Source organism: Dama dama, chromosome X (genome assembly GCF_033118175.1).
Source record: "Dama dama isolate Ldn47 chromosome X, ASM3311817v1, whole genome shotgun sequence".
In the NCBI taxonomy this organism is placed as follows: domain Eukaryota; kingdom Metazoa; phylum Chordata; class Mammalia; order Artiodactyla; family Cervidae; genus Dama; species Dama dama.
In genome coordinates, this window is record NC_083714.1 from 22,513,528 (window position 1) to 22,630,525 (window position 116,998).

A 116,998-nucleotide genomic window follows, 5' to 3' on the forward strand; every position below is an offset into this window, starting at 1 on the left:
AAGGGGTCACAAAGAGTTGGGCATGAGTTAGTGACTGAACAAGTCCTTCTCTAACTCCACTTACAGAAAAGAAGAAAGCCCTAGGGAGAAGGGTAAAGATCAAGAAAGCCAACTGGATGCACCAGTCAGCCCAGAACTCCAGCCCCACCCAGTCAAAGCAAAAAGAGCTGTGATTGGGAGTCTCACACCCAAGTCATTAAGGCTCAATGGATTAAAGGTTAAAGCTCAACTTGATGTTGACTCATCAGGACTTTGATTACACAAAACCAAAATGAGAACTCTGTGTTTATTGCAGTCCCTGGAAAGTCTTCCTTTTGTCTTCATCTTCTTGCAGACCTGGGCAGTGGCCTAACTCAATCCAATATGGTCTTTGAATAACTGTACACAGAGATTACAAATAAGAGTTTGATGCTGAAGAAACAGCCTTCCTAACCCTTGCCTAGCCCTACCAAAAAATTCTTTTTTCAAATGTTGCTTGATGTTTAGGATCTAAAGGAAATGAAACTGACTTATATATAAGACTCTTACTCAGGACAGCAAGCCAGGACTACCTTGGCCGTGCCACTGCATGGGTTTTTTTTTTTTTTTTTTCTCACAGTGCTCACATTTTCAGGGCCTTTTCTGGAGGCTAATGACAAGTCATGATCTTATTTTCCAATCATTTGCTGCCATTACTGTTCATTTCATTAAGTACTCGCTCAGTCTATGCGAGACAGTGCCCATGGTGGCACTCAGCCAGTCCCCAGGGACTCCTGTTCCAACTGGAGACTTCTTTAAAGGCAGATAATATAATCATTTTGGAAACATTATTATAAACTTATTTATGTTATGTCATAAATGTATAATGTTTATAGCAAAAGTCAACAAGTGTATCTGTGTGGTGATGGGGGAGGGCGTTCTTACGTTAGAGGGTGACTGGCATATTTGTGGGGGGATTTAGAAATAATAGTAATGTCTCAGTTCTGCTGGTTTTGATCGTTTACATAGTGTTTTCATAAACATTATTTTGTACAGTAATGTACACATGCAAGGGCTTCCCAGGTAGCTCAGTGGTAAAAAAAAAAATAAACCACCTGTCAATGCAGGAGACACGGGTTCAATCCCTGGGTCGGGAAGATCCCCTGGAGAAGGGCATGGCAACCCACTCCAGTATTCTTGCCTGGGAAATGCTATGGACAGAGGAGCCTGGCAGGTTACAGTCTGTGGGGTCACAAGAGTCAGACACAACTTAGCTACTAAACAACAACAACAAAAATATACTGTCAAGAATTTATTCTGAAAACTGAACCACAAGACTCAATATCTCAAGATTCAGAGCAGGCAGGCCTGCCTTCTGGAAGCCTCTCCTGCCTCTGTTCTCGCATAAGTTGTCCCTTCTTTGTGTCCCACAGTTCCCTGTTCTTGCCTTTATGATCTCCCCTCACAATGGCTGCAACTTTTTGTTGGCAGGGCCTGCTTTTAATGACTGTCTACCTCAGTTTACTGAACTTGAGGGTCTTAATACCAAGAGTGAGGCCATTGTTTTGGATAGGTTAAACATTCCCATGCCCTTTGAGTAGACTCTTCATGTGCGCTAAGTCACTTCAGTCCTGTCTTACTCTTTGCAACCCCATAGACTGAAGCCTGCCAGTCTCCTCTGTCCATGGGATTCTCCAGGCAAGAATACTGGAGTGGGTTGCCATGCCCTCCTCCAGGGGATCTTCCCGACCCAGGGATCAAACCCTTGTCTCATGTCTCCTGCATTGGCAGGCAGGTTCTTTACCACTAGTGCCACTTGGGAAGCCCCTGTGTAGACTCTAGGTATACTATCAGTATTTTTATTGCTATACTTTTTGCAATAGACTTTAGGTGTGTAAATTGGCTTAATTCAACCAAAATACATCCCATTTAGTGGGTCTCATCATCCATCCAGACAAGACTCTTTTTCTTTTTTTTTTTGGCAGGGTGGGGGGAGCTTCCCAGGTGGCTCAGTGACAAACAATCTGTCTGCCAATGCAGGAGATGTGGGTTCAATCCCTGGGTCAGGAAGATCCCCTGGAGAAGAAAATGGCAACCCACTCCAGTATTCTTGCCTGTAAAATTCCATAGACAGAGGAGCCTGGCTGGCTACAGTCCATGAGGTCAGAGAGTTGAACACAACTAAGCACACAGCACATAATGACAAAATAATCCCCTCTCAATGGTGTCCATGACCTTATCCCAGACAACTGTGCATATGTTTGTTACCTTATATGGCAAAAGTGACTTTGCAAGTGTGATTAAATCAATGATTTTCAAAAATTAATTTTTATTGACATATAGTTAATTTACAATGCTGTTTTAGTTTCTACACTACAGCAAAGTGAGTCAGTTATACATATACATATATCCACTCTTTTTAAGATTCTATTCCCATATAGGTCACTACAGAGTATTGAGTAGAGTTTCCTGTGCCATACAGTAGCTTTTTTATTAATATAAATCAATGATGTTGAGATAGGAAGATGATCATGGATTATCTAGTAGGTCCTATCTATTTTTTCCCTTTTACACTACAGATGTTTTGTACACAAATTTTAAAAGATTACACTCCATTTACAGTTATACTGGCTATATTCCTCGTGTTGTAGAATACATCCTTGCTACCTATCTAACACCCAGTAGTTTATACCTCCCATTCCCCTATCCCAACCACTAGCTTCTCTATATCTGGTGGGTCCAATCAAATCACAAGGATTTTTATAAATGAAAAAGGAAGGCAGGAGGGTCAGAGTCAGAGAAAGAGATGTGACAAGGGAAGCAGAGGTCTGAGTGGTACAGGAACCAGTCAAGGAATGTAGGCAGTCTCTAGAAGCTGTAAAAGGCAGGGAAATAGATTCACCCTCAAAACCTCCAGAAGTGAACACAGGTCTGCCTACAGCTTGATTTTAGTACAATGAGACTTCTGACCTACAGAATTCTAATATGAATATAATAAAACTGGGTCGTTTAAAGCCACTAAATTTGTGATAATTTGTTACAGCAGCCACAGGAAAACTAAAGGGTTCTTCCTCCATCCTCATCGTCCTTAATCCTCACAATCACCCACTTTCAACCTATTCAGTGCATATTTTTCCAGCTCACCTTCCATCTCCCAATATATATCTATGAAAAAGAAGTGTGTAGAAAGTTGGCTGTGAGTTTTGAAAAATCCAAGTACATAGTATGGTACTCTGTTGTGCTCAAACGCTCAGTCCTGTCTGACTCTTCGCGACCCCGTGATTGTAGCCCGCCAGGCTTCTCTGTCCATGGAATTCTCTAGGCAAGAATACTGGAGTGGGTTGCCATGCCCTCCTCCAGAGGATCTTCCCATCCAGGGATCGAACCTGGGTCTCCTGCATTACAGAGAGATTCTTACCAACTGAGCCACCTGGGAAGCCCAGTATGGCACTGTCTCTCATATTTAAAATTTAGCTTTTTTCTTTCTTTCTATGTTCAACTTAGCATTATGTATCACCAGCATTCAAATATACCTTCCATCAAATATACCTTCACATAACGCGCTCCCACCAAGGGCCCTCTTTGGTCTTCCAAGCGCACGGTGTGAAGTCAGGCCTGGGATTTCTAACCCTGGACTCAGAGTTTAGGAAACAAGGGCTCAGAGGCCAACGATTGCACTCTGAGACTCCAAAAGTCCAGGTCAAGTCTCCTTCCCGGAGCCCGCCCTGCCCTGCCCGGGTGATCGGCTGGGCATGTCCGAGGCTCCTCCGGGCTGCCCACCGTTCGCACCGAGCCCGGCGGCGCCGGGGCCGGGCCGCGACGAGGTCCGGGCCGCTCTGCCTGGCCGGCGATCGAACTCCCGGGGCGCGACGGAGGCTCGGCTGCCGCGGGGCCAGGTGTCGCGCCTCCGAAGCCGCTGCTGGAGCCGCGGGCGCCCCGCCCCTCCGCGGCGCTGGCCCCGGGGTTACCTGCGGCCGGTGGGCGGGGCGGCCCTTCCCGTCTGCGCCGGCCCCCCCCACCCCAGCCTCCAGGGCGGCGGAGCCGGGAAGTGGGAGAGGGAGCGAAAGAGGCGGAGACTGCGGAGGCTGCAGCCCGGCCGGGCTCTGAGCGAGGGGCTGCATGGAGCGGCCGGCGCGGCTCTGCGGGCTGTGGGCGCTGCTGCTCTACGCCGGCCGTGGCGGCGTGGCTGCGCCCGCGGGTGAGTACGGTCCCCCGGCCGGGGCAGCGGGAATCGCGGCCGAGAGGCCCGCCGGGGCGCCTGGGGCCGAGGGCCGCGGCGGGAGTCGGGGTCGAGGGCCCTCTTCGGGACAACCCGCGGCCGCGGCAGTAGGCGCCTCCCGCGCCCCGCTCGAGCTTGGGGGACCCGGGGCTACCGGGCTTTCCCGGATCCCGGGCGGCGGGGGCGGCGGGGCGGGAGGACGACGGCTTGTCGCCACACTTCCCTTGGCCGTCGGGCAGCGCCGAGGAGCCTGGCGCCAAGGCCTGGGGCCCGAAAGGAGTTAGCGGGGTCGGCGGCGGGAGTGTCGCCCGTGGCCCGGAGAGGGGATGAGGGGCCGGGAGCCCGCGGGGACGGCGACCAAGGTCCGGGAGAGCGGGTGACGCTCCGAGGCTCCTTGCGCGGCGGGTCCAGCGAGGTGGCAGTCGAAGGGAACCTCTGAAGCGCCTAGTCCCTGTAGGCAAAGGACGTGTCTCCTCTGTCGTACAAGAAATCCATGGGAAATCCAGAGCACCATCCGCGTGGATGCCTTTTTCTTTAACTACCTTTATATTTTGGAATAATTTTCGATTTAGAGAAAAGTTGCACAGATGCGAGTTCTCATATACTCCTCACCTGGTGCGGCCATTTAAATTAATCAACCAGAGTTACTGTGAAAACTTGGGGGGGGGGGCACTAATGAATTCCTGAGGGACAGATTTTGGCCTGAGCGGCCTTCTGGACGTGTTTTTGGTGACGATAGCAGCTCCAGAGTTGATAGGTTTTATTGTCACGTTGACACGAACACCCACAGTTTGTTTATTGCTTTTTCAACCGGTGCTTTGGGCTTTGAAATCCGAGTTGAAATGTTGACTAGGAAACTTGGATGCCCTCTATTGATTCAGTCAACAAAACGTATGCAGACTCTGTGTGCCCTGTGCCAGGCAGTGTTCTAGGGGCAGAGAATACAGTGGTGAGCAAAACAGACCGAGTCCTTGCCCTTTGGAGCTGGTATGCTATTGGTAGAGTCGGAATAAGGGGGGAAAAGTAAAATATAAAGTATATTAGAGGGCAATAAGTACTATGGAGAAAAACAAAGCAGTCCAGGGGTTTGCCATCGTAAATAGGGTGGACTACGTAGACTGCCACTGAAAAGGCGGCATTTGAGTAGAGACTTGAGGGAAGTTTGTAGTTTGTCAGTCATTCATTCAAGTGCCTGCCTTCTTTAGTACTGAGCCAGGTTTTGTGCATTGGCTTAGAGCCTTAGAGTATATTGTGTAATCGTTGTGCCCCCCATGCTCCTACTTCACTTGGGGGGGGGTTGGAATCTGATTTCCATAATCATGGGGCAGCTACAGTCCAGAGAAGGGAGGAGGGTCACCCATCCCCTTGGTTGTTGTCATTTAGCTACTTGGTCACGTCCAACTCTTTTGCGACCCCATGGACTGTAGCTCTCTAGGCCCCTCTGTCCATGGGATTTCCCAGGCAAGAATATTGGGGTGGGTTGCCATAGCCTTCTCCGGGGGATCTTCCCAACCCAGGGATCAAACCCGCATCTCCTGCATTGCATTGTATTGCAGGCGGGTTCTTTACTGCTGAGGCAGCAGGGAAGCCACCCATCTCCTTAGTCTCCTGATTTTCACAGTGCTACTCCAGTCCCCTCCCTCCTTCAGACTCCCTCTCCCACACACCTCACACCTGGAACAACAAACAGCTGACTCTAGCTAATACTGGCAATCCCCAACTTAATCAGTTTTGTCACAGAGGTTCATTGGCGACTTAGTTACTTAGAAATACAGAAACTTTTTCCCATTGGAAATATTGATACAATTGCATTAAGATATGGTGGTTTGGGGAAAAAAAGCAAAACAAAACAGGGGACTTGACTATTATAATGGTCTGACCTTTCCTAGCTGTGGGACTTCAGGACTGGTCATTTCCCTCCCTTGTGCAACAGTGTTCTCTGTGAAAGGAGATTGAACTCTGTAAGTTTTAAGGGCTCCTTCAGCTCTAATCTTTTGAGTGTTTATAAAAATGATTAGGTTACCAGCTTAGTTTTAGTCTGTTTAGATTGGTAAGCCCACATTTTGGCATTCTTAATAACAACTAGCATTTATATAGTGTTTACTCTATGCCAGGCAGTGTTCAAGTTTTCCACTTGACCTATTTTATCTTTCCACAGAACCTCTCCTGTTGGTGCTGTTACCATTCTTGTTTTGTATAGGAGGAAACTGAGGCACAGCAAGGCCCAGAGGCTTGCTCAGAGTCTCCTAGGTGGTAGACTGTAGGAGGGAGCTAGGCTTCTGACCCCAGCAGAGACCATGCCCCTAACCACTGCATTCAGTGCCTCTCTCTGCAGAAATGAGGGGAGTCCTTGGCTGGGATGGGAGCTGGGCCTCTCTCGGAGCAGCAGGGCAGGACTGGTTGGCATTCTTGCAAGTATGTACAGGCCGTTGGTAAAAAGCGAATGATCATGTATTGGGGACTTGCTTAATGACTGCCAGACTGTGTAGTCCAAACAATAAGTACCACAGGCATTCAGAAGAGGGGAAGCTGAGGGCTGGGAATTCTGAGGAAGAAATAAAATTTGAGCTAGACTTTTAGGGTGGGTGACATTTGAGTTGGTGGAGGAGAAGTTATTCCCAGTTCAGGAGGAGAGCAAGAGCAGAGGCCCAGAAGTAATGGCGGTGGTGCCCCTGTGAGCTCAATGAGGAGTCCAGCTTGGCAGGAGGGTGCATTGGCCAAACCAGTCAAGGCAGAAAGGCTTCATTTGCCCTTGAAGCTGAGTTGGGGTGCAGAGGGAGGGGAATGACACTGAAAGAGAGGTCAACAGGGAGACTTGACTGAGTGTGGGGCTGGGGGGGTCACCAGAGTGCAAAGCTCTGCAGGAATCTAGGATTGGAGGTGGCCCCTAGAAAAAGATGGGTCATGTACATCTTCTGTCCAGGCCCGGGCCTTACTGCTGTATGTTTGCCTGCCTCACGAGACCCAGCAGAGCACCTGAATATGATCAGGATAATTAAGAGAGGTGTTGCAAGGAAAGCACTGAAAGAGGTTGATGATTAAGATGTAAAGGAAGGAGATGGATGACTCACGTATGACTTGTGATTTCCTTGACTTTTCCCGACATATGCATGCTTCTGCCAGCTCCTGTGACTGAACGAGAGGGAGCACAAGCTTTGAGTTAAGCCTTATTATTAGAGACAGCATTGAACGTATTCATTCGGAATTAGAATGGGATCTTGCAGTAAATGACCATACAGACTCACTTGAGGTTTGAAGTTTAATCAAGGGTAGTTAACTTGAGTCCCCCTGGCCTTCCCACTCCCCTTTCCGGTCAGTGATCAACCCTTAAGAAATGGTTGGAATTAGGTGCCTAAGAAAAGTTTATCAGGCAGATAAGCTTGTTCTGTCTCTAAGGCCATGGGCAGATATCAATTCCATAGAAAACCAAAGCAACCGTTCAGAACTGTTGGTCTCTTCAAAAAGAAAACACATAGCACGTATTTACATAGCCCTTGTTCTGTGCCAGGCACTGTTTGGGGCTTTTCATCTGTAGTAACTCATTTAATCCTCACAATAACCATTTTCTTTGATTATAATTATCATCTTCATGTTATAGATGCAGAGAGAGGCAGAGAGGTTAAGTAACTTGCTGGCTAGTAAGTAACAGAGCTGGCATCTGAGTTCAGGCAGCCTGGCTCCATAGTCTGTGCTCTTAATCACTATACTATGCTGAAATGAAATGTCTTACAGATGAAGAGCTGTTAGAGAGCTTTACAAGAAGCACAGTCTCCACTTGTTTATGAATTGGTCTGGATGTATTATACCCACATACATGTATTCAGATATGTTTAAACATTTGCAGATTGTATTTAAACTTTCTGTGAGTGTGTGTTTTAACGTATAGGAAGTAGAAGAATCTCAAGAGAAATGGAAGGAATTATTAGGGAAAAAAAGGATGGCAGAGAGCCACAAATACCCTAAAATGCAAACGAGTTAGAAGATCTGACTAAAGGATGTGTGTGTGTGTCTGTGTGTTAATCGCTCAGCCATGTCCTACTCTTTGCGACCCCATGGACTGTAGCCCGCCGAGCTCCTCTGTCCATGGAATTCTTCAGACAAGAATACTGGAGTCAGTTGTCATTCCCTTCCCCAGGGGAAATTCCTGAGCCAGGGATCTACTTCAGAACAAATGGGCAAAAAAGAAATCCATTTGAGAGATGGGAAATAGGGGAGGCTAATGTTCTATTCAAACACCAAGGTTAAAAGATAGATTTTAAAAAGTCTTAAACTACCTTGAAAATTGGGGTATGATTTAAAGCGAACCATAAATAGGTAATATTTTTATTGTGAGGGCTTTAATTTCTGTGTGGGAGTGGGAGGTGGGTGAGAAGGCAATAAATATGTCAGGAAGGGCTAAACCAGCTCTCCTGGACTTTTGGTGCAGTGCGTTTCTGGAAATTGCACAGTAAGGGAGATAATCCTAAAGTAGAGTGTGGTCTCCAGTAGGAACAAAGTTTTCATTAAAGGCTGTATACCTGATAAACAATTTGTCTTCAGAAATATCATTGATGTGATGCCAGAAAGGCCAAAATGGAATAACTGTATATTAAGTCCTAACTTAAATCCTAACTTTTAATCACTTAAAATCTTACCTTAAAATCATTGTCGCCTGAGCCATTGGTGCCCCCTGGCACCAGCTGGGTTTAAATGCAGTGCAATAGGAACTCCCTGCTTCTACAAGGACTTGGCCTGCTATGGGCTGCTCCTCCCCACAGCTGGGCCTTTGGTCTACCTTTCAGAAATGCTAATGGTAGTTGAGTCAGGAATGGTGGGCCGAATATTGAGAATTCAGGGCCGCTGCAGGCTGCTGTGTAGAAAACTGATTTTGGGGGGAATCACAACTACATAGTGCCTGTTGGGTTGATGTTTTGGGACAGATGGCATTTTTTTGTTCAGTTAAAAAGGAAGGTAATGCTGTAAATATTGCATAGCATGTAAGAGGCCCATAGTACTCCAAAGTGTTGGCATAGAGTATAAAATATAACTACCCATTTATAAGTTAATATAGCTGTAGTTCTTAAGTAATTAATAATGATTAAATTTCCATTAGTTTAAATAATTGAGTTTTGGAATAATTTTCAACTTATAGAAAAGTTGCAAAGATAGTACAGAGAAGCCCTTATCCAGTCTCTGGGGGGTGATTTTGGTAGTCCTGGAAGTTCTCAGGAAAGTTTGAAATGATATTTCCTTTCCCTCTCTGTTTCCTTCCCTGCATTTGGCAGAAGCATGAAAACTCCTTTCCCTGGTCTTAGAGCTGAGTCCAAAATAATAGAGTCAATAAATACTTGGTGGAAACAGTGGTGGGTTTTCTCCAAATGAAACACATTTTTCAAGACATTGGTTCACTGTTTCTCCTCTTCTCTTCCCTCTTCAGATTCGCCAAAGCTACAGTTCCAGCTGTTTAGTGTCAGACCTCAGGGGAGCAACCAGGGCTGTTAAATCTCTCTCTCAGTACTTCTTTGGAATAGTCATTAAAAAATAATTACCAGGTCACGTTAGCAAGCCCAGTTAAAGATGAGCCGCTTCAACACATTCACAGAACTGCTGAGAGGGAAGTGTCTATATCGAGTGCCCTTTGGTGAGGAAGTGTAGGGGACCCCAAATACCCACAGGAGGAAAAGTTGGACGTTTAAGAATATACTGTCCTCTGAGTTTACCCTATGGCAGGTGATGCGGCATGGGAGCCACACTTCCTGGGTTTGCATCTCAGCTCTGTCATTTACCAGCCATGGGATATGGGGCAAGTGACTCAAGGCCCTTGTCTCGGTCGCCTCATCTTTACAACCTGATAGTCCCTGTCTCCTAAGGTTGTGAGGACTGAGCAGATTCATTTGTGGAGAGTACTTAGGATACTACCTGGGTCAGTAAATGTTAGCTCTCATTAACTCAGTTTTATGTTTCCTGGCCTCTGGGACTTGGAGGAAAAATGAAATGAACCATTGAAAACACTGGCTGCTGTTGATAAATGTGTTTCCTGTGCTTGATTTGAACAGAATCTCAGCCACCTGTGACAAATTTGAGTGTTTCTGTTGAAAACCTCTGCACCATCATATGGACATGGAATCCTCCTGAGGGAGCCAGTCCGAATTGTAGTCTAAAGTATTTCAGTCATTTTGGCAACAACCAGGATAAGGTAAGTTTTCTGGAACAGATCACACTGATAAGGTAAAGTGAACAACTGTGAGTTGGAGCTAAGAATGAGCCACATTCTAACTTCAAAGTGGGGTTTTTACTTTAAGTTGTGTCCAAATTTTTTAACTGGGAAAATTATGGAAACAACTATGTCCAAAACTGTGAACATCAGAAAATATTTGCTAATCAAATACAATTGAGGTTATTACTGTCTTAGGAAATATTAGGTATCATTGTCTAGTAGGCACTCCATAAATAATTAATTATGTTAAAATTGGTTCCTATAGGCACTCCATGAATAATTAATTATGTTAAAATTGGTTTCTGTGTTGCTGCCTGAAGCATTGTATTTATATAAGACTCTCAGTTTCTCAGGGAATTTTCTCATTTACCATCTCATTAATCACATGCACAGGTAGATATGCAAGATCTATGTGATGCCAAAGAAAATGGCCATATGGAAAGTGAAAAAAATAAGATGTCTGTGAAAGGTGGGATTGACTAGAAGATTCCCTGATGTTTGAGGAAAAATGAGAGAAACTTTCAGCTTTTCCCAGTCGGATGTGCAACCGATTTCAGTGAATTTTTGTTAACAAGATTTCGGATTCTTTTTGATAATCATATTTAATGGAGATTTCTCTTAAGAGCCTTATTGGTTTGTAGCCCCTTATAGTTGACAGGTTCCTCAAAGCATCATATTTTCTGTTCAGAACTGTTTTATACCTGTATACACTTCTTGATTTCTGCATTTGCAGACTCAACCAACTGCAGGTGGAAAATATTCAGGAAAAAAAAATCCCAGAAAGTTCCAGAAAGCAAAACTTGAATTTTTCAAACTGGCAACTATTTCCATATCATTTACATTGTACTAGGTATTATAAGTCATCCAGAGATTATTTAAGTATAGGAGAGGATGGGCAGAGGTCATATGCAAACACTAGGCCATTTTAAATAAAGGACTTGAACATCCACACATTTTGGTGTCCACAGGAGGCCCTGGAACCAATGCCCCTCCCATGTAAGAGGGGTGACTCTATCTTCTTTCAGTGTGTGGGTGGGGAAGATGGAGGATGTTTGGGGTTGAATTTGCCCAGGATTTTGAGGAGGCCAATGAGAAGTTGTTATTATTGACAGTACTTTGGCTCAGTGAACTGTGGAATCATCATGTCCAGGCAGTTTGGTGGCAGGAAGAGTCTGGAGAACTAGTTAGTGCACCATGCAGCTAGCTCAGTGGCCTGGGGTAAAGTCCTTAACCTCTCTGAGCCTTCATTTCCTTGTGTGTAAACTGTGGCTTTACACTTCTCTGGCTTGCTAGGACACCAAAACTAATGAATGGGAAAGCTTAATGAAGTGAGGATGAAATGGGCTCTCCCTCCGGAGGGGAACTTGCTAATCTGCCTTCCCACAGAGGTGTTAATTGTAGTTTAGATGTCGATTGATAAGAGACTGATCAGTTCTGAGTATTTGCCTTTTAAGAGAGGTCCTCCAAATGCGGAAGCCAGTGAAACTCTGGTAGACCAGTTCCCCTTTTCACACTGTCGGCTTCCTCTTGTTCCCAAGGATGGGCCTTAGACAGTTGGAGTCTTAGTGACAGCTTCTGGTAGTTCAGCCTTGAGAAATTACAGGAAAGACCCTTTTTAGTGTGTCACCTAAATAATCTAACTGAAACCCCCCAGGAGAGATCACCATCTTTCTAACAGGGCCTTGTTCATTAGCCTGTCAGCCATGCTCAAGGATCAGTCAGCTAAATATGCTGATATGCCAGCCTAGAAATGGGGCTGACTCCTCAGTATCGTTACAGAAACTTAGATATAAAAGTAACTTTAGGAGGCAGTGGAATCAGAATTGGGTTGGACATTTTGTCTCTTCCCCTTTCAAGTCTTGTGGCCTTAGACAGGCAAGTCATTTAACTTCTCTGAGCCTGAGCCTCCATTTTCTTGTTTGTAAAATGTTGGGGGGTGGGGGAAGTCTAGTAAAAATACTTACTTCATATGAATGGTGTACATTTATGAAAGGAGATAAGGTTTGTGATATACCTGGTACAGTGTTAGTGTTCAGTAATTGTTAGCTTTTATTATGATTACTGTTAGATGGAATCATGTAAAATTGTTTCTTTTATAGGTCATATGTATGGTTCAACCAGTATTATTGTTTAATCTTGGTCCCTCCCTTTTGCTCCCAAAGAAACCTGTAAAGGGTGGCCTCTGCCTAAGGCCTACTTATTTATTGCAGGCATTTGCAGCATTGAAGGCTACCAATGTCAGGATTGTGATAAACACAGATTATCACTTCCAATCAGTGATGGGGGATTTCCTGTCTGGTCCTTTTGAAGTTTACAATCCTGAGTCTGAGAATCAATGGCAGGAGAGATTTTCTTCCCCTCTCTCTGTACTTTGAATATAGCATTAAGGTTGGGAGACTACACTGGGATGTATATATTGTTATTGTTTAGTCACTAAGTCGTGTCTGACTCTTGCAACCCCATGGACTGTAGCCTGCCAGGCTCCTCTCTCCATGGGATTTCTCAGGCAAGGATACTGGTGTGGATTGCCATTTTCTTCTCCAGGGCATCTTCCTGACTCAGGGACTGAACCCACATCTGCTGCTTCGCAGGTGGATTCTTTTCCACTTAGACACCAGGGAAGGCCCATGGGGTGTATATATGCTTTGAAGCATATTGATGCAGTGGCATTATAATAGCATGTATGTGTTATGGTGTTTTTGTGACCATCTAATGGTCCCAGATTGCTAAATGAGGTAAATCATTGAGGTCATTTTCTTTCTTTCTTTTTTTTTTTTTTTCATTGAGGTCATTTTCAGTCTTCAGATTGGAGAAACATTAAGATGAGACATAGAGAATTGTAGATAATTTTTTAAAAAAAAATAGAAGACTAGTTCAAGTGGCTGCCCTCCACCAGTGTTTTAGTGATATCTAATCTGGCAATTAGAAGGATCTGGCCTCAGATTTTAGATTTCTTTCATCACCAAGAGACAGGTGAATCTCACTCGGTGAATAAATTAAAAGGCTGTTGTTCTGTCTAGGAATCCAAAGAGGCTAAAGGTCAAGCTGACCCCCCTTTCCTTCTGAGAAAGGATTAGGAATTGGGAAAGCTGCAACCTAGCCAAATGAACATTGGTCTTGAGGGGGAGGGATAGGCTCAGGACTCTGGCCTTGATTTCTGATAAATTTTCAAAGAAGCCCAGACTCTCTGAGGGGTGGAGCATAATGTCATACAACAGCTACCAGTAGAATGAGTCACCAAAGCCAAAAGTCACGTGGGAGCCATCAGACATACTTCATCAAGATCTGCTGGGAGGGATTTGGTTCCTGGTCTGATAGAGAGAGGCACACTTGACTTGGCAGTCATTGACAACTGGGATTCCTACTTTATTCATGCCAGTTTAATATTATTTGCCTTGAGCTTCAGAAGAGAATATTTTTTTAAGTATTTTATCTTTTCCCCTACCATGTCTTTTCTAAGTTATTTTATTATTCATATGCCCAAAACAAAAGATTCAGATTTAGGTACTAAAGTATGTTTTTAATTTAAGAAATTCTATTTATTAAAAATATTTGTGTAATAAAACTCCCCAGCCCACTCACTGGAACAATATCTAGTATAATAAGAGAACTGAGATTTTTCATTGATGATTCTCACTGATGGCATTTGACCATACATTTTCCCCTGGGTGTCCTCAAAGGGCAAACTCAAAGAATTATCAAGGATTCTTGGTCAGGGCGGCTCCTTCAGGGGTATATTTTTTGCTCAGTAAAATAGTGTGGTTGGTGAAATGTGCATTCAGAGCTTCCCTGCCATCATCACCAAAAATCCTGAGACTGGTCATCAGCTTCACAGGTTGAGAAACCTCACTTCCTCAGCACACATTCATCAATCCAGGGTCAGTTCCTTACTTCATCATGGGAACAATAATGCCAAAACATTCTCAAGAGTCTTTTGAGAAACCTCATTTCCTCAGCATGCATTTACCAATCCAGGACCAGTTCCTTACTTCACCATGAGAACAATAATGGTAAAACAGTCTCGAGAGGCTTTTGTTGGCACAGCTAGTATGTTCCATCCCTGTAGGCAGCAACTATATGGAAAGCCAAATGATAAGTAGGTTCCTTGGCAAGGAGTCAGGAATTTGTTGTGAAAATGTCCTTGGCTCAGAATAGCTGGAGGCACCACTGAGGGTAGGCATGGCTTTACTGCTGGGACAAACCTACTCAGTGTTCATGGACCGAATCACCTTTTCTCCCCATCACAATTTTGTTTGCAGACATTTTTTTTTCTTTTCTTCCAGGGCTGACCAACAAACTCCTCTTTTAGAGTGCTGTCTTGGCTAGTCCTTAGAGCTATTCAGTGTCTCATAAAGTCTTTGTTTTTTTCCCTGTGCCTTTGCTATGGTTTGTTGATTGATGATTGGCTGGCTACCTCTCAGAGGACATCCTTGGGTCCTCATTTTGAGAGTCTCTCACAGTCGCCTTCGTGCTCAGCTGCTGGCAGGCGTGTGAAATGGCAGAGTAGCCCCTTTAGAGTGGTAGATAGAGGTAACTCTGACAAAATTTCTCCTTCATGGTTCTCAGCACGTATATAAAAGGAAATGCTGTCTCCAACTTGAGTCAGAAACTATTACAAAACAGGAAGTGCCTTGGAACTCTGATTAAAAGCAGCTCTGTTCTTAATAATTCCAACTCTGTCACCTTGGAAAATGTGAATTTCCTGAAGAGTCCTTTAATCTCATTATTCTAAATCATAACAAGATTTGTGATTTTTATCTGTAGGCTGTCTATAAGTTGGCTTTCTGTGGTTCCACAAAGCTTACCTTTCAGAATAAGAGTGTGCTGCACTCAGTGCATATAACATCAGCCCTTATCATTCCTATGTTTATGTGAGATCGTCAAAATGGTCAGTGCAGAAAGATGTTTGGTGAAAAGTCGTTCCTCAGCCCTCAGGTTCCCCTTATTTACTTCCTCTCCTCAGAGGTGTCCAGAGTTGCCAGATTCTTAGACCAGTTCATTTGACCTTAGTCTTGATGTTACACTGCATCTACTTGGAATTGAATTTTGATAATCTCACTGTGTTTCCTTTGAGATTGCTCTTAGACAGTTGACATGTTAGCATGGTAGGTTTATAGAAAATGTCATGATGTTAATACATGAAAATGTGAGGAACTGTCTTTTATTTCTACCAGGGTTTCTCAATGGTGGCACTACTGCCATTTCATGCAGGATAATTCTTTGTTGTGAGGGGAGGGAAGGCTGTCCTATGCCTTGAAGAGGGTTTAGCAGCATCCTTGGCTTCTGCCCACTAGATGCCAGTAGCAGTTCACTCTGCCCCCTGCCCCCTGCCGGTTATGGCAACTAAACATGTTTCTAGACATCAATAAATGTCATCAAGGGGTGGGAGAACAGAATCACCCCCAGTTGAGAATCACTGAACTGCATACCATTTGCTAACTTTTCATTTTCTTTACACATTTCAGCATGCAAATGTTTTATTACATAAATGTATTTCTGTGCATTGGCTACAGCAATACCAAATTTCTTTACCTTAGAAAATTGCTCCAGAAACTCATCGTTCAAAAGAAGTGCCCCTGAATGAGAGGATCTGTCTGCAGGTGGGGTCCCAGTGCAGCACCAATGAAAGTGAAAAGCCCAGCATTTTGGTGGAAAAGTGCATCTCTCCCCCTGAAGGTAACAACTGAAAGCACTATCTCTTGGCATTTAGAGAATACATCCAAATTATCTACCTGCTTATGTTCAGTGTTCATTAATTCTTTCCATTTTCAAACACTTAAGTCTAATAAGTGTCAGGCACTTGTACTAGATGCTGACAACACACTGATAACTGTGAGATGCTCACAGACAACTTGAATGAATAATGGTAGTTATAGAGTACTGAATAATTTGGAAAGTAATATACAATGGCACACCCTCAACGCACACACGCACACGCCTTTCCCCTGAATCGAGCTTCTTAAGCTTATTCTGTGAAATGACAAAGGTGTGTATTATTATCCTGATTCATTTTATGAGGAAGAAGGAAACTGAGTGAGTTGCTGTAGATCTTCAGATCCTAGGTCCAGTGCCTTAAAAAAATAACAGCCATATTATTCAGTATGGGTAAGAGGCTGGGATCATGGTTTATAACAACTTAACCTCCCCTATTCTCATTTCCCGAGGAGTTTAATAATCTGAATAAAGCCTAAACTGTATTATGACCAAAAAGTGATTGGTGATGCCAAAAATTGTATTATGACAAAAAATAGCCTTTTAAGGATCACGAGAGATAGCAGGTGTGAATTTTAAACAAAGGCAGTGTTCTAGAGATGTTATATCTTAACTTAAAAGGCTTTCTAAGCATAGAGATTTCAGATCAATAAGATTTTCTGGCTCCTAAGACCATAACACACAATAGGCAGTGACTAAGAGTTATATTTTGCTTACCTTTCCCTAAATTGCTTCAAGAGGAATGTTTTTTTAATTTTTAAAACAAGATGTGTCAGTATTGCTCAAATGACAGGAAGGTAAATTATAACTCAGTAAACGTATTTTTTTGTAACGACAAGTAGATCTAATGGTTGTTTATGTTTTCACATTCATTTGGGAAACTTCATAGTCATTTCCTATGATTGAAATATTGTTTGACCTTTAAACTCTGTCTCTAGTTAGGAGTACAAGAGTTAGGGTCCCTTGATAGTAAAGATGTCTTCTTAATCTGAGATGAGAGAGAAAGTTGTGAGCAAATTAGATTTGGGTTTTCTCCCTCCTGGGTGCCTTCTGGGTCAAATGGGAGTGAGAGGTTAGGGGTCAGTTTTCTGGAAAAGCAGCCTGAAGCACCCTCATCACCCCCAGGCCTCAGAGTGATTGGCTAGCTGGCACTATAAGGAGAGGACAGTCGTAAACTCTTGGCTGGATGTTCTAGGTGATCCTGAGTCTGCTGTTACTGAGCTCCAATGCATTTGGCACAACCTAAGGTACATGAAGTGCACTTGGCTCCCTGGAAGGAATACAAGTCCTGACACTAACTACACTCTATCCTACTGGTGAGTATGGACAGTACACTTACTGCGGAGGGACTGACTGTGATTGCATTAGGAACCTTTGGAACTAACCTAGTTAAAACATAAACAGAATACCCTATTCCTTTCTACAGTTTGCTCCAATGAAAAATGCATCTGCTTTTGGTGTCTCATTTAAAAAGAAAACCTTAAAAAATAATTATAGATCCTATCTACCCTTTACCCAGTTGCTTCCAATGGTAACATCTCATATATAGGGTGCAGTATTAAAACCAGAAAATTGACATTGGTACAGTCAGTCCACTGACATTCCAATTTCACCAGTGTTCCGTCCAGGCATTTGGATGTGTGTGTAGTTCTATGCAGTTTTATCATATGCAAAGATGCAGAACAGTTCCATTACCACAAGGATCCCTCTAGTTGCCCTTTTATTTATTTTTTAAAATCAGTTAATCAGTTTGGCTGCACCTGGTCTTAGTGGCTACATGAGAGATCTTTAATTGTGGTATGTGGGATCTAGTTCCCTGACCAGGGATTGAACCCAGGCCCCCTGTATTGAGAGTGAGGAATCTTAGCCACTGGACTACCAGGGAAGTCCCAAGTTGCCCTTTTATAGCTACACCCACCTCCTTCCTGCACCCCCTCTCCCCACACTCCTCTCCCCCAAGTCTCTAACCTCTGGCAACCACTCATCTGTTCTCCATCTATAATTTTGTCATTTTAAGAATGTAACAGGAACAGAATCATACAAAATATATTAATAACTGTCAGAGGCTGACTATATTTTTCAGTCTCTGCATAATACTCTGGAGATCCATCCAAGCTGTTGTATATATCAATAGTCCATTCCTTTTTCTTGCTGAATGGTGTTCTATGATATGGATATATCAGTTTGTTTAACCTTTTATTCACTAAAGGATATCTCGGTTATTTTCAGTTTTTTTGCAAGTATGAAGAAAGCTGCTATAAATATTCATATTCAGGTTTTTATGTGAATATCACTTTTCAGTTCTCTGGAACAAATGCCTTAGGGTGTAATTGCTGGATCATATGGTAATTGCATATTTAGTTTTATTAAAAAACCGCCAAATTATTTCCTAGAGTAACTGTATTGTTTTACATTCTCACCAGCAATGTATGAGTGATTGGTATTTATCTTTCAAAAGGAAAATTATCATTCCCAGAGTTTAAAAAGTAGTTTAGTGCCCCAGACAATAACTTATATTTCCTGTGTGTGACTGTATCTACAAAATGTGTTAACTTTCTAAATTAATCTTTCATTATTTCCTTTCCTTTGGAGCCTAGAATTGATTATTAACAACAGAACAGGGAAGAAAGAACCAGGATAATCAACTGAATTTAATAAAACCTCAGCATACATAGTGGGTAAAGCTCTGAATGGTGAGCAGAGATAAGAAACCTGTCTCTTTACTCCTGGAGCTTCAATGTAGAGGTGACAGCGCTGGACACAGTTGTTTATATAGAAAGAAGAGTGCACGATGGAGGCTTGCAGAAGTGTAGATAGGCTCTGTGAGAAGTGAGGGTGGAGCTTGGCATGGTGGTGGAGCGAGGTCAGAGGCATTGCTGAAGGGGTGGACTGCCCAGATGGGGAAATGTCTCTGAGGCTGGAGGCTGGCGCTGAGGCAGAATGGTCTCAGGACTGGGGGTATTTAGTTTATGTGATTCCAGGTAGGGAATCAGGAGGTCTGATGTTGGCAGAGTGCCCTGCACGTGGCCTTGTCCCCCCATCTATCGTTCATTCAGACTGTTTCTGAGAGAGTGGGGTATGGAGGGCCACATCCAGAACTTCTGAAGTTATAGGATGAACAGGGCCTTTATCCTGGAATGTCCCTTTTGCCCGATGACTGGATGAAAAATATGAATATTTTTGGTATGTGACAACCCTCATGGCTCTATCATGGAATAGGACACCAAAAAAATCGCATGAATTTTTGAACAGAAACCTCCCAGGTGGCCTGGGGGTTGGCATTCCCTCTCTTCCCCTGTCCCCAGAGGTGCTCCCAGGCAAGCTGAGGGGCACGGTGGGTGAAGGCAGACAGCATTGAATTCACGTGGTTCAGTCTGGCGTCCCCCTGACTCCCCAGTACAGATCATTCTCATGTGAGGTTTGCAGTTTCACTTGCCTGCTGGTGGTACCTGTTGCTTCTCCTTTAAGCCCTTCAGTGGTTCCTGGCGCCTGCGGCCTAAAGTCCAAACTCATCAGCAGGAGCAACAGAGCCCTTTATGCTCGCTCTCCTAACTGGCTCTGTCGCCTCAGTGTCGTCTTGCACCCACCACCCAGCCCACACTGAACTCCTTTCAGTTCCTCAAACTCACTCTTCAGACACTCAAACAGAAGAGTGGCATACAGACCCGGCATTCAGGCAGAATAGCAGAAGCACTCTGCATGCCCTTGTGGCCCAGGCCTCGCCTGTTCACCTGGACACTTCTAACTTGTCCTTCTTATCTCAGCTCAGGCATCTCTTCCCTTCCAGAAAGCCTTCCTTGACCTCTCTAGCCTAGGTACGTGCCCAGTTGTCATGTACCATGGTACCTTGTACTTTCCTGTGTCATAATACTCAGCACATTGTATTGTCATTTCCTGTTTACTTAGTGGTCACCCTCTCCAGGCTGCCGTCTCCCTTGAGAGCAGGGGCTGTGTCTTATTCCACCCCATGCCTGATACACGGGAGGTGCTCTATGAATAGGTTTTTGAACGTTTGGTAGTATCCAAAGTTAGACAACATTCAGGATTGGGGTGAGGACTTGGGGGCAAGGTTAAGCAACTCAGGAGCATTATAATTCAGGAATAAAAAGAAAGAAGGATGGAATAGACCTGCCTCCCCAAGAACTAAGCCTTTAAAGAAGCAGCCTGGCCCTGGTGATATTTTGGTGAAGTCTGGAGAGAGCTATTACTATAGACTTTGAAGTCTTATAACTTGTAGGATCCCTGAGTTTATTAAGCTATTAATTCCCCTTGGTTTTCCTAAAGTTGTTATTGGTAAAATCACAGGGAAAACCTTCAAAGAATCTCTCTTTAGCAGGGGCAGGGAAAGGAAGGGAAGAAATCTTAAAACTTTATCTCAGTCCATGGCAGACTGTGCAGGAAAGTAACCCAAATATAGAAATTAGGGTAGCTCTGAGAGAGATGATAACCTAGCTCTTGGAGTTCTTAGACAAATTTAGGGAAGTACCTTGGAGTATGTGTTTTTATTTAGTCGCTCAGTTGTGTCTGACTCTTTTGCAACCCTATGGACTGTAGCCCATCAGGCTTCTCTGCCCATGAGGTTCTTCCAGGCAAGAATACTGGAGTGGGTTGCCATTTCCTCCTCCAGGAGAACTTCCAGACCCAGAAATCAAACCCACATCTCCTGCGAGTCCTCATTAGTTATCTGTTTTATATATAGTAGCGTGTTGTGCTCAGTCACTCAATTGTGTTTGACTCCCTATGGCCCCACTGACTGTAGCCTGCCAGGCTCCTCTGTACATGGAATTTTTTAGGCAAGAATACTGGAGTAGGTTGACATTTCCTCTTCCAGGGGATCTTCCTGACCCAGGGATCAAACCTGCATTTCCTCCATCGGCAGGTGGATTCTTTACCATTGAGCTACCTGGAAAGCCCCAACTTGGGGCATATACCAGCACAAAATGAATCTTAGTGCAGATTATAAAACTAGCATCCCCTCTGGATGAACAAATTATCAAAAACTGGCCCAACCAAATAAGAAGGCATTCTTCTTCCTCTGGGCTGAAGTGTTCATCTTCAGCCCAGTACTTACCAAAGCTGACCACAATGGTGCTTTGGGCAGGTTGGCTGGCTTTCAGCCCCTAGTTCCTGCTGTGGTGCAGGGATAAGCTACAACCATGGGATAGCATCCATCCCAAGAGAGTGGGGGTTTGCTGGCACGCAATGGTGGGGGGAATGCAGCAGGGACACCACTTCTTGTCATACACATTCCTAGAGTCGGTCATTAGCATGGATTCTTCCTATAACATGGACCTGTACTGTCCAATACAAGAGCCACTAGTCACACATGACTGTGTTTACATTTTAATTTAAATTAATTAAAATTAATTTAAAACTTAAGTTGCTCAGTCTTACTAGCCAATTTCACATATGGCTAGTGGTTCCTGTAGAAAACAGCACAAATTTCCATAATCTCAGAAAATTATATTGGACAGGCTGGTATAAATTCTGTACCTTTTGCCCTTACCACCTTATTCTCTTTTCTGGAGCCATACTGCTTGGGTTCAAATCCTGACTCTCTTTCATACTAGCAGCGTGATTTGGGGCAAGTCACTTCTCTCAGCCTCAGTTTTGTAATCTGTAAAATGGGAGTAGTAACAATAGTGCTGCCTCTTAAGGATGTTTTGAGGGCTGTTATATGAAGAGTGTTTGGAGTTGGCCTAATTGCTAACATCTGTAGAGTAATCATGCAATACATGCTAGCTATATGGTTTTTTATTATTCATCCCCACTCCCTTGAGGCTGCAGCCAGTACACAGAGCTGACCTCTTCCACCACCTCACAGAATTGGCACCTAGCCCACACCTCTTCCTCCCTGCTCTCCCTTAGAGAGATCCTTTCCAATCAAAACCACAGAAGAAAGACACATGGCTCATTCATTATCAAACAGTCAGAATTTGTTTAAGTACTAGTTTAAAATCACGTCAAACAAACTGCCAGAGACTTTTTCCCTAATCTCCAGTCAGAAAAACGTGGAGTCATTTTTGAAGCCCCAGGGCGATGACTTCCAGTTCTTCAGGGATAGTCTGGCATTGAAGGGAGCCTGACCTTAATAGCTACAGACTAGCCAAGCCAATGAATTTTAGGGAATTTCTTAACAAACTTATCATCTTTAGAGTGCAGGAAATAGTCTTTAATTTGTCCATTTCCTCCTTCTGTCCTCAGGGTGATTGTGTGGATTTCACTGCATGGTTTTTAACAGGAAGCACTCAAATGCCTCCTATCTTAGGTTATCATCTAATCTTTCACAAGATTTCAAAAATTTTCTCTTCAAAATCAGTATTTTCCCTTTTGTTATGGTTTCTAAAGTACAACAAAAGATTTTAAAAAATTTCTTATCTGGAGTCCATGAGAATGTGTGAAATACTCAGGGTACAATGAAAAAGGAATCTCAAAGGTTACTCGTTAGAGGAGTTCCTTTCATTATTGAAAAAAATTAACTTTCTACATAGTTCTCTTTAGTTATGTAACAATAATGTCGTAAGTTTCTTCAGTTTCTATTTCTGTGTGGGTGCAAAACATTTCAGGCCTGTCTAATCTAAGAACCAGTCATGGCTGTAACTTAGTTTTTTAAAAACTGTTTTCATTCATGAACCACAGGGGCCAACAACCAGGAGATATACTATCTCTTAAAGGACAAGGTCACTTTCTATATTGAAACATTTCTTTGAACAGCCTTTGAAGAAGTAAATACTTTAGATATGAATTAAAAAAATTTTTTTTTGTTTTCATTTTTTTAAAACGACATTTTTTAAAGCAGTTCTTGGTTTACAACAAAATTGAAAGGAAGGTACAGAGATTTTTCCATATACCCACTGTTCCTACAATTAATAGCTTCCCCCATTATCGATATCCCTCACCAATAGTATATTTGTTACAATTGATGAAGCTACACTGATATACATCATCACCACCAAAATTCTATATAGTCTATATTAGGGACACACTCTTGGTCTTCTACATTTTATGGGTTTGGACAAATGTATGACATATATCCATTGTTATAATTACCATACAGAGTACTTTCACTGCCCTAAAAATCCTCTGTGTTCCACTAATTCATCTCTCCTCTACCCCAACCCCTGGCAACCATTGATTTGTTTATTCTCCTAGTTTTGTCTTTTCCAGGATTTCATCTGGTTGGAATCAGACAGTATGTAGCATCTTCAGATGGGCTTTTTTCACTTAGTAATACACATGTAACATTCCTCCATATCTTTTCATGGCTTGATAGTTCATTTCTTTCTGGTGCTTAATAATATTCCACTGTCTGGATGTATCACAGTTTATGTATCCATTTAGCGACTAAAGGACATTTTGGTTGCTTCCAAGCTTTGGCAATGATGAATAAAGCTGCTTTAAACTTTTGTATGCTGGTTTTTGTGTAGATGTAAGGTCTCAATTTCTTTTGGTAAATACCAGCACAATTGCTAATCATATGGTAGGAACATATTTGGTTTTTAAGAAATTGTCTTCCAAAGTGGCTGTACCATTCTGTATTCCCACCAGCAATAAGCGAGAGTTCCTGTTGCTCCACACCCTCATCAGCATTTCATATTGCCAATGTCTGGATTATGGGCATTCTGACCAGTGTGTAGTGGTATCTTGTTGCTTTCATTTGCATTTCTCCAATGACATGTGCTTATTTGCCGTCTGTATGTCTTTGGTAGAGTGTCTGTGAAGATCTTTGGCTCATTTTTTAGTTGAGTATTTTGCTTTATTGTTCAGTTTTAAGAGTTCTTTGTATATTTTGGCTGATAGCCCTTTATCAGATGTGTCTTTTGCAAATATTTTCTCTCCTGCCCCTCCAGTGTTTGGCTTCTTTTCTTATTCTCTTGATATTATCTTTTGCAGAAGTTTTTAATTTTAATGAAATTCAGCTTATCAGTTATTTCTTTTAAAGATCATGCCTTGGATGTTGTATCTAAAAAGTCGTCACCATACCCAAGATTGTCTAGGTTTTCTCCTAGGAGGTTTATAGTTTTGCACTTTACATTTAGATCTGTGATCCATTGTGAGTTTAGTTTTGTGAAGAATATAAGGTCTGTGACTAGATTCTTTTTTTTTGCATGTGAATATCCAGTTGTTCCAGCACCATTTGTTGAAGAGACTATCTGTGCTCCATTGTATTGCCTTTGCTCCTTTGTCAAAGATCAACTGACTGTATTTATGGGAAAGATATGCTTTTTATAAGACTGGATTTGTAGCACAGTCCCCTGGAGAATTGCTGTCAAAATGCTTATCTTAGTCCCTGGGCAAAACCTTCTAAGTAGGATTCTCTGGGAGAGGGGTGGAGGGACCTGCATTTTTCAAATGACCACAGATGATTCTCAAGTAAACAAATCAAGGGTTTGGGACTCTTTCCTCTTAGTTCATTTTCTAGATTGTCTTCCTTTTCTGCAGAACGTTTGTACATCTCCCTTGTGACTGATGATGTAAGGCTTAACTCTGTGTCTTCTGCTAGTTACTATAAAACAGAATCCTTTGATAACCTAAACAAAAAGTGTAATGAGCACATTCTGTCTGCCTCTACTGTGCTGGATGATCATTGGGGAAAGGTCAATGTAGAGGTTCTTGGAAATGAGAAAGAAGATATCAGAATTTAGAGCCACACAGTAGAGTAAGACACTTAGGATGACCTCATGCTATGGAACATTGATCTGGCAGTGGTTCAGTTCAGGTCAGTTCAGCCACTCAGTCATGTCCGGCTCTATGTAACCCCATGGAATCTAGCATGTCAGGCTTCCCTGTCCTTCACCATCTCCCAGAGTTTGCTCAAACTCATGTCCATCAGGTCGGTGATGCCATCCAACCATTTCATCCTCTATCATCCTCTTCTCCTCCTGCCTTCAATCTTTCCCAGCATCAGGGTCTTTTCCAATGAATCAGCTCTTCACTTCAGGTGGCCAAAATATTGGAGCTTCAGCTTCAGCTTCAGCATCAGCATCAGTCCTTCCAATGAATATTCATGATTGGTTTCCTTTAGGATGGACTGGTTTGATCTCCCTGCAGTCCAAGGGACTCTCAAGAGTCTTTTCCAACACCATAGTTCAGAAGCTTCAATTCTTCCATGCTCAGCTTTCGTTAGGGTCCAACTCTCACATCCATACATGACTACTGGAAAAACCGTGGCTTTAACTAGATGGACTTTTGTTGGCAAAGTAATATCTCTGCTTTTTAATATGCTATATAGGTTGGTCATAGCTTTTCTTCCAAGGAGCAAGCGTCTTTTAATTGCATGGCTGAATTAATAATTCACTGAATTAATAATGCACTGCATGCACCATCTGCAGTGATTTTGGAGCCCAATAAAAGAAGTCTCTCACTGTCTCCACTGTTTCCCCATCTATTTGCCATGAAGTGATGGGACCAGATGCCATGGTCTTTGTTTTTTGAATGTTGAGTTTTAAGCTAGCTTTTTCAGTCTCCTCTTTCTCTTTCATCAAGAGGCTCTTTAGTTCCTCTTTACTTTCTGCCATAAGGATGGTGTCATCTACATATCTGAAGTTATTGCTATTTCTCCCAGCAATCTTGACCCCAGCTTATGCTTCATCTAGCCCACCATTTCACATGATGTACTCTGCATATAAGTTAAATAAGCAGGGTGACAATATACAGCCTTGAGGTGTTCCTTTCCCAATTTGGAACCAGTCCATTGTTCCATGTCTGGTTCTAACTGTTGCTTCTTGACCTGCATACAGATTTCTCAGGAGGCAGGTCAGGTGGTCTGGTATTCCCATCTCTTTAAGAATTTTCCAGAGTTTGTTGTGATCCACACAAATCAAAGGCTTTGGCATAGTCAGTAAAGCAGAAGTAGATTTTTCTGGAACTCTCTTGCTTTTTCGATGATCCAAGGGATGTTTGCAATTTGATATCTGGTTCCTCTGCCTTTTCTAAATCCAGCTTGAACATCTGGAAGTTCTTGGTTCACGTTCTGTTGACGCCTGGCTTGAATATTTTTGAGCATTACTTTGCTAGTGTGTGAAATGAGTGCAATTGTGCAGTAGTTTGAGCATTCTTTGGCATTGCCTTTCTTTGGAATTGGAATGAACACTGACCTTTTCCAGTCCTGTGGCCACTGCTGACTTTTCCAAATTTGCTGGCATATTGAGTGTAGCACTTTCATAGCATCATCCTTTAGGATTTGAAATAACTCAACTGGAATTCCACCACCTCCACTAGCTTTGTTCATAGTGGTGCTTACTAAGGCCCACTTGACTTCACATTTTAGGATTTCTGGCTCTGGGTGAGTGATCACACCATTGTGGTTATATGGGTCATGAAGATCATTTTTGTATAGTTCTTCTGTGTATTCTTGCCACCTCTTCTTAATATCTTCTGCTTCTGTTAGGTCCACGTAATTTTTGTCCTTTATTTTGACCATCTTTACATGAAATGTTCCCTTGGTATCTCTTATTTTCTTGAAGAGATCTCTAGTCTTCCCCATTCTATTGTTTTCCTCTATTTCTTTGTATTGACCACTGAAGAAGGCTTTCTTATCTCTTCTTGCTATTATTTGGAACTCTGCATTCAGTTGGGTATATCTTTCCTCTTTTCCTTTGCCTTTAGCTTCTCTTCTTTTCTCAGCTTGTAAGACCTCCTCAGACAACCATTTTGCCTTTCCTTTTCTTCAGGATTATCTTGATCACTGCCTCCTGTACAATGTCACCAACCTCCATCCATAGTTCTTCTGGCACTCTATCAGATCTAATCCCTTGAATCTATTTGTCACTTCTGCTGTATAATCGTAAGCAATTTGATTTAGCTCATTCCTGAATGGTCTAGTGGTTTTGCCTACTTTCTTTAATTTAAGTCTGAATTTTGCAATAAGGAGTTCATGATCTGAGCCACAGTCAGCTCCCGGTCTTGTTTTTACTGACTGTATAGAGCTTCTCCATTTTTGGCTGCAAAGAATATAATCAGTCTGATTTTGGTAGTGACCATAAGATGATGTCCATGTGCAGAGTCATCTCTTGTGTTGTTGGAAGGCAGTGTTTGCTATGACCAGTGGGTTCTCTTGGAAAAGCTCTGTTAACCTTTGCCTTGCTTCATTTTGTAGTCGAAGGCCAAACTTACCTGTTACTTCCAGTATCTCTTGTCTTCCTACTTTTGCATTCCAGTCTGCTATGATGAAAAGGACATCTCTTTTGGGTGTTAGTTCTAGGTCTTGTAGGTCATCATAGAACTGTTCAACATCAGCTTCTTTGTCATTAGTGGTTGGGGTATAGACTTGGATTACTGTGATATTGAGTGGTTTGCCTTGCAAATGAACAGAAATCATTTTGCTTTTCTGGGATTGCATCCAAGTATTGCATTTCACAATCTTTTGTTGACTATGAGGGCTACTCCATTTCTTCTAAGGGATTCTTGCCCACAATAGTAGATATAATGGTCATCTGAATTAAATTTGCCCGTTTGCGTCCATTTTAGTTCACTCATTCCTAGTATGTTGATGTTCACTCTTGTTGTTTGACTACTTCCAGTTTACCTTGATTCATGGATCTAACATTCCAGGTTCCTATGCAATGTTGTTCTTTACAGCATCGGACTTTACTTCCTTCACCTGTCGCACCCACAACTGGGGTTTGTTTTCATTTTGGCTCCGTCTCTTCATTCTTTCTGAAGCTATTTCTCTACTCTTCTCCATATTGGGCATCTACCGACCTGGGAAATTCATCTTTCAGTGTCATATCTTTTTGCCTTTTCATACTGTTCATGTGGTTCTCAAGGCAAGAATATTGAAGTGGTTTGCCATTCACTTCTTGAGTGGAGGACGTTTTGTAAGAACTGTCCACCATGACCTGTCTGTCTTGGGTGGCAGCAGGCCACTGTCGACCCACGCCTCTGCTAGAGAGTCCTGGACACTCACAGGCAAGTCTGGCTCAGTCTTTTGTGGGGACACTGCTCCTTTCTTCTGGGTCATGGTGTGCACAAGGTTTTGTTTGTGCCCTCCAAGAGTCTGTTTCCCCAGACCTATGGAAGTTCTGTAAGCAAATCCCATTGGCCTCCAAAGTCAAATTCCCTTCTCCAGTGGACCATGTTTTGTCAGAACTCTCCACCATGATCCATCCGTCTTGGGTGGCCCTACACAGCATGGCTCATAGTTTCATTGAGTTAGACAAAGCTGTGATCCATGTGATCAGTTTGGTTAGTTTTCTGTGATTGTGGTTTTCATTCTGTCTGACCCCTGATAGGTAAGGATTGTGGTTAAAGGATACTAATAATGTCAGAGAGATCAATCTGGAGAAGACATGAAGCCTCAAGTGATTAGGGCATGAAATAGGGTGAGGGGAATATCACAGAGAATCCCAGAGGGTTTGCAAAGAAAGAAGTAACCGAATTTGGTGATAAGATATAAAAAAGGGAGGAGGGGTGATTTCAGAGGCTCTAATCTAATCAAGGAGCCCAGAGAAAATGAGCTCTGGCTGATGGCAATTGGGATGGTTAGAAGAAAAGGCAGTTTGTCCAGGAAGAGGGGGCATCTGTCTTGGCTGTTGAATTTGAGGCAAGAATGGAACTCTAAAGTGGAGCAGTTAGAAATCTGGGACTGGCTCCAAGGCAGTAGGTCAGGATTAGGAATCCTCAGTGAAGAAATTCTAGTTGAGGAGTGGAAGTGATAAGTGGGCGAGTGGATGAGGGAGTAAGAAATAGAGAGGAATACACAGAGGGCTGAAGACTGGATGTGAATTCTCTGAGAATAGAAGAAAGGAGAGGAACAAGCCAAGAGAACAAGGAAGGAGCAGACAGAGGGAGTAGGGAAACTTGGAATTGAGCAGATAAGGCATTTTCAGGAAGCATAAAATTTCTCATCCTGGCCTCGTACCATTTCCCATACAGAAGAGGAAAAAGAGTCAGGACTCCTATGGTTTCCGTAGCTATTGAAAATACCATATTCATGAAAAAGGAACATTCATTTCTTCCTCAAGTGTGAAATGGAGCCATATTATAAAACAGGGCTTTAAAAAAAAGCTACCCTGCCAGATTGCAAATATGGCTTTTCATGGACATCTTTAATCATTTGAAAACAAACAGACATCTGTATTTGTTTCTTGCATATGTAGTTAAAAAATAATGCAGAAAGTTATCTCGTTTTATCTTGTAGGCACAGAAGCCTAGGAAAAACTCTTCAGTGTGAAAACATCTACAGAGAAGGCCAGCACATTGCTTGTTCCTTTGATCTGACTAAGGTGAAGGATTCCAGTTTTGAACAGCACAGCGTCCAAGTAATGGTTAAAGACAATGCAGGAAAAATCAGACCATCCTACAATATAGTGCCTTTAACTTCTCATGGTAAGTTTTAGAAGTACTTCGTGACAGTGTGGATCAAAGTATTATGTCATCAATATGACTGATAAAAAAATGATGATTTTGGTTTGAAGATCTTCCCAGAAAAAAAGGGACTATATTCATGTATCTTTTTCTTTGTTCCTTGTTAAAAGTAGCAAGCTTGTAAATTCTCATATTTATTGTGCACATATGCCACATGCTTTATCCATGTTTACTTATGCATATGCTGAGCCTTAGAGCAAGCAGTTAGTTGTAGAACTGAGATTGGGACTCAGGCTCTCTGACTTTTTTTTAACAATTTTAAATGTTTAGTTATTTATTTGACTTCACTGGGTCTTTGTCGAGGCATGCGGAATCTTTGATGTTCATTGTGGCAGACAGGATCTTTAGTTACAGCATATGGGATCTAGTTCCCCGACCAGGGATCAAACCCAGGCCTCCTGCATTGGGAGCACAGAGTCTTAGCCACTGGACCACCAGGGACATCCCTCTCTGACTCTTAAGATCTATTCTCTTTTACTTACACTCCAGAGGATGCTGCTGCAAAATAAATGTGATTTAATATAGTTCCTGAATAACCTGTCTCTTTGTTTAACAACAACAAAAAGCTTAGACTAGAGATGGAGTGATCAGGAGTGATATTCAAACTGTCTAACATTCTGAATAACCCAGGCACAGATCAATGAGAACAACCACTGCAGCCGAGTTTCAGTCCATTACAAAGAGCCCTCCCTCAACTTGAAAACAAAATACCTGCTTAAGGTCTTAGCTTCGTCACTTGGGATATGGCATATACACTCTGATTTCCTCTTCATCTATAAAAGGGGGATACACAGTCCCTCTTGAACTCAGAGGATTGTTGTAAGGACCAAATGATGTGACATGTGTAAAAGCATTTTGTAAATCTCTAAAGCAGAGTTGTATGTTCTTAGTCACTCAGTCGTGTCCGACTCTTTTCGACCCCATGGACCGTAGCCTGCCAGGCTCCTCTGTCCATGGGGATTCTCCAGGCAAGAATACTGGAGTAGGTTGCCGTGCCCTCCTCCAGGGGATCTTCCCAACCCAGGGATTGAACCCAGGTCTCCCACATTGCAGGCAGATTCTTTACCGCCTGAGTCACCAGGGAAGCCACATTATATTTATTTATTTGCTGTAGTATCCCAACAGGGAGCTCCGATTCTAGCTAAAGTGGTACACAGAAAATTTACAAGAAAATAATCATGAATTGACAAAGGTTCCCAAGTCTGTGAGCAGAACACTATTTACTGCCCTTTCAGACAGTTATGGAAGTGAATTCTAATAGTGCACCCAAGGCAGCTTAGTTTGTAAGCTAGGGGTGAGGTTGAGGCAACTTGCCAAATGGGATCATTTGAACCAAAGCCCTTCTCTCTCCTCCCCTTTGCTTGGAAGCTTGTCCTTGATGGACCTTTTAAAGCTCATTTTTCTGCTCTTCTACCTAGAGCTGAGTGGTGATATAAGAGATGAGTGGGAGATTCTTGTTAGCCAGAAGGGGATGTTGTGAAGTTGTTTTCTGTTAATTATCCACTCTCTTTTGTTGCTTGGTCTTAAGCATAGTTGACTCCTGAAAAACTGAATTGACTAGGCTAATTTCTTTTTTTAATTTCTTTTAAATCATGATTATAATTATATAACATTAAATATGCCATCTTAACCATTTTCAAGTGTACAGTTCAGTAGTGTTAAATATATTCACAGTGTTGTGCAGTAGATCTCTAGAACTCTCTCATTTTGTAAAACTGAAACTTCATGCCCATGAAATACTAATTCTCCTTCCCTCACCCCTCCCCCTTCCCCCAGCCCCTGGTAACCACCTTCCTACTTTCTGTTTCTATGACTTTGACTCCTTTAGATACCTCTTATAAGTGGAATCATACAGTATTGGTCCTTTTGTAATGGACTTATTTCATTAGCATCATGTCCTCAAAGTTCATCCCTGTTGTTTAGTCGCTCAGTCGTGTCTGACTCTTTGTGACCCTATGGGCTATAGCCCGCCAAGCTCCTCTGTCCGTGGGATTTTCTAGACAAGAATACTTGAGTGGGTTGCCATGCCCTCCTCCAGGGGATCTTCCCAGTCCAGGGATCAAACCCACATCTCCTATGTCTCCTGCATTGGCAGGTGGGTTCTTTACTACTGCACCACATGAGAAGCCCTTCATCCCTGTTGTAATCTATGACAAAACTATGCTGATGTTTTCATTGTGGTCTTTGATTGGCATAAATGAGTGCTGGCTGGGGGAACCCCTTGTACTTGATGCCCCTCAGTACCATCAGGAAGAGTCCATCTGGACCCAAGCACTTCTTTACCCCACCCTCTTGTTGTAGCTAAATGTCTGGATTATACCCCAGCCATGCCCTAACCAGATGCAGGTCAGAATCTGTGTCATCTGCCAGCCCCAAAGATGTTCCTTAGATCTATTTTGCTAGGCAGTTTAAGCTTCCTACAGGGGACTTCCCTTCTGGTCCAGTGATCAGGACTCTGAGCTTCCATTGCAGGGGACCCAGGTTCAATCCCTGATCGGGGAAATAAGATCCTGCATACTGTGGGGTGTGGCCAAAAACAAGAAAAAGAAACAAAGAAAAAAAAAAAAGCTTCCTACATTAATTGTGATTAATCAGAAATTCTGGAACTGTATGCCTGATCATGTAAGGCCATTAAAAGCATCAGACCTATTTTGATTTACCTTTGTGACCTTCATTGTCTCTACACATAAGTGCTGTGTTGTGTTTAGTTGCTCAGTCCTGTCCAATTCTGTGCCACCCCATGGACTGTAGTCTGCCAGGCTCCTCTGTCCATAGGGATTCCCCAGGCAAGAATACTGTAGTGGGTTGCTATGCCTTCCTCTAGGAGGTTTTCTCAACCCAGAGATCGAACCCAGGTCTCCCACATTGCAGGTGGATTCTTTACCATCTGTGCCACAGGGAAGCCCAAGAATACTGGAGTGGGTAGCCTATCGTTTCTCCAGGGGAACTTCCTGACCCAGAAATCGAACCGGGCTGTCTGGCATTGCAGGCGGATTCTTGACCAGCTGAGCTATTTGGGAAGCCCATACGTGTATCTCATCAAAATTAACTCTGGAAATTAATTTGTATTCTTCTGTTTCTGTTTTTCAGTGAAACCTGATCCTCCACATATTAAAAATCTCTCCTTCCAAAATGGTGACTTATACGTGCAGTGGACAAATCCACAGAATTTTCAAAGCAAATGCTTGTCTTATCAAGTAGAAGTCAATAACAGCCACGCTGAGACACATGATATTTTCTATGTAAGTTTTTTTTTAGATAGTTGTTATTTAGAAATTTTTCTTGCATTTCTTACAGTGTCATAAATTGAAATATCAATGAAAAGTAGCTCATAGATTTGTCACCTGATGATGATGGTTTCTCTGAAATAGCATGTGGTGGAAGGTTTGACGGTTTATGGTAGTATTGCCTACAAGAATTCAGTCATTCATTAATTCATTTGCTGAAAAGTTTTTTTATTACATGTCTATCATGTACTACCAGGCACTATTTTATGTGCATGTGACACCTGATAAAAAAAATTTTTGCCCATGAAGCTTACCTACTAGAAAATAAGTGCATAAATGAGCAAACTAATTTTAGAGAATGAATGCTATGCAGAAATTTAAGTGGGGTGATGGCAAGGCCTGAGGGAATATTGGGTAGGGTAGGTATCCACAGTGATGAGATTTGAGATGAGACTGGAACAATGAGCAGGAGCTAGTCATTTGATGATCTGGAGTGGAGGGGACAGCATGGTCAAAGACTCAGGCAGGAATGAGCTTGGCATGTGTGAGAAACAGGAGACTGGCATAACCAAAACATAGTAGGAAGAGGTGTCTGAGCCTAGAGCCGGGATCAGATTATGTAGCTACTTAGAGGCTCCTGTATGGTCGTTCAGTTTTTTTTTGGAGCTTGTAGCAACTAGAGTAGTCAATACTGAGTAGTTAGTATTTTTTGGATCATGTACATTTATGCTCTTTGGAATCTAATATAAAGCATGCTAATAAGAGGTCCCTGTGGAGTAGGAAATGGCAACCCACTCCAGTAATCTTGGCAACCCACTCCAGGAAATTCCATGGACAGAGGAGCCTGGCAGTCCATGGGGTCGCAAGGAGTTGGACTCCACTGAGCGACTGAGCATACACGCATGCATTGGAGCACTGGTCCTAACAGGGTGTGGCATAACCTCAGGGCCCAGTTGCATTGTTATGCTTTAGAACAGAGATCTCAAACTCAGGCCTCAGACATTTTTGTTTGGACCACAAAACAAAGTGGGGTTTTGTTTGCTTGTATATTACATTTGAATTTTCTGCCCAGATTGAAAACTGTGGTACCTGAGGGTGTAATTGCTATAAGGTGGTGCCTTAGGACCACAGGGACTGTGCCACTCACTTGAGTTACCTGCCCGGGCCCTGTGTCCATTTGAGTTTGAGAGATTAGAAACCATGGGCTTTTACAGGAGTCCTGCAGCTCACATGTGGGAAGATCCTTTGGTTCACTTGTTTTAGCTCGTCATGGGAATTTCGAAAACTAAAGTATTTTATTTACTAAAATAAGCCGCTGTTGACAGGCTGTAACTCTGGAGGGAGCGACCAGGTCCCCAGCTGAGCAGAGCTCTTCTGGGCATTTGCAAATAAAAGCGTTTGCTGAAGCAGAATAATCATTCTTCATCCCAGAAATCAGGGTCCCCAAATAATGCCACAAAAGGAAAAAGCAAAGGGCTTCCAAGCGGGGAGGGGGTGAGGCTTGAATTTACAACTAAGTGAGTTATCAGAAAGCCGAATATGCTTGACTATTCCAGCCTTGACTGCTCTCTTCTGTCTGAAATCCAGAGACACATGCCACTTGTATTACTCACTTGGCACTAAATGATGTCCTACTAGTTACCCATGATCTTGACTAAAAATATAAGCTCCTGTAAGGGGGAGGAATTAGGTGGTATTTACTTTGTACTGTTCTGGCTACTAATACCAACTAATATGTATTAAGCAATTGCTGTGTATTAGCTATTTTAATTGGAGAAGGAAATGGCAACCCACTCCAGTGTTCTTGCCTGGAGAATCCCAGGGATGGAGGAGCCTGGTGGGCTGCCCTCTATGGGGTCGCACAGAGTCGGACATGACTGAAGCGACTTAGCAGCAGCAGCAGCAGCAACAATAGCAGCTATTTTAATAAGTACTTTATCTGAGTTGTCTCATTTAGTCCTCACAATGACCCCAAGGATCTAGGCCTGTTACAGATGAGAAAACTTCAGTCTCAAAGGTTATTCCTAAGGTCACATTTCTAGTAAGGGTTAGAGTCCAAGATTTCAGCAAAAGTCTAACTCCAAAGCTTTTATTCTTAAACCCCTGGGGACTACCTCAATACTTCCTCTTGCTAGTAATAGCCATCACTTATTGCTCATGATGTATTACAAATACAGTCTTCTATGTACTTCTTATATAGTTGCTCATAGCAATCCATGAAATCGGTTCCTTTTTAACCTATGTTTTAGTGAGAAACTAAGGCTCAGAGAGGTTAAGTAACTTGCTACAGGCCACACAGCTAGTAAGTATGACTTCAGAGGTTGGTCTCCATGTATTGCATTTTAACCAAGAACTCTGGGTATAAGACCATGTGTACAGTTGTCACTTAATAAATTCTTATTGAATTGTTACCTTAAAAAAAAAAAAACTTCTGAACTGAAGAGAGCACATATACTGTGGAATTTATCCATCAAAACCAGAACTGTAGTCAATTGGAATTAACTCTGTTTATACACTTGAGTTTAATGTTCTCTCTCTTAGCAGATGTTCACCAGCTGCTCCATCCCCTAGATTGTCATCAGCTTTTTGTGTGCTCACTGATTGTGAGCTCAGCTGGTTAGACCCTTTCTTGGTTCTTCTTGCAAGACTTTTTGAGGAGCTATTTGGCCTGGTGTTCTAGTTAAGAGGGGGAAGTAGGCTGGAGCATGAACTGGTGCCATCCATGGCTCTGGGTCAGGGTTGCTTATGACAGAATCATAAAACATGAAGTGACTTGTCTTTGGGCATGCCCATCCCCGCCAGCCATCCACTTGGTGATCTGTGTCCTTGTTTCCCTTTTCTCACGGAAGTATCTGAGCAGCTGATAAACTACACAAGGAGATTTACATTTGAACAAGAGCCCAGAACCATCAATTTACACAATAATTTGCTGACTTTGGAATATATACATCAGGGAGATGGTCCAGGGGAGGGGGGTACATCAGCCTGCAGCCTGGTCCCTCAAGGGGTAGTTGCCACTTGTGATTCCCCAGCAGGCCTCTGACTCCATATGGCCAGCACTGGGGTACAGTAACCCCTGAGGAGCTTTTTCTCTGACCTTATATGAAGTATTGATAGGATGGCTCATCATCATTCAGTTGGCCTTTCACTCTTCACAAATGCTGGTAGGAATCATTCGGTGAATGACATTGAATGCCCAGAATCATAGCATATGTTCTGGTCTTTGTCCCATGTTTACACATCTCTGATAGAAGTTGACTATTTTTTCCATCTGTACTGAGGTATGATTGGCAAGTAGAAATTATATGTATTTAGGTTGTGCAATATTATTTTAAGGTATACAAGGTTATAATAATCATATACATTATGAGATGATTATCACAATCAAATTAACACATTCATCACCTCACAGACTTAGCTTTTTTTGTGGTGCAAAAACAAGATCTCTCAGCGAATTTCAGGTATACAGTACAGTATTATTAACTGTAATCATCATGTGAAAGTCGCTCACTCATGTCCAACTCTTTGTGACCCCATGGACTATATAGTCCATGGAATTTTCCAGGTCAGAATACTAGAGTGGGTAGCCTTTCCCTTTCCCAGGGGATCTTCCCAACCCAGGGATTGAACCCAGGTCTCCTGCACTGTAGGTGGATTCTTCACCAGCTGAGCCACAACGGAAGCCCAAGTATACTGGAGTGGGTAGCCTATTCCTTCTCCAGTGGATCTTCCCAACCCAGGAATCGAACCAGAATCTCCTGCATTGCAGGCAGATTCCTTACCAACTGAACTATCAGAGAAGCCCCATTAAATCCCCAGAATTCATAACTGAAAATTTGTACCCCTGACCAACATCTTTCCGTTTTCCCCACTCGCCAGCCTCTGGCAATTACCATGCTGCACTGCGCCTCAGTAAATTTGACTTATTTGAATTCCACATACAAGTGAGATCATATAGTATTTGTCTTGCTCTGTCTAACTTATTTCACTTAGCATAGTGCCCTGTAGTTTCTTCCATGTTGTCACAAATGGCAGGATTTCCTTGGGGTTGCTAGATCATATGATAGTTCTATTTTTAATTTTTTGAGACACCTCCATACTGTTCCAAAGTGACTGCACTGGTTTATATTCCCACCAACAGTGCATGAGGGTTTCCTTTTCTCTACACCCTCTCCAGCACTTGTTATCTTTTCTCTTTTTGACAACAGCCATTCTGTCATCGGCAGTATAAGATGATTGTGATTTTGATGTATATTTTGCTAATGATTAGTGTATATTTTATACACTAGTGTATATTAGTGTATAATAGTGTATGTTAGTGATGTTGAATGTCTTTTCATGGACCTGTTGCCAAAAGTAGACTATTGAAATGAAGCAAGAGACTTTCATGTGTTGATTTTGAAATATCTGCATTTTAGGAATTGGTTATTCTCTTTACATCATACAACAAGTGACTTAAATTGTGTAGAGGAGAAATTTTCATTTTCTCTTCTTTTCTCTAACTCAGTCATTTAAAAACAATAATTTTGTTTAACTTTTTTATTTTTGGCTGTGCTGGGTCTTTGTTGCTGCATGGGCTTTCCTCTAGTTGCAGCAAACAGGGGCTACTCTTTCTTGTGATGTGCAGGCTTCTCATTACTGTGGCTTCTCTTGTTGCGGAGCATGGGCTTTAGGGCACACAGGCTTCAATAGTTGTGGCACATAGGCTCAGTAGTTGCAGTTCCTGGGCTCTAGAGCACAGACCCAGTAATTGTGGCTCATGGGCTTAGTTGCACCCCAGCATGTGGGATCTTCTTGCACCAGGGATCGAACCTGTGTCTCCTGCATGACAGGTGGATTCTTTACCACTGAACCACCAGGCAAGTCCTAACTCAGTCATTTTTTGATATATTATTGGGCTTCCCAGGTAGTGCTAGTGGTAAAGAATCTGCCTCCCAATGCAGGAGATACAGTTTCGACCCCTGGGTCAGGAAGATCCCCTGGAGAAAGAAATGACAACACACTCCAGTATTTTTTTCTGGAGACTCCCATGGACAGAGGAGCCTGGTTGGCTACAGCCCATGGGGTTGCAAAGAGTCAGACATGACGGAGCGTCTGAGCACATATTCTCAACAAGGGAGCATAATATTTTTAAACTATGTATTGCTATGTAGTATACTATAGAAAAATTGCAGAAGTCATTATTCACAAATGATTTGTCAGTTACAAAACCAGCTCCCCATAAGCTCAATCATGACCTCTTTTGGTCACTACTTTCCCAAAGAGCAATTATTATCTGGACTTCTAATCCCACTAGCGCCACCTGAGAAGCCCTGTATTGAGGTATAGCCAATTACCAATGTTGTGATAGTTTTAGGTGCACAGTAGAGTGACTCAGCCATACATACACATGTATCCGTTCTGCCCCAAACTCCCCTCCCATGCAGGCTGCCACATAACATTGAGCAGAGTTCCCTGTGCTGTGCAGTAGGTCCTTGTTGGTTATCCTTTTTAAATGTAACACTGTATACTGGTACATCCCAAACTTCCTAACTGTCCCTTCCCCCAACCCTTCCCCCTGCTAACCATAAATTCATCCTCTAAGTCTGTTAGTCTGTTTCATAAATAAATTCATTTGTATCATTTCTTTTTTTAATTTTTATTTTTAATTGAAGGATTATTACTTTACAATGTTGTGTTGGTTTCTGCCATACAAAAACGTGAATCAGGTATAAGTATACATATATCCCCTCATTTCTTTTTAGATTCCACACATCCTATGATATTTCCTTTCTCTGTCTGACTTACTTCACTCAGTATGACAATCCTAGCACCATTTATTTTTTAAAAAACCTCCCTTTTCCCCACTATAACTGGTCTTCTGTTAATGGTATAAAAGAAAACTTGTTAAAATGGTTAAATGATATAAAATGTGGTCTTTAATTTCTTTTGAATTTATGTATTTTTTATATTTTCGAGGTTGAAGAGGCCAAATGTCAGAATACAGAATTTAAAGGAAACCTAGAGGTCAGTAAATTCAACTTGAACTATTTGGACTTAAACTCATATGGTAATTGGTAATGAGGCAGGGTAAGCATATCCTAAATTTGAGGAAATTTGAGGAAAACAAACTACTTTGTTCTGTGGATTATTGCTAAGTTTTCTTTTACGAGAGTTAAAGTCAGATAATTTGCATTGCAATACAAACTCTTCATCATATACAGAACTTGGCAGATAATTATATTTAGGATTCAGAAGCAGAGAAAGAGAATAAACTGATAATATTCCTTGTATTTTTATCTTGTATCTAAGGGTACAATTTGTTTCATGATTCCCGGTATTCGTTCTGATGCTCTGAACACAGTCAGAATAAGAGTCAAAACAAATAAGTTATGCTATGAGGATGACAAACTCTGGAGTAATTGGAGTCAAGCGATGAGTATAGGTAAGAGAATGGAATTTTTCATTAAAATTTAAACCATTGATGCATGGAAACTAAATTGAGGCAGAAAACATTATGGGAAAGGACTGTTCTTCATTCTTGACATCAGCCAGAGAACACTTACAATTGAAATGTACTTTCTGTTTAATTATTATCAAATCACTCAGAGTTAATTTACATTATGCAGCTCACTGAAAATTTGCCATCCAAATGATGTTATTCTCTCTTCTGTCCTGTTTCCATCTTTGTGAACAACCTAAACAAAACTACAGAAGGCAGGCATGATTAAATCTGCAGATTGTGCAGTGCTAGAGGACTATCCTATGTGCTGGTAACAGAATCAAGTGTACGACAATGACCTTGATGACATTTTATAGAAATAAACCTGTATCTGGGCTTCCCTGATAGCTCAATTGGTAAAGAATCCACCTACAATGCAGGAGACCCTGGTTCGATTCCTGGGTTGGGAAGATCCACTGGACAAGGGATAGGCTACCTACTCCAGTATTCTTGGGCCTCCCTTGTGACTCAGCTGGTAAAGAATCTGCCTGCAATGTGGGAGACCTGGGTTCGATCCCTGGGTTGGGAAGATCCCCTGGAAAAGGGAAAGGCTATCCACTCTAGTATTCTGGCCTACAGAATTCCATGGACTGTATAGTCCTTGGGGTCGCAAAGAATTGGACGTGACTGAGTGACTTTCACACTTTCAGGTTTGAAAAAAAATCAGCCTCACTTATTAATTGAGAGGCTGTACAAGCTATGTGCTAGAATCAAGTATAGGATTGGAAAGACATGTGCCTTATGGATACGTGTATTGTGGGGTGGGAGCTAGGCTTTTATTAGATGGTAAGCTCAAAGTGACTCAACATCAGACACTTAAATGTCCCCCAAAGGCATATATAGTCATGGGCAGCAGTGATAGTACAGCATCCAGAATAAGGGGATGCTGCAGCATGTGGCACAATGTCCTGGCTACATCAGGAGTGTGCAGCATTCCATCCTGGGCACCACATTGTAAGAGGTGCATTAGGAGACTGGAATTTTTCCTTGAAAGCATAATCAGGATGTTGAAGAATGTTAAAATTTGGGGAGGCATAGTTAATGAAGTAAGCCTAGGGAGTCATGATTGCTGAATTCCAATATTTGAGGAAGTGTCAAGTAGAAGAGAGAATAGGCTGTCTTTTTTTTGTGGCTCTATGGGGCAAAACAGGACCAACTTAAGAACTTCCTAACAGCTACCTAACAATAAGAGAAACAGGCTATTGAAGTAATCAAGCCCTTTTAATTGAGAGATTGAACAAGCTATATGCCAGGCTACATTATATTATTGCATAAGAAATTAGTGTCTTAAAAACAGATATTCACTATCTCACAATTTCCATGGCTCAGGAATCTGGGCACAACTTTGCTAGGTACCTCTGGCTCAAGTTCTCTCGTAAGGTTCCAGTCAAGCTGTTGACTGGGACTGTGGTTCCATCTGAAGGCTTGACTGGGGCTGGAGAATCCACTTTCAAGATCACTTATATGGTCCTTGGAAATCCTCATTTTCACACTGGCTGCTGGATGGAGGCTTTAGAAGGTTTCATTTTGAACCTCCAAAAGATATGTTCAAGTTGTAATTCCTTGTACCTATGAATATGACCTTATTTGGAAATAGAATTTTTACAGATGTAATCAAGTTAAGAAGAGGCCATAAGGGCTGAGTGAAGAGTGAAAAATGAAAGTGTTAGTCGCTCAGTTGTGTCTGACTCTTTGTGACCCCATGGACTGTAGCCCGCCAGTCTTCTCAGTTCATGGAATTCTCCAGGCAAGAATACTGGAGTGAATTGTCATTCCTGTCTTCAGAGGATCTTCCCCACCCAGGGATCAAACCCAGGTCTCCTGCCTTGCAGGCAGATTCTTCACTACCTGAGCCACCAGGGAAGCCCTTAAGGGCTGAGTGAAAAGTGAAAGTGAAAGTGAGATCGATCAGTCGTGTCCGACTCTTTGCGACCCCGTGGACTGTAGCCCACCAGGCTCCTCCGTTCATGGGATTCTCCAGGCAAGAATACTGGAGTGGGTAGCCATTTCCTTCTCCAGGGCATCTTCCTGACCCAGGGATCGAACCCAGGTCTCCCGCACTGCAGGCAGTCGCTTTAACCTCTGAGCCACCACGGAAGTCCTCCAATGACTAGTATCCTTATCAAAAGAAGAGAGAATATACAGAAACAGAGAAGGCCATGTGAAGATGAAGGCAGAGATTGGAGTGGTGCAGCTACAAGCCAAGGAATGCTAAGGATTCTTGAAAGCCACCAGGAGCTAGGATTTTGGCCTTCTGGCCACCAGAGCTATGAGAGAATATATTTCTATTGTTTTGAGTCAACCAGTGTATGGTGATTTTTTACAGCAGCTCTAGAAAACTAATATGGAGGTCTCTCTCAGTCCCTTGCCACTTGACCCTCCCCACAGGGCTACCTCATAACATGGCAGCTGGCTTCCCCAAGTGAGTGGTCCAAGCAAGAAAGAGCATATGAGAGAACACCCAATATGAGAACCACAGCCCTTTATAACCTCGTCTCAGGGGGACATTCCATCACTGTTGTGGGTCACACATTTAGTCTAGTCCACCCGAAAGGGGAGAGAGTTACACAAGGGTATGAATATCAGGAGGCAAGGGTCATTTAGAGTCATCCTAGAGGCTGCCTAACAGAATGCTAGGCCCTGATGATGCTTTCCGGATGTTCATGCCCTCATGGAAAAGATGAGCATATAAATAGACATATGCCATTCTAAGTGTTAGGTGTAGCAAGGCAGTTAATGAAAGGCTTTGGAATTGGACAGTGCTGGGTTTTAGGCTTGACTCCATTACTTATTAAACCCTCTGGACAAGCCATTAAACCTTTCTCAGCCTTATACTTCTCATCTGTATAAATGGGAAATAATATTATCTATCTCTAGAACTTCCCTGGTGGCTCAGCAGTAAAGAATCCACCTGCCAGTGCAGGAGATATGAGTTTGATCCCTGGGTTGGGAAGATCCCCTGGAGGAAGAAATGGCAATCCAGTCCAGTGTTCTTGCCTGGAGAATTCCTTGAGACAGAGGAGCCTGGTGGGCTGCAGTCTATGGGGTCGCAGAAGAGTTGGACATGACTTAGCGACTAAAACAATGACAACAATAATGCTAAGCAACCAATAAAACAAGATAGTGTTAATGAGATGACATATTTTAAAAATATAACTTCTTTGTTAATATTGTCTAAAACCAATTAAGATATCCTGGTTTCAGATAATCCTTAAGGTGCTTATTTATCCATGGAATTTTAGGCACCAGAGCAGGACTTCCCCCCAACCCCACTATTAACATAACAGAAGACAAGATAATTGAAGAATTTAGGGGAATTTTTGGTGTAGAGGGCAGAAATAGCTGTAATCTCGTTAGTCTAATATAACAAGATTGCTTAGTTTATTTCTCAAAAGGTTTTATTTCTCATGTCTTTCTGTTTGCTTTCCATTTTCCAGGTCAGAAGGCCAATCTGACATTTTACATAACCACATTACTCATCATTCCAGTCATTGTTGCAGCCGCAGTCATTGTCCTTCTGCTGTATCTGAAAAGGTAAGGCAGCTGCTCAGGCAGGCATGACACTTTCTGCTAGCCTGGCTGCTATGGTTATCATTCTTTGTGGGTGTGTTTGATGTCTGCCCAGTGTGTTGGCAGCATTTTGGCTATACCTGGCTTTTGGTAGGATGGCGTGGCAAGTATTACTGTGCCCGTTTTCTGGTGAGGAAAGTCTTGGTCTTCCAAGGTGCTACTCAGGCAGTGCTCTGTTTGTACATTTTTAGAATGTTGATAAGACTTACGTTCACTCAACTCTCTAAAACACCTAATTTGTCAACTGTTAGTTGCTAGTTCATAAGTTTTAGAAATGGAGATCGTTAGCAATTTAATGACTTGTTTAATGTGAAGGCAAAATGGGTTGCTACTTAATGCTATAGGATAAAGTACTTCAAGTTCTAAGACATGATACTCATTCTTGGAGAATTTTTTACTTTCTTGATTTCATCATAGGGACTAGTCTGGTGCTATTGTTTGCTCTTTCAGGAAAATACCTAAAGTTGGAATAAGTTTACTAAGCTGGTTCTAGAATCAATATTTTATCATTATTTCAGTATTCTTTAAACATGCATGTGTTGAGTGCCCATTTATGTGCCAGCTCAGTTCAGTTCAGTTGCTCAGTCATGTCTGACTCTTTGCAACCCCATGGACTGCAGCATGCCAGGCTTCCCTGTCCATCACCAACTCCCAGAGCTTGCTCAAACTCATGTCCATTGAGTTGGTGATACCATCCAACCATCTCATCCTCTGTCATCCCCTTCTCCTCCTGCCTTCAATCTTTCCCAACATCAGGGTCTTTTCCAATGGGTTAGTTCTTCACATCAGGTGGCCAAATTATTAGAGTTTCAGCTTCAGCATCAGTCCTTCCAGTGAATATTCAGGACTGATTTCCTTTAGGATGGACTGGTTGGATCTCCTTGCAGTCCAAGGGACTCTCAAGAGTCTTCTCCAGCAGCACAGTTCAAAAGCATGAATTGTTCGGTGCTCAGCTTTCTTTGTAGTCCAACTCTCACATCCATCATGACTATTGGAAGAACCATAGCTTTGACTAGATGGACCTTTGTCGGCATTATGTGCCAGGCACTGTTCTAATTGCTAGAGTTGTGGTGCTGAACAGGACAAAGTCCCTACCTATGGGTTCACATAGTGAGTAGTAAAGTTATGGAGTTGGGCTGGGGAGAAAGGCTAGGAAGTGATATGAAGCTAATCTTACATGGAATGCCAGGGAAGGCCTCTCTGAGAAAGTGACATTTGAAGACAGACTTAAAGGAGTGAGCCAGTCAGATATTCAAAGAAAGAACATTCTAGGCCAAAAGAACAGCAAGTGCAAAGGTTCTGAGGCTAGAATCCGCTTAGTGTGTCTTGTTAGAGGAGAGCATACAAGGGGGGAGAACAAGAGGATATGAGGCAGGAGAGGATATGAGGCAAGACCAGATCATGTAGGCTGTGGCATGGAATTGAGTTGTTATCCTAAGCATGATGGGAAAATATTCGAGAGTTTTAAGCAGGAGAGGGATGTGATTGGATTGACTATCATAAAGGATCATTGTATTGCTGAGTGAAGACTTGACTTGGGCAAGAGTAAAATCAGGTAGACCAGTTAAGAAACATTGTAGTGTTTGGGTGGAAAGAAGAGAGTAGTGTAGGCCAGGAGGTTTGCAATGCAGGTAGTAAGAAATATTCTGATGTGGGATGTATTTTGAAGATGAAATTAATAATAGCACTTGCTGATGGCTGCTTGTTTTTGGAGGTGTAAGAGTAATTGAGGATTCAAGGGATAACTCTTAGATTCTTGGGTTCAGCAACTGAGTGAATATTGCAGTCTTTTACTGAGATGGGGAAGATTGGGAGGAGATCTGGCTTTAGGGAAAAGGTGAGGACTTCAGTTTTGAACATGGTAAGTTTGAGATGCCTATTAAATATCCAGGTAGAGATGCTGAATCATTACCTGTATACATGAATCTGGAGTTTAAAGAAGAGGTTTGGACCAGAGTTAGAAATTTGGGAGTCCTCAGCATATAAATAGATTTAAAGCCCTTAAGACCAGAAGAGAGTGCTTATAAAGTGAGGGAGATAAAGAGGACAAAACACTGAACCCTAGGACACATCAATATTGAGAGACCTAGGAGATGAGGTAGGTCCACCAGAGGGTACTGTTGGATTGGCCAAAAAGGTCGTTCGGGTTTTTCCACACCGTCTTACAGAAAAACCTGAATGAACTTTTGGGCCAGTGTAATACTATCAGATGCAAAAACAGAATTCAGACAAAATGGTAATTCAAAAAGATACATGCACTGCTATGTTCATAACAGCACTATTTACAATAGCCAAGACATGGAGACAACCTAAATGTCCATTGACAGAGGAATGGATAAAGAAGATGTAGTATATTTATACAGTGGAATATTACTCAGCTATTAAACAATGAAATAATGCCATTTGCAGCAACATTGATGCAATGGGAGATTATCATACTAAGTAAGTCAGAAAGAGAAAGACAAATGTCATATGATATCACTTATATGTGGAATCTAAACTGTGACACAAATGAACTTATTTGTGAAACAGAAACAGACTCACAGACATAGAGAATAGACTGATGGTTGCAAGGGGGAGGGGTGTGAGGAAGGGATGGATTGGGAATTTGGGATTAGCAGATGCAAACAATTATGTATAGAATGGACAAATAATAAGGTCCTACTATATAGCACAGGGAACTATATTCAGTATCCTGTGGTAAACCATAGTGGAAAAGAATATACGTTTATGTGTATAAGTCACTTTGCTGTATAGAACTAATTAACACAACATTGTAACTCAATTATACTTCAATTAGAAAAATTGAAAAAAATTTAAAATAGAAGACAAATTAGAAAAAGAAAAGAAAAATTAAAGAGGAATGTCCCCTGTTCTCAGAAGAATTTTTTTTTTTAAATTATAAATAGCAGGCTCCCATCTGATCTGTGATAAAGTAAAACACCATTGTTACTTAAATGATAGGGTATAACACACACACAGACCCACACACACAATTATAAGTATGTGAGGTGATGGATATGTTAATTACTTTGATTGTGATGATCTTTTCACAATGTACACCTATATAAAACTCACTTTGCACACCTCAAATTTATACAATTTTTGTTTGTCAAGTATACCTCAATAAAGCTAGAAAAAAAATTTAAATGATCGATTATAAGTAGTCTGCTACTGATGGGTCCTTTGCTTTACCCACACTTGATATTCTTGAGACATTGATTTCTCAGCCTGCTTTAGAAATTTCTTTACAACTGCATTATCACTAAAGATGACTTGTGTACCATGTCTTTTGTCTAAGCCCTCTTTTACTATGGCTGTATTTAAGAGGAACATTTCTATGGACTGGAAGATTTGATCAGAAATGTCCCTGTTTTCTTAAAGGCTCAAGATCATTATATTCCCTCCAATTCCTGATCCTGGCAAGATTTTTAAAGAAATGTTTGGAGACCAGAATGATGATACCCTGGTAAGTTCTGACTCAATGGGGTGTAAAATTGATTTTATGAGGGGAGGCTATGGGCTATGTTTTTTTTGGTAAAACATACTTAACATAAATTTTACCATTTTAACCAGTTTTAAGTATACAGGTCAATGACATTAAGTACATTTACAATGTTGTTGGACCATCCTCAACCATCTTCACCATTTCCAGAATGTTATCATCATCCTAAGCAAAAACTGTACCCATTAAACAATAATTCTCCATTCCCCTCGACCCCTGATAACCTCTGTTCTGCTTTCTATCTTTATGAAGTTGCCTAGTCTAGGTACCTCATATAAATGGAATCCTACAATATTTGGCCTCTTGTGTCTGACTTCTTTCACTTAGCATAACGTTTTCAAGGTTCATCCATGTTGTAGCATGGGTCAGAATTTCATTTCAAAATTGGTTATTTTAAAGTACACTTTGTCTAAAAGATTAAAGAGCTGATTTAAAATGTTGTATCTCAGGCCAAACATACCATTTAAGAAATCCCCTGCACTGGGAAGACCCAGAGGGAGCAGGTAGAGAGGGAGGTGGGAGGGGGGATCGGGATGGGGAATACATGTAAAACCATGGCTGATTCATGTCGATGTATGACAAAACCCACTACAATATTGTAAAGTAATTAGCCTCCAACTAATAAAAATAAATAAATAAATAAAAAAGAAATCCCCTGAATACTTCATCCAGCTCGTATCGCTGGGCTTCATTCTCTCTCTGGGGAAGAGAATGTATTTGATCCAAACATGCAGGGGAAGGAGCCTCCTTTAAGAAACTAAACTGATAGGTAGGTCTTCTGACTCTTGGATAATCTTTCAAATTTCATTTGGGGAAATATAAACATAAGATAAACAGTCAAAGGGCTTCCCTCATGGCTCCGTGCTAAAGAATCTGCCTGCAATGCAGGAGACACAGGAGATGCGAGTTTGATCCCTAGGTCAGGACAATCCCCTGGAGGAGGAAATGGCAACCCACTCCATTATTCTTGCCTGGAGAATCCCATGGACAGAGGAGCCTGGTGGGCTACAGTCCTTGTGGTTGCAAAGAGTCACACATGACTGAACTACTGAGTATACATGCATGCAAACAGTTGAAATAGATTTTATTCATGCTATTGCCTGGAAAGCTGGCCTCGGAAGACATGGAACTAGAGCAACCTCTCACCCCCCGAACTATTAAGAGTTATGTGGCTACAGACATTCCTGCTGGAATCTGTGGCTGGGAAAGCTAAGACCTTGTGGGAACAACAGAGTTTGTGGTTTCTCTGATAAATATATTCACCCAAATAAGATAATAAAGACACTAAATAAAATAAATATCAATATTATTGTATATATCTTAAAGTAATCACTTCAGGCATAAGACACTTAATTCGGGGAAATAGTAGAGCATAGTAGATAATAGCCTGTGCTCTGGAGTCAGATTGTCTGGATTTGGATCTATGCTGTGTCATGTACCATCTATTTGACCTTTGGTAACTTCCTTAACCTCCCTGTGTCTCAGTTTTCTCACTTGTAAAGTGAAGGTAATAATACGTGGCACTAGCGGTAAAGAACCTGCCTGCAAGTGCAGGAGACATAAGAAATGTGGGTTCGATCCCTGGGTTGGAAAGATCCCCTGGAGGAGGACATGGCTATCCACTCCAGTATTATTGCATGGAGAATTCCATGGACAGAGGAGCCTGTCAGGTTACAGTCCATGGAGCTGCAAAGAGTCAGACATGACTGAAGCAACTTAGCATGCATAATGTTGTTATGTGGATTAAATTAATACATAGAAATTCCTTAGTGTGCCTGGCAGTTACTTCATAGGTGCTTAGTAAATATTAGTGCTTGGGCCTTCCTAGGTGGCTCAGTGGTAAAAGAATCTGCCTGCAATGCAGGAGACCTGGCTTTGATCCCTGGGTTGGGAAGATGCCCTGGAGGAGGGCATGGCAAGCCTCTCCAATATTCTTGCCAGGAAAATCCCATGGACAGAGGAGCCTGGCAGGCTACAGTTCATGGGATCGCAAGAGTCAGACATGATTCTTTTATTAACTCTTTAGTTAACAACTAAACAACCACAACAAATGTTATTGCTTAGTATTACTATTGATAATACTTTCCATTTCTCTTTAATGCCCAAACAGTTCTTGTAATAACGGGTGGTTCACAGTGGCAGTGATGCTACGTGGCTAGGGAAGGAAGGCACAGAGGCTCGAATGCTGTCAGAGGAGAAGTCATGTGGATCTTTTTCACCAAATCAGGGTCATAGACAATGGGTAACTCTGCTATATAGGGCACCACTAGGCAGGGAGATCCAGAAGTCAGGTGCCTGATGAAGGGCTCATATATTGTGACCGAGGTGGTTGTGGCAACCAGTGGTTCTTCACCTTTGAGTCACAGTTGACTGGAATGCTTGTAAGAATATAGAATCCTGGGCCCTGCCTCGAGAAGTTTGAACTCACTGGGTCTGGGATGGTTCCCGGGAAACTGCATACTTAACAGGAGCCCAACAATGATACCTCTCCTGGCAAGATCATTCACAGACCACACTTTGAAAATCACTGTTACAGACATTTTCCTTAGGATTACCCCTTTGTTTTCATTTTGCCAGCTACTGTGGTAGATGCTGGAGGCTAAGAATTGTGCAAGTATTCTAACAATACCTGTAACCAGCGACTGGCAGTCACCCATGTGTACACAGTGTATTCAGTGCTCCATCTTCACACCCACCCTGTGGTGTTGGTGCTCTTAGTAGCATTTTGCAGATGAGGAATTAGAGCCTCAGTGAGGTTAGATAACTTTACTGCAGTCACACAGCAAGGAAATAATAAGGTGGGATTTGACCAAGAACTGTCTGATTCTAGAGTTCTGTCTTTCCACCATGCTGCAGGGCCTTTTGTAAGACAGGATGTTTGTCCTCAAGAGTCTCACAGTCTCCTTAGAGTTCTGTGTGGTAGAAATACTGGGTTGGGATAGAGGAGTTCCCAGAAATAGATTTGGAGTCACATTTTGGTTGGTCTCTATGAGAAGGTAGTAGGAATATCATTCTTCGTTTTTTTAACTTTTCATTGGCATGGCCAGTGATGCTGATGCTGGGAAAGATTGAAGGCAGGAGAAGGGTATGACAGAGTATGAGATGGTTGGATGGGATCACTGACTCGATGGACATGAGTTTGAGCAAGCTCTGGGAGTTGGTGATGGAGAGGCAAACCTGGCATGCTGCAGTCCATGGGGTCGCAAAGAGTCAGACACAACTGAGTGACTGAACTGACTGACTGGCCTGGCCAAAAAGTTTGTTCAGGTTTTTCTGTAAGATGGGATGGAAAACCCTAATGAACTTTTTGGCCAACCGAATAGTTAAAATTGGAGTAGAGTTGATTACAATGTTGTGTTAGTTTCAGGTGTACGGCACAGTGATTCAGTTATACATATACATGTATCTATTCTTTTTCAAATTCTTTCCCCATTTAGGTTGTTAGATAATATTGAGCAGAGTTCCCTGTGCTATATGGTAGGTCCTTGTTGGTTATCCATTTTAAATATATCAATAGCAGTGTGTACACGTCAATCTCAAACTCCCCAATCTATTCCTCTCCCCCACCCTCCCTGCCCCTGGTAGCCATAAATCTGTTCTGTAAGTTTGTGGTCTATTTCTGTTCTATAAATAAGTTCATTTGTGTCATTTTTTTTAGATTCTGCATATAAGCAATATATACGATATTTGTCTTTGTCTGACTTACTCCCAGACAATCTCTAGGTCCGTCTATGTTGCAAATGGGATTCTTTTTAATGGCCAAGTAGTACTCCATTGTATAAATATTACCACATCTTCTTTATCCATTCCCCTGTCGATGGACATTTAGGTTGCTCCCATGTCTTGGCTACTGTAAACAGTGCTGCAGTGAACACTGGGGTGCATATATCCTTTTGGACCATGGTTTTCTCCAGATATATGCCCAGCAGTGGGATTGCTGGATCATATAGTAGCTCTATTTTTAACTTCTTAAGGAATCTCCATACTGTTCTCCATAGTGGCAGTACCAATTTACATTCAGTGTAATACAATACACCACATTACAGTGGTGTAGGAGGGTTCCCTTGTCTCCACACCTATCATTCTGACAACAACCTGAAGGGAATGAATTAGAGAGAGGAAGTGCTAGACAGTAGCAAACTGATAATCTAGTCTTGAATTTGTCCCACAGATGTTTTGTTTGGCCAGTGTGGTGTATTTAAAATTTTTCAATTTGGGATCTTAAGCAGGGCATGGACTACCAATTCATCTCAGGCCCTACCATTCCCAATTCCCACTGTGGTTTCACCCATTGACCTAACATGCTAGACCCCTGAAAGGCATTTGAGTTTGCTACCACTCTTAGCAATGAAGACAGTCAAAGTGCCATGACACAAATGCCCAATGTCTGTGAAAACGTGTTTGGACTCACTGATATATATGAGACATATAACCAAAGATAGATGAATTTCCAGCTTATTAAATTTCTAAAAAGTGATAATATCCAGTGTTAACAAATGGGTGGGGGACTGGCACTCTTCACACACCACTGGTGGGCCTGTAAAATGCCCTTCTTTCCAGAGGGCAACTCAGTAAAATGTAACCAGAATCATCTTTGATCTTATAATTATTTCTTTAGGAATTTATTTTAGGAAAATAATCCAACAATGACATAAGGATGGCCAATGCAGAATTTGTTTCTAACACAAAAAACTAGAAGCCAAGGAAACATCAACAATCAAGAATAAATTTTTTAACAAACTAGGTTTTCAAAGCATTTAGTGTCCTAACAAAATACTTATGACATAAGTATAAAAATCGTACCATAAATGTGTAGTGTATTACAATCCTAATTTTTATAAAAATTCATCAATATATACATAGAACAATGAGTGGAAGGAAATAGGTCAAAATAATCATCTCTGGGCAGAAAGACTGTGGATAATTGATATTATTTTGTCTCTCCCTCTATGTTTCTGAAATTTCCAAATTGCCTGTAATGAGCATGTATTACTTTTATAATAAAGAAACACCATACAAGTCATTAAGGGAAAAGAGAATATCATGGTTATCCAAGCCTGTGAGATAATAGGGATTTGAACTTAGGTGATAGCAGAGGAGACTGATGCAAGAGACATTATTAAAGGAAACTCATTACAACTCAGTGACTCTGTGTGGGTGATGAAAGGTAGTGAGAGTGAAAAATAATTTCAGGTCTGGGTGATAGAGTGAATGATGGTAACATTGACAGCAAAATCAAATCAATTATCTTTCTCAGAGATGGGAAAATTGCTTTTTTTCAATTTGCTGTCTAGAGGATAATATGTTGTCCTGATGAGTCAGATAATTCTATAATTTAGTGAGGCAGATACACTGACAAGATGGACCACTAAAAGCATAAGATGTTTTTGTTTGTGGTGGCTGCAGACCATTAAATAAAGTTAGTGTTTAAAACTAAAAGTATAATAAAAATGCCAGGCAGGGGAAAGGGTAATAGAACAAATCTCCATGTTTGCTTTTTAACCGGATGACTAATCTACTTTCTCTACATGGCAATAATCCTCACAAATTGAACTGCATATGCTAGCAGAAAGACTGTCCTTTTACTTCTAGAACCATGGAATTATGGAATGAATAATTACGGAATGAACATTGCCCTAGAGGTCATCTAATGAGGTATATGTTTACATGTTTAGTTGCCTTTAATTATAAATTTTCAAAACTCTAGATTCTAGTCCAGCCCCTCACTTTTAAGATGGAGACACTGGGGGCCACGGAGAAATTTCTCAAGGACTATCACATAGACAGATAATTCCAGAACCTGCACTAAAAGTCATTGTAGCCCAAAGTGACCAGCTTCTAATCCCAAGAAATAATCCATGCCCTTTCTAAACACTTTCTTCTTCCATGCTGTACCATAAGTAGTGGTACTTAAAATGTATTTAGGTGTGGCTACCAATAAATTAAATCTTCTGTATAGTTCTCCTTAAGGTTTCTAGTGTTTTGACAATGTTTTGTTTATCACTGTAGTAACATTTTGGCCAACAGCATTTTTTCCTGTTGCTTTGCAGTTTGCCTTTTCTTTGTGACTAATTGGGCTGCGGGCCATATTTGGGGGGTGGGGGCTTTGCAGAGGGAATTGCTTTTCTTCTGCATCTGCATTTCTTTTTCATCCCTAAAATATTATCTATTCTTCCCCTGCTTCTTGGAAACCAATTTTATTTTCAGTCCTGTGCCAGTTTTGAATTCCTGATTAGAAAACAGCCTTTTTAACTTGAAGTTGACTTCCAAATACTGCTGATTTTTTTTAAACTTCAGTATGTATCTTTAAAAGCTAAGATGACCTCACTTTAAAAATGATTATTTCCTTAAAATCATCTAATACGGGCTTAACAGGTAGCACTAGTGGTAAAGAATCTGCCTGCCAATGCAGAAGACATAAGAGATGCAGGTTCGATCCCTGGGTTGAGAAGATCCCTTGGAGAAGGAAATAGCTACATAGTCCAGTATTCTTGCCTAGAGAATCCCATGGACAAAAGAGCCTGGTGGGCTACAGTCCATAGTGTCGCAAAGAGTCAGACACAACTGAAGCAACTTAGCATGCATGCATATCATCTAATGCTCAGTCCATATTTCAATCTTTCCAGCTGTCCCGGGTGTCAGGAGACAGACAATATCCAGTTGTCCACCCATAGTGAGGCTGATTGACCATTGTCTTTAAGGTGATAATAACATGTCCCCACTTGCCATCTACACGTTGCCTCCCCTTGTCACTGGAAGATAATCTGTGTGGTGTCATGTTAGCACCCTGTCAACTCTTCAGCTGATGCTTTTTATTGGCCAGTTAGTATCCTTGCTTGATTCAATAATCTCATTAGTGGTTGTGAAATGATGATGATTTTTCTCATCTATCATTTAATCTACATTTCTAAGCTGACACTTTTCTATAAGCACTGCTCTCAATTATCAGCTAGGCTCCTTTTAATTGTTCTCAAGTTCAGTTTCTGCTAGAAAGGCAGGAAACGTATTTAATTCTTTCCCTTTAATTATCAATTTTTAAAGTGAGGGTTTGAATTGATAACCACCTCAACTGATATCAAATTAGTCCCCTCCACACCACATTCAGCTAGTTCTTTCTAAGCTACGGTGATTTGAAGGCATGGGGATTTATGATTCATATTGTACAATTTTCTATTGTGAATGTTGCTCTGAAGAAGACAGGCACGTAATCCGTTGACTTGCACATAAAAGTCCAGTGTTTTGTGTGATGCTAAGGTGCATGAAGCCCACTTCACCCCTGTGGGTAATTCACTGCAGGAAATAACCAAATCTTGAATGTATTCTTCAATTGAGATTTGATGTTCCATTATTCTATGACTTTTGTTTCTTTCTTTAAAAAAATATTATTACATGCATGTATTTTTCTAGGATGACTAACAACTAAAAACTAGTTGTGTTCACCACCCAAACACCTATTATTTTTTCACCTAGGATGTTTTTCATCTTTGGCCATTATTCTGTTGTTGATTATCTTATTTAAAAAAATCAATTGGAAAAAAAATCAATCAGGTAAGACTTGAGTCGTGGACTGTAATTTTATGGATTTAGGTTTTTTCTACAAGTAATTTCAAAATTAGACTGACATATAATTGGATAATAGGTCAGAGCTTTTGCTTTTGTCCCTTTAACCTTACATGAACATATTCACAGACATAGTGCTCAAAGGCCCTGATGCTGATGGTGGGTAAAAATGAGAGTAATCAAAGTTTCAGGAATGAAAAAAGGCAATTAAAAAATTAATGTATTTTTAGAAGCTATTTCTGCTGCAGTGTGCTGATTGCTTTTTTCCTGTCCAACACAGTTTAAGCATTGGGTCTAATGAGCAGAAACCAATGAAAAGGTAATATTCAGCTTACTTTTTTTAATTAAAATCATTTTTACAGTCATCCCTTGGTATCTGTGGGGACTGACTTCAGGACCCTCTCAAATACCACAATTCATGGATGTTCAAATCCCTCATATAAAATGGTGTAGTATTTGCACATAACCTATGAATATCTTCTGGAGGACTAACTGCACTTTTACTGGTAAATGGAAAAATAGTAACAATAATAGTAATAACAGTTCATACTTATTGAACTTTTGCTATGTGTCAGACACTTGTCCAAGCCTTTCCTTCATTAATTTGTCCCTCTTCTGCAGTAGGTTTTATCTCCACTCTACAGATGAAGAAAATGAAGCACCAGAGGGATTATGTGTAACTCATTTGAGGTTACACAGCTGCTACCTAGCAGAGCTAGGATCTCAACTAACAAGTGTTAGAGCTGGGATCTGAACTCAGGCATTCTTATCCTCTAGTCCACAGCTTTCAAAAAATATATTTCTTTTTTTTTTTTTAACTGTGCTGGGTCTTAGTTGCAGCATGTGGGATCTTTGATATTAGTTGTAGCATGTGAACTCTTAGTTGTGGCATGTCGGATCTAGTTCCCTGACCAGGGATCAAACCCAGGCCCCCAGCATTGAGACTGGGGAGTCTTAGCCAATGGACCACCAACGAAGTCCCCTCCAGTCTACACTTTTAACCAATCATATTATATAACATGTTTTAATAAAATGCTCATATCTTTATTTGAATTTAACAGATGAGAAATAAGCAGGTGGAACTGAAGGAATTTCTGAACTTTTGACAAAGCTATAAAATAATTTTTAATGATTATCAAAAATAGCAAATTTTCCATATGTTCTTCCCATTCTCTCCCCATTCTTGAAGTTGTCTAGTATCTACATGTCCGGTGCATAAGGTCATTATGTACTATATTTTCTCCCTTATAGCCCTTTTTAGTGGAGAAGGCAATGGCAACCCACTCCAGTACTCTTGCCTGGAAAATCCCATGGACAGAGGAGCCTGGTAGGCTGCAGTCCATGGGGTCGCACAGAGTCAGACATGACTGAGTGACTTCACTTTCACTTTTCACTTTCATGCATTGGAGAAGGAAATGGCAACCCACTCCAGTGTTCTTGCCTAGAGAATCCCAGGGACGGCGGAGCCTGGTGGGCTGCCGTCTGTGGGGTCACACAGAGTCAGACACGACTGAAGCGACTTAGCAGCAGCAGCAGCAGTCCTTTTTAGTCTTAATTCTGTATGGTGTGTATTTCATGCTAACTCCCAGTCTTTCTGTTGATGTCGTTCCAGTAATTTTGGTTTTATGAAGCACCAAAAGTTTTCTCAGGATTCATGAGACCAACATTTCCTGAATTATTTACATATTGATGGAGTTTCCTTCATTAATAATTGAAAGTCATTTTAGCTAGATATAAAATCCTCGACTTACATGTTCTTGCCTTGGGTGTCTTAAATATGTCATCCATTTTCTTCTGGCATAAATGTTGTCAAAGTCTACTAACAATTTTCTCTGGATTGAAACACTTGGTCTTTTTTGCCTGGTTGTCAAAAGACTTTTTTCCTTCAAGTCTAATAATTTTATTAGGATATGTCTTGATGTTAGTCATTCTGGGTTGATTTTTCAAGGTATATAGTGTGTGTTTTCAGTATGTAGTTTCAAATCATTTTTTAAAATTTCAGTAAAAATTTCTTTGCTTATAGACTTTGTTATTCTGTCCCCTTATTTTCTTTGCCTGTCTTCTATGTTTGTCACATCCTTTTGATAACTTTCTTTTTGATTATTTTAATCTCATTTCTTTTTGATTTAAAAATCATCATCCTTTTCATCTTCTGTTGCTCTTAAGGTATTATCTGTTGTGTTTATTTGCCCATGTTTCCTCTAGCTAGTCTTCATTTCTGAAATGATTATTTTCTTTTACTTCTAACTATTTCTTGGGTTTTACCATATAATTTCTGAGTTGCTCTTATTTTGAATTTTTATATTCTTTGATATCATGTACATTTTTCCATATCATATAACTTTTTCTTAATATCTTTTCACTAGTTTTAAAACATTAGATTATAATTTTCATCTATTTTTTTGGTGGACATCTTTCTGGCCTACTTTAATTCTGTAACAGTATTATTCTGTTGTTTATTTTTACATGAAAGTAGTTTCCCTGAAGTTTTAGAAGGAGGCTTGATTTAGGATAGTTTTTTATTTTCCTAATTTCACAGATATAGAGTTCCATCTTCTATTATTTTTGCCAATTTAATTATAGTAAATTCCTTTCTGAAATCTGATTCTGCCTGTTCACCTCCTCTACTTTTATCTGAACTCTAGTTTGTGTCTCCTGGCTCTATCCTAGCCAGTGTGGAGTTTGTTTCCATCAGTTTCTCTTCAGAGTGGACTTGGCCCAGGAAGGGAGCTTTGGGTGATTTTGAGAGCTCAAAGGGCCCAGGTGGCTCTCAGGCTGTCCCATGGTCTCGTTGCATTTGGTCATGCTTGGACAATGCAGACTCCTACCAGACTCACTCACTTTATACATCAGCTTGCTGACGTTTCAGTGAGTTGTCTTAGAGTCCTCACATCTACCAGAGGCCCTGCTGATTCTGTCTCCAGACTCTCCTGTAACTAATACCATCCTGCTCTTGTAGCATCTCTAATTTGGCCATCCAGTCATATTTCAGAGTTCATTGGAGCATCACTTTGATCTGGTCTTGTTGCAGACTGTGTCTGTGGATTTTGGCTTTGCCTTCCTATTTAGACTGCAGACTCACCTTTCCTGCTTGTCCTTTTTATTGTGGCATTTGGGGAAATAGAAGAACTATGCTGCCTTGAAATATATATATTACCATGTGTAAAACAGATAGCTAGTGGTAAGTTGCTAGATAACACAGGAAGCTCAGCCTGGCACTCTGTGAGGACCTAGAGGGTAGAAGGGTGGGCAGGATGGAAGCGTGGGATGGGAGGAGAGAGACTCAAGAGAGAGGGGATATGTGTATACTTATAACTGATTCATGCTGTCATTAACAGCAAAAACCAACACAACACTGTAAAGCAATTATCCTTCAATTTAAAAAAAATATGCTGCCATCCACAACCCTCCTCATAGGATTTCTCTGTAAACTACAGACCATGGGCCAACTCCTGTCTGCCAGTTGTTTGCATACAGGCTGCAAGCTGCAAATGGTGTGTATATTTTTAGTAGTTGAAAAAAATCTAAAGAAGAAAATTATATGAAATTCAAATTTCAGTGTCCATAAAGTTGAGTTGGAACACAGCCATGCCTATTCATCTGTATATTGTCTATGGCTGCTTCCATGCTGCAGCAGCAGAGTGTCAATATCATGATGCACTTGATCAGTTCCCTATTATTGGCCATTTAGATTAATCTAAATTTTATTATTATAGGTATCATTTCACAGCTAATATTAGCATATCCATTTCATTACTTTCTTGGGATAAATTGTTACAGTTAAGATTCCCAGATTAAAGGAGATTATATTCATTTTAAACTCTTGAATTGCTATTGACAAATTGTTATCCAGAAAGGATATACAAGTTAAATATCTATTAATATTAAGGATACTGGTTAAATAAATTATAGTGCAGTCATACAATGAAATATTATACAGAGGTTCAAGAAAATGAGGAAGGTCTATTTTACTGATGTATAAAAATATATAATATATGCTGTCTCATTAAACACTCTGGTTCAATATCTAGGGTATTATTCCTTCATATTAAGGAAATGGTGGCATTAGAATACACATACTTAAATTTTTCACAAGAAGCACTAATCACAACTAGGTTGTACTGACTTACATAGCAACCAGTAGTATGACTCACTGGTGGTTTGGTCATGCTTTTGCCCACAGGAATGTATCTAATTTAAAAAAAAAATTCTTCCCAATGTGATAGATGAGGATAGGGCATCTTGTTTTAAATTTACATATCAAAAATTTTTTTCATTTATTTTTATTAGTTGGAGGCCAATTACTTTCCTATATTGTGGTGTTTTTTGCCATACATTGACATGAATCAGCCATGGATTTACATGTGTTCCCCATCCTGAACCCCCCTCCCACCTCCCTCCCCATCCCATCCCTCTGGGTCTTCCCAGTGCACCAGCCCTGAGCACTTGTCTCATGCATCCAACCTGGACTGGCGATCTCTTTCACACTTGATAATATATATGTTTCAATGCTATTCTCTCAGATCATCCCACCCTTGCCTTCTCCCATAGAGTCCAAAAGTCTGTTCTATACATCTGTGTCTCTTTTTCTGTCTTGCATATAGGGTTATCGTTACCATCTTTTAAAATTCCATATATATGCGTTAGTATACTGTATTGGTGTTTATCTTTCTGGCTTACTTCACTCTGTATAATGGGCTCCAGTTTCATCCATCTCATTAGAACTGATTCAAATGTATTCTTTTTAATGGCTGAGTAATATTTCATTGTGTATAGTACCACAGCTTTCTTATCCATTCATCTGCTGATGGGCATCTAGGTTGCTTCCATGTCCTGGCTATTATAAACAGTGCTGCAAAGAACATTGGGGGTACATATCAAATTTTATATTTTTCACGTGTTCATTGACTTGAATTAATTCTTCTGTGAAATTCTTGTTCATTGCTTGTTTTTGCCCTGCAATATTCTTTACCCTGGTGGTTTGTATAACTGTTAATATATCAATTAGTAATCCTTTGGTTTGTCGTCATGTTTGCCTTTGTATTGTATTTAGGGTGATTAACGATGTACAAAAGGTTTTTCTTTTTTGCAGTCAAATCTTCCTTTATTATTTTTTAAATTTATTTATTTAATTGAAGAATAATTGCTTTACAGAATTTTGTTGTTTTCTGTCAAACCTCAACATGAATCAGCCATAGGTATACATATGTCCCCTCCCTTTTGAAACTCCCTCCCATCTCCCTCCCCATCCCACCCCTCTAGATTGATACAGAGCCCCTGTTTGAGTTCCCTGAGCCATACAGCAAATTCCCATTGGCTATCTATTTTACATATGTAAGTTTCCATGTTGCTCTCTCCATACATCTCACCCCCTCCTCCCCTCTCCCCATGTCCATAAGTCTATTCTCTGTCTGTTTCTCCATTGCTGCCTTGCAAATAAATTCTTCAGTACCATTTTTCTAGATCCTGTATATATGCCAGAGAATATGATATTTATTTTTCTCTTTCTGACTCACTTCACTCTGTATAATAGGTACTGGGTTCATCCACCACATCAGAACTGACTCAGATGTGTTCCTTTTTGTGGCTGAGTAATATTTCATCGTGTATATGTACCACAACTTCTTTTTCCATTCATCTGTCGATGGACGTCTGGTTGCTTCCATGTTCTAGCTATTGTAAATAGTGCCGCAATGAACAATGGGATACATGTGTCTTTTTCAATTTTGGCTTCCTCAGGGTATATGTCTAGGAGTGGGATTGCTGGGTCATATGGTAGTTTTATTCATACTTTTTAAAGGAATCTCCATACCGTCTTCCATAGTGGCTGTATCAATTTACATTCCTACCAACAGTGCAAGAGCGTTCCCTTTTCTCCACATGCTCTCCAGCATTCACTGTTTGTAGACTTTTTGATGGTGGCCATTCTGTTGTGAGGTGATATCTCATTGTAGTTTTGATTTGCATTTCTCTAATAATGAGCAATGTTGAGCATCTATTCATGTGTTTGTTAGCCATCTGTATGTCTTCTTTGGAGAAATGTCTGTTTAGGTCTTTTCCCCACTGTTTGATTGGGTTGTTTGTTTTTCTGGCATTGAGTTGTATGAGCTACTTGTATATTTTGGAAATTAGTCCTTTGTCAGTTGTTTCATTTGCTATTATTTCCTCCCATTCTGAGGGTTGTCTTTTCACCTGGCTTATAGTTTCCTTTGCTGTGTAAAAGCTATTAAGTTTAATCAGGTCCCACTTGTTTACTTTTGTTTTTATTTCTGTTGCTCTAGGAGGTGAGTCATAGAGGATTTTGCTTTGATTTATGTCATCGAGTGTTCTGCATATATTTTCCTCTAAGAATTTTATAGTTTCAGGTCTTACATTTAGGTCATTAATCCATTTTGAGTTTATCTTTGTGTGTGCTGTTAGGAAGTGTTCTCGTTTCATTCTTTTACATGTAGCTGTCTACATTTCCCAGGACCATTTATTGAAGTGGCTCTCTTTGCCCTGTTATATAATCTTGCTTCCTTGTCAAAAATAAAGTATCCATAGGTGCATGAGTTTATTTCTGGGCTTTCTATCTTGTTTCATTGTTCTATATTTCTGTACCATACTGTCTTGATGATTATAGCTTTGTAGTATAATCTAAAGTCAGGAAGGTTGATTCTTCCAGTTCCATTCCTCTTTCTCAAGACTGCTTTGGCTATTTGGGGTCTTTTGTGCTTCCATATGAATTGTGAAATTTTTTGTTCTAGTTCTGTGAAAAATGTCATTGATAACTTGATAGGGATCGCATTGAATCTGTAGTTTGCATTTGGTAGTATAGTCATTTTCACAATATTGATTCTTCCTACCCAGGAACATGGATTATGTTTTTGTTGTCTCCATCTGTTTTTGTCATCTTTGATTTCTTTCATTAGTGTCTTATAATTTTTTGTATACAATTCTTTTGTCTCCTTAGGTGAGTTTATTCCTAGATATTTTATTCTTTTTGTTGCAATGGTGAATGGGATTGATTCCTTAATTTCTCTTTTGGATTATTCATTGTTAGTATATAGAAATGCAAGTGATTTCTATGTATTGATTTTGTATCCTGAAACTTTGCTAAATTCACTGATTAGCTATTGTAATTTCCTGATACTATCTTTAGGATTTTCTATGTACAGTATCATGTCATCTGCAAACAATGAGAACTTTACTTCTTTCTCGATCTGGATTCCTTTTATTTCTTTTTCTTCTCTGATTGCTATAGCTAGGACTTACAGAACTATGTTGAATAATAATGGTGAAAGTGGACACTCTTGTCTTGTTCCTGATCATAGGGGGAATGCTTTCAGTTTTTCACCATTGAGAATAATGTTTGCTGTAGGCTTATCATATATGGCCTTTATTATGTTGAGGTAGGTTCCTTCTATGCCCATTTTTTTGAAGAGTTTTAATCACAAATGGGTGCTGAATTTTGTCAAAGGCTTTTTCTGCATCTGTGGAGATGATCGTATGGTTTTTATCTTTCAATTTGTTAATATGGTGTATCACATTGATTTGCAAATATTGAAGAATCCTTGAATTCCTGGAATAAACCCAACTTGATCATGGTGTATGAGCTTTTTGATGTGTTGCTGAATTCTATTTGCTAAAATTTTGTTGAGGATTTTTGCATCTATGTTCATGAGTATTATTGGCCTGTAGTTTTGTTTGTTGGTGTTGTCTTTGTCTAGTTTTGGTATCAGGGTGATGGTAGCCTCATAGAATGAGTTTGGAAGTGTTCCTTCCTCTGCAGTTTTTTGAAAGAGTTTAAGAAGGATAGGCACTAGCTCTTCTCTAAATGTTTGATAGAGTTCTCCTGTGAAGCCTTCAGGTCCTGGGCTTTTGTTTTTTAGGAGATTTTTTTTATCACACTTTCAATTTCAGTGCTCGTAATTGGGTTGTTCATAATTTCTATTTCTTCCTGGTTTAGTCTTGGAAGATTGAACTTTTCTAAGAATCTGTCCATTTCTTCCAGGCTATCCATTTTATTGCCATATAGTTGTTCATAATAGCCTCTTACAATTCTTTGTATTTCTGCATTGTCTGTTGTAACCTCTCCTTTTTCGTTTCTAATTTTGTCGATTTGATGCTTTTCTCTTTTTTCTTGATGAGTCTGGCTAAAGCGTTGTTAATTTTGTGTATCTTCTTAAAGAACCAGCTTTTCATTTTATTAATCTTTACTATTTTTTCTTTCATTTCTTTTTCATTTATTTCTGCTGATATCTTTATGATTTCTTTCCTTCTACTAATTTTGGTTGCTTTTGTTCTTCTTTTTCCAGTTGTTTTAGGTGTAAAGTTAGGTTGTCTATTCAATGTTTTTCTTGTTTATTGAGGTAGGATTGTATTGCTATAAACTTCCCTCTTAGAACTGCTTTTGCTGCATCCCATAGGTTTTGAGTTGTGTTTTCATTGTCATTTGTTTCTAGAAACTTTTTGATTTCTCTTTTGATTTCTTCAGTAACCTGTTGGTTATTTAGAAACGTGCTGTTTAATCTCCATGTGTTTGTGTTTCTTACAGTTTTTTTCTTATAAAAAAAACCTCATCTCATCTCATAGCGTTGTGGTCAGAAAAGATGCTTGATACAATTTCAATTTTCTTAAATTTACTGAGGTTTCATTTGTGACCCAAGATGTGGTCTATCCTGGAGAATGTTTCATGTGCATTTGAGAAGAATGTGTACTCTTCTGTATTTGGCTGGGATGTCCTGAAGATATCAATGAGATCCATCTCATCAAATGAATCATTTAAGACTTGTGTTTTGTTACTAATTTTCTGTTTTGATGATCTGTTCATTGGTGTGAGTGGGGTGTTAAAGTCTCCTACAATTATTGTGTTACTGTTAATTTCTCCTTTTATGTATGTTAGCGCTTGTCTTATGTATTGCGGTGCTCTTATGTTGGGTACATAGATATTTACAATTGTTATGTCTTCCTGTTGGATTGATCCCTTGATCATTATGTAGAGTCCTTCCTTATCTCTTATAATGTTCTTTAAGATCTACTTTGTCTGATATGAGGATTGCTACCCCAGCCTTCTTTTGCTTTCCGTTTGCATGGAATATATTTTTCCATCCTCTCACTTTCGGTTTATATGTGTTTTTAGGTCTGAAGTGGGTTTCTTGTAGACAGCATATACATGGGTCTTGTTTTTGTATCCGTTCAGCCAGTCTGTGTCTTTTGGTTGGAGCATTTAATCTGTTTCCACTTAAAGTAATTATTGATATGTATGTTCCTAATGCCATTGTCTTAATTGTTTGGGGTTTGTTTTTGTAGATCTTTTTCTTCTTTTATATTTCCTGACTATATAAGTCCCTTTAACATTTGTTGTAAAGCTGGTTTGGTGGTACTGAATTCTCTTAACTTTTGCTTGTTTGAAAAGTTTTTGATTTCTCCATCAGTTTTGAAAGAGATCCTTGCCAGGTAGAGTAATCTTGGTTGTAGATTTTTCCATTTCAGTACTTTAAATATATCCTGCCATTCCCTTCTGGCCTGCAGTTTCTGCTGAAAGATCAACTGTTAAATGTATGGGGTTTCCCTTGTGTGTTACTTGTTACTTCTCCCTTGCTGCTTTTAATATTGTTTCTTTGTGTTCAATCTTTGTTAGTTTGATTAGTATATGTCTTGGCCTGTTTCTCCTTGGGTTTATCCTATATGGAACTCTTTGTGCCTCTTGGACTTGATTGACTATTACCTTTCCCATGTTGAGGAAATTTTCAACTATAATCTCTTCAAAACTTTTCTCATACCCTTTCTTTTTCTCTTCGTCTTCTGGGACCCCTATAATTTGAATGTTGGTGTGTTTGATATTGTCCCAGAGGACTCTGAGACTATCCTCAATTCTTTTTACTTTATTCTGCTCTTCAGCAGTTATTTCCACCATTTTATCTTCCAGATCACTGATTCCTTCTGGAGTATTTTTAATTTCAGTAATTGTGTTGTTTGTCTCTGCACATTTATTCTTTAATTCTCCTAGGTCTTTGTTAATTGATTCTTGCATTTTCTCCATTTTGTTTTCAAGGTTTTTGATCATCTTTGCTATCATTATTCTGAATTCTTTTTCAGGTGGTTTGCCTATTTCCTCTTCATTTATTTGGACTTATGTGTTTCTAGTTTGTTCCTTCATTTGTGTATTATTTCTCTGCCTTTTCATTATTTTTTTTGTAAGTTATTGTGTTTAAAGTTTCCTTTTCCCAGGCTTCAAGGTTGAATTCTTTCTTCCTTTTGGTTTCTGCCCTCCTACGTTTGGTCCAGTGGTTTGTGTGAGCTTTGTATAGGGTGAGTTTTATGCTGAGTTTTTGTGTGTTTCTTTGTTTTTCCTCTGATGGGCAAGGCTGAGTGAGGTGGTAATCCTGTCTGCTAATGATTGGGTTTGTATTTTTGTTTTGTTTGTTATTTAGATGAGGCGTCCTTCACAGGGTGCTACTGGTGGTTGGGTGATGCCGGGTCTTGAATTCAAGTGGTTTCCTTTGTGTGAGTTCTCAGTATTTGATACTCCCTAGGGCTAGTTCTCTGGTAGTCTAGGGTCTTGGAGTCAGTGCTCCCAAAGGCTCAGGGCTTGATCTCTGGTCAGGAGTGAAGATTCCACAAGTGGTTTGTTATGGCATTAAGTGAGATTAAAACAAATATCCAAAAACAAGAAACCAAAGATGAACCCCAGACAAATGGCAGTTACAAAATCAGGCAAATAATAATTAAAATAATGGAATATACACATATACATATATACCCATGAGCAAAGTCAAAAAAGTCCAACAAAAATAAAGTACAGTAGATTGACCCAGGGAACAATGGAAATCAAAAGTTATATTTACCAGTTAAGAAAAAAAACTAACTAAAGCACAAACTGGAAAACAAAACTAATTCAAGGTGCCAAGTGGGGAATAAAGCCGTGAAAACAAAGCTAACCTATATGTTGAGGGGAAAGGAAAGAAAGAAAGAATAAATATGCAAAGTTAAATAGAGATAGATGAAGAAGATTCATATACATTAAAGATTAACTGCAAGGGGAAAAGAACAGTAGGAAAGGCAAACAAAGGAATAAATGTAGAAAAATAATGATAGGTTTAAAAAATTAAAATTAAAAGAAGAGAAAAGGGAAAACTCCACAGAGTTGCAAAAGCGCAACGTACAGGCAGAGGTTTATAATAACAATAACAAATGTTACTGAGGAAAAAAAAGAAAAAACTCAAAAGCTTAACTAGATTTTATAGTGCCAATAAATTGTGCAACTACAACAGAGGGTGGAAAAAAGGGGGAAGAAAGAAAGAAAAATTCCGCAAGAATCTACAGAACAAGTCAAAACCTAAGAACAATAAATATTTTTCTTGAGTCACTGCTGTCAGAGTCCTTTCCCTCTCTGGGAGTCAAAGTCCACCTCACCTCCCTAGGATGCAGTCCAACACTGTGCTGATCTCTGGACCTGCTGTGGGGGCAGCTCATATTCTAATCTGGTCAAATTCCTATGTGTTCTTGCCTCCAATGTCCTCAGCTATCAGAACTAGTGCATTTTCTTTTGTGGGAGCTCTCATGACCTTTTATATATTCCATAGACACAGAGTCTGCCTAGTTGATCGTGTGGATTTAATCTGCAGCTTGTACAGCTGGTGGGAAGGTTTTGGGTCTTCTTCCTTAGCCACAGTACCCCTGGGTTTCAATTGTGGTTTTATTTCCACCTCTGCATGTGGGTATTTCCATTGGGATTCCTTTGAGATTTGCTCCTGAGGCTGCCCTGGAGGATTTGGGTTTGCCCCTGTGAGGGCCAGGTGTGGAGGTGGTGGAGCTGCTTGGGTTGCAGGGGTTCTGGCAGTACCAGGTACTCAGGGGAGTTGGCAGCTTGGGCAGCAGGAAATATAGTGCTCTAGAAGGGTATGGCAACCAGCATTGGCCAATACGCTCCAGCATTCCTGCCTGGAGAACCCCACTCCCTGACAGAGAAGCCTGGCAGGCCACAATCTATAGGGTTGCAAAGAGTCAGACACTATCGAAGTGACCCTGCATGCGTAGATGCAAGAATTTTTTGCCTGTGGCAGCTCTGCCCCAGTGAGAGTTGAGCATGAAGGTGGCGCAGCTGCTTGGCCTGCAGAGACCCTGGTGGCACCAAGTGTGCAGGGACATGGACTGCCTCTGCCGCAGGAGTTGTGGCCCTATCAGTCTTTTTTCAAGCCCCTTGTAGCTGGTGATCAGAAGGCCTCTTTGGCCAGTTTTTCTCCATAACTCTGCCTGTTCAGGCACTTAGAGGGCTCCCTTGCCTGGGGTCCTTCTCTGTTGTTCGGTGTATCAGGTACATAGAGGGGCCCCCCTGGCTGGGGTCTTATTCTGTAGATCTGTGCATCAGACACTTAAAGGAGCACCCTGGGTGGGGTCCTGTTCTGTAGTTCAGTGCAGTCAGGGGTTTGATAGGCCAGACTCTCTATTGTTCAGCTGCCAGTGCTGGCATGTGGGGAGAGAGAGGCTATGGTGATGGCTCCACCCCCTGTGTGTGACTCAGCAGTATCGCCTTGCTTCCATGGCTACCTGACTTTCCTCCACAGGCATTTCCCACCGCAGTCTCCTCCCTCAGGTCCCCTCAGTTGGTCTCGCCCCAGTCAACAGAAGCCCTTGCCCTGGGATTGCTCCACAATTCCTAAACTTAAGTGCCCAGCCCCTGTACCTTCCAGGAGACCTGCGTCCCTGTCTGGTGTATGTATGGCTGCAGCAAGGACTGTCTGATTCCATTTCTCATTCCATTTAGGCTGCCACAGATCAGCTGTTTCACTCTCAGCCTTAAATGTTTCTCCTCTGACTCAGATGATTGCCCCAATGTGGGGATCGGACCCCTGCTTCAGTTCCCCCACCCGCCGAGGGCAGGTCCAGTCCTACTAACACTCCTGTTTTTCCCCCTAGTTCCTTCATCCTACCGAGTTTTACATGGTTCTATATATTCTTTTCCTCTGGTCAGGTACTCCTGTCTGCTTTCCACTGGTGTTCTGCATGCACTTCTGTGTCTGCAGATGTATTCCTGATGTATCTGTGGAGAGAGTTGTACTCCATGTCCACCTACTCCTCCACCATCTTATTCTCCCTCTTCCTTTATTTGTTATGTGTAGAAAGCTCTTTCCTACTACAGATTTATATAATCGCTCCTTAATACATTTTTCCAGGACTTACTTGATTTTGTTTTTCACATACAGGTCTTTAATCCATAGAGCATTTATCCATATAGGCTGTGAGGTAGGGTTTAACTTTGTTTTTCAAATGTTTAGCCAGTTGTCTTAGTGCCATTTATTGGATAAACCATTACTTTAAGGTTATATGTTTTTAGATTTTTATTAGGTATCTGTGTGGTTTTTTTAATTTAGTGTGTTAAGATTTTACTTTTAAGTGTACAGTTATAAGAGTTTTAGCAAATGTATGCAATTTTGTAGCTACCACTCCAATCAAGATATAGAAAACTTCATCATCCCTCCAAGTTCCCTCATACTCTTTTACAGTACACCCCCTTCCCTGATCCTGTACCCTTGCAACCACTGATCTGTTTTCTATCCGTAAGATTTTGCCTTTTCCTGAATATTATATAAATGGAATGGTGAAAGTGTTAGTCACTCAGTTGTGTCTGACTCTTTGTGGCCACATGGACTGTAGCCTGCCAGGCTCCTCTGTCCATGGGGTTTTCCAGGCAAGAAAACTGGAGTGGGTTGCCATTTTCTTCTTCAGGGGATCTTCCCAACCCAGGGATCAAACCTAGGTCTCCTGCATTGGCAGGCAGATTCTTTACCATTTGAGCCACCAGGGAAGCCCAAAATAATCATGCAACCCACAGATTTTTGAGTCTGGCTTCTTTCACTTAGCATGATGTTGCTGTGTTGTTGTGTGCCATTGCTTTTATTTTTATTTAACCATTTACTTGTTCAAGGACATCATGACTATTCCTGATTTTTGGCTTTTATGAATAAAGCTGCTATAAACATTCATATAGAGGTCTTTGTGTGGACATATTTTCATTTCTCTTTTGTCAGTACCTGGGAGTGAGATTTCTGGGTCATTCAGTAAGTGTATATTTTGTTTTATAAGAAACTATCAGACTGTTTTCCATAGTGATTGTGCTATTTTACATTGCCACCAGCAATATATAAAAAGTCCAGATACTCTGCATCCTTATCAGCACTTGGAATTGTCAGTATTTTTTATTGTAGCCTTTCTACTAGGAGTATCACAGTTAAATATTTAGAATAATTTGGATATTTTAAGCAGTGTTTCCCAACTCATCCCTCTATATGTGCTCTAAGACTGGATGCTCCTGACTTGCTGGGTCCATCTCCAGTTGCACAACAGGAGGCAGCTGAATCATCATTGTCATTTGTTTTTAGCTTTTCTTCTTTCCATTTACTTCTCTAGTCTTACAGAACTAGAAAACAGCAGAGCAGAAAGGAGCTTAGAAATAATCTAGTGCAGGGATTGACAAACTTTTTCTGTAAAGAACAAGATAGTAAATAGTTTTGGTTTCACAAGTCATTGGGTCTATTACAGCAACTCAGCTCTGCTGTTGTAGCATGAAAACAGCCATAGATGATACAGAAACAAATAGACATGGCTGTGTTCTAATAAAACTTCATTTACAAAAACAAGCAGCCTGCTAGATTTGGCCCTTAGAACATAGTTTGCTGTCTCCTGGTTTAGTCTAACAACTGTGTTTTACAGATGAGGGGGCTGAGCTCACATTTCACCCTTTCCTCTGACTTGGAAGGAAGGAAGAAGGCAAGGACTAGGATATTGGCTTTCACCATAAGAGACACACTTAACTTGAGTTCAAGATGTGCTTACTTTGTATGCACAATTCCCTGTTCTTGCAAATGATGTTCCATGAAGTTGTTAATGCAAGGTCTTTCAAAACTTTTAACTGCACTGTCTTCTAGGATATTTTGTATATTGCCCTAAACCTTGATGCCTTTCTGAGCCTCCGACAACTCTGGAGCAATGGTCAAATTTGAGCAGTAAAAAAATAAAGATAGAAACAGTTGAAGTAAGAAAAACATGTCACTCTTTCATTCTTCTACAGAATACTTTGTTTCCAGTTTTGGAGATGTCCACATAAGTTTACCTTTTGAGATAGTTATTAAACATCCTGTAACAATCCCATGCTTTTTTCTTGATCAATTCGTTCAGTTGGCCAAACAGATGAAGAAGATTCTTGGGTCAAAACAACAACAACAACAAAAACCTGAAACAAACAGGAAAACATACACTCAGAGTTCCATGCACACAAATCTAAAAATAGGCACTTACTGTGGGTACTCAGGAAAAGAACACTGTTTAGAAAATTCATCATGTGTTTTTTCTTCCCTTCTAGCACTGGAAGAAGTATGACATCTATGAGAAACAAACCAAAGAAGAAACTGACTCTGTAGTGCTGATAGAAAGCCTGAAGAGAGCCTCTCAGTGATGGGGATAATTTATTTTAACCTTCAATGTGACCTTGTGAAGATTCGTTCCGTTCTCCATTTATTATCTGGGAACTTGTTAAAGGGAAACTGAGACTACTGGACCATTTTAAAACAGGCAGCTCATAAGAGCCACAGGTCTTTCTGTTGAGTCATGCACCGAAAAACTAAAAATAATAGGCCCTTGGAGAAAAGAACGGAGTCATTTTTGTTGAATTATAAAAGCAGACATCTTTTGCGAAGGCTTCACACTAGGGGGCAAAAGCTAGAAAGTGATGATGGCAGTTGAGTTAATCTTATCAAGAGTTGTGACAACATCCTGAGGGATCTATGCCTGCTTTGAATTCTTTTTCTCAGATAATACCAAAACATACTATTTGTAGGAGAACTCATTTTGGGTGTAAATGCTGAAGTCAAACTTGAGTCATAGAGAACATCTAACAAAATTGATTCATCTAACAGAATTGATAGAATCTGTTATCTATTGTTTGGGATCCCATTGAGTTGGGGCTACGGCTATTAAAACTCTTTAATAGTCTGGAATCTTCATCCCCTCCAGCAGGATTTTCCTCTGCTTTGAAAGGCCCAGGCATCCATGTTGGCCAGCTGTGACTATAGAAAAAGCAGAGGCAGCTTCTTTACTGAGAACTTTTGAAGCCACTGCAGGCTTTTAATGGCAGTGGAGGCAGAACAACTTATTGGATATTAGAGTTTGAAGGACACAATCTCTAATGATGAATTTCTTCTTCACCACTGCTATTCAGATCAAGTATTTAGCACATGTCCAGATTGTATTGGGCCTCCAGCTGTGAAGTGCTGACTCCCTCAAAGAATTCACAGTCTAGTTGGGGCTCAATCAGTTTTTTCTCCCCACCCGTCATTTTTCAGATGTTTCAGCTCCCCACTCCCCACCCTGATTTCCCCTTTTGCATTCTCCCTCATCTCCCTCTGTGTATTCTTTCACCTCTCATTAGCAATTAGAATATAAATCTGTTCACAGCACCTAGAGGAGCAGGGAGTAATTTGCATCTCAGGAAAAGTGTGAGTAGATTGACAAACTGACTAATTCTCGCATATTTTGTAACTTCTGTGTGAGTCTGCATTTAGTTGAAGGTTTTCAGCATTTACTGTTTATGCATTTTCTACACAGAAAAGTATTCTCTTCACTTAGAACTTTGATATTTGCTTGAGAAAAAAAGAATAGTTGTATCTTTCTCTTTTCCCTTACTCTCCCAAATGGTTATTAGCAGGCTTCGTTTCTAATACTGATAGCCAGCCATCCCAGGCTCCAACGTTAGTCCTTTGTGGGGTTTTTGTTTTTTTTTTTTGCCTATGTTAGGGCTCCATCCTCACCCATGCCCACAACATATTCATATGTGTATATATATATTCCCTCTATTTCTACTTCCTCTATATTCAGAGTATGGAAATGAGAAGTCGCCTTCCTCACATAGACTCAGATTACTGGTAGGAACTTGAGAACTCTATGTCACAAGTTCTCCAAACATTCATTCATTCATATTAATAAGATAGTGCTAGTTCCAATTCCTGCTCTTAGAGGGAAGGGAGATAAGACATCCCTACTCTTTACAGGTTTGGGCGAAAGTGGCAATGTCCTTGCACCACAGTGGAGGAGGAAATTGGGGCTCATGGCAATGGCTGATGTCAAGATGCTTCCTCCCTGCACTTCTATATTTGAGGTCAGGTTGAGGCTGGAAGACAGGCATGGATGTTCCATTCTGCCCTACTGTTCTCCAGAAAGAATATTTGGTTTTCCTGTGTAGGGAGGGGATTATTATTTCCTAGCCAGATCTTACGCTTCCAGAAAATACAACACCTAAATGCCTCACCCAAAGCCATTTTTCCTGTCATCCTACTTAGATGGCAGTGGTGGGGGTTGCTCTAATATTCTGGTGATCTAAGGAACTACTGATGCCAGACAGTCCTGCAGCCTGAGAGTGGGAAAATTGTGTTTTGTTTCCATCTTGCTCTTTTGGTAGCAAAATAGTTGGGGGCGGGGGGGGGGGGGGCAATGGGGCGGTGAATTATGGGAGTGCCTATGGCTGTTTTATAATTCCTGGTAAGTGATCCCCAGGTCTTGAGAGCAATTGGATACTTTAATACATCAGCTTAATTCCCACTACCTATAGGAAATTAGTAGGTTTATGTACTATTTGATGTCTAACCTATATGTTTTTTTTTCTCCACATAGCTAAGTAAACCCACTGTAAGAATGGTCATTCTTATTCTTTCATTCAGATAAGTCTTTTCCTCATCTGGCACAGAAGGGATACATGAAACTATGTTAACATTTTTGGTAATGCCTTCAACTGGGGATCATTTTGTTTAACTTCTTGCAGAAAAGCTTGAGTAAAATAAATATTGTTTTTTTTGTATGTCACCCAAATGTTTTCCTTTTGTCTTATTTCAAAGAAAGGGTTATGAGGAGTAGATGGCAGAAAAAATTGGGAGTTAAAAGAATGTAAGTTGGGAAAAAATTCCAAGACTGCTAATTTATCTTACAACCATTTATCATGAGCTTCTCTGCTGTTCTTGGCATGCCTGGGTTTTCTGATAAAGGTGTGCATGTGGTTTAGTATTAGCACAGCCTTTGCAAACAGTACCTAAAGGGACATAAGTATTTGATAAATCATGGTTCTAACAAGGGAAATGGGGAACTGGTCCTTTCTGATTTTAAGCTTCCAATAGAGTGCAGTGTGGGCTTCCCTGGTAGCTCAGCTGGTAAAGAATCCACCTGCAATGCAGGAGACCCTGGTTCGATTCCTGTGTCAGGAAGTTCCCCTGGAGAATGGATAGGCTACCCACTCCAGTATTCTCAGACCTCCCTGGTGGCTTAGACATTAAAGAATCTGCCTGCAATGTGGGAGACCTGGGTTTGATTCCTGGGTTGGGAAGATCCCCTGGAGGAGGGCATGGCAACCCACTCCAGTATTCTTGCCTGGAGAATCCCCATGGACAGAGGAGCCTGGCAGGTTACAGTCCATGAGGTCACAAAGCATCAGACACGACTGAGTGACTAAGCACAGCACAGAGTGCAGTGTACTTCAGGAGACTGTCATGGTATATACATGATGAGGGACCTCTAGTTATGAATGAATCACATAAGCAAGTTAGATGTGAGACTAAGAAAATCCATTTTCAAAAGTTTCCCTTTTAAGAGGTAGTAATATATTTCCATGTTTTCTGTAACTACAGCAAAATGCTTTGAATGTCATGGAGAGTTTCTCATTTGTATTATGTTCTAGGAGTGGGTCTTTAACCTGACATTTGTCACTTACCCTGCAACTTTCCAGGATCCAAGCCCTAGGGTATGGATAGAAGTGCTGGTCTTGGTCAGGTTACTTCTGTAATTATTTAAAATGATACAGGAAGATTCTGGAAATCCACCTCCAGGTAAGTATAGTTTTGATTAAGAAACTGCCTTTTGATTCTCAACACATCAACACTATTAGGACAGAAAACATTTAACTGGGGACACTTGAGGTTATATATCTGTATGAGATCTATAGAAAACAAATTCCTGTAGCTACAAATGTGTTCACCTCATCTCAGGGCAGAGGAGCCAGAATGATCTAAGCCCATTTGCTTTCCAGGATAATTTATCATTTTGTCATTTCCATGCAGTCCTGCTCTTTTACAAGCACAACTTTGTGCTCACATGAGTAGTGTTTCATGCTATTAGAATATTAATAGTTTTAGAAGAAAGTAATACTTTGGCCACCTGATGCAAAGAGCCAACTCATTGGAAAAGACCCTGATGCTGGGAAAGATTGAAGGCAAAAGGAGAAAGGGGTGGCAGAGGGTGAGGTGGTTAGATAGCAACACCAACTCAGTGAACACAAATTTGAGCAAACTCCAGGAGACAGTGAAGGACAGGGGAGCCTGGTGTGCTGTAGTCCATGGGGTCACAAAGAGTTGATATGACTTAGCGACTGAACAACAACAACAGAACACTTATTTCAGAGACTATTTTCTTGTAAACCCTAATGATTAGATCAAGCAATAATATTTTTTGTAAATACTGTAGCAAAGTCTTGGCATGCTTCTACTTCAAGTGAGGGAGGAGTTTTGCTGACATTTGGATGTACTTTTATATCAATCCCCAACATGATTTCTTTCTGAAAGTTCTTTGGCTTTTAGCTGTCTTTTCTAATGGTCACACTTAGTTTGCCATTAGCAACAGGAAAATACTTCACTGTTAGTTTTCAACATTTACTATGTAGACCATTATATAAAAAGAGAAAATTAATAGTTACCCAGTAACTACTGTCTACCAAGTTACATGGGTTATTTCACTAAATCCCCATATGAGTCCTATGAGATAAATTGTGTTATTATCTTCATGTTACAGATGAAGAAAGCAAGGCATAATGTGATTCAGTTGGGAGTGCAAGATCACATAGCTCATGACTGGGACAGAACTGGAAAACAAGTCAGCCTGACTTTAGAGCCTGTGTGATATAGCCAGTGATGTACTTATTTCTCCTAGGAGGCTAAGGAAGAAACATCTTATTTCAAATTATTACCAGAGTTCTTATCAACTGGAAGACTGAGAATATAAATTATTTCATTGCAAAGCAAACTTTTATACACTGTCTTAAGATTCATTTGTGATTCCTCTATGAGCCAATCAGTGTGCTAGGCACTAGAAATTTAGACGTGGGCAAGGCGTGTCCTGGAGAAGGCAATGGCAACCCACTCCAGCACTCTTGCCTGGAAAATCCCATGGACAGAGGAGCCTGGTGGGCTGCAGTCCATGGGGTCGCTGAGAATCAGTCATGACTGAGCGACTTCACTTTCACTTTTCACTTTCATGCATTGGAGAAGGAAATGGCAACCCACTCCAGTGTTCTTGCCTGGAGAATTCCATGGACAGAGGATGGAATACAGTCCACAGGGTGGCAAAGAGTCAGACCTGCCTGAGCAACTAACACTTTCACTTTCAGGTGGTTAGTCAGGGAGAGGCTACTTTCTACAGGGAAAGAGACCTGGATTAGAATTTAGGAGTTTCAAATGACTTTGACAGGTATCTCTTCCTGTCTGCGTCTACTTCCCCATCTAGAAAGTGAAGATGTTAGACAGTGATTTATCATCCCATCCAGGCTCATAACAATGGCCATAAGCTGTAGAGCTCATTTAGAAGTGAAGATCTTTGCTGTGTGCACTAGCAATGCCATAGGCAGCTTCCTTTCTCTCTCTCAGCCTCAGTGTTCTCATCTGTAAAATGAGGAGGTTGGACTAGATTGGCTCTGTTCTGATATCCTGCAAAAATTAAGATGATGACTTTTGTTTTACATATCAAGAGAATATGTTTATGGTCACCTCCTATTCTCACTATGGGAGATAGTTAGCTATCAGCAGTATCTGCCAAAAATAACCAAAGTCGGCCCTTTATACAACAGTGAGAACAAAGGAATTGATACATTGGAAGAATACTGTGATTCATCCAAACCAGAATTTTCCCAAGGGCCCAGCTATAGTTGTACCTAACAAGTATTTCTTAACATACTTTGCAGGTCTTAGTCATTTTGCTAGAAATGCCAAAATGGACTTTGTATAATACAGATTGCTTGTACATCTGCTACTACATCTGATGCATTCTCTAAAATAGTCCCTTTGAATTCAATACTTGGAAATTGGGTCATTGCAATTAACCTTTGGGATTTCATTTGATCAACGTAAAACATGTACCTAATTTTAAAAGTCTTTGTGGACAAAGGTCCATATAGCCAAAACTATGGTTTTTCCCATAGTCATGTATGGATGTGAGAGTTGGACCATAAAGAAGGCTGAGCACCAAAGAACTGATGCTTTCAAACTGTGGTGCTGGAGAAGACTCTTGAGAGTCCCTTGAACAGCAAGGAGATCAAACCAGTCAATCCTAAAGGAAATCAGTCCTGAATATTGGAAGGACTGATGCTGAAGCTGAAGCTGCAATACTTTGGCTACCTGATGCAAAGAACTGACTCATTGGAAAAGACCCTGATGCTGGGAAAGATTGAAGGCGGGAGGAGAAGGGAACAACAGAGGATGAGATGGCTGAATGGCATCACTGACATGAGTTTGAGCAAGCTCCAGGAGATAATGAAAAACAGGAAAGCCTGGTGTGCTGCAGCCCATGGGGTCACAAAGAGTCAGAAATGACTGAGCGACTGAACAACAACAATTTTAAAACTCAAAGAGTACCACGGGGCTTGTAAAAAAGACAGTTCCAGCATCGAAACATGTATATTATTTAGGGTGAAACAGATCACCAGCCCAGGTTGGATGCATGAGACAAGTGCTGGGGCCTGGTGCACTGGGAAGACCCAGAGGGATTGGGTAGAGAGGGAGGTGGGAGGGGGAATTGGGATGGGGAACACATGTAAATCCATGGCTGATTCATGTCAATGTATGACAAAAACCACCACAATATTGTAAAGTAATTAGCCTCCAACTAATATAGATAAATGGGGAAAAAAAAAAAAGTTCCCCTTCCCTGCCATTCTTATGCTGATTCCACCTCCCAGGAGAGAGGCTCACACCCTAATCCTTGGAACCCATGACAATGTTACTTTACATGGCAAAATTCAGTTGCTCAGTCGTGTCCAACTCTGTGACCCCATGGATTGCAGCACGCCAGGCTTCCCTGTCCATCACCAACTCGCAGAGTTTGCTCAAACTCATGTCCTTCAAGTCAGTGACACCACCCAACCATCTTATCCTCTGTCGTCCCCTTCTCCTCCTGCCTTCAGTCTTTCCCAGCATCAGGGTCTTTTCCAATGAGTCAGTTCTAAGGACTAGGCAAATGTGGTTAACATAACAGAATTTTAAGTGGGGAGATTATCTTGTATTATGAGGGTGGGTTGGGTGTGGTCATTTGAGCCCCTAGAAGCAGAGAAATTTCTCTGGTTGAAAACATAAGAGGAGGAGAGATTCAAAACACAGAAAGGACCCAAAATGTTGTTGCTGGCTTAAGGATGGAAGAAGCCATGGACAAAGTGTTAGAGGGAACTGCATCCTGCCAGCAATCTGAATGAGCCTGAAAACAGACTCTCCCCCAGTGCCTCTAGAGAGGAGCCCAGGTTGGCCAGCCTGGTGTGATTTCAGCCTTGTGAGACCCTGAGCAGAGAATTCAGTCGTGCTGGGCTGCCCTTCTGACCTGCTGTAAGCTAATAAATCTGTGTTGTTTAAAACTGCTTTCAACATTTGTAGCTGTTTCTTTTGGCATATAACTCTTTACTTTGGAATAATACCCTAATACTTATGCTATTTCTTATTTTTACTTAGGCTTAGAGATTATCTATTTCTAAATTTCTACTATAGAACCTGAGGAACTAGCTTTACATACACACCATGTGCACCCATAATTCCCTTCCGCAAATGTAACAAATTTGGGCTTAAATATTCAATATTTGCATTATACTGTATAATTATTGCTCTACAGTTGATCCATGTAAAGTGCTGTTAACTGCAGTGCCTTTATTTTGTGATTCCCAAATTGTCTCTTTTGCTTTGATTTGTTTTTTTTCTTCCAGTTTTATTGAGATATAATTGTCATACAGTACTTAATAAGTGGACAGCAAGGAGATCGAACCAGTCAATCCTAAAGGAAATCAGTCTTGAATATTTATTGGAAGGACTGATGCTGAAGCTGAAGCTCCAATACTTTGGCCACCTGATGCAAAGAACTGACTCATTGGAAAAGACCCTGATGCTGGGAAAGATTGAAGGCGGGAGGAGAAGGGGACAACAGAGGATGAGATGGCTGAATGGCATCACTGACTGAATGGCATCACTGACATGAGTTTGAGCAAGCTCCAGGAGATAATGAAACACAGGGAAGCCTGGTGTGCTGCAGTCCATGGGGTCGCAAAGAGCTGGACATGACTGAGCAACTGAACTGACTGACTGACTTCATAAATTTAAGGTGTACAACATAATGATTTGATTTACATATATCATGAAATAATTTCCACAGTAAGTTTAGCAAACATCCATCATCTCACATAGATACAAAATTAAAGAGATAGGAAAAAACAATTTTTTTCTTGGGGTAAGAACTCTTAGGATCTATTCTCATAACAACTTTCACATATAACATACAGCCATGTTTATCATGTTGTACATTATATTTCATCATTATATGATGTATATATACATCAATATTTGTCATGTTGTACATTATATACACAGTACTTGTTTTATCTTGTAACTGCAAGTTTGTACCTTTTGACTGTGTTCATCCAATTCCCCTGCCCCCTGCCTCTGGTAACCACAAATCTGATCTCTTTTTCTATGACTTTATTTGTTTGGTTTCGAAGTGTAATTGACCTATGTTGGTTCCTGTTATACAACATAGTGATTCGATATTTATATACATTGCAAACTGATCACTACAGTAAGTCTAGTTCCAACATGTCACCAAACAAAGATATTACAGTTAGTGACTATATTCCCCACACTGTACATTTGATTTGATTTGTTTTTCTATAAACCTACTGTGAGTCCAGGCTCAAACTTTATTGAAACCATTAAACTCCACTTAGTATGGTCAAGTATATTAGGTAATATATGAGATTCATGTATTTTTCTTAGAGACAACCCTGGTGGAGTTTGCTGCCCTCCTGCTCCATTCTGGAAGGGTTGCCCCATTTGTCTGCTACCCAGCTGTCATCCCAGAAATTCCCTTTGCTTCTCTTCTGTGTTAGATTCTGTTTCCTAGATCTCAGGTTGTCCTCTCGATTGCTTTATGATCTAGTTTTGCTGGACCATACCCTGCACTAACTTCTTTAGAAAGATTGCATGGGAGGTAATTTGAATAAAACCCTTCTGTGTCTGAATATGTCTTCATACATCATTCAAAGTTTCACCAGTTGAAGAATTCTTAATTAGAAACAATTTCCTGTAAGAATTTTGAAAACCTTATCCCAATGTTCTTGGTTCTAGTGTTGCTTTTGAAGAGTCTGATCATCTATTGATTTCTTATGTTTTTTGAAAGATTTCTTATTTTTTTGGATACACTTTTTTCCTACAAACTTTAAATGTTCTCATTTGATCTTTAGTGTTTTAACATTAAACAGTAATATACCTTCTTATCCATTATCTTCCATTTACTGGGCTGGGCTTTTGTGAGCCCTTTCAATCAAAAACTTATCTTTCTTTTTTGAGACATTGTATTATTTCTCACATAATATCTTTTTTGTTTTCTCTACTTCTAGAACTCCTACAAATTGGATATTGTATGTCTTAGACTGATTCTCTCATTTTCACATCTTTCATGCTCTAGCTAATCATCTTTTGGTCCCACTTTTGGGGGGTTTCCTCAACTTCATCTGTCTGAGCTTCAGTTCTCATCTGTAAAATGGTGATAAAAGGACCTACCTCATCAGGTTATTTTGAGATGTTGAGGAAATAAACCATGTAAAGTGAACTTCAATAAATGATGGCTATAATTGCACATACTGTTTTTCTAGCATCAATTCCTTTTTCCTTCTTATGTGAAAATGACGATCCTAGTGGCAGCAATATATCTTGCTTTTACAATATCTTATTATACTATTAACCTTCATTGTACTGAATTTGTAATGGCATGACATTTTCTAATTGTACTGTTTTAGAAAAATATGGTATAAATCTAGTTAGCAATATTAGAATCTTAGAATGCTAGAATTCAAAGCTTAACTCTTTTGTTTACATTTGAAATGCTTAAGATTAAAAGTAGGTTTGTTATTTTTTCCCTTTCTTTCTTTTTTTTTTTTTTTCTACTTTTCAAGCGTTGGGGGGGAAAAACACTCCACAGCTTCACTTTCTCCCCTCACCCCTGGGGGAGATCAAAAATTGGAAAAATAATGATAATACTCCTTGACAGTGAAATAGGTACTTTGGAGCCCAACTCACCATTTTCTCACTATGGGAGTGCAGTGCAAACCTTGAACGTATGGAGTGATGTACATTCTGCCATGCAGCCCAAAATAAGGCTAGCCAGTGCCTGTGGCACTAAGGAGGCTAACAGACAATCAACAAACAGACCCAAGAGAGACCTGGATTAGCTATGACCTTCACAGCCAAGAGCCTGCACATAGGGATCTGCCTGCACATAGGGATCCCATGGAGACCAGAACTAGAATTATAGAGAAAGAAGGCCTGTAAGTCAGGGATGATCTAACTTTGCTTTCTCTATTTATTTATTCATTTTTTCCAACTAGGAATGGTATTAAAACTATGTGAGCTGGGCACCAACCAATCATATCTGATGCCAGCTGTAATTTCTTGGTAGAGTTATACAGTGTGTATTAGTTGCTCAGTTGTATCTGACTCTTTGTGACCCCACGGACTGTAGCCCTCCAGGCTCCTCTGTCCATGGAATTTTCCAAGCAAGAATTCTGGAGTGGATTGCCATTCCCTCCTCCAGAGGATCTTCTGGACCCAGGGATCGAACCTGAGTCTCCTGCACTTCAGGCAGATTCTTTTTTTTTTTTTAACTTAAAAAAAATATTTTTTTAATTAAAAGATAATTGCTTTATAGAATTTTGTTGTTTTCTGTCAAACCTCAACATGAATAGCATGCAGATTCTTTACCGTTTAAGCTATAGGGAAGAGTTATACTAGAATGTACCAATCCTGGATTCAACAGACATTTATTGAGTGCCTACCATGTCCCCACACTGTACAATGCTAGGCACCTCACTTCCTTCCTCTTAGTTTCTGTTTTCTCTCCTGGGAAAAGGAGTAAGTGATCTACAGGAGCCCCTTCAGGTCTGCCATCCACCATCATTAAAATGGTAACTTTTGAGTGTTTTTAGACCAAAAATGGAAGCAAATATAGAAAAATAGTAGCTGACCCAAGACTTGTAGATTTGAAAATGTAGACAAAAACAGAAGATGATTCTATAAGTTACTGTTTGACTTGAGAATTGGACCAGGAGTGAATTCTAAATGCCTTATCTCCATGATGTTTCCAAAGGCACTAGAGGGGAGACAAAGCTAGCTTGACCCAAAAGGTAAGTTTGTTTTACAGCTTTGACATTCCAGCTGCATCTCACTAGCCCTCACCAACATGCATACACAGGATCCTTTCCTTCTTTTGAGTTTACTACTTTCTTACAGCATTCTCTCTCCAGCTACTCCCACTCCCAAATGCTCTCTCTCTGTGGCTGGCAGTGGCTTGTCCACTCTGGCAAGATTCTATGTTCCAAGATTCTATGTTCCCAACTTCCTCTCTTTTCAGATTTATCTGCCTCATTTTATCTTCCTTTTAGCCTCCACCTCCTTTAAGAAATTTGATCAGTTCATCTTTGCTAAAGTCAAGGATGGCCAAGATATTTGTGGATAATTGTTCCTGGGTAAGATTCATATATATATAAGATTCATATATTTTTGAAAATCATTTATTATGGAAAAGTTCCAGCATAAAAGTAGAGATTTTTTACAATGAATGACCAATCATATACTCATCATCTGGCTTCAACAATTATCAACATGGAAACTCTTGTTTCAGCTAAACCTCCACCCATTCTCTACCCCCCACACAATAAATTATTTTAAAGTAAGTCCCAGGGACTTCCCTGTGGATCCAGTGGTTAAAACTTCACCTTCCAATGCAGGGAGTGCAGGTTCGGATCCCTGGTCAGGGAGCTAAGATCCCACAAGCCTTGTGGCCAATAATAATAATAATAATAATAAAGCAGAAGCAATATTGTAACAAAGGCTTTAAAAATGGTCCATGTCAAAAAAAAAAAAGCTAAAAACAGTAAATCCCAAACACTATCATTTCATCAGCAAACATATCAGGGCATACATCTCTAAAAGCTGAGGACCCTTTTATTTTAAAAGTAGCAGCAATACCATTATTGCAGTTAAAAATGAATAATAATTGCTTAATACTACCAAATATCCAGTCAATGTTCATATTTCCTCAACTGTCTCATAAATCTTTTTTAATTTGTTTAAGTTGAGACCCAAAAAGTCTCATGGTGGAATTTTGAATACTGTTGCTCTGTGATACTCAGGGGCAAGGATTTGGAAACAATCGTTGGCCCTCAAACCATATGATGTTGACAACCAGTAAAGAATATGACCCTGTTACCACAAAGTAGCTTTTTTTTTTTCCTTTCCAGATTGCTGTGACTAAACATTAGTTAAATGTCCAATTGGACTCCAGAAATTCTTTATAAGAACAGTAAGACACCTGTGAAATAAGTGAAAACTCAAGTTTGGCCTTGAAACCGCCAAGTTCTTACACAACATTGTTTTCCTTGGGGAAAAAACCAAAAAACAAAAACCCTGCAAGCTTGCATGCAAACACACACATACACACACTCACCCAAATGCCAAATTTTTTTTTTGCCAACTTTTAATATATGTAGGGAATGGTCTTGCAAATGGCAGTACAAAGCATACATGTGTTGCATCATTTTTTCCCCTCAGGATAATGACCGATATGAGCATGCTGGAAATGTGACACTGAAAGAGAACTTTGGCATGGATTAAGACCAAAATAGTGCAACCTCTTTATGGTATTTTTAAATGCACTGAAAATCTGAAAGCAGGGTAGAAAAACAGGTTTATGAGTCTGAATATTAAGCTCAGAAAAGTTAACGCATGGTTAAGTACATGCTCCTTAAATCTGCTGAGTGTACACTTAGTCATGCAGCTTTCAGTAAGTTTCTGCCTTGAATACTATTGGGAAATATTGATATACACTATATCTGTTACCAGCAGGATAGAGTAGATATATTGGAGTGAAAAAAAAAAAGGATTAAATTGAACCCTGGAGTCTGGGAACAGCATTCCTGCTGCCAGGGTCTGCTCCATTCCACTTTTTTAATTCATTCATTCAAGAAGTCTTTAAATGAGTATAGATTATATTCAAGATGCTATTATTAAAAGAAGAATAGCATATGCTTTCTGTCTTAATGTTTTTCATAGCCCGGGGCAGGGATGGAAAATTTGTTTCATCTTGTGGATCAGTTCTGCCTAGAGTACTGTTTTGAGAAGGATTTTGAGATAGAATTTGGACCCAGTAGGATTACAGCTAGGATCTAATAACGATGTCTCTTATTGGGTGCTGCTGGGGGATGAGTTGAAAAATTTGTGCCACGCAGTTGCCCTCCTGAGCTAAGGGATGGAAGGAAATATTCATCTATATAAATAATAAATATTATGCAAGGCAGAATGCTAAAAATTAGAGCTAGAAAAAGAGGTCTAAATAAAGTGCTGTAGACAGGCAGGGTAACGAGTGACATGCGTTATGTGGCTGGGAGGAGAGCCAGAAAAATTTCTTAAAGAAAGTACTGGTTGATCTGCAATTTGAAGTGTGAGTAGAATTTGAAGAGATTATCAAAAGGGACGCTCTTATCCTTGGAGAAATTGGAGTGAAGGCAGAGATCACGGTACCAGGATGGATTGTGGAGGCGAGATGATGGAGACAAACAGATGAGATAGGAGGTCAGGCAAGAGGTGCCAGCGAAATTGGAGAAGAGGGTGCAGATCTGAAATATTTCAGAGGTGGACTCACCGAGAATGGATGGAAGGTGTCCAAGATGACAGAGAGACGGGACATCCCGGGTGGTCCAGCGGTTAAAATGCCACACTTCAAACCAGGAATGTGGGTGCCATCCCAGGTCGGGGGAACTGATATCCCCACATGCATTGCGGTGCGGCCAAAACAAACAAAAGATGATAGATGTGCAGGCTTGAGTGGGGGTGGGGGATGGGGCAGACGAGAAATAGGAATTCTGTTTTGGACATGTTGACATGGATTGTTGGAGGGAACCACTGGGTCATGATTTCCATCAGGGTGGAGGGCACTCAGGGGTGCCAGTGAGAGGAGAGTGACTTCAAGAGTCGGGGTCTCGGAAGCCTAACACCAGGAAGACCGATGTGGGGCACTCCCAGGAGAGGACACATTGCAAGCCTTCTGGGCACAGGGTGAAGAAACTCCAAACCTAAGCTTACGGTGAGGCAGTCATGGGACAGCCGGAGAGACGGAGCGCTAGGCAGGACCTTCTAGCTGAAGACTAACGCACTGCTGCCCTCTGGGGGCTGTATGGAGAAACTGTAAGGGCGGCTTTGCGGAAACCACTTAGTGAGAGGGGACGTATTTTGGAGCCAGCAAGAAAGACGTCGCCTCTCGAAAGTCTTTTACAGTTCTTCCTCGATTTATTATTTTTTTTGGCTGTGCCACGTGGCTTGAGGCATTTTAGTTCCCGCAGCGGGGATTGAACCCAGGCCCTCAGCCGCGAAAGCCCCAAGTCCTAACCACTGGACAGCCGGGGAATTCCCCCTCAAATTCTTTTCCGCCAGATCTATTTCTCTGTCACCAGGGAAGAAACCTGGGGGCAGATGTTCCATAGTATCATTTCTTTCCTGAAGGGCTTGACCTTGACCACAGACTGCTTCCAGTCTGGCATCCCAGCACTAGATTGAGATCTTTCATGCTGCCCTTGTTGTCTTGTAGCTACTGACCAAAATGCTAGCCTGGACTGCAATTCCTTGTGGGACCCATCGAATTCTTGGTTTTGACTGAATCACTGGCTGCCCTGATTTTTGATACTGTTGTAGAATATCCCACATTTAGCATTCAGGGGGTCCACTTAATTGTTGAATGTTTTCTTTTGCCAGCCTCCTTTTTAGTAATGGAACTGGACCTTCATCTTTTCATTCATTCATTCAACAAACGGGCTATAGTATGCTATACATCAAATTGCCAGAGATTAAATTGCCAACATCCATTGGATCATCGAAAAAGCAAGAGTTCCAGAAAAAAACTCTACTTCTGCTTTATTGACTACACCAAAGCCTTTGACTGTGTGGATCACAACAAACTGTGGAAAATTCTTCAAGAGATGGGAATACCAGACAACCTGACCTGCCTCCTGAGAAAACTGTATGCAGGCCAAGAAACAAAAGTTAGAACCGGACATGAAACAACAGACTGGTTCCAAATTGGGAAAGGAGTATATCAAAGCTGCATATTGTCACCCTGCTTATTTAACTTATATGCAGAGTACATTATGCAACATGCCAGGCTAGATGAAGCACAAGCTGGAATCAAGAGAGAAATAGCAATAACCTCAGATAGTAGATGATGTTACCATTATGACAGAAAGCAAAGAAGAACTAAAGAGCTTCTTGATGAAATTGAAAGAGAAGAGTGAAAAAGTTGGCTTAAAGTTCAACATTCAGAAACTAAGATCATGGCATCTGGTCCCATCATTTCATGACAAATAGATGGGGAAACAGTAGAAACAGTAAGAGACTCTATTTGGCGGGGGGTGGGGGGGGGCTCCAAAATCACTGCAGATGGTGACTGCAGCCATGAAATTAAAACACACTTACTCCTTGGAAGAATAGCTATGACCAACTTAGCATATTAAAAAGCAGGGACATTACTTTGCCAATAAAGTTCCATCTAGTCAAAGCTATGGTTTTTCCAGTAGTCATGTATGAATGTGAGAGTTGGATGATAAAGAAAGCTGAACACTGAAGAATTGATGCTTTTGAACTGTGGTGTTGGAGAAGACTCTTGAGAGTCCCTTGGACTGTAAGGAGATCCAACCAGTCTATCCTAAAGGAAATCAGTCTTGAATATTCATTGGAAGGACCAATGCTGAAACTAAAACTCCAATAATTTGGCCACCTGATGCGAAGAACTGACTCACTAGGAAAGACCCTGTTGCTGGGAAAGATTGAGGGCAGGAGGAGAAGGGGACAACAGAAGATGAGATGGTTGGATGGCATCACTGACTCGATGGACATGAGTTTGAGTAAGCTCCGGGAGTTGGTGATGGACAGGGAAGCCTGGCGTGCTGCAGTCCATGGGCTCGCAAAGAGTCAGACATGACTGAGTGACCGAACTGATAGTGTGCTAGGTGCTGAAGACACTTTGAGAAGCAAAAACAGATGGGACCCTGGGACTTCCCTGGTGGTCCAGTGGTTAAGACTCCATGGTTCCAAGGCAGCGGGTTTGGTCCCTGGTAGGGGAAGTAATCCCACATGTTGTGCAGTACAACCCCAAATAAGTAAATAAGTAAAATAAAAAATGAAAGGTTTGAATTTGACAGAGAGCTTGTTGTTCATAATAATACCAGTAAATACTTAAACAAGTGGGACCCCTCAAAAAGTTGTATTACCGTCTAACTATAGAGACAGAAAAATAATCATATAAAATGTGATCATTGCTATAAAGGAAAGTTTCATGATGCAGTCAGAGCAGGTAACAAGGGAATCTGACCTAGTCTTGAAGGGTAACAAAAACTTTTCTAAGGAGGTGACATTTAAGCTGAAATTTGAAGGATTAGTGGAATTAGCCAGGAGTTAACTGTTCTGAAGAATATGGATCCCATAAGGCTGGGCAAAGAAGGAACCATTTTCCTGGTTCCCCTGTCTTCTAGAATGATAGTGCAGTAGGGAAATTCCAGGCTTTACATAGACAATCCTTAGGAGACCCTTTAATCCTGAGTTGGCATGTCAATTAAAGTGAAAAGTATGTGTCTAAAATAAAAATAATAATTACAGCAACAATCAGAAAATCAGGAAACATAGTAGAAATTAAATAGTAACTACAGATTAGGCTGCCCCTTTCAGAAAAGAATAGATATAAGTAGATAAAGAAATATTAATTTTCTTGAAGTCTTGAAATACTAGATTTTGACTTCTTTCTTTCATTTTTATTTTTCTAAGAATTAAACCAATTTAAAAAATCTCCATATACACTCACTTGAACTAGAACATAATGTCTTAAGTGTTCTAGCACATTGAACTTGAATCAAATTAAGATATCAAAATCTATCTGAACTTCAGATTCCTTGTTGTTAAAATAGGGCTAATGATAAGAGCTGCATCATGTGGTGGGGCGGGGGGGGGGGGGGGCGGATTTGGAGACATAATGAATTAACATATCCAAAGCAGTTACACCAATGCCTGGCCCTAAGCACGTAGAACGTGTTAAGTAAGAGTGTTAATAGCCGCAGTAGGGAGGCCAGAAGTCCCCAAGCAGCAGGAGGAAATAAAACTGCAAGTGGCAGGCATTTTTTTTTCTATTCTCTTCTAATCCTGTATTGTCATCAGTTCACTTCAATTCATTGCTCAGCTGTTTCTGACTCTTTGCGAACCCTGGACTGCAGCACTCCAGGCTTCCTTGTCCATCACTAACTCCTAAAGTTTGCTCAAACTCATGTCCATTGAGTCAGTGATACCATCCAACCATCTCATCCTCTGTCGTTCCCTTCTCTTCCTGTCTTCAATCTTTCCCAGCATCAGGGTCTTTTCCAATAAGTCAGTTCTTCGCATCAGATGGCCAAAGTATTGGAACTTCAGCTTCAGCATCAGTCCCTCCAATGAATATTCGGGACTGATTTCCTTTCGAATTGACTGGTTTGATCTCCTTGCAGTCCAAGGGACTCTCAAGAGTCTTCTCCAATACCACAGTTCAAAAGCATCAGTTCTTTGGCACTCAGCTTTGTTTATAATCCAACTCTCACATCCATACATGACTACTGGAAAAATCACAGCTTTGACTAGATGGACCTTCGCCGGCAAAGTAATGTCCCTGCTTTTTAATATGCTGCCTAGGTTGGTCATAGCTGTTCTTCCAAGGAGCAAGCATTTAATTTCATGGCTGCAGTCACCATCTGCAGTGATTTTGGAGCCCAAGAAAATAAAGTCTGTCATTGTTTCCACTGTTTCCCCATCTATTTGCCATGAAATGATAGGACCAGATGCCATGATCTTAGTTTTCTCAATGTTGAGTTTTAAGCCAGCTTTTTCACTCTCCTCTTTCACATTCATCAAGAGGTTCTTTAGTTCCTTTTCACTTTCTGCCATAAGGGTAATGTCATCTGCATATATGCTGCTGTTGCTGCTAAATAGCTTCAGTCGTGTCCAACTCTGTGCAACCCCATAGATGGCAGCCCACCGGCCTCCGCCATCCCTGGGATTCTCCAGGCAAGAACACTGGAGTGGGTTGCCATTTCCTTCTCCAATGTGTGAAAGTGAAGTCACTCAGTCGTGTCCGACCCTTAGCGACCCCATGGACTGCAGCCCACCAGGCTCCTCTGTCCAAGGGATTTTCCAGGCAAGAGTACTGGAGTGGGTTGCTATTGCTTTCTCCATGTCTAGGCTATTTTTGTTTCTCCCAGCAATCTTGATTCCAGCTTGTGATTCATCCAGCCTGGCACTTCACATGATATATTCTGCATATAAGTTAAATAAGCAGGGTAACAATATATAGCCTTGAGGTGCTCCTTCCCCAATTTGGAACCAGTCCATTTTTCCATGTCCAGTTCTAACTTTTGCTTCTTGACATGCATACAGATTTCTCAGGAGGCAGGTCAGGAGGCAGATGGTATTCCCATCTCTTTAAGAATTTTCCACAGTTTGTTGTGATCCACACAGTCAAAGGCTTTGGTGTAGTCAATGAAGCAGACGTAGATGTTTTTCTGGAACTCTCTTGCTTTTTCAATGATCCAGTGGATGTTGGCAATTTGAACTCTGGTTCCTCTGCCTTTTCTAAATCCAGCTTGAACATTTGGAAATTCTTGGTTCACGTACTGTTGAAGCCTAGCTTGGAGAATTTTGGGCATTAGTTTGCTAGTGTGTGAGATGAGTGCAATTGTGCAGAAGTTTGAACATTCTTTTGCATTGCCTTTCTTTGGGATTGGAATGAAAAATGACCTCCTCTGGTCCTATCGCCACTGCTGAGTTTTCCAAATTTGCTGGCATATTGAGTGCAGCACTTTCACAGCATCATCTTTTAGGATATAAAATAACTCAACTGGAATTCCATCACCTCCACCAGCTTTATTCATAGTGATGCTTCCTAAGGCCCATTTGACTTCACACACTCTAGGATGTCTGCCTCTATGTGAGTGATCACACCATTGTGGTTATCTGGTTCCACCTGAGCTTAACTTTATCTCAAACCTTGAGCTAATCAATGTGTTTCTCTCATGGAAATGTCTTCCTTAAGCTATGTTTTAATGAACTATGTATTTGCTTGAAAATCTGCCTTTCTTCAAAATTCATGTCAATTTTTGTATGGCCTGGGATGACTCACCTTGTGCCAATACTATCTCAAAATGCATATTGTGGGTGAAGGGCCTGGTGCAACTCTCTCAATTTTGAGGCATTTCCTTTCTCTAATTTGCAACTTGTTAATAGGTATATAGCTTCTTACTAAAAACTAGCAAGGGGGCACTCTCTCTCTCCCCTTCTGATGTCTATGTCGGAAGCCTTCACTATCTCTTTTATACTTTAATAAAACTTTGCTACACAAAAAGCTCTAAGTGATCAAGACTTGTCACTGGCCCCAGATCAAATTCCTCTCCTCTGGAGGCCAAGAATCCTGGCGTCATCCACAGCTTGTAGCAGCAAACTTTCATTAATATTATTATTTCAGAGCTGACCTGTTTATAGAACATGTCAGAGAAAATAGTTTCAGGCTAATGGAACACTGAGGTTGCTTCAACACCATGTCATGGAAGAGGCTGGCTACTCCAGCTACACATAGGGCCAACTCTGACACTAGATGAGGAACTTTCCTGGTGGTCTAGTGGTTAAGACTTCCGCTTCCAATGCAGGGGGAATGGGTTCAATCCGTGGTTGGGGAACTAAGATTTTACCTGCTTCTTGGCCAAAAAAAACAAAAGCAAAAACAAAACAAAACATAAAACAGAAACAATACTGTAACAAATTCAATAAAGACTTTAAATATGGTCCACATCAAAAAACTTAAAGAAAAAAGAAATGGTAAGTGGAAAAAAAGAATCAAGCCCAGTATATTGCATATAAGTCATCTAGTTTAGAGAAGTACATAGAAGCTTGTTCTGTAGCTCATGTTCAAAAGTCATCTCCTCTTCCTTCATTCCTAACAGGTCATCTAGTCTCTACCTAAATACCTCCAACAACAGAGTGTTCCCTATCTTTGGAGAAAGGCCATTTTATTCATTGGTAGACCATTCTACAATCTTTATATTATATAGCCAAAAATTACATTCCTCATATATCTACCTCTTAATCTTCCTTCTGCCTTGGGGAACCAAACAGAAAAAAAAATCTTCCCTTACAATTGGAAAAACTGGAATAAGAACTGCAATAGTGTATCACATTAAACTTACTGAATTTGATAACTGGACTGTGGTTATCTATGGAAATGTCCTTGTCCTTTGAAATTATGCACTAAAATATTAAGAAATAAAGTAACATGGTATGTTTAACAGACCTAGTTCAGAAAAAAGTAGCGAGAGTGATAAAATGCCAAAATAGTTTAAATTGGTGGGATCTGTATAATATGGCATGTGAAAATTCTTTGTAATATTCTTGTAACTATTCTGTAACTTTGAAATTATTTCAAAATAAATGGTTAATTTAAAAAATCCTCTGTCTTCTGTATGACAGCTCTGCAAAAGTTTTAGAACAATTACATTTGTTCATTTCTACTTTGCTCTCTCTTGTTCATTCATTCATTCTTTGACAAATACTGATTGAGTATTTGCTTTGTGGCAGGTGCAAAGCTGGGCACTGTGGCTATAGCAGAGAAGATACTCAATTCCATCTGCTGTCATGGAAACTTTGAATAAATCAAAATCATTCCACAAACTAGTTCTATTCTTTCTAACTGTGATAGAATTACAAGGGGCCAATGAGGGCAGAGGGTGGTATAAAAGAGCCTACCCAAAGGTTCTGAATCCAGAAATGGCCTCAGCATCTAAGGGAGTAGGGATGCAAAGGGTGGTGATGATCCAGAGAGATTGGTGTTCCTTTATGAAAAATCTGTTGACTGAGGGGAAGGATTTGGGGGCTCAGGTGAGCAGCTTCAGACAAGCATCTGACAAGTTGTTCCATCTGCTTCTTTAAATGTCACAGAATATTGGAAAAAAATTGCCTGGATTTGAAGGATAGCCACTCTGTCCCAGCAATGTAATTGTGAGAGAGATAGAACAGCCTCAGGGCCTCAGTATGGGCTGGAACCCACCAAAAGTAAGAGTCCTTAGCTAATTCCTCAGAACATTGGAGACATCCTCAGGAACAAAGAGCTCCAGTTTCTGCCGTGCCCTTGCTCTTGCCCCCAGTGATCATAACCATGCCTGATGCACAGCAATGGCAGACGGGCCCTTTCCCACACAATTTCGAGACTGAGTTTGAGTTGGCCTTAGAAGAGTTCTGAGAAAGGAAACTCCAACGGTAACTATGCCCATTCCTATAGCTGGATTTACCTTATGGCTTGGATAAGAAAACTTTAGTGCCATTAACATATATTTTTCCCCAAGAAAAAATAGTCACTAAACACAGGGGTGAAGTAAAAGATCAAGCTGAGAATGTGCCTGTAGAAGATAGTGCCAAGGACATCAAAACCCTCAATGAATGGCAGCCCTCATTCTTTTCATGATTGGTACCAAGAGGGCTGTGTGAGGGAAAACATAGTAGCATGAGGACACTGGATATTTAATACGTGTGGGGCACCACCTTGTCAATAGAAAAGGGACAGGGCTCCAAGTGGAGAAGTGCGAGAACTTATTTTTGTGTATCTCATAGACATACAACAGGGACTCAGAATGAATTTCTTCACCTTATTAAGAACTTGTGTGTGCTCAGTCGCTCAGTTGTGTCTGACTCTTTGCAATCCCATGGACTGTAGCCCGCCAGGCTCCTCTGTCCTTGGGATTCTCCAGGCGAGAATACTGGAGCGGGTTGCCCTTTCTGCCTCCAGGGGATCTTCCCGACCCAGGGAAGTCGCCTGACCCAATGTGTCTCCTGCATTGACTGGGAGATTCTTGACCACTGTGCCACCTGGGAAGCCCTATTAAGAGCTTTAGGAAGAAATAGTAACAGATGATAGTTACCGAGCACACAAGACCTTAGAAGGGTAGTCTTCTTTAATCCTCACAATAACATTTAAAGCAAGATGGGATTATAAACTCCCTTGACAGATATGGAAACTGAGACAGAGGAGGAGTCAGAAACTAAGTGGCAGTTGCAGAATTTGAACCTAGTTGCTTTGGCTGCGGAGGCTGGATACTTCACCACAATTACCCCGTCTTCAGTGCATTGCTCAGGACCCCAAGGAGTAGTAGTACTTCTTAAGAAAGTCAAATCCTCTTCTTTCTTCCTCGGCCCTACTTCCTGTCCACCTCTATGATGTCTTTGACTCTCACTGACAGTTAATACAGAACTTCTTTTCTTTAAATATCTGGAATGAATAACTTGGCTCAGTCCAACATTTTAACAGTTCGATGTAGTCCACATAAACTCACGTGAATGAATTTAATTTTATTGTTTTATCAAAAATAGGACATTTACATAGAAATGTGCACAGAACACATATGTACATTTTAACAAACAGAAAAAAAAATGCCTATGTAACCACCAGTCAAGGTCAGGAATAAAATACTGGGGAAGCCCGCTGGAGGTTTCTTTTCAATAAAAACTCCACCCTCACCTGCAGGGTAAACACTATCCTGACTTTATTTAATATGTATATATTTAATATTTCCTTGCTTTCTTTTAGTTTTATGATCTCTGAATACATGTCTGAACAATATAGTCTCACCTGTGTTTGAACTTTATATAAATGGATGCATACCACAAGTGTTCTTTTTTTTAAAACAGCTTTATTGTGCTACAGTGTGCATCCATAAAATTCATTCTTTTAAGTTGTACAATTCAATGTTTTTAAAAATAATTCAGAGTTGTGCAATCATCATCACAATCATTTTAGAATATTTTTATATCAGCAAATATTTTTATATTTGCAAAAAGAAACCATGGGGAATTCCCTGGCAGTCCAGTGGTTAAGACTCTATATTCCACAGCAAAGGGCATGGGTTCTATCCCTGGTCTGGGAACTAAGATCCTGCATGCTGCCAAGCATGGCCAAAAAAAAGAAAGAAAGAAACTCATTGACAGTCTCCCCCTTTTTCCTCCTCTATCAACTCCTAGCAGCCATTGATCTACTTTTGACCTCTTTACATTTGTCTGTTCTGAACATTTCCTATAAATGGAATCATACAATATGTGACCTTTTTGTGACTGGCTTCTTTCATGGATTAGGATAATGTCCCCAAGGTTTATCCATATTGTAACATGTATCAGAACTTCCTTCCTCTTAACTATTCATCAGTTGATGGACATTTGGGCTGTTTCCATTTGTTACTAATAGTGCTGTTATGAACATTCATGTACAAGTTTTTATATTGATATACATTTCCATTTCTCTCAAGTATTCACCTAGGAGTGGAATTTTTGCATGATCTGGTAATTCCACATTTAATGATGTTTTGAGGAAATTCCAGACTGTTTTCCAAAGTGGCTGTATTATTTTATATTCCCACCAGCAATATTTGAGGATTCAAATTTCTCCATATCCTTGCCAACACTTGTCTCTTTTTTATTACAGACATCTTAGTAGGTATAAAGTGGTATTTCATTGTGGTTTTGATTTGCATTTCCCTCATGGTTAATGATGTTGAGCATCTTTTCACGTGTTTATTGGCCATTTCTATACCATCCCTGGAGAAATGTCTACAATATGATTTAAGCAACTTCTAAGAACACTTGTCTACTGAATGCAAGGGACTAAAGTTTTCTCTGAAAGAGTGTATGCTCAGTCACTCAGTCGTGTCCAACTGTTTCCATCCCCATGGACTGTAGCCCACCAGGATCCTCTGTCCATGGGATTTTCCAGGCAAGAATACTGGAGTGGGTTGCCATTTATTTGTACTATATGAACTTGCCCAGTATACCAAGCATCCAGGCTTGATCTTATATCTTACAATCACGCTGAACTAGTTTATTCATTCTAGAAGTTTTTTTTTTTAATGGTTTCTGTGGTCTTTTCTATATGCAAAATCATGTCCTCTATAATTACTTCTTTTTTTCCAGTCCAGTGCTGTTTACTTCTTTTTCTTGTCTGATTTCCCTGGCTAGAACTCCAGTTCAAGATAGGACATTCTTGACTTGTTGTCTTTATTGCTTTCTATTTCATTAATTTATATTCTTAATTTTATCATTTCATGTTGTCCTAATTTTGTTGGGCTTATACTTTTTGCTTTCTTAAGTCTTGAAATAGATACTTACCACATGGACTTTTAGCCTTTCATCATTGTCAAAAGATACTTTTCCTTCTAAGCACTGTTTTAGCTACAACAACTAACCACTGTTTTAGCACAAGTTTTGATATGAGTATTTTCATTATTATTCAACTACAAATTTTTGTACTTTCACTATGTTTCTTCTTTGACCAATTTGTTATTTCAGTCAGTATCTTAATTTCTGAACATAGAAGCTTTCCAGTTATCTTTTCTATTTATTGATTTGTAGTTTATTTGCATTATGATCAGATTTCAATTTTTGAAGTGTATTGAGACTTGCTTTCTGTCCTAGTACATGCTCAAATTTTACAAATGTTCTGTATGTGTATTCTATAGTTGTTGGCGGGTGGTGTTTTATACATTGGCTATTAACTCAAAATTATTAATTATATTGTTTGAATATAATATATATATTCTATATCCTCAAAGACAATTTTTTTCCTCTCCTTGATCAACTATGAGTGTTGTCTATTTCTCCTTTACATAAGTTAACTTTTCCTTTATGTATTTTGGGATTTTGTTATAAGTGCAAAATCATTCCTGGTGAATTGAACCTTTTATCATTAAAAATAACCTTCTATCTCTGATAATGCTTTCTGCTTTTAAGTGTATTTTGTCTGATACGAACACAGCTGTACAAGTTTTCTATCACTGAAATGTTATTTGTATGATTTGTCTCTCTCCATCTTTTCTTGGCAACCTATCTGTATCCTTATATTTTGGATTAATCTCTCCTGAAAAGCAATGGGTGTATTTAGTAATTCCTTCTGACAATATTTTTTAACTTGAGCATGTAGTACAGAAACATTTATAAAATTATTAATATATTTGGGTTTCTGTACTTGTATTGTTTTCATCTATCTTTTTTCCCTTCTATTCTTTTAACCTCTTCTTTCTTAACTTAAAAAATTGACTCAGAATTTTTTTTATTCAATTATTCTGTCACTATTATTATTATTAATTTTGGTCACGCCATGTGGCTTGTGATATTTTGGTTCCCTGACCAGGAATCAAATTTGAACCGTGCCCAATGAGAGCTCAGAGTCCTAATCACTGGACCCCCAGGGAAGTCCCTGTCGCTATTATTTTAATAGTTACTTCCTATTAATTCTTACATAGATAGCTACCTTATCAAAGTATAAATTTAATAAATACCTAAATCACTTCTGATATGATACAAGTCTCTTAGAAAAGTTGAACTCCATTTATGTCCCTTCTGAAGTCTTTTCTTACTGTATGGTACTTAAAGTTTATTTTTAAAAAAATAGCATAGACTTTTTTATGATCCCCTCTGTTGTCAATGTTCCCTTACATTGTCCACATACTATGACTTTTCTTGCTCTTCATTCTTTCCTGCATTTAGTTCTTCCCAAATCATTTTCCTCCTGAAGTACATCCTTTAAAATTTCCATTAGTGCAGTCTGCTGGTAACAAACCCTCTTAGCTTTTGTTTGTTTAAAAATATCTCATTTCACCCTCTTGTTGAAGATTTTCATGAAATATGCTGCCCCCAGGGTCCCATATGGGCAGGATCTCCTGTAAGCACCCTCACCCCAGCCTTGACTTCCAGGGCTGAGTCAAAGCCCTGGTGTGAAGTGCCTGTATGCTCTCAGTCCTTTGATGAGGGAACAGTGTCTATCTCAACAAAGTTTCAGGAGAAGCTTAAACAGGTAACAGATGAAGGTAAACAGGTAACAGAGAGGAGTAAGGCTGTCAAAAGTAGCTTATACTGTTTCAACTGAAAGCTTTAACTCCTAACCTTCAGGTTTTAAAAGTTTATGTTTTTGAAATTGGAAAATAAAATGTGGCTTCCTCCGAGCCACCAGAGCCTGAATCTTTGCAATTGGAAGTGTCCCCTGACACCTGGCAACATGAGACCAGAGATAAGACTGGAGACCATGATGCTCAATAACCAACATGCTTCTTCTAGCACTACATGGAGTGACCCTGTCTTTGTTCTAATGACCCCACCCAGGCACCATGATACACAATCCATTTTCTTCCAACATTTTGCCAGATCTCTGAGGTCCAGTCTGTCTTTTATGATGCCACCATGTCCAACTGCAGGTCACCTGATTTGGTGATGAAGCTGAGATGGGAATCTGAGTTCTTATCTGCAGAGCGAAAAATGGAATCCATGAACACTCAGACACTTGTGGTAGCAAGTGAATAGGATTTATTAAAGAGGAGTAAAGTACAAAGCTCTCAGCATAGACTCTCAGAGGGGTTAAGAGTCTCCACAAGGTGGGACTTATAACAGTTTTTATATCCTTCCTTAAATCACATTATTTCTAACCAATCAATTTAAAGGTCAAAATACTTAACTTCTTTATGGCCTCTCTTGATCCTTGGATTAAGTCTCCACCCTTTTTCATACCTTCTGGCCATTTTACCATGGACCAGATGTATGGGTTTAAGAATAATGATCACCAGTTGTTTTGCCCTCAAGCATATGGAACAGAATTTAATTACTGCCCTTCCCTGGATCTGAGTGCTGATAACTTATCAGACTAAAGACACATTTCAGAAATTCAGGACAATGGAGTGGGATGTTTACTGATCACAAGATAGAGGTCTCAGAGTTCTACACTGACTGCCTAGTAATTTCTACCTTAAAGCTATTTAAATTCAGAACAAGGGGACTTCCCTGGTGGTACAGTGGATAAGAATCTGTCTGCCAATGCAGGGGACATGGGTTCAATCCCTGGTCCAGGAAGATTCCATATGCCATAGAGTAACTAAGCCTATGCCACAACTACTGAAACCCACATGCCCTAGAGCCTATGCTCTGCAACAAGAGAAGCCATCACAATGAGAAGCCCATGCACTGCAATGGAGAGTAGCCTTCTCTTGCCACAACTAGAGAGAGCCTGTGCAAAGCAAGAAAGATCCAGCACAACCAAAAATAAAAATTATTTCATCAATTAATAAGAAATTCAGAACAAGGGTGTGATGAGAGATTAGGGTCAGATTTCACAGCACTGGGGAGCTGAAGAGAGAGTCTAAAGGTAACCCATAAGCTATTGCCAGCATTACCCTCATCCCTGCCAGGTAACCAACCTACCTTCTCTCTTCCTCCATCACCCTCCACTCTCCACCACCAGCACCCTACTCTTCTGTCCACAAGATAAAGGCCACACTCCTGAGTTGGAAGGTGCCTCATCTCCAAATTGGAACTGTCTATTCCAAAGCATTCTAACTATTGGGATTGGGAATAAGAAAGCAGAAAGGAGCAGATGAAGTACCTTGGCAGGCTAAAGAGGAACCCCACAGCAGCCAAAAGACATCGGATCATTCACTTTCTTCCAAGCAAGAACAGTCAAGAACAAGATCAACAGCAACAACCTTGCCCTTGGGCAGTCCATTTGTGCAGCACATGCTGCCACCACCCTGACCCCCAAAAGTCCCACAGTTCAGTTCAGTTCAGTTGCTCAGTCGTGTCCGACTCTTTGCGGCCCCATGAATCGCAGCATGCCAGGCCTCCCTGTCCATCACAAACTCCCGGAGTTTACTCAAACTCATGCCCATCGAGTCGGTGATGCCATCCAGCCATCTCATCCTCTGTCATCCCCTTCTCCTCCTGCCCCCAATCCCTCCCAGCATCAGGGTTTTTTTTTTTTTACCAATGAGTCAACTCTTTTCATGAGGTGGCCAAAGTATTGGAGTTTCAGCTTCAGCATCAGTCCTTCCAATGAACACCCAGGACTTATCTCCTTCAGGATGAACTGGTTGGATCTCCTTGCAGTCCAAGGGACTCTCAAGAGTCTTCTCCAACACCATAGTTCAAAAGCATCAATTGCCACAGGGACCTCCTAATCACAATCTACATGAAGGAAAGTAAACATGCTTTCCTAGAACCAGAAGTAAGGGGAAAGATAGTGTTGTGGGCTGAATTGTGTCTCCCCAAAATTCATATGTGGAAGACCTAAGCCCTAGCACCTCGGAATGTGACTGTATTTAGAGATGCACATATGTGTGCTCACTCACGTCTGGCTCTTTGTGACCCCATGCACTGTAGCCCTCCAGGCTCCTCTATCCGTGGGATTCTTCTTCCTTTGAAGGAGGTCACCATTACCGTCATTACCCCTACCATAGTTGGGTCCAAACAACAGAGAGGGTACACAGCCCTGCCCATCAACAGAAAATTGGATTAAAGATTTACTGAGCATGGCCCCGCCCATCAGAACAAGACCCAGTTTCCCCCACAGTCAGTCTTTCCCATCAGGAAACTTTCATAAACCTCTTATCCTTATCCATCAGTGGGCAGACAGAATAAAAACCACAATCACAGAAAACTAACCAAACTGATCACATGGACCACAGCCTTAACTAACTCAATGAAACGATCAGTCATGCCATGAAGGGCCCCCCAAGACAGAAGGGATCATGGTGGAGAGTTCTGACAAAATGTGGTCCACTGGAGAAGCGAATGTTAAACCACTTCAGTATTGTTGCCTTGAGAACCCCATGAACAGTATGAAAAGGCAAAAAGATATGACACTGAAAGAACTCCCAAGGTTGGTAGGTGGCCCAATATGCTACTGGAGAATAGTGGAGAAATAACTCCAGAAAGAATAAAGAGATGGAAGCAAAGCAAAAACAACACCTGGCTGTGGATATGACTGGTGATGGAAGTAAAGTCTGATGCTGTAAAGCACAATATTACACGGGAACCTGGAATGTTAGGTCCATGAATCAAGGTAAATTGGAAGTGGTCAAACAGGAGATGACAAGAGTGAACATTGACATTTTAGCAATCAGTGAACTAAAATGGACTGGAATGGGCGAATTTAATTCAGATGACCATTATATCTACTACTGTGGGCAAGAATCCCTTAGAAGAGATGGAGTAGCCCTCATAGTCAACAAAAGAGTCCAAAATGCAGTACTTGCGTATAATCTCAAAAACGACAGAATGATCTCTGTTTGGTTCCAAGGCAAGCCATTCAATATCACAGTAATCCAAGTCTATGCCCCAACACCTAATGCCTAAGAAGCTGAATTTACTGGTTCTGCAATGACCTACAAGACCGTCTAGAACTAACACCAAAAAAAAAAAAAAAAAAAAAAAAAAAGGATATCCTTTTCATCATAGGGGACTGGAATGCAAAAGTAGGAAGTCAAGAGATACCTGGAGTAACAGGCAAGTTTGGCCTTGGAGCACAAAATGAAGCAGGGCAAAGGCTAAAAGAGTTTTGCCAAAAGAACGCACAGGTCATAGCAAATACCCTCTTCCAACAACACAAAAAAAGACTCTACACATGGACATCACCAGATGGTCAATACCAAAACCAGATTGATTATATTCTTTGCAGCTGAAGATGGAGAAGCTCTTATATAGTCAGTAAAAAGAAGACTGGGAGCTTACTGTGGCTCAGATCATGAACTCCTTATTGCAAAATTCAGACTTAAATTGAAGAAAGTAGGGGAAAACACTAGACCATTCAGGTATGAGCTAAATCAAATCCCTTATGATTATACAGTGCAATGACAAATAGATTAAAGGGATCAGATCTGATAGAGTGCCTGAAGAACTATGGGCGGCGGTTCATGATATTATACAGGAGGCAGTGATCAAGACCATCTCCAAGAAAAAGAAATGCAAAAAGGTAAAATGGGTGTCTGAGGAGGCCTTACAAATAGCTGAGACTAGAAGAGAAGCTAAAGGCAAAGAAGGAAAGGAGAGATATACCCATCTGAATGCAGAGTTCCAAGGAATAGCAAGGAGAGATAAGAAAGCCTTCCTCAGTAATCAATGCAAAGAAATAGAGGAAAACAATAGAATGGGAAAGACTAGAGATCTCTTCAAGAAAATTACAGATACCAAGGGAACATTTCATGCAAAGATGGGTAAAATAGAGGACAGAAATGGTATAGAACTAACAGAAGCAGATGATACTAAGAAGAGGTGGCAAGAATACACAGCAGAACGATAACCACAATGGTGTGATCACTCACTTAGAACCAGACCTCCTGGAGTGCAAAGTTAAGTGGGCCTTAGGAAGCATCACTGCAAACAAAGCTAGTGGAGGTGATGGAATTCCAGCTGAGCTATTTCAAATTCTAAAAGATGATGCTGTGGAAGTGCTGCACTCAATATGCCAGCAAATTTGAAAAACTCAGCAGTGGCCACAGGACTGGAAAATGTTGGTGTTCATTCCAATCCCAAAGAAAAGCAATGCCAAAGACTGTTTTAACTACTGCACAATTGTATTCATCTCACACACTAGCAAAGTAATGCTCAAAATTCTCCAAGCTAGGCTTCAATAGTACATGAACTGAGAGATTCCAGATGTTCAAGCTTGATTTAGAAAAGGCAGAGAAACCAGAGATCAAATTGCCAACATCCGTTGGATCATTGAAAAAGTAAGAGAGTTCCAGAAAAATATCTACTTCTGCTTTATTGACTATGCCAAAGCCTTTGACTATGTGGATCACAAGAAACAGTGGAAAATTCTTAAAGAGGTGGGAATACCAGACCACCTTACCTGGCTCCTGAGAAACCTGTATGCAGGTCAAGAAGCAACAGTTAGAACCAGACATGGAACAGCAGACTGGTTCCATATTGGGAAAGAAGCAAGGCTGTATATTGTCACCCTGTCTATTTAACTTATATTCAGAGTACATCATGTGACATGCCGGGCTGGTTGAAGCACAAGCTGGAATCAAGATTGCTGGGAAAAATATCAATAACCTTAGATATGCAGATGATACCACCCTTATGGCAGAAAGCAAGTAGGAACTAAAGAGCCCCTTGATGAAAGTTAAAGAGGAGAGTGACAAAAGCTGACTTAAAAGTCAACATTCAAAAACGAAGATCAAGGCACCTGATCCCATCACTTCATGACAAATAGATGGGGAAACAATTGAAATCGCGACAGACTTTATATTCTTGGACTCCAAAATCACTGTAGATGGTGACTGCAGTCATGAAATTAAAAGACACTTGCTCCTTGGGAGAAAAGTTATGACCAACCTAGACAAGTTAATAAAAAGCAGACATTACTTTGTCAACACAGGTCTGTCTAGTCAAAGCTATGGTTTTTCCAGTAGTCATGTATAGATGTATGAGTTGGACTATAAAGAATGCTGAGCATCAAAGAATTGATGCTTTTAAACTGTGGTGTTGGAGAAGACTCTTGATGGTCCCTTGGACTGCAAGATCAAACCAGTCAATCCTAAAGGAAATTGGTCCTGAATATTCATTGGAAGGACTGATGCTGAAGCTGAAGCTCCAATACTTTGGCCACCTGATGCAAAGAACTGACTCACTGGAAAAGACCCTGATGCTGGGAAAGATTGAAGACAGGAGGAGAAGGGGACGACAGAGGATGAGATGGTTGGATGGCATCACTGACTTGATGGACATGAGTTTGAGCAAGCTCTGGGAGTTGATGATGGATAGGGAGGCCTGGCATGCTGCAGGCCATGGGGTTGCAAAGAGTCAGACATGACTGAACGACTGAAATGAACTGAACAGAACTGAACAGTAAAGACTCTTTCACTTTATAAGGTAACATTGGAAGGTTCCCGCGCTTAGGACTTGATATATTTGGGTGAACATTATTCAGTATCCTACAGAATCCAAAACCTTTGCAAACAATTTCAGGAAGATCATGGACCCCAGGAAGAATATCTGCTCTGTCGTTGCATGTCAGCATAGGTATGCTGTGAACATATACACTGGAAGTTCAGTTCAGTCATGTCTGACTCTTTGTGAGCCCATGAACTGTAGCATGCCAGGTTTCCTTGTCTTTCACCATCTGCTGGAGCTTGCTTAAACGCATGTCCATTGAGTCAGGGATGCCATCCAACCGTCTCATCCTCTGTTGTCCCCTTCTCCTCCTGCCTTCTATCTTTCCCAGCATTAGGGTCTTTTCCAATGAGCTGGCTGTTCACATCAGGTGGCCAAAGTATTGGAGCTTCAGCTTCAGCATCAGTTCTTCCAGAGATACGTTGGAAGCAGGTCTATTATTCACCATCCTCTTGACACCTCCAAATCAAATACAGTGTGTGTTTTTTTTTTCTAAAAAAGTAGAAATAGAGATACAGATGTACAGAACAAATGGATGGACACCAAGAGGGGACAGGAGGGGGCATGAATTGGGAGATTGGGATTGACATATATACACTACTATGTATAAAATAGATAACTGATGAGATCCTGCTGTGTAACACAGGGAACTCTGCTCAATACTCCAGTGACCAAGAGGGGATATGTGTATAACTGATTCACTCTGCTGTACAACAGAAACTAACATAGCATCGTATAGCAACTAAACACCAATTAAAAAAATACAACCCCCCACCCTCCAGCTCTAGCCCTAGTAAGTCAGAATCTCCCACAGGCCAGGCCCAGGAATCTGCATTTCCAATAAGCACCCCAAAATGATTGAGGCAGCCAGCCTTGCACACATCCTTTAGTGAGTATTGGTTAAACAGTCTGAGGGCACAAGTCCCCTCACTGTTAAATGGACGCAGTACTGCCACCTCCTTCACAGTAAAAAAAAAAAAAAAAAAGTCTGTGTAAGCTATTCGCACAAAGAAAACGCTAACGCTTTTATTTTCCACTCCCCCGATACAAAGGTGAAGAACTTTTACTGCGTATTTGATTTGGATTCCGCCTCATGTTTAATGCACCTGGCTCCAAGGCCCAAAGTTGAACCGACAGAGAGAGGGAGAAGGGAAGACTCGAGAAAACTCCAGTTCCCACAACCAAGCCGCACAACTTGACCTCGCGGGGACCTGCTGCTCATCTCCACCCTCCACCGCCGGCGAGCATTTGTATCCCGCCCGAGGCTGCGCGGGAAGCCCGCCCCCGCGCCCCGTTGATTGGCCGCGCCCGCCCGCCCGTCAGGCTCTTTTGTCTCGGTTAGCTGAGGATAAAAGCTGCCGCGGCTGCCGTGGGAACTGCTGCCTCGACTCGGCTACCAGTCTCAGGGTGGCCGTGCGAAGCAGCTTCATCGGGTGGTCCCGGCTAGCTCAGCGGCTGAGGAGGCGCCCATCTTTTTCCCCTGCAGGGCCGCGGAGACCGAAGGCGGAGACGCAGCTGTCGACGCCAAAGCGTCCGGTGCCCACCAGCCCAACACAGGTAAAGAAAGGGGGGGCGCGATTGCCCCGCGCGGAGAGAGCAGGGGGAAGCCCTACCAGGACTGGCGGGTCCCAGTTTAGGGAATAGAGGACTGCGCGGCAGGGGAAGGAGCCCTCCCGCGGCCTGGCTGCGCTGAGGGAGGAGGTGGGGTTCCACTGGATGCTGCCGAATGGGTAGGATTTGCCTGGATTGAGAAAGGGGGCGTTTTCAGGGGGAGGGGGCAAGGGGCGCGTTTGGGAGGTGGGAGAATCGCAAACTGCCTTGAACCCCCTTTGCATCTCCCCATTCCTTCCGGCGGGAGGAATATGTGGGTGTGCGTCTCCAACTCTGATTCTCTTTCTCGGTGGCAGGCCACCAGAGCCGAAGCTGAACTTGAATTCTGTGCGGCTGATTACAGAGCTGGTAGGACGACGATTTCCCCGGGGGAAATGGAATGGGGGGGCTTCTTTGGCTTGTATTCAGAAGGTGGGAGAAGGAATTTTCCACCTGGCTGCTGCGGAGGCCGCAGGGTGGGGGGTGGGAGGCGGGGAGGAGGAAGCGGGATGAGGAATGAGGCTGTTTCTGACCCTTCCCCTCCCTGCCCTGCCCTCAGCGGCGGCGCAGTCTTGACGCCCTGAGGTCCCAGATCGGCGACCCCCGGTGGACAGTGATCGGTTGAAGCGCGGAGGCGAGCTTTCCCACGGAGGCCACCGGTTGCAGAAGCTGGAAGTGAAATAAAGGCGCGCACTTGCTCCTGAGCTCCTGTAAGAATCTGAGAAATAGCGGGGCGGGCTGGGGAGCGGACTTTAAGAAGGGGGTGTGGTTGAGACCGGAGGAGGTTAATGAGATCTTGTTTATTCCCACAAATCTGTGACCGCTGTGCTCTATTTTGAGAGCCCACTATCCTCTCCATACACTATTACACTTAGAATTAGAAGCAACAGTTGCCGTCCCTCTTGAACGGAGCGAAGGGATAGAAGTGGCTGTAAAAAGCATCGTGCTAACACGAGACACCGGCTGGCTCCGTGAGGCTTAATTGCCAGTCTCCTGGAGGATATTTTTAGGGTAGTGGGCAGATATAAAATGTACTGCAGGATATTCAGGAAGGGAGAAAATAACCCCTGCTCCCATCTTTTGTTTCGTTTGTTTCTTTTTTACAGTTTCTACTGAGGTAGGAGGACTACAGAATCCCCCAGGACGCCTGCAGATTAGGCTTTTTGTAAAAGCCTGAGCATCTTGTTAACATTTAGAGACCCGGACATCGTCCGTCATGACTAGCATCATTGCGCGCGTGGGTAACAGCCGGGGTCAGAACGCACCCTTGCCACCTTGGGCCCATTCTATGCTAAGGTCTCTGGAGAGGAGTCTTGGTCCTTTAATGGCCATCCTGGCAGAGAGAAACCTGAAATTGTTCTCGGGGAGGGTGGTGCCAGCCCAGGGGGAAGAAACCTTTGAGAACTGGCTGATCCAAGTCAATGAGGTCTTGCCAGATTGGAATATGTCTGAAGAGGAAAAGCTCAGGCGCTTGATTAAAACCCTGAGGGGCCCCGCACGGGAGGTGATGCTCTTGCTGCAGGCGGCCAACCCCAACCTCAGCGTGGCAGATTTCTTGCACGCCATGAAATTGGTGTTTGGGGAGTCTGAAAGCAGTGTGACTGCTCATAGTAAATTTTTTAACACCCTGCAGGCGCAAGGGGAGAAAGCCTCCCTTTATGTGATCCGTTTAGAGGTGCAGCTCCAGAATGCTATTCAGGCAGGGATCATAGCTCAGAAAGATGCCAACCAGTCTCGCCTGCACCAGTTCCTTTTAGGGGCCGAGCTGAATGGGGACCTGCGCTTCAGGCTGAAGAATCTTCTCAGGATGTATGCAAATGAGCAGGAGCGTCTCCCCACTTTCCTGGAGTTAATCAGGATGATAAGGGAGGAAGAGGATTGGGATGACACTTTCATTAAACAGAAGCGGGCCAAGAGATCTGAGTCAGTGGTGGCAAGGGCAACTAGCCCCGTGGCACTTGGGGGCTCCCCACCCATAGTGATTGATAATAAAGACTGTAACGTGATCGAGATAGATGATACCCCTGATGACTCAGATGAGGATGTGATCCTGGTGGAGGAGTCTCAGGACCTTCCACTTTCATTCTCAGATTCTCCTCCCCCCAGATGCAGGGCCAGACCTCAGGATCAAGTGCTAATCATTGATTCCCCCAACAATTCCCAGCCTCCATCTCCTTGCACCAGTGGGGGTTCTGGGTATAAGAATGATGGTCCTGGGAATATGCGTAGAACCAGGAAACGAAAACACACAATTCGCTGTTCATATTGTGGTGAAGAGGGCCACTCAAAGGAAAGCTGTGACAACGAGAGCAACAAGGCCCAGATGTTTGAAAATCTGATCATCACCCTGCAGGAGCTGGCACATAGTGAGGAGAGGTCAAGAGAGGCCCCTGTCGAACCCAGTGACCCTTTCGAGCTACAGTGAGGTGCTAGCCCCCAGCCTTAAGTGAACCCTAACCTATATGCAGAGTCCAGCAATGGGAAAAATGGGGGAAGGATGCTTCTAACCACATAAATTAATCCACAAGGCAGCTTTCTTTTGGGGTGAAGGATGGAGGGTCTTGAATATTGGTATAGTGGAGGGAGATGGCCTGACCTCCATCCTTGCTACTAATCCCCTGCTGCCTAATCCTAATCCTCTGTGTGTGCTGCTTTCCTTGATGCCTTTATTCTCTTTGTGAAAGTGATATAATTCATTGTTAAATATTAAAACAGTAAAGACAAATGCAAAATGTACAAATTACCCCAAACCCTTCAACCCTTAAATAACCATTGTCAACCCTTTGATGAATGTCCTTCTAGGTAGTTCCGTTTACCTATGTACCCAGATAGATATATGTATAGATAACAGTGAGCAAATATAAGTGTTGTTCTAAAGTCTGTATTTTTTCAGCAAATAATATATGTTGTGAGCTTCTTTCTATATCAATAAATAGCAGCAGCTAGTTTACTGTCTGTGTATTATTTTAGGAAGAAGTAGAGGAAAAAAGGAATAAGAAAAATACAGTGAAAAGCTATAAATGGGGGGGGGGTTATACACTGAGGTGGGGTTTTGATTAACTTCATTTTGCAGATGAGGAAAAGGGAAGAAGAAATGGGCTGAAATCTTCCTCAGAGGTAAATGGACAGAGCCCCTTACCACAGCTGACCTGTCCCTTAGGTCACAGAGCCAAACTGTGGCACCCGCTAGTTGACAACGTTCAAAGGCTTTCTTCTCTAACATATCCAGAAGATTCTGCCGGGGGGGTGGGGGTGGGTGGGGAGGCTGGTGCTGAGGTAATAGCCCAAACGGAGGATGCCAGGGGTCCATTCCTGATTACTGTGGGGAGGGGCAGCTCTCCCTGCTCTGGGCGGGTTTCTGACATCGCCATTGCCATGGCTTCTCCCCGTCCAGGTCACAGTAGGAAATCTCTCCTGTGGGCTGACGCGGCCCCTCCCCCACCCCACTCCCCCAGTTAAGGAAGGAGAGAGCAGCTACTGGTGGGAGCCAGCATCAGGGGGCTCAGCCCCCAGAAGCCCTGAAGTGACATGTTAGGGGACACTGTCAGCCCAACGACTTCAAGGCAACCCCGCTCAATCCCGCAACTGAGAATAGCTGGGGAGGGATGAAAAGCAGTATAGTTGCCCATACACATGAAGGAACACGCGGTCAGAAAGCCAGGAAGCCTTCCACATTATTTTAGTGAAGTGGAGGACATTCATGTCCTGGGGAGAAGAAGCAGGGTGGCGGGGTGGGGGTGGGGAACACCTTCCCAGGAACTTGCCCTGTCCCTTCTCCCGATCTCATATTGGAGATATTGGAGGGGGTTAAAGAGGACTCATCTGACCTCAGACCCCAAGGTCCTTAAAGCTTCTTGTAGGTGTATAAATACCTACCTCTGTGAGCAGCACAGGGCTGGGGGCACGGGAGTGGGGAGGACTGCATTTAAGACAGGTGGCAGAGGGAAGGAATGGGCACACCTGAGAACCTGAAGGAGCTGATGTACAGGAAATCGGTGCTCCTCAGAGGCAAGAGGAGGGAGCCCAGCGGCTGGAGAGGGTGTGCCAGGGGCTAGAGAGTAAGAGGAGAGCAAGTGAGGGCCCATCAGGGACACTCACAGGAGACTGACAGTGACAGGAAGGCTAGTCAGAATCACAGACCCTGGGGTTGTGTATACAACTCCAGGCTGAGGGTACCAGCAATGCACTGGTTGATGTGCCCAGAGAGAGACAGTGGGGTTCCCATTGTGTTAGCAACTGAGGGAGGAAGGAGAGGGAGACACCAGGTGCTATAAGAAGCCAGTGCAGCCTTTCCTGGGCTGTCAAGCCTCCGGAACCTGCTTAGAAAGAACACCCTACCCCCCACCCCCAGGCACATTCTCCATCGGTGGAAAGGGTACAGGCTCAGCCTCCCTTGTTCTGCCATCACCCCTCCCCCGGACCCCAGCATCCCAGGTTTGGCTTAAGCTTCAGCCTCCTTAACCCTCCTGACCAGAGGGAGGCTGGGAGGGCCTCTCTGCCTTGGACCCTTTAGCTGAGAACCGGCCCAGCGTGCAGACTCCAGAGGCACTCTCCTTGCATCCATCCCTGGCACTTCTGGGACCCTGGTAGCCACCACCATCTCTCCAGAGCCAAAGGGGACCCCCTCCCTCACCTCCAGGCAAGAAGCAGCTCCACTCAGGCCCCCAAAGCCATATGGACCCCCAAAATTTCCCAGATCATATAGAGTTGGAAAAATCCCTGATGCTGGGAAAGATTGAGGGTAGAAGAAGAGGGTGTCAGAGGATGAGATGGCTGGATGGCATCACCAATGCAATGGACATGAACTTGGGCAAACTCTGGGAGATGGTGAGGGACAGGGAGGCCTGGCATGCTGCAGTCCATGGGGTTGCAAAGAGTTGAACACGACTGGGCAACTGAACATCAACAATAACATAGAATTTAACCTTTAATTCTTCTCTACCTCTCCATCTCTGCTGTTTTCTTAATTTTACTTTATAAACACTTGTTGAATATTTGCCCAAAGATACACTCTATGTTGCCATGTCTCTCTAGTATCCAGCAGAAGAGATAGCTGAAATAAGACAAAAATAAATCCTGCCCACTTCACTAACCTCCTTTTCACTGGAGTTAGCTTGGGAGTTCAGTTAGACCACTGCTTTGAAAATATATTCTGTGATTCACCCCCTTTTTCTTCCCTCTTTCATCCTCCTCTCTGGTGTATGAATTTGAGACTGTCTACATTTTTATTTCACCAACCTGATGCCATCTGACATTTCTTTTCTGTTTCACTTTGTGTGATACTGGCTTTTCCTTTACTTGAGAAATACATATTCTCCCTAATTAGGAGACATGGACCCAATGCCTGAGCATTCAGATCAGACTAATGGGGTTAGCCAAAAAAAGCCTTCATTTCAAACTCTAAGCTTCTTTCTTCCTTTCTGCCTTCATTCTCATTGGTCGCTAAGAGATGAAAATCACTCTTTTGTCTTGTCAGAAGAAACCGGCCTTTCTGCATTAAGGATCCCTCCTTCCTGGCATTCTTGTCCCTTGGTTTCCATGATGCCCCTGTCTCATGGTCCCCCCTTCCCTGACCCGTTTGGTGCCTGGTTCTCAGTTTACTTTGCTGAATCTTCTTGCTTTTCTTGATCTTTCCTTGCTGCTGCTGCTGCTGCTTCAGTCATGTCCAACTCTGTGCGACCCCAAGGACAGCAGCCCACCAGGCTCCTCTGTCCACGGAATTCTCTAGGCAAGAGTACTGGAGTGGGTTGCCATTTCCTTCTTCATAGTAGTAATCAAAATCAAAATCATTACAATTGTGATTTAAGAGCTTATTGCATGCCTGTACCAAGTCCTTTATTAGCAGGCCCCAGCCTTTTTAGAACCAGGGACCAGTTTCATGGAAGACAATTTTCCTATGGTGGAGGGGAGTGGCTGGTTTCGGGATGATTCAAGTATATTACATTTATTGTGCACTTTGTTTCAATTATTTTTACATCAGCTTCACCTCAGATCATCAGACATTAGATCCCAGAGGTTGGGGATGCCTACTTTAAATGCATGTGCTCCTTTAGCCCTCACACCAATTCCATAAAATAGGTATTACTATTAGCACATGTTTCAGATGAGGAAAGGGCTTCCCAGGTGGCTCAGCAGTAAACAATCGATCTGTAATGCAGCAGACACGGGTTCGATCCTTGGATTAAGAAGATCCCCTGGAGAAGGAAATGGCAACCCACTCCAATATTCTTGCCTGGGAAATCCCACGGACAGAGGAGCATGGCTGGCTACAGTCCATGGGGTCCCAAAGAGTTGGATACGACTTAGCGACTAAACAACAACAACAACAAAAACAGATGAGGAAACACACTGCAAAGTTAAATAAACTTGCCTAGGGGTATGCAGCTAGTTAGTGGTGGAGCCAGAGGTCACACTCTAGGGTGGGAAGCCTACACTTCTTATATATCTTAGCTCTCCTGTGTACACAGCACCCTACAATGTAGGTGCTGCTGAAGCTGCCTATGAACAGGAAACTGAAGTTTCTAAATTCAGGATGATAAGACCTGCCTTGCCCAGGTGCTTGGTGTATGAGTGATTAGCATCAGGCTTTCAAGAAATGGTAACTATTACTTGGTTAGAATGCATGATTCTGCTACAGAAGGAAGGATGGGGGAAAGTAAATACTGTCTTTGCTAAGCAGACAGTGCTTATTCAGTGATAATCTGACAATGTAACAGTTGGGCTCCAGGAGTTGTGCCGAGCCTGGCCACTGGCAGGCACAGGAGTGAAATCAGAAATGCCCGAGTGTTTAGTGGGCTTCCCTGGTGGCTCAGTGGTAAAAACTCAGCCTGCCGATGCAGGAGATGTGGATTAATTAGACCCCTGGGTTGGAAATATCCCCTGGAGGAGGAAATGGGAACCCACTCCAGTATTCTTGCCTGGAAAATCTCATGGACAGAGGAGCCTGGTGGGCTACAGTCCATGGGGCTGCAAAACAGTTGGACATGACCGAATGACTAAACAACCACAACAGCCACAACAAATATATATATACACAATACATATTTACATGTGTATATATATTAATATATACATACACAGTGGGATATTACTCAGTCATAAGAAGAATGAAATATTGCCATTTGAAGCAACATGGAAGCAGCTAGAGATTATCATACTAAGTGAAGTAGTAAGTCAGAAATAGAAAGGCAAACACCATATGACAGGGGTCCCCAACCTCCAGGCTGTGGACTGGTACCTCCTGCCAGATCAGCGGCACCATTAGATTAGAAATAAGGTGCACAAGAAATGTAATGCACTTGAATCACCCTGAAACCATCTTTGCACCCTAGTCTGTGGGAAAATTGTGTTCCATGAAATCTGTCCCCAGTGTCAAAAAGGTTGGGGACTACTACCATATGATATTACTTATACGTGAAATCTAAAATAAAATATGGGCTTCTAGTATTCTCGCCTGGAGAATCCCATGGACAGAGGAGCCTGGCAGGGTACGCAGTCCATGGGGTCACAAAGAGTTGGACATGACTGAGCGATTAAACCCAGCACAGCACAGGGATCTTGATGGGCTTCCCAGGTGGTCCTAGTGGTAAAGAACCTGTCTGCCAATGCAGAAGATGTAGGAGATGCAGGTTCGATCCCTGAGTCCAGAAGATTCCCTGGAGGAGGACACAGAAACCCACTCCAGTATTCTTGCCTGGAGAATCCCATGGACAGAGGAGCCTGGCGGGCTATAGTCATGGGGTCGCAAAGAATTGGACATGACTGAGTAAGCACCCCCACACACAAAATATAACACAAACGAACCTATCTATGAAACAGAAAGAGATTCATGGACACAGAGAACAGACTGGTGGTTGCCAAGGGGGAGGAGGGTGGGGGAAGGATGGAGTAGGAGGTTGAGGTTAGCTGATGTAAGCAGATTGCACATTCTATCATGTGTGGAATGAACAAACAAGGTCCTCCTTATACCACAGGGATCTATATTTGCTATCCTATGATAAAGCATAATGGAAATGAATACATAAAAAAGAAATATATAACTGAATCACTTTGCAGTACAGCAGAAATTAACACATTATAAGTCAATAATAAATAAATAAAACTGCACTCCTGGACCAGCATTCTCATTCTGTTTTCCCTCCTCTGTTTGCCCATCACATGCCTCTCTTCTAGCACACCACATAATTTACTGATTTATTATATTATTTGTTTATTCCTGTCTATCCCCCACTAGACTGTAAACATTTTAGTCTGCTTAGTTCACTGTGGTATCCCCAGCTCCTAGAATACTACCTGGAACATAAGTTGGATTTCAATAAATGCTTGTGAATGGAACAAATCAAGTGCTTGGCACACAGTAGGTACACAGAGAATGGCAGCCTTTATTATTGCTACACTCCCAGAACAAATGTTATTGGAGGGGAGTCAGTCAAGGAAAGAACAGTGTATACTGCTGAACTGCCATCCATCGAGTTGATGAGATCAGGAACCTGGGAGACATTCTAAATCAACTGCTTGCTTCTCTCTCCCCCACTCATTCTCTGTGACTTGTTAGTTGGACCATTCACTCCTAGCAAAGCAGAAAGAGAGATGGGTTTCTTTGTAGCTTCATCCATATCACATCATCAGATCTTAGGTTTAGGTGTTTCAAACTCCCAATTTCACGTGCACTTATAAGTATTAAAAGACAACTGCCCTGTAAAATATGGATGTTTTGGGTACTCTTTGCTATTTCCCTTTTACTGAAGGATAAGTAAAAGAATAATTATGTGGTGCAGTCACTCTGGAGAACAGTATGGAGGTTCATTAAAAAATTAAAAATAGAGCTACCATGTGATCCAGCAATCCCACTCCTGGGCCTATATCCAGCAAAGAGGAAAATTTCCAGTGTTCATAGCAGCACTGTTTATAATAGTCAAGACATGGAAACAACCCAAGAGCCCATCAAAAGATGGCTGGTTTAAGAAGATGTGGTATTATACATATAGTGGAGTATTACTCAGCCATTGAAAGTGAAATAATGCCATTTGCAGCAACATGGACCTAGAGATTATTGTACTAAGTGAAGTAAGTCAGACAAAGACAAATACTATGATATCACATGATATCACTCCTATGTGGAATCTGAGAAATTGTACAAATGAGCTTATTTACAAAACAGAAACAGACTCATAGACATAGGAAATGAACTGATAGTTACCAAAGGGGAAAGGGGGGAGGAATAAATTAGGAGTATGGGATAACAGATACAAACTACTATACATAAAACAGATAAGCAACAAGGATTTACTGTGTAACACAAGGAACTATATTCAATAACTTGTAATAACCTATAATGGAAAAGAAACTGAGTCATTTTGCTGTATACGTGAAATTAACACAGTAGTGTAAATCAACTATACTTCAATAAAAATACGTAAGACTTATGTGCATAATAAATAACCTAAGGTGTAAAAAAAGAGTAATAATAATGAATATTATTTTCACTTGCTATGTGTTGAACATGTAAGTAATATAGTAAGAACTATTAACCCCATTTTATTTTATTTATTTATTTTTTATTATTAACCCCATTTTAGAGGAGTTAAATGGGTCTCAGTAAGAGAGAGCAAGAGGATTAAGGTGTTATATGCCCGTAAACACAGAGTAAGTCTGGCACCGAAGCCTGTGAACTTTCCATCATATATTTGAAGTAAAAGTGTTGACATTAATGAGAAAACCAGTATCACAGTGGAAGATCAGTTATTGGGGCAGGGGTAACAGACAGATATGAACATCTGATCAATTTCCTGTTCATCAAGTACAGGTTAAAGCTGTTTGAAAATCTGTAAGTGAAAGAACTTAAATTTTATTAGAGGGAACATGATGGAGGTTGATTTTAAATATCCTGAATGGACCAAGATCAATTTAGCTCAGGGAAACATAATTGAAAATAGAATCTCTTTAGTATCACTGATCTCTGAAACTCAAGAAATCGACACATAAACTTTTCCCTTCTCTGTCTGCCAGAATGTTTGGTAAAACTATTTTATCCACTAAATGACTTTAGAGTTGCTATAAAAGTAGGAAATTTAGAATACCATAAGATTATATAAAATTTTTATATGCTTAATATTTAAAAAGGCATCAAATGATACAGAAAGAATAAATAAGCCATAGGTAAGTACTGAACATTTGGCATATTTCTTTTAAATCTTTTTTCTAACTTTGAGAGTGTGAGTGTAGATATATGTACAATTTATTGAGTAAAATTTGTTCTTTTTCTATTAATAAGTACAATAACTTCAAAAGCACAAAATAAAGATTGGCAAAAGAGAAGTAAGGGGGTGGTAACACCTGAGCAAATATAAAAACATACCAAGAAAACCTACAAGAAGTAAACTGTTACTGGCTGACAAATAATGATCATTAATTGTAGTAAGTATGATTATTTTCATAGACAAAGCAAAAGAATTGGTGGAAACATTTCTGAAAATAATGAGGGACATTAATGTAAAATCTGAAAGGATTAGGAAAGGAAAATGATAAGAAGAAATTTTATCTTTAGAGGATATGAGTGAAAGGACAGAACTCAAGTTAAGCTAGAAGATAGTGAGTGAGCTTGGTAGCTGTAGAGAGGAAGACATGATTATAAATTCACCCAGGCCCCAGCCACATCACAGACTGACCTCACAATTAGAATGCAGAGATCCTCTGCCTTGAGTGAAGCAGCTTATCAGAATAAAACAAGAGTGACGACAAGAATCAGCCATGGATTTACATGTATTCCCCATCCCGATCCCCATGTAAATCCATGGCTGATTCACGTCAATGTATGGCAAAAACCACTACAATATTGTAAACTAATTAGCCTCCAACTAATAAAAATAAATGGAAAAAAAAATAAAAACTATGATGCGAGAGTTCTTCTCTCTAGACTAATTAAATCAAGATCTGAAAATGCATTAGGATTTGTCCATAAATGATTCTCACATGCAACCAAGGTATATATATATATATATAAAACAAACAAGAGTGATGAGAACCGTGGCAGGGGGAGCCAGGGGACAGAACACAGAGGAGGGCCCTATAATCCAGGGGGTGAGAAATGGCTTCTCACAGGGGGTCATGTGTAGGCCATAGGACTAATATCCTCAGCAACTGGGAGAGCAAAGTGACCAGAGCTCTAACCAGTGTGAAACCTACCTACCTTACCACTGTGGTCAGAGAGCCCCAAGAAGGCAGTCCAAGAGGACAGAGGAGCACACTGTTTCCAAGTTGAAGGTCTTGAGCTGTTGTGCTGAGGTCTCAGCTGCATTGGATGTCAGTGGGGACTTCAAAACCATCAAGTGCCGACTCTCCAAATATCTCCAACACACCTGTTGATATGACCAAGTTGAATTTATCACTTACCTCTGTAAGCGAGAACCCCCACCTCACAAAGCTTTGCTAGTGTTTTAGGGAGGAAGGAAGTTCCAATGGATTGAGAAATGAAAGCATGGTTTACAGTTGAGGGTCTTTTAATCTGGGACTTGATTAGGACTGGAGTAGTGACCTTGATGGACTTCCCAGGTAGCGCTAGTGGTAAAGAACCTGCCTGCCAATGCAAGAGACATAAGAGAAGCGAGTTTGATCCCTGAGTTGGGAAGATCCCCTGCAGGAGGGCATGGCAACCCACTCCAGTATTCTTGCCTGGAGAATCCTATGGGCAGAGGAGCATGGCAGGCTAAAGTCCATAGGGTTGCAAAGAGTCAGGCATGACAGAAGCAACTTAGCACGCACAGCAGAGATCATGATACCAAAAGTCTGGGATTGGTGGAAGCTGCAAGGGGAGGATTTTGAGGAGGGGGACTTAAAGAATTTCAGAGTGCAAACTGTTGATGCCTTCCACAGAAAAGTTTATGGATCTTTGGGGAGGATGCTGTAGTGAAGCAACCATTTGCCTGGACAGAGGAGTCCTGGAAAAGTCAGTCAGTCAGTTTAGTCTCTTAGTCGTGTCCAACTCTTTGCGACCCCATCCTTGTCCATCACCAACTCCAGAAGCTTGCTCAAACTCATGTCCATCGGGTCAGTGATGCCATTCAACCATCTCATCCTCTGTCATCCCCTTCTCCTGCCCTCAATCTTTCCCAGCATCAGGGTCTTTTCCAATGAGTCAGTTCTTTGCATCACGTGGCCAAAGTATTGGAGCTTCAGCTTCAGTCCTTCCAATGAATATTCAGGACAGATTTCCTTTAAGATTGACTGGTTTGACCTCCTTGCAGGCCAAGGGACTCTCAAGAATCTTCTCCAACACCACAGTTCAAAAGCATCAATTCTTTGGCGTTCAGCTTTCTTTATGGTCCAACTCTCACATCCATCCATGACTACTGGAAAAACCATAGCTTTGACTTTGACCTTTGTCAGGAAAGTAATGTCTCTGCTTTTTAATATGCTGTCTAGGTTGGTCATAGCTTTCCTTCCAAGGAGCAAGCATCTTTTAATTTCATGGCTACAGTCACCATCCGCAGTGATTTTCGAGCCTCACCCACCCAAATAAAGTCTCTCACTGTTTCCATTGTTTCCCCATCTATTTGCCATGAAATGATGGGACCAGATGTCATGATCTCCATTTTTGAATGTTGAGTTTTAAGCCAGCTTTTCCATTCTCCTCTTTCACTTTTATCAAGAGGCTCTTTAGTTCCTCTTCACAGTCTGCCATAAGGGTAATGTTATCTGCATATCTGAGGTTATTGATAGTTCTCCCGGCAATTGTGATTCCAGCTTGTGCTTCATCCAGCCTGGCATGTAGCATGATATACTCTGCATATAAGTTAAATAAACAGGGTGACAGTATACAGCGTTAAGGTTTTTTTTTTTCTCCCCAATTTGGAACCAGTCCATTGTTCCACGTTCATTTCTAACTGTTGCTTATTGATGTGCATACAGATTTCTCAGGAGGTAGGTGAGGTGGTCTGGTATTCCCATTTCTTGAAGAATTTTCCACAGTTTGTTGTGATTCACACAGTCAAAGATTTTGACATAGTCAATGAAGCAGTAGTAGATGTCTTTCTGGAATTCTCTAGGTTTTTCAATGATCCAATGGATATTGGCAATTTGATCTCTGGTTCCTCTGCCTTTTCTAAATCAAGCTTGAACATCTGGAAGTTCTCACTTCATGTACTGTTGAAGCCTAGCTTGGAAAATTTTGAGCATTACTTTGCTAGCGTGTGAGATGAGTGCAATTGTGCGGTAGTTTGAGCATTCTTTGGCATTGCCTTTTTTGGGGATTGGAATGAAAATGGACCTTTTCCAGTCCTGTGGCCACTGCTGAGTTTTCCAAATTTGCTGGCATATTGAGTGCAGCACTTTCACAGCATCATCGTTTAGGATTTGAAATAGCTCAGCTGGAATTCCATCACCTCCACTAGCTTTGTTCGTAGTGACGCTTCCTAAGGCCCACTTGACTTTGCACTCAGGGATAGTGCAAAGTGGGTTCTAGGTGTGTGGGTTCTAGGTGAGTGATCACACTATCGTGGTTATCTGTGTCATTAAGATCTTTTTTGTACAGTTCTGTGTATTCCTACCACCTCTTCTTAGTATCTTCTGCTTCTGTTAAGTCCATACCATTTCTGTCTTTTATTGTGGCCATTTTTGCATGAAATGTTCCCTTGGTATCTGTAATTTTCTTGAAGAGATCTCTAGTCTTTCCCCTTCTATTGTTTTCCTCTATTTCTTTGCATTGATCACCAAGGAAGGCTTTCTTATCTCTTCTTGCTATTCTTTGGAACACTACTTTCAGATGGATATATCTTTCCTTTTCTCCTTTGTCTTTTGCTTCTCTTCTTTCCTTGGCTATTTGTAAGGCCTCCTCAGACAACCATTTTGCTTTTAGCATTTCTTTTTCTTGGGAATCAATTTGATCACAGGCTCCAGTACAATGTTACGAACTTCTGTCCATAGTTCTTTAGGCATGTTATCATCTAATTCCTTGAATCTATTTGTCACTTCCACTATATAATCATAAGGGATTTGATTTAGGTCATACCTGAATGGTCTAGTGTTTTTCCCTACTTTCTTCAATTTAAGTCTGAATTTTGCAATAAGGAGTTCATGATCTGAGCCACAGTCAGCTCCCCGTCTGGTTTTTGCTGATTATATTGAGCTTCTCCATCTTCAGCTGCAAAGAATATAATCAATCTAATTTCGGCATTGACCATCTGGTGATGTCCATGTGTAGAGTCATTTCTTGTGTTGTTGGAAGAGGGTATTTGCTATGACCAGTGCATTATTTTTGCAAAACTGTTAGCCTTTGCCCTGCTTCATTTTGTATTCCAAGGCCAAACTTGCTTCTTACTCCAGGTGTTTCTTGACTTCCTGCTTTTGCATTCCAGTCCCCTATGATGAAAAGGATATCCTTTTTTTTTTTTTTTTTTTTTTTTTGGTGTTAGTTCTAGAAGGTCTTGTAGGTCATTGCAGAACCATGCAATTCAGCTTCTTGGGCATTAGGTGTTGGAGCATAGACTTAGATTACTGTGATATTGAATGGCTTGCCTTGGAACCAAACAGAGATCATTCTGTCATTTTTGAGATTT

At 41.3% G+C, this 116,998-nt stretch overlaps 2 protein-coding genes and 1 non-coding gene across 4 annotated transcripts; all 3 read left to right on the plus strand.

The window, feature by feature from the left end:
- The first annotated feature begins 3,998 nt into the window (after window positions 1-3,998).
- Window positions 3,999-71,631, plus strand: IL13RA1 (interleukin 13 receptor subunit alpha 1). Of its 2 annotated transcripts, none has more exons than XM_061138016.1 (11): window positions 3,999-4,156; window positions 10,213-10,352; window positions 15,911-16,049; window positions 17,281-17,401; window positions 29,227-29,414; window positions 32,544-32,695; window positions 38,639-38,686; window positions 38,972-39,104; window positions 42,599-42,695; window positions 46,116-46,200; window positions 69,140-71,631. In XM_061138016.1, exons 1-11 carry the CDS (start codon window positions 4,078-4,080, stop codon window positions 69,230-69,232), a joined length of 1,275 nt encoding a protein of 424 aa, XP_060993999.1. In that variant the 5' UTR covers window positions 3,999-4,077; the 3' UTR covers window positions 69,233-71,631. The 2 variants fall into 2 exon arrangements, with proteins under 2 accessions (XP_060993999.1, XP_060994000.1); XM_061138017.1 differs by lacking the exon at window positions 69,140-71,631 and adding an exon at window positions 54,077-54,115.
- On the plus strand, window positions 8,817-8,944 carry LOC133053342 (small nucleolar RNA SNORA35). Its single transcript, XR_009692256.1, has one exon. It is a non-coding gene; the product is annotated as a small nucleolar RNA SNORA35 (small nucleolar RNA).
- A 30,572-nt stretch (window positions 71,632-102,203) lies between the features above and the next one.
- ZCCHC12 (zinc finger CCHC-type containing 12) lies at window positions 102,204-105,385 on the plus strand. The gene is made up of 4 exons (XM_061135931.1): window positions 102,204-102,413; window positions 102,764-102,815; window positions 103,006-103,156; window positions 103,553-105,385. The coding sequence occupies exon 4, from the start codon at window positions 103,663-103,665 to the stop codon at window positions 104,869-104,871; it is 1,209 nt and encodes a 402-aa protein (XP_060991914.1). The 5' UTR covers window positions 102,204-102,413; window positions 102,764-102,815; window positions 103,006-103,156; window positions 103,553-103,662; the 3' UTR covers window positions 104,872-105,385.
- Window positions 105,386-116,998: the final 11,613 nt, after the last annotated feature.

Excerpts from the sequence above, each read along its gene's own strand:
- IL13RA1 (XM_061138016.1), top strand. The coding sequence starts at position 4,078 with ATGGAGCGGCCGGCGCGGCTCTGCGGGCTGTGGGCGCTGCTGCTCTAC. Across the intron at positions 16,050-17,280 it reads GTGCATCTCTCCCCCTGAAG|GTGATCCTGAGTCTGCTGTT; the intron begins GTAACAACTGAA and ends TGGATGTTCTAG. Across the intron at positions 46,201-69,139 it reads ACCAGAATGATGATACCCTG|CACTGGAAGAAGTATGACAT; the intron begins GTAAGTTCTGAC and ends CTTCCCTTCTAG.
- ZCCHC12 (XM_061135931.1), top strand. The coding sequence starts at position 103,663 with ATGACTAGCATCATTGCGCGCGTGGGTAACAGCCGGGGTCAGAACGCA.